A 144179-nucleotide genomic window follows, 5' to 3' on the forward strand; every position below is an offset into this window, starting at 1 on the left:
GTTTGCCAGTAATTTATTGAGGATTTTTGCATGGATGTTCATCAAGGATATTGGTCTGATATTCTCTTTTTTTGTTTTGTCTCTGTCAGGCTTTGGTATCAGGATGATGCTGGCCTCATAAAATGAGTTAGGGAGGATTTCCTCTTTTTCTATTGATTGGAATAGTTTCAGAGGCAATGGTACCAGTTCCTCCTTGTGCCTCTGGTAGAATTCGGCTGTGAATCCATCTGGTCCTGGACTCTTTTTGGTTGGTAAGCTATTGATAATTGCCACAATTTCAGCTCCTGTTATTGATCTATTCAGAGATTCAACTTCTTCCTAGTTTGGTCTTGGGAGGGTGTATGTGTCGAGGAATTTATCCATTTCTTCTAGATGTTCTAGTTTATTTGTGTAGAGGTGTTTGTAGTACTCTCTGATGGTAGTTTGTATTTCTGTGGGATCGGTGGTGATATCCCCTTTGTCATTTTTCATTGTGTCTATTTGATTCTTCTCTCTTTTCTTCTTTATTAGTCTTGCTAGTGGTCTATCAATTTTGTTGATCATTTCAGAACACCAGCTCCTGTATTCATTAGTTTTTTGAAGGGTTTTTTGTGTCTCTATTTCCTTCAGTTCTGCTCTGATCTTAGTTATTTCTTGCCTCCTACTAGCTTTTGAAAGTGTTTGCTCTTGCTTCTCTAGTTCTTTTAATTGTGATGTTAGGGTGTCAATTTTAGATCTTTCTTGCTTTCTGTTGTGGGCATTTAGTGCTATAAATTTCCCTCTACACACTGCTTTGAATGCATCCCAGAGATTCTGGTATGTTGTGTCTTGGTTCTTGTTGGTTTCAAAGAACATCTTTATTTCTGCCTTCATTTTGTTATGTACCCAGTCATCATTCAGGAGCAGGTTGTTCAGTTTCCATGTAGTTGAGCGGTTTTGAGTGAAATTCTTAATCCTGAGTTCTAGTTTGACTGCACTGTGACCTGAGAGACAGTTTGTTATAATTTCTGCTCTTTTACATTTGCTGAGGAGAGCTTTACTTCCAAATATGTGGTTAATGTTGGAATAGGTGTGGTGTGGTGCTGAAAAAAATGTATATTCTGTTGACTTGGGGTGGAGAGTTCTGTAGATGTCTATTGGGTCTGCTTGGTGCAGAGCTGAGATCAATTCCTGGGTATCCTTGTTGACTTTCTGTCTCGTTGATCTGTCTAATGTTGACAGTGGGGTGTTAAAGTCTCCCATTATTAATGTGTGGGAGTCTAAGTCTCTTTGTAGGTCACTCAGGACATGCTTTATGAATCTGGGTGTTCCTGTATTGGGTGCATATATATTTAGAATAGTTAGCTCTTGTTGTTGAATTGATCCCTTTACCATTATGTAATGGCCTTCTTTGTCTCTTTTGATCTTTGTTAGTTTAAAGTCTGTTTTATCAGAGACTAGGATTGCAAACCGTGCCTCTTTTTGCTTTCCATTTGCTTGGTAGATTTTCCTCCATCCTTTTATTTTGAGCCTATGTGTGTCTCTGCATGTGAGATGGGTTTCCTGAATACAGCACACTGATGGGTCTTGACTCTTTATGCAATTTGCCAGTCTGTGTCTTTTAATTGGAGCATTTAGTCCATTTACATTTAAAGTTAATAGTGTTATGTGTGAATTTGATCCTGTCATTATGATTTTAGCTGGTTATTTTGCTCATTAGTTGATGCAGTTTCTTCCTAGTCTCGATGATCTTTACAATTTGGCATGATTTTGCAGTGGCTGGTACCGGTTGTTCGTTTCCATGTTTAGCCCTTCCTTCAGGAGCTCTTTTAGGGTAGGCCTGGTGGTGACAAAATCTCTCAGCATTTGCTTATCTGTAAAGTATTTTATTTCTCCTTCACTTATGAAGCTTAGTTTGGCTGGATATGAGATTCTGGGTTGAAAATTCTTTCCTTTAAGAATGTTGAATATTGGCCCCCACTCTCTTCTGTCTTGTAGAGTTTCTGCCGAGAGATCCGCTGTTAGTCTGATGGGCTTCCCTTTGAGGGTAACCCGACCTTTCTCTCTGGCTGCCCTTAACATTTTTTCCTTCATTTCAACTTTGGTGAATCTGACAATTATGTGTTTTGGAGTTGCTCTTCTTGAGGAGTATCTTTGTGGCATTCTCTGTATTTCCTGAATCTGAATGTTGGCCTGCCTTGCTTGATTGGGGAAGTTCTCCTGGATAATATCCTGCAGAGTGTTTTCCAACTTGGTTCCATTCTCCCTGTCACTTTCAGGTACACCAATCAGACGTAGATTTGGTCTTTTCACATAGTCCCATATTTCTTGGAGGCTTTCCTTATTTCTTTTTATTCTTTTTTCTCTAAACTTCCCTTCTCACTTCATTTCATTCATTTCATCTTCCATCACTGATTCCCTTTCTTCCAGTTGATCGCACTGGCTCCTGAGGCTTCTGCATTCTTCACGTAGTTCTTGAGCCTTGGTTTTCAGCTCCATCAGCTCCTTTAAGCACTTCTCTGTATTGGTTATTCTAGTTATACATTCTTCTAAATTTTTTTCAAAGTTTTCAACTTCTTTGCCTTTGGTTTGAATATCCTCCCATAGCTTGGGGTAATTTGATCGTCTGAAGCCTTCTTCTCTCAGCTCATCAAAGTCATCCCCCGTCCAGCTTTGTTCCATTGCTGGTGAGGAACTGCGTTCCTTTGGAGGAGGAGAGGCACTCTGCTTTTTAGAATTTCCAGTTTTTCTGCTCTGTTTTTTCCCCATCTTTGTGGTTTTATCTACTTTTGGTCTTTGATGATGATGATGTACGGATGGGTTTTTGGTGTGGATGCCCTTTCTGTTTGTTAGTTTTCCTTCTAACAGACAGGACTCTCAGCTGCAGATCTGTTGGAGTACCCGGCCGTGTGAGGTGTCAGTCTGCCTCTGCTGGGGGGTGCCTGCCAGTTAGGCTGCTCAGGGGTCAGGGGTCAGGGACCAACTTGAGGAGGCAGTCTGCCCCTTCTCAGATCTCCGGCTGCATGCTTTGAGAACCACTGCTCTCTTCAAAGCTGTCAGACAGGGACATTGAAGTCTGCAGAGGTTACTGCTGTCTTTTTGTTTGTCTGTGCCCTGTCCCCAGAGGTGGAGCCTACAGAGGCAGGCAGGCCTCCTTGAGCTGTGGTGGGCTCCACGCAGTTCGAGCTTCGTGGCTGCTTTGTTCACCTAAGCAAGCCTGGGCAATGGTGGGCGCCCCTCCCCCAGCCTTGCTGCCACCTTGCAGTTTGATCTCAGACTGCTGTGCTAGCAATCAGTGAGACTCCGTGGGTGTAAGACCCTCCGAGCCAGGTGCAGGATATAATCTCCTGGTGCGCCGTTTTTAAGCCCGTCAGAAAAGCGCAGTATTCGGGTGGGAGTGACCCGATTTTCCAGGTGCTGTCTGTCACCCCTTTCTTTGACTAGGAAAGGGAACTCCCTGACCCCTTGCACTTCCCGAGTGAGGCAGTGCCTCGCCCTTCTTCAGGTCACGCATGGCGCCCGCACCCACTGACCTGCGCTCACTGGCTGGCACTCCGTAGTGAGATGAACCCGGCACCTCAGATGGAAATGCAAAAATCACCCATCTTCTGCGTCGCTCACGCTGTTAGCTGTAGACTGGAGCTGTTCCTATTTGGCCATCTTGGCTCCCCTCACCCCCTTTATCATTTTTTATTGCGTCTATTTGATTCTTGTCTCTTTTCTTCTTTATTAGTCTTGCTAGCGGTCTATCAATTTTGTTGATCTTTTCAAAACACCAGCTCCTGGATTCATTGATTTTTTGAAGGGATTTTTGGGTCTCTATTTCCTTCAGTTCTGCTCTGATCTTAGTAATTTCTTGCCTTCTGCTTGCTTTTGAATGTGTTTGCTCTTGTTTTCTAAATATACAGCCATGTCTCCTGCAAACAGAGACAGTTTGACTTCCTCTCTTCCTATCCGAATACACTTTATTTCTTTCTCTTGCCTGATTGCTCTGGCCAGAACTTCCAATACTATGTTGAATAGGAGTGGTGAGAAAGGGCATCTTTATCTTGTGCTAGTTTTCAAAGGGAATGCTTCCAGCTTTTGCCCATTCAGTATGATATTGTCTATTGGTTTTTTATAAATAGCTATTATCATTTTAAGGTATATTCCATCAATACCTAGTTTATTGAAAGTTTTTAGCATTAACAGGCATTGAAATTTATTGAAGACCTTTTCTGCATCTATTGAGATAATCATGTATTTTTCGTCATTTGTTCTGTTTATGCGATGGATTACATTTATTGATTTGCATATGTTGAATCAGCCTTGCATCCCAGGAATGAAGCCGACTTGATCGTGGTGGATAAGCTTTTTGATGTGCTGCTGTATTCAATTTCCAGCATTTTATTTAGGCTTTTCGCATTGATGTTCATCAGGGATATTGGCTTGAAGTTTTCTTTTTTTGTTTTGTCTCTGCCAGGTTTTGGAATCAGGATAATGCTGGCTTCATAAAATGAGTTAGGGAGGAGTCCCTCTTTTTCTATTGTTTGGAATAATTTCAGAAGGTATTGTACCAGCTCCTATTTTTACCTCTGGTAGAATTTGGCCATGAATCCATCTGGTCTTGAGCTTTTTTTGGTTGGTAAGCTATTAATTTCTGTGTGAAATTCAGAACTTGTTATTTGTCTATCTAGGGATTTGACTTCTTCCTGGTTTAGTCTTGGGAGGTTGTATGTGTCCAGGAATTTATCCATTTCTTCTAGATTTTCTAGTTTATTTGCATAGAGGTGTTTGTAGTATTCGCTGATAATAGTTTGTATTTCTGTGGGATCAGTGGGGATATCCCCTTTGTCATTTTCTATTGTGTCTATTTGACTCTTCTCTCTTTTCTTCTTTATTAGTGTGTCTAGTGGTCTATCTATTTTGTTGAGAAAGTCAGCTCCTGGACTCAGTGACTTTTTGCAGGGTTTTTCGTGTCTGTATCTCCTTCAGCTCTGCTCTCATCTTAGTTATTTCTTGCCTTCTGCTAGCTTTTGAATTTGTTTGATCTTGGTTCTCTAGTTCTTTTAATTGTGACGTTAGGGTGTCGATTTTAGATCTTTTCTGCTTTCTGATGTGTGATCTAAACACTGCTTTAGCTGTGTCCCAGAGATTCTGCTACATTGTGTCTTTGTTCTCATTGGTTTCAAATAACTTATTTATTTCTGCCTTAATATCACTATTTACTCAGGAGTCATTCAGGATCAGGCTGTCCAGTTTCCACATAGTTGTGCGGTTTTGAGTGAGTTTCTTAATCCTGAGTTCTAATTTGATTACACTGTGGTCTGAGAGACTGTTATGATTTGCGTTCTTTTGCATTTGCTGAGGAGTCTTTTACTTCCAATTATGTGGTTGATTTTAGAAAAAGTGCTATGTGGTACTGAGAAGAATGTGTATTCTGTCAATTTTGGGTGGAGAGTTCCTTAGATGTCTATTAGGTACACTTGGTCCAGAAGTGAGTTCAAGTCCTGAATATCCCTGTTAATTTTCAGTCTCGTTATCTGTCTAATATTGATGGTGGGGTGTCAAAGTCTCCCACTATTTTAGAATAGCTCCTAAAAATGAAATACCAAAGAATAAATTTAACAAAGAAGGTGAAAGATCTCTACAATGCAAACTATAACATAATGATAAACAAAATTGAAGATGATATAAATAAATGAAAATGTATTTCATGTTTTTGGATTGGAAGAATTAATATTGTTAAAATACTCATACTATCCAGGGGGAGGAGCCAAGATGGCCAAATAGGAACAGCTCTGGTCTACAGCTCCCAGTGTGAGTGATGCAGAAGACGGGTGATTTCTGCACTTCCAACTGAGGTACTGGGTACATCTCACTGGGGAATGCCAGACTGTAGGTGCAGGACAGTGGGTGCAGCGCACCATGCATGAGCAGAAGCAGGGTGAGGCATCACCTCTCCTGGGAAGCATGAGGGGTCAGGGAATTCCCTTTCCTAGTCAAAGAAAGGGGTGACAGATGGCACCTGGAAAATCGGGTCACTCCCACCCTAACACTGTGCTTTTCCAACCCACTTAAAAAACAGCACACCAGGAGATTATATCTTGCACTTGGCTCGGAGGGGTCCTATGCCCATGGAGTTTCGCTTATTGCTAGCACCACAGTCCACGATCAAACTGCAAGGTGGCAGCGAGGCTGGGGGAGGGGTGCCCACCATTGCTGAGTTAGTTGTTTGATTAGGTAAACAAAGCGGCTGGGAAGCTCAAAATGGGTGGAGCCCAACTCAGCTCAGGGAAGCCTGCCTCCTCAAGTGGGTTCCTGAACCCCAAGCAGCCTAACCGGGAGGCACCCTCCAGTAGGGGTGGGCTGACACCTCACATGATGGGGTAGTCCTCTGAGACAAAACTTCCAGAGGAACGATCAGGCAGCAGCATTTGTGGTTCAACAATATCTGCTGTTCTGCAGCCACCACTGCTGATACCCAGGCAAACAGGGTCTGAAGTGGACCTCTAGCAAACTCCAACAGACCTGCAGCTGAGGGTCCTGTCTGTTAGAAGGAAAACTAACAAACAGAAAGGACATCAACACCAAAAAACCCATCTGTATGTCACCATCATCAAAGATAAAAGGTAGATAAAACCACAAAGATGGGAAAAAAAACAGAGCAGAAAAACTGGAAACTTTAAAAGTCAGAGCACCTCTCCTCCTCCAAAGGAATGCAGCTCCTCACCAGCAATGGAACAAAGCTGGACGGAGAACGACTTTGATTAGTTGAGAGAAGAAGTCTTCAGATGATCAAACTACTCGGAGCTACAGGAGGAATTTTGAACCAATGGCAAAGAAGTTTAAAACCTTGAAAAAAATCTAGATGAATGGATAACTAGAATAACCAATGCAGAGAAGTCCTTAAAGGACCTGATGGAGCTGAAAACCAAGGCACAAGAGCTATGTGATGAACACAGAAGCCTTCGTAGCCGATGTGATCAACTCGAAGAAAGGGTATCAGTGATGGAAGATGAATTGAATGAAACCAAGTGAGAAGAGAAGTTTAGAGAAAAAAGAATAAAAAGAAATGAACAAAGCCTTCAAGAAATATGGGACCATGTGAAAAGACCAAATCTACGTCTGACTGGTGTACCTGAAAGTGACGGGAAGAATAGAAGCAAGTTGGAAAACACTCTGCAGGATATTATCCAGGAGAACTTCCCCAAACTAGTAAGGCAGGCCAACATTCAGATTCAGGAAATACAGAGAATGCCACAAAGATACTCCTCGAGAAGAGCAACTCCAAGACACATAATTGTCAGATTCACCAAAGTTGAAATGAAGGAAAAAATCTTAAAGGCAGCCAGAGAGAAAGGTGGGGTTACCCACGAAGGGAAGCCCATCAGACTAACAGCTGATCTCTCGGCAGAAACTCTACAAGCCAGAAGACAGTGGGGGCCAATATTCAACATTCTTAAAGAAAAGAATTTTCAACCCAGAATTTCATATCCAGCCAAACTAAGCTTCATAAGTGAAGGAGAAATAAAATACTTTACAGACAAGCAAATGCTGACAGATTTTGTCACCACCAGGCCTGCCCTAAAAGAGCTCCTGAAGGAAGCACTCAACATGGAAAGGCACAACCGGTACCAGCCACTGCAAAAACATGCCAAATTGTAAAGATCACCAAGGCTAGGAAGAAACTGCATCAACTAACGAGCAAAATAACCAGCTAACATCATAATGACAGGATCAAATTCACACATAACAATATTAACTTTAAATGTAAATGGGCCAAATGCTCCATTTAAAAGGCACAGACTGGCAAATTGGATAAAGAGTCAAGACCCATCAGTGTGCTGTATTCAGGAAACCCATCTCCCGTGCAGAGACACACATAGGCTCAAAATATAGGGTTGGAGGAAGATCTACCAAGCAAATGGAAAACAAAAAAAGGCAGGGGTTGCAATCCTAGTGTCGGATAAAACACACTTTAAACCAACAAAGATCAAAAGAGACAAAGAAGGCCATTACATAATGGTAAAAGGATCAATTCAACAAGAAGAGCTAACTATCCTAAATATATATGAACCCAACACAGGAGCACCCAGATTCATAAAGCAAGTCCTGAGTGACCTACAAAGAGACTTAGACTCCCACACAATAATAATGGGAGACTTTAACACCCCACTGTCAACATTAGACAGATCAACAAGACAGAAAGTTAACAAGGATACCCAGGAATCGAAATCAGCTCTGCAGCAAGCGGACCTAATAGACATCTACAGAACTCTCCACCCCAAATCAACAGAATATATATTCTTTTCAGCACCAAACCACACCTACTTCAAAATTGACCACTTAGTTGGAAGTAAAGCACTCCTCAGCAAATGTAAACGAACAGAAATTATAGCAAACTGTCTCTCAGACCACAGTGCAATCAAATTAGAGCTCAGGAATAAGAAACTCACTCAAAAGTGCTCAACTACATGGAAACTGTGCAACCTGCTTCTGAATGATGACTGGGTACATAACGAAATGAAGGCAGAAATAAAGATGTTCTTTGAAACCAACGAGAACCAAGACACAACATACCAGAATCTCGGGACACAGTCAAAGCAGTGTGTAGAGGGAAATTTATAGCACTAAATGCCCACAAGAGAAAGCAGGAAAGATCTCAAATTGACACCCTAACATCACAATTAAAAGAACTAGAGAAGCAATAGCAAACACATTCAAAAGCTAGCAGAATGCAAGAAATAACTAAGATCAGAGCAGAACTGAAGGAAATAGAGACACAGAAAAACCTTCAAAAAATCAATGAATCCAGGAGCTGTTTTTTTGAAAAGATCAACAAAATTGATAGACCGCTAGCAAGACTAATAAAGAAGAAAAGAGAGAAGACTCAAATAGACGCAATGAAAAATGACAAAGGGGATATCACCACCGATCCCACAGAAATACAAACTACCATCACAGAATACTACAAACACCTCTACACAAATAAACTAGAAAATCTAGAAGAAATGGATAAATTCCTCGACACATACACCCTCCCAAGACCAAACCAGGAAGAAGTTGAATCTCTGAATAGATCAATAACAGGCTCTGAAATTGAGGCAATAATCAATATCTTATCAACCAAAAAAAGTCCAGGACCAGATGGATTCACAGCCGAATTCTACCAGAGGTACAAAGAGGAACTGGTACCATTCCTTCTGAAACTATTCCAATCAATAGAAAAAGAGGGAATCCTCCCTAACTCATTTTATGAGGCCAGCATCATCCTGATACCAAAGCCTGACAGAGACACAACAAAAAAAGAGAATTTTAGACCAATATTCTTGATGAACATCGATGCAAAAATGCTCAATAAAATACTGGCAAACCAAATCCAGTAGCACATCAAAACGCTTATCCAGTATGATCAAGTGGGCTTCATCCCTGGGATGCAAGGCTGGTTTAGCATATGCAAATCAATAAATGTAATCCAGCATACAAACAGAACCAAAGACAAAAACCACATGATTATCTCAGTAGATGCAGAAAATGCCTTTGACAGAATTCAACAACCCTTCATGCCAAAAACTCTCAATAAATTAGGCAATGATGGGCTGTATCTCAAAATAATAAGAGCTATCTCTGACAAACCCACAGCCAATATCATACTGAATGGGCAAAAACTGGAAGCATTGCCTTTGAAAACTGGCACAAGACAGGGACACCCTCTCTCACCACTTCTATTCATCATAGTGTTGGAAGTTCTGTCCAGGGCAATCAGGCAGGAGAAGGAAATAAAGGGCATTGAATTAGGAAAAGAGGAAGTCAAATTGTCCCTGTTTGCAGATGACATGATTGTATATCTAGAAAACCCCATCGTCTCAGCCCAAAATCTCCTCAAGCTGATAGGCAACTTCAGCAAAGTCTCAGGATATAAAAGCAATGTACAAAAATCACAAGCATTCTTATACACCAAAAACAGACAGAGAGCCAAATCATGAGTGAACTGCCATTCACAATTGCTTCAAAGAGAATAAAATACCTAGGAATCCAACTTACAAGGGACATGAAGGACCTCTTCAAGGAGAACTACAAACCACTGCTCAATGAAATAAAAGAGGATACAAACAAATGGAAGAACATTCTATGCTCATGGGTAGGAAGAATCAATATCATGAAAATGACCATACTGCCCAAAGTAAGTTATAGATTCAATGCCATCCCCATCAAGCTACCAATGACTTTCTTCACAGAATTGGAAAAAACTACTTTAAAGTTCATATGGAACCAAAAAAGAGCCCTCATCCCCCAGTCAATCCTAAGCCAGGAGAACAAAGCTGGAGGCATCACGCTACCTGACTTCAAACTATAATACAAGGCCAAAGTAACCAAAACAGCATGGTACTGATACCAAGACAGAGATATAGACCAATGGAACACAACAGAGCCCTCAGAAATAATGCCACATATCTACAACTATCTGATCTTTGACAAACCTGACAAAAACAAGCAATGGGGAAAGGATTCCCTATTTAATAAATGGTGCTGGGAAAACTGGCTAGCCATATGGAGAAAGCTGAAACTGAATCCCTTCCTTATACCTGATACAAAAATTAATTCAAGATGGATTAAAGACCTAAATGTTAGACCTAAAACCATAAAAACCCTAGAAGAAAACCTAGGCAATACCATTCAGGACATAGGCGTGGGCAAGGACTTCATGTCTAAAACACCAAAAGCAATGGCAACAAAAGCCAAAATTGACAAATGGGATCTAATTAAACTAAAGAGCTTCTGCACAGCAAGAGAAACTACCATCAGAGTGAACAGGCAACCTACAGAATGGGAGGATATTTTTGCAATGTACTCATCTGACAAAGGGCTAATATCCAGAATCTACAATGAACTCAAACAAATTTACAAGAAAAAAACAAACAACCCAATAAAAAAGTGGGCAAAGGATATGAGCAGACCCTTTTCAAAAGAAGACATTTATGCAGCCAAAACACACATGAAAAAATGCTCATCATCACTGGCCATCAGAGAAATGCAAATCAAAACCACAATGAGATACCATCTCACACCAGTTAGAATGGCGATCATTAAAAAGTGAGGGAACAACAGGTTCTGGAGAGGATGTGGAGAAATAGGAACACTTTTACACTGTTGGTGGGACTGTAAACTAGTTCAACCACTGTGGAAGTCAGCGTGGTGATTCCTCAGGGATCTAGAACTAGAAATACCATTTGACCCTGCCATCCCATTACTTGGTATATACCAAAAGGATTGTAAATCATGCTGCTATAAAGGCACAGGCACACGTATGTTCATAGCGGCACTATTCACAATAGGAAAAACTTGGAACCAACCTAAATGTTCAACAACGATAGACTGAATTAAGAAAATGTGGCACATATACACCATGGAATACTATGCAGCCATAAAAAATGATGAGTTCATGTCCTTTGTAGGGACATGGATGAAACTGGAAACCATCATTCTCAGCAAACTATCACAAGGACAAAAAAAGCAAACACCGCATGTTCTCACTCATAGGTGGGAATTGAAGAATGAGAACACACGGACACAGGAAGGGGAACATCACACACCAGGGACTCTTGTGGGGTGGGGGGAGGGGGGAGGGATAGCATTAGGTGATATACCTAATGCTAAATGACGAGTTAATGGGTGTAGCACACCAACCTGGCACATGTATACATATGTAACAAACCTGCACGTTGTGCACATGTACCCTAAAACTTAAAGTATAATAATAATAAAATTAAAAAAAATTCATACTATCCAAAGCAATCCACAAATTCAATGCAATCTCTATCAAAATACTAATGATATTCTTTAAGGACATAGAAATGAAACCCCTAAAATTTGTATGAAACCACAAAAGACACAAATAGCCAAAACAATCTTGAGCAAAAAGACCAAAGCTAGAGGCATCACACTACTTGACTTCAAAATATGTTATACTACTAAGCTATAGTTACCAAAGTATCATGATACTGCCATAGAAGTAGTCACACAGATCAATGTAACAAAGTAGAGAGCACAGAAATAAATCCAAGAATTTACAGCCAACTGTTTTTGACAAGTGTGCCAAGGACAAACACTAGGGAAAGGTCAATCCCTTAAATAAATGGTTTTGTGTTTTTTAACTCATTCTGACAACAGATGTCCTTTAATTGGTGTATTTAGATCATTCCCACTTAAAGTGGTTATTTATATAGTTTAATTGATATCTAGCATATTTGTAGCTGTTTTCTATTCATTATACTTTTTCATTATTTTCCCCTTTCCCCTTTTTACTGTCTCCTCTGGGTTTAATTGAGCATTCAATATAATTTCACTTTGTCTCCTCTTTTACTATATCAATTACCTTCTTTTCATAAATTTGTTTATTTATTTATTTTAAATTTTTTTTTTATTTCAATAGGTTTCACAGGAACAGGTGGTGTTTGGTTACATGAGTAAGTTTTTTAGCGGCGATTTCTGAAATTTTGGTGCACCCACACCTGAGCAGTGTACACTCTACCCAATGTGTAATCTTTTATCCCTTGCCACCCCTACATTTTCCCTTAAGTCCCCAAAGTCCAGTGTATCATTCTTATGCCTTGGCATCCTCATAGCTCAGCTCCCACATATGAATGAGAACATATGGCTTTTCCACTCCTGAATTTCTTCAGGTTTTCCACTCCTGAGTTACTTCACTTAAAATAATAGTCTTCAATTCCATCCAGGTTGCTGTGAATGCCATTATTTTATTCCTTTTTATGGCTGAGTAGTATTCCATGGTATATCTATATATCTATATATATCACATTTTCTTTATCCACTCATTAATTGATGGGCATATGGGCTGGTTCCATATTTTTGCAATTGCAAATTTTGCTGCTATAAACATATGTTGCAGGTATTTTTTTCATATAATGACTTATTTTCCTTTGGGTAGTTACCTAGTAGTGGGATTGCTGGATCAAATGGTAAATCTACTTTAGTTCTTTAAGTAACCTCTACCTGTTTCCCATAGTGGTTGTACTAGTTTACATTCCCACCAACAGTGTAAAAGTGTTCCCTTTTCATCATCTTCACGCCAATATATATTATATTCTGATTTTTTTGAGTATGGCCATTCTTGCAGGAGTGAGGTGGTATCGCATTGTTGTTTTGACTTGCATTTCCCTGATAATTAGTTATGCTGAGCGTTTTTCCATATGTTTGTTGGCCATTTGTATATCTTCTTTTGAGAATTGTTTATTCATGTCCTTAGCCTACTTTTTGATGTTTTTTTTTTCTTGCTGATTGGTTTGAGTTCTTTGTAGATTCTGGATATTAATTATTTGTTGTATGTATAGACTGTGAAGATTTTCTCCCACTCTGTGGGTTGTTAACTCTGCTGATTATTTTGTTTGCTGTGCAGAAGCTTTTTAGTTTAACTAAATTCCATCCATTTATCTTTGTTTTTGTTGCATTTGCTTTTGGGTTCTTGATCATGAAGTCTTTGCCTAAGCCAGTGTCTAGAAGGGTTATTCTGATGTCATCCTCTAGAATCTTTATGGTTTCAGGTCTTCAATTTTAGTCTTTGATCCATCTTGAGTTGATTTTTGTATAAGGTGAGAGATGCGGATCCAGTTTCATTCTTCTACATGTGGCTTGCCAATTATCCCAGCACCATTTGTTGAATAGGGTGTCCTTTCCTCACTTTATGTTTTTGCTTGCTTTGTTGAAAAATGGTTGTGTATTTGACTTTATTTCTGAGTTCTCTATTCTATTCCATTGTTCCATGTGCCTATTTTTATACCATTACCACACTGTTATGGTGACTATAGCCTTACAGTATAGTTTGAAGTCGGGTAATGTGATACCTTCAGATTTGTTCTTTTTGCTTAGTCTTTGTTTGGCTATGTGGGCTGTTTTTTTGGTTCCACATGAATTGTAGAATTATTTCTTCTAGTTCTGTGAAGAATGATGGTGGTATTTTCATGGGAATTGCATTGAATTTGTAGATTGCTTTTGTCAGTGTGGTCATTTTCACAATATTGATTCTACCTGTCCATGAGTATTGAAGGCATTTCCATTTGTTTGTATCATATACGATTTCTTTCAGCAGTGTTTTGTAGTTTTTCTTGTAGAGGTCTTTCATGTCCTTGGTTAGGCATATTCCTAAGTATTTTATTGTATTTTTGCAGCTATTGTGAAAGGGGTTGAGTTCCTGATTTGATTCTCAGTTTGGTCGCTGTTGGTGTATAGTAGAGCAACTGATTTGTGTACATTAATTTTGTATCCTGAAACTTTGCTGAATTCATTTACCAGCTCTATAATATTTCTGGAAGATACTTTAGGTTCTTCTAGATATATGCTTATGTCATCAGCAAACAGTGACAGTTTGACTTCCTCTTTGCTGATTTGGATGCCCTTTGTTTCTTTCTCTTGTCTGATTGCTCTGGCTAGGACTTCTAATATTATGTTGAATAGAAGTGGTGAAAGTGGGCATCCTTGTCTTGTTCCAGTTCTCAAGGGGAAATGTTTTCAACTTTTCCCCTTTCATTATAATGTTGGCTGTGGGTTTGTCATAGATGGCTTTTATTACCTTAAGGTATGTCCCTTCTATGCTGATTTTGCTGAGGGTTTTAATCATAAAAGGATACTGGATTTTGTCAAGCTTTTTCTGCATATATTGAGATGATCATGTAATTTTTGTTTTTAATTCTGTTTATGAGTTGTATCACATTTATTGACTTGCATATGTTAAATGATTGCTGTATCCTGGCATAAAACCCACTTGATCATGGAGGATTATCTTTTTGATATGCTGTTGGGTTCTGTTAGCTAGCATTTTGTTGAGGATTTTTGCCTCTATGTTAATCAGGGATATTGGCCTGTAGTTTTCTTTTTTTGTTATGTTTTCTCCTGGTTTGGGTATTAAGGTGATACTGGCATCATAGAATGATTTAGGGAGGATTCCCTGTTTCTCTATCCAGTGGAATAGTGTCAATAGGATTGGTACCAATTATTCTTTGAATATCTGATAGAATTCAGCTGTGAATTCATTTTGTCCTGGACTTTATTTCTTAGCAACTTTTTATTACCATTTCAATCTTGCTGCTTGTTATTGGTCTGTTCAGAGGTTCTCTCTGATTGAGGAGAAGAGAGGAAAGAGTAAGGAGGACTTTCTCTTGCATCTTGGATACCAGATCAGACACAGCATGATAGCGCACTGGTCACAGTCATGAGACCCCCTTTCCAGGCCCTAACTCTCAGACAAAATTTCTAGACACACCAGTGGCCAGCCAGAAGGGAAAATGCTGCCTCTAAGGGAAGTGCCCAGTCCTGGCAAGATTCATCACCTGCTAACTGAAGAGCCCTTGGGCCCTGAATAAGCATAAGGGTTACCCAGGCACTACATCAAGAATTTTGAATGATAAGCCTCTGAGACTTACTGGCTTCACGTGAGTCAGCACATTCCCAGCTGTGGTGGATACTCGGCGGGACCCCTTCTGCTTGAGAAATAATGGAAGCAAAAGTAAAGGAATCTTGGTCTTGCACCTTAGGCAATAGCTTGGCCACAGGCGGGTAGAGCATGATGCAAGTTCTTGGGATCTTTGATTCTAGGACTTGGCTCTTGGATGGTATTTCTGGACCTGCCCTGGGCCAGAGAGGAGTCCACTTCCCTGAAGGGTGAGTCCCAGGCCAGCCAGCATTCACCAAAAGCTGACTAAAGAGCCCTCAGGTCTTAAGGAAATATTCGTGGTAGGCTTGCAGTACTCCCTGTGGGCTCCTGGTAGCAGTGGCCATGGGGTGAAGCTCCTCTGTCTTGGGAAAGTGTAGGGAAGAGTAGGAAGGACTACATCTTGTGGTTTGAGTGCCAGCTCAGCCACAGTGCAGTAGAACAACAGGTGGGCTTCTAAGGTTTTTAACTCTAGTCCCTGGCTCCCAGACTGAACCTGCCAAGGGCCTGGAGGAGCTCACCACCCTGAAGGGAAGGACACATGTGTGGCTGGTTTTGCTACATACTAATTGTAGAGCTCCAGGACCTTGAGAACACATAGGTGGTAGCTAGGGAGTGGTCAGAGTAGGCCTTAAGTGAGACCCAGTAGTGTGCTGGCTTCAGGTCTGACCTATTACAATCTTAGTGGTGGTGACCCCAAAAGTTCTTTTGTCACTCCACCCCCAGCTCCAGGTGGCTCAGAACACAAAGAGAGACCCTGTTTGTTCAAGAGAAAGTAAGAGAAAAGAACACGAGTCTCTGCACAAGAATGTTATAGAGCACCAAGCAGATTTAACCCAAAAAAGACTATTTAAAGGCATTTAATAATCAAACTCCCAAAGATCAAGGATAAAGAAAGAATTCTAAAAGCAGCAAGAAAAAAGAAACAAATAACCATGTGTCTCCAATATGTCTCGTAGGAGACCTTTCAGTGGAAACCTTACAGGCCAGGCGAGAGTGGCATGACATATTTAAAGTGCTAAAGGAAATAAAACTTTTACCCTAGAATAGTATATTTGGTGAAAATATCCTTAAAAACGAAGGGGAAATAAAGGCTTTTCCCTTCAACAAAAGCTGAAGAATTTCATCAATACTAGACCTGTCCTGCAATAAATGCTAAAAGGAGTACTTCAATCAGAAAGAAAAGAAGGTTAACGAGCAATAAAAAATCATCTGAAGGTACAAAACTCACTGACAGTAGCACACAGAAAAACACAGAATATCAAAACATTGTAACTGAGGTGTCTAAACTACTCTTATCTTAAATAGAAAGACTAAGCAGTGAACCCATAAAAATAATAACTACAACTTCTCAAGACATTGACAGTACAACTACATATGAATATAAATAACAAAAGGTTAATAAGCAGGGAAATGAAGTTAAGGCATAGAGTCTTTATTAATTTTTCCCTTTGTTTGTATGTTTGTTTATGCAACCAGTGTCAAGCTGTTATCAGCTTAAAAAGTGGGTTTTAAGACAGTAGTTGCGGCATTTATGGTATCTTTAAACCAAAAAACATACAACAACAAATGCAAACATTGTAAAATGCAATAAATCAAATCATATCAACAGAGAAAATCACCTTCACATAAAGGAAGGAAAAAAAAGAAAGAAAAGACCAAAAAACAAGAAAAAAAAAATAACAAAATAGCAGGAGTAAGTTCTTACTTATAAAAAATAACATTGAATGTAAATGTGCTAAACTCTCCAATGAAAACATATAGAACGTCTGAATGGATAAAAAAATCAATAAATCTGTTGCCTACAAGAAACACACTTCATGTATAAAGACATTCACATACTGAAAATAAAGGGATAGAGAAAGATATTCCACGCCAACGGAAGCCAAAAAAGAGCAGAAGTAGCTATACGTATATCAGAAAAAAATAGATTTCAAGACATAAACCATAAGAAGAGACAAAGAAGGTCATTATTTAATGACAAAGGGATCGATTCAACAAGAGGATGTAACAATTGTAAATATATATGCACCCAACACTGGAGAACCCAGGTATATAAAGCAAATATGAACACTAAGGAGAGTTGTATATCCCACTACCCTAATGGTTGGAGGCTTCAGCATCCCACTTTCAGCATTGGCCAGATCTTCCAGACAGAAAATCAATGAAGAAACTTTGGACTAAGTCTACACTATAGATCAAATGGATGTAATAGATATCTACAGAACACTTCATCCAAAAGCTGCAGAATACACATTTTTTTCCTCAGCACACAAATCATTATTAAGGATAGACCATATGTTAGGTCACGAAACAAGTCTTAAAACAAGTCTTAAAAATAAAATAATATCAGATATCTTCTCTGACAACTATGGAATAAAACTAGGAATCAATAACAAGAGGAATTTTGGCAACTATATAAACACATGGAAATTAAATAATATGCTCCCTAATGGCCAGTGGGTTAATGAAGAAATTAAGAAGGAAATTGAAAAATTTCTTGAAACAAATGATAATAGAAACACAATAATACCAAAATCTATGAGATACAGCAAAAGCAGTACTCAGAGGGAAGTGTATAAGTGTCTACATCAAAAAAGATGGAAAACCCCAAATAAACAACCTAAAGATGCATCTTAAAAAGCTAGAGGGAAGAGGAAACCAAACCCAAAATTAATACAAGAAAAAAAATAATAAACATCACAGCAGAAATAAATGAAATTGAAATAAAGAAAAAAATGAAAGAAAAGTAAAACAAAAAGTTTGTTTTGTGAAAAGTTAAACAAAATAGACAAACTTTTAACCAGACTAACAAAGAAAAAGAGAAGATCTATTGCTTCTCGGCCTTTTGGCTAAGATCAAGTGAAAAAGAAAAGAGAAGATCCAAGTAAATAAAATGAGAGATGAAAAGGCGATATTACAACTGATACCACAGAAATTTAAAGAATCATTATAGGCTTTTATGAGCAACTATATGCCAATAAATTGGAAAATCTAGAAGATTAGAAGGTATTGGGTAAATTTACAGACCCAAGAAATCCAAAACCTGCACAGGCCAATAACAAGTAAGGAAACTGAATCTGTAGTAAGAAGTCTCCCAGTAAAGAAATGCCTGAGATCTGAGGACTTTATTGCTGAATTCTACCAAACATTTAATGAAGAACTAAAACCAATCTCACTAAAATTATTCTGAAAAATAGAGGAGAAATTAATACTTCCAAACTCATTCAATGAGACCAGTATTACCCTGATATGAAAACCACACAAAGATACATCAAAAAAGAAAACTACAGGCCAGTACTTCTGATGAATATTAATGCAAAAATCCTCAACAAAATACTAGAAAACTGAATTCAGCAATACATTAAAAAGATCATAGATCATTCATCATGACCAAGTGGGATTTATCCCTGGGATGCAAGGATGGTTTAACATCTGCAAATCAATATGATATATCAACAGGATGGGCAAAAACCATATGATAATTGCAATTGATGCTGAAAAAGCATTTGTTAAAATTCAACATCCTTTCAACATAAAAGCCCTCAAAAACTGGGTATAGAAGGAACATATCTCAACATAATAAAAGCCATATATGACAGATCCATAACTAGTATCATACTGAATAGAGGAAAACTGAAAGCCTCAGCTTTAAGATACGGAAAATGACAAGGATGTCCACTTTCACCACTATTATCCAACACAGAACTGGAAGTCATAGGTAGAGTAACTGGACAGCAGAAAAAAGTAAAGGGCATCCAACTTGCAAAGGAATAAATCAAATTATCTTTGTTTGCAGATAATATGATTTTATATTTGGAAAAACCTAAAGACTCCCCTAAAAACTTTTAGATAAATTCAGTAAAGTTGCAAGAAACAAAATCAACATATAAAAATCAGTAGCATTTCTATATGCCAACAGTGAACAATCTGAAGAAGAAATTTAAAAAGTAATCTCATTTACAATAGCCTCAAATAAAAATAAATACTCAAGAATTAACTAAAGAAGTGACATATCTCTATAATAAAAATTATAAAACACGGATCAAAGAAATTGAAGAGAACACCATAAAATGGAAATTAATTCCATGTGCTGGCCAGATGTGGTGGCTCATGCCTGTAATCCTAGCACTTTGGGAGGCTGAGGTGAGTGGATCACTTAAGGCCAAGAGTTCAAGACCAGCCTGGCAAACATAGCGAAACCCCATCTCTACTAAACATAAAAAAATTTGCCAGGTGTGGTGGTGCACACCTGTAATCCCAGCTACTAGGGTCACTGAGGCACAAGAATTGCTTGAACTCGGGAGGCACAGGTTGCAGTGAGCCAAGATCATGACACTTCACTCCAGCCTGGGTGACTGAGGGAGACTCTGTCTCAAAAAAAAAAAAAAAAATTTCCATGTGCATGGATTGGAAAAATCAATATTGCTGAAATGTCCATACTACTTAAAGCAATCTACAGATTCAACATAACCCCTATTAAAATACCAATCATATCTTTCGCAGAAATAGAAAAAAAATCTTAAAATTTATAGGGAACTACAAAAGACCCAGAAGAGCCAAAGCTATTTTAAGAAAAAAGAAAAAAACTGGAGGAATCACATTACCTGACTTTAAATTATACTACAGAGCTATTGTAACCAAAACAGCATTATAGTGGCATAAAAACAGACACATAGATCAATGGAACAGAATAGAGAACACAGAACCAAATCTACAGACCTACGGTATACTCATTTTTGGCAAAATTGCCATGAACATACACTGGGAAGAAGACAGTCTCTTCAATAAATGGTACTGGAAAAACTGGATATCCGTATGCAGAAGAATAAAACTAGACCCCTACCTCTTGCCATATACAAAAATCAAATCAAAGTGGATTAAAGACTTAAATCTAAGACCTTATACTATAAAACTACTACAAGAAAAGAATGAGAAAAATCTCCAGGACATTGGTCTTGGCAAACATTTCTTGAGTAATACCCAACAAGCACAGGCAATCAAAGCAAAAATAAATTAATGGGATTACATCAAGTTAAAAAGCTCTTCACAGCAAAGGAAACATTCAGCAAAGTGAAGAGACAACCCACAGAATGAGAGAAAATATGTGCAAACTACCCATTTGACAACGGATTAGTAACCACAATATTATATAAGGAGCTCAAAGAACTATATATGAAAAAATCTAATAATCCTATCAAAAAATGGGCAAAAGTTCTGAACAGACAGCCAGGCATGGTGGCTCAAGCCTGTAATCCAAGCACTTTGGGAGGCCAACGTGGGTCGATCATCTGAGGTCAGGAGTTCGAGACCAGCCTGGCCAACATAGTGAAACCCTGTCTCTACTCAAAACACAAAAATTAGCCAGGAGTGGTGGTGTGTGTCTGTACTCCCAGTTACTTGGGAGACTGAGGCAGGAGAATCGCTTGAACCTGGGAGGCGGAGGTTGCAGTGAGCTGAGATCTTGCCATTGTACTCCAGCCTGGGCAACAAGAGTGAAACTGTCTCAGGAACAAACAAACAAACAAACAAAACAAAACAAAACAAAAAACAAAAAAGTTCTGAACAGGCATTTCCCAAACGAAGAAATACAAATGGAAAACAGGCATATGGAAACATGCTCAACATCACTGATCATCAGAGAAATACAAATCAAAACTACAATGAGATATCATCTCACCCCCATTAAAATGGTTTTTATCAAAAGACAGGCAATAACAAATGTTGGTGAGGATGTGGAAAAAAGGGAACCCTTGTATACTGTTGGTGGGAATGTAAATTAATGTAACCACTATGGAGAACAGTTTGGAGGTTCCTCAACAGTTTGGAGGTTCCTCAAAAAACTAAAAATTGAGATATCATATGATCCAGCAATTCCGTTGCTGGGTATATACCCAAAAGAAAGGAAAACAGTATATTGAAGAGATATCTGCACTCCTGTGTTTGTTGCAGCACTATTCACAATAGCCAAGATTTGGAAACAACCTAAGTGTCCATCAACAGATGAATGCATTAAAAAAATGCAGTATATATACACAACGAAGTGATATTCAACCATAAAAAGAATGTGATCCTGTCATTTGCAACAACATGGATGGAAGTGGAGGTCATTAGGTTAAGTGAAATAAACCAGGCACAGAAAGATAGACATCACATGTTCTCACTTATTAGTGGAATCTAAATATCAAAGGATCTAAATTCATCACATAGAGAGTAGAAGGGTGGTTGCCAGAGGCTCAGAATGGTAATTGAGGTTTGTGGGGAGAAGAGGAGTAGAGATGGTTAATGATACAAAAAATAGAATGAATACAATCTACTATTTGATAGTACAACGGGGTGACTATAGCCAATAATAATTTATAGATTTTAAAATAACTAAGAGAGTAAAATTGGATTGTTTGTAACACAAAGGATAAATGCTTGAGGGGATGGACACCCCATCTTCCATGATGTAATTATTATGCATTGAATACCTGTATCAAAACACTTCATGTACTCCATAAATATATATACCTATTATGTATCCATAAACATTAAAATTAAAAATTAAATGATAAATTCATAAAATGGAATACTACTCATCAATAAAAAAGAATGAACTGTTGATAAACACAGTAACTTGAATGAACATCAAGGGAGTTTTGCTGAGTGAGAAAAGCCAATCACAAAATGTTAAATAGTGTATGGTTCTATTTATATAAGATTCTTGAAATAACAGAATTATAGAGATGAAGACAAAAATTATGTTTGTTATGGATTAAAAACTAAGCTGGGTGAGAGGGTGACACAGCTGTAAAGTAGTAGCAAGAGGGGTGCTTGCAGTAATTGAACAGTACTATGTCTTGATAGTGGTGGTAGTTACATGAAGCTACACATATAAAATTGCACATATAAAATATACATATACATATAAAATATAGAACTAAGAACTACACACACACACACACACACAGAGTATATGTACAACTACTGAAATCTGAAAAAACTATATCGATTGTACCAATTTTAATTTCTTAGCTTCATTACTGCACTATAGTTATGCAATATTCCAACACTGGCAGAGACTGGGTAAAGGTTACATGGACCTCTCTATACATTTCTTTGCAACTTCATTTGAATCTAATTATTTCAAAAAAAATTTCAGGCTTATAAAAGATTAACTCTTCAAAAGAGGTCTTGCCTTCTGAAGTTAGACCCAACATGTCTTCCAAAAAACATTTTATATATCACAGGGTCCCAGGAATTCTTATTAATCCATATTTGATTAATATGGATCAAATTAATATTAATTTGATCCATATTTGAGTTCTATATTAATCTTAGTACAACATTGGGTCTCTATATTCTTTTATAGAGAACCATTTCTTCCTTTAATGAATACCAAAACTTTGGTGAACTCTTTCACATACAATGGGCCGTCTATATCCTGGTTGGTCTTTTTCTCAATTCTTATGTTGCTAAGAGTCCATTTACTTACCAGAACATGGTGAAGCTTGTCTAAAATTAGGATCATATAATGCTTCCTTCAAGCCAAAGTGCATTTCAAAGGTGTCCTGTAATGGTTGATAATCAACTGGTATTTTGTGGTATAATATATATACAGAAACAATTTTTTCCCACTATTAAAGTGTCTCCAGTAGTAAGGTTACATTGTTTTCCAACAGGCATATATATATATATTTAGATGGAGTCTCACTCAGTCACCCAGTCTGGAGTGCAGTGGTGCAATCTTGGTTCACCTGCAACCTCTGTCTCTCAGGTTCAAGAGATTCTTCTGCCTCAGCCTCCTAAGTAGCTGAGACTACAGGCACCCGCCACTACACCTGGCTAATTTTTGTACTTTTAGTAGAGATGGGGTTTCACCATGTTGACCAGGCTGGTTTTGAACTCCTGACCTCAGGTGATCCGCCCACCTTGCCCTCCCAAAGTGCTAGGATTACAGGTGTGAGCCACCACGCCCAGCCCAGGCTTAATATTAATCTACCATTAAATGAAGTCATAATCATGTTTTGCTTTAATCTTTTTGACTTTACCAGTTCACAGTTTGTATGGGATCATTGAGAATATTATATTCACAGGATACTCTTCTTACTGTTGCCTCTTTCAAAGATAATGTCTTGAGAGAGCATATCACATGTTATGCTTTCTGAGGAGTAATGGGAGTTTTGGTAACTGCAATAGTGTTATTAAACTGGTGACCTGGGGATAAGTATTTTGAAGCATGGTCATACAATATAATACAAAATCCATTTTCTTTCATCCTCAGACCACTAAACCCTTGATGTCTTCAATCATCAAAGCCTTGATTTATCCGTTTAAAGTCTTGGGGCTAGCTCAATCATCATTTCTGTACAATACATTCCTACTCCACTTTTGTTTTGGAAACATTTCCTTGTTCCATGTAACAGATCTTGCCTCCGGAATATTTTTTGTAAACCTTGGTTAAAAATAATAACCTCACTCATTTTCATATCATCATAAACTTCTCATTTATAAACTGACTTCCCCCCATCAACAACTCTGTTACTATAAATATGTAATTTGCAGATGTCAATTCATAGTTGTTTTTAAGTTCCCTTTTAGAGTAGAGATCCTCACAATTTTTCTGTTGTATAATGGAATTTCCTGATTTTTTTCTCTCTGGACTCTTACCACATAAAGCTTTTGAGTCACTGAAAAAATTTTAGATTGCTCAATGATATTGTTAGTTTTACCTACCAACAAACACTTCTAGGGCATCAATGTCCTGAAAAGTGTCTTGAGCTGAAAAGCACAGTCAAATTTGTCATATCAAATCCCTACTTAAATATTTGAAAAACAAGCCTTGCCTGAATCATTGGTACAATCTTTGTTAAATTGTTATGGTAACTGTTACAATTTCTGAAAAGTCTCTGCACTGTATATCAAATTAGATATAATGTTCAAATCTCAGGTCTGTCTTTCTCCAGCTCTGAAACCTTCCACAAGTTATTTAAACTTGCTTCATATTTACGTCTGTAGAGCAAAAATTGGTAATAGTACCCACTTCATAGGGTTTTGGTTTGGATTAAATGAGTTGTTACATCTAAGATGCTTAACATACTGGCTGGCATAAACCGCTTAAAACACATTTCCTATTACCCTTGACTGAAGTTGTGGTAACCCACTGGGAATCTCAGAGTTGGTATAAAGATTATTATAACCAGAGTAAGCCCACCATAATTTTCCTCTCTAGGGAATTTCATGTCCATAGAAAAGACAGAAAGACCACTCATGCACGCTAAACAAACATTACCACACACTTTCTTATATCCTATTTTTTTCCTAAAATCCCATTCGCCTTTCCTAAAGAAATCAATTTATTCTTTCCAAAGGAGCCTTTTCATATCCCTCCCTTTTCTCTACTATGGTATATATGTCTCTAACTTTAACCATTTAACAAGTTAGCTACTTCTTCTGTTAGTTACCATATTCAAACAAATACAAATATTTATGCAAATAAATCCTGTTAATCTGGATTTTGTCAGTTTAATTTGCAGGCCCCCAGGGTAATAACCTAAGAGAGCAGAGGAAAAGTGTCTCCTCCCCTATAAATTCATGCCCTCTCCAGCCACCCCTTGTCCTCCAAGCCTTATACAGTCCATAGCAAATCTTATCATTCAGAGGAAGAGGCTAGAAGTCTGTAGTACTAAGGTATCAATTGTGTGTGAGAAAATCATATTTTCAAATAAACAAGGACTTGGAAAGTTTTTAATACATGTAGATCTTCTCTGAAAAAGATACTATCATTATGTAGTAATTTATGTAACTCTGCACTTAAAAGGCACTGTTAATTACAGGGTGAAAAATTAATGCAGAAACTATAAATGTAAAATACTGTGTATTACATAGTCAATGAAATCTGAAGGTAAAATGGGGAGAGAAACTCTACATCTTACAAAGTGGGAAATCAGTAAGTATGGTCTAAAGTTGATAGTGGCAGGAGGCAGTCAAATGCCTAGGCAGATAGGGGCAGGTCTCCAGTGAAACCCGACCTTCAAGCCAAACAGTTTAAAGCCTAAAAATCAAGCTACAAGTCTCAGATAAATCCATGAACCAGATTGCGAAACTCTCTTCCCATTTGACACACTTTCCTCTGATTGATCCCCACCCTTCACCAATTTTACATATATCTACCCTTCCCGAATTGGTTTTTTTACACTGTCATGCCCATCTTTGAGTGGTGCCTTTTTCGAATACTCACAAACCAATCAGGATGTATTCTCCCATTCTGAGCCCATAAAAACCCTGGACTCAGCCTCACTTTGAGACTACCTGCCTTCAGGTTGTGGGAGAACTACCTGACTTTGGGTAGGGGGCTGCCCTCTCAGGTCACCTCTCCAGTGAGAGCTGTCACTCGGTAAAACTCTCTGTCCTGCTCACCCTCTGGTTGTCAGTGTAACCTCATTCTTCTTGGATGTGGGACAAGAACTTGGGACCTGCTCAACATGGGTACAAAAAAGGCTGTAACACATGAGCCTTCTGCCCTCTGCTGGGGCCGTGTGGCCACCCCATGTGACGGGAAGCAACAGTGGGGTTGGGCCAGCCTAGAAGCCACAGGCCAAAGTGGGGCAACAGGACTGAAAGAGCTGTTAACACACCCCCATCTGCTGAGGTGTGGACAGTAAGAATAACACCCCCTTTGGGGCTCTGGAGTTGCTGTCATCTCCAAGTTTTTTGGGCACCACCATATTCCCCTCATCCAGATGCCAGCACACAAGGTGGAAGCAGGTCGTTGCACACACAGCCCAGTCGTGGGTGGAGTGTGGATCCCGTGGTGAGCACAGGATCTGGGCCAAGGTGCAAGCCAAGCACAGCCCGCTGGGTCAAGTGGGTAGGGTACCTCCTGCAGCCAGCCCAAAGACGAGCAAGGCCTGGGGAGGGGCATCACCAGCTGCAGAGGTCTCCAACTGGTGAAGTGGCACTGAAAAAAATCCTGTGTTAAAGTTATTTAAGAAATAAAATTCTAAGTATATGTAAAATTATAAATGTAACGTGAGCATTAAAAATTTAGAAGGGACTGATATTTGAAGATGGGAGAAAGGAATGGGAGCTAAATTCCTCATCTTTCACAGTGGACAATCAATAGAATAAGCAGAATTGATATAGATAATTCAAGTAATACAGGCTTAAGTGCATATTTTACAGTTAATGAAGTGACTACCAAACAACTAAATATTAAATCATGTGACGGTAACACTAAAAAAGCAGAAGAGATCAATTTGTTGAGAAAAAAATGTTGAACTGAAAAAGTTTCATGAATGGTAGGGCAAAGCATGTCTAACACTTTAAAAAAAATTCTAACTTATATATTTCCTCTTAAAATAATTTTGGACAATTTTTCTTTCAGCTAATTAGAAATGGGAAAAAACTGATTGGCAGAAAAAAGATGTGACTCTTTCGTAACACAATAGATGAAATTTTCCCCAAATATGCCAAATACACTTTGCTAATCAAAATATAAAACATAAATTTCACAATTCTAAGGATAAAAATTTGTAATTAATTTAACTTAATTTTTTTTTTTTTTTGAGACAGAGTTTTGCTCTGTCGCCCAGGCTAGAGTGCAGTGGCGCGATCTCGGCTCACTGCAAGCTCCACTTCCCGGGTTCACACCATTCTCCTGCCTCAGCCTCCCGAGTAGCTGGGACTACAGGCACCTGCCACGGCGCCCGGCTAATTTTTTGTATTTTTAGTAGAAGCGGGGTTTCACCGTGTTAGCCAGGATAGTCTCGATCTCCTGACCTCCTGATCCACCCGCCTAGGCCTCCCAAAGTGCTGGGATTACAGGCGTGAGCCACCGTGCCCGGCCTAATTATTTTCAAATTAATTTAATTATAGTCAATTACTAAACTATACATAAAGTAAATACTTAAGATGTATTTATTTTGATTATTTGTCCTATGTAAAGTTGTCCTTAGGAATAATATCGCTCATTCAAAGCATCTCCTCTCCCCTGTGCCTTAAAGCAGAGTTCTTCCTTGCCCCCATCCAAATGAAAACCAGCCTGGCTGGTTCTAAATCCCCTCCCTCATTCATGTACAGAGTAATTTAGTTCCTAACTCCTTCAAATGTGCCCTCTAGTTAGCAACTCTACACCTAGAGAATGGTGTAAGATTATAAGTAGCAATCATTATTTATTCCTGTGACTAGTGCTAGTAAATCACTGAGTGTCTACTATGTGTGGTGCATTAGGACAAGCCTTACATTACCTCATTTGCTGAATAAGTTAGGTTGGCATACACTCTTGGTGTCCAATTACCTCTATGTGCTATATGGACTCATATATGGACATTATATATATGAGTCATATAAATGGACACTATATAGGAGTCTATATATGAGTCCACATAGCACAGAGAGGTAATTGGACACCAAGAGTATATGCCAACCTTTTACTTGATGTTCCTCTCCACCTCCAGACCACAGGCATAAGGTCTTCATATCTGTAACAGATTTTGCCACAGACACGAAATGAGGAATAAATGTACACTGCACCAATAAAAACACTTAAGGTTGAATAGTAGACATTTTTATTTTTAAATGTTTCCTCATAAATTTCTGTTCCCTCAGGCTCCAGTTTCTTTACATGTTAATGGGCCCTATTTCTCATTTCTCTCTTGAAAGCAAGCAAGCAATTAAGAAAGCAAAAAGTAGTACTCTAACCAGAGCAGAAACACATTCCTCTCTAATATTTTACTTAGGAAATCCAATCCTTCTAATTAAATTATCTTTCCAAAGCTTTCCCAGGGACCCAGGTTTTTATGCCTGTGAGATCTACATATATGTGATAACAAATTCGAAAGGGAAAAAAGTGTGAAGAGTCTCCCTCCCACCCTTATCTCCCCATTCCCTTCTATAGAGGCAACCACCATTACAAGTGTCTCATGCATCTTTCCAGAAGAGCACAAAATAAATATATGATCAAATCCTTTAATATTATTTTCATATTTTGCAAAAAAGACAGCTTAATAGTGTTTAGTATCTTGCTATTTTCACTTAACATTTTACCTTAGAGAGTGTTCTTTATCAGTATATATATATATATATACCTGTCTCATAGTGTTTAAGAATATCTATCATATAGATGGACCATAATTTACACGAAATATCTTACAAAAGGACTTGAATTTTTCCCATTATTTTTGTATAACTGTGCTACAACAAATATCCTTGAGCATGTCATTCTGCACAAGTATATTTAAAGGATAAATTCCTAGATGAATTATGCCATTCGCATGTACTAAGATAGGTATTGATGGATATATTTAACAAATATTTATTGAGCAGTGCCTGTACGAGGCACTGTTATAGGTGCTTGGATACATCAATGAACAAGGATCAAAGATCAATGAACATCAATAAACAAAGATCCCTGTACTCACAGAGCTTACATTCTTATGTGGAAGGACAGACAACACCATGAACAACAAGTAAATCATACAGTGGCTTTCTATAAGGAAAGTCAAAGCTGAGTAAGGGGAAAGGGTGGGTATGTGTTTGAGGCAAATACAACTTAAAATGGGGTGGTCAGGGTTGGCCTTATTGAGACAGTGACATTTGAGCAAAGGCTTGAAAGAGGTAAGAGCCATGAGGATATCTAAGGAAGTGCTTTTCAGCCACATGGAAGAGTCAAATATCACATCTTATTTCATTTAACCATATCTATGTTAGACTTTCAGTTTTTATTTGTTTTTTTCTCCTTATTTACTATACAGCCTGTTTTCTTAGTTTAGTTTTGAATCTTCTGATAATCTGGAAGGTTTATCTTTTTTTCTACTTGTTACATTTATTACCACAATTTTATTGGACGCTTAATTATGGATTTCTTTATAAAGTAGACACTGACTGGCAACGATGAGTAATGATAGGAAAAATCACTATCCAATTTTGTTGACTATATTGTTTTTCTTACGATGTTATTATATACTTATGTATCTACTAGTTAACTTGGCAGATTTTTTGATCCCCAGTCATAAAAGAAGAAATTCCCTTTCTAGTCCCAATTTTTGATAGTTATATTATGCCTATGTTAAGTATCAGCATAACACTTATATTTGTTTTCTGTTTAACCATAGTATATATGTTTGTTTTAGTCTTAGTCCTATAGTTAAGTTGATTTAATACTTACCATTGGCACTTTTGCACTAGAGACTCCATTCATTTCTTGGTGGCCTAAAATTTATGCTTTTCCTAGAAAGGCTCGGGAGGACTCTATTTCTCAAGTTCCTGCCTGGCAAAAATGTGTGAAAAATATGATACATTTTCGGTGCTGGAAGAAGGGAAAGGATTCGTTATACATATTGAGTAGGCAAATACTATCTTCAAGGTTTGTGACTATCTTTGAGAATGATCAAGTTACATTTTAATAACTATATTTCTCAATGAACCCCTGGCTAATCAATGATATGAATCCTGCTTTTGGCTTGCCATTTAGCCCTCTACAGAGCTTGCAAATGCTTTGGAGGCTAAAGTGAAAAAAGGAACTCAAATGAAAAGTCTTAATATTAAAAGGCAGAACATTTACTAACTTCATTATGTAAATTAGTATCAAATAACCAACATTAAAATAATAGTTAAATTGTGTTCCCATACCTTAGAATACTACATGATTATTAATGATTATGCTTTTAGAATGTATTAATACAGGAAAACACTAATGCTATGATGATAATTTTTTTAAGCGGGATTCAAAATTATATAATTGTTAGCAGTTAAAGTAAGGTCTGGGATGGGAGTATTTGTTGGTATTATAATTAATTCTGTCCTGCTATAGCCTTCCCTCCTGCATTTATTACTTTTATAAACAAGAGAAAACTACCTCTTCTTCAATTATAAAACAAGTATCACAGACATTAATATTTGTAAAGTGCTCTGAATAGTGTCTGGCAGATAGAAATAGTACAATAGAAAGTTGTTTGTTGAATAAAAAATAATGAATTAATTCATCTATATATGTATTTTGGCGATTACAGAACATAATTACAGGTAACTTAAAATAAGTCAATGCTCTTCTAGACTCCTTTGGGTCTACCTTTTATATATTTTGCAAAATGTATAAAACTATAAAACCAGAACTTCTACAGCCTCTAATCAAGGAATGCTCTTCCATCTCTAATAAGGTTTATCCTTTCATCTCCTGCTTCTCTGCTCTGTACACTTCTCATATATACTCCTCTATACTCTATACTGTCCTCTGTACTCCTCTATACTCTCCCCTTCTTTTCTTTCTCTCCTGCAGAACCTACTCCAGCTTCTCCCAGGCCAGGTCCCAACTGGGATCTGGCCCCAGCTCTCCCGGTGCAGCCCATTCTATTAACCCCCTCCTTTCTGGCCACTCAGGCCTTTCACTATCCCCTAGAGGACCCACATTCATCACTCCCTTAACAACCCCACCTCTGCTGGTCCCCTCATTTCCTCCCTCCTCTTTCTCTTCTCTTCTTTGTCACATCACTACCCCTCTCAACCATTCCATACTCATCCTCTTTCACCTCTTTCTAAAGGTGGGACCCAGGGCCTCATTATGATTTTCATAAAATCTATGCAGCTTTACATTCCTAGGCTCTTTCCACTATGACATTCATATATACATATATAAATAATATTTACATCTGCATTGGTATAAGACATATACAATCCAGGCTGGCTTTACTATTACACATACATTATTATATTCATTTTTCTTCTGATTTTAAAATACATTTTAAAAATTGGAGTGCTCTAAAATGTAAATCAGGCTTTAGGCATGGTGCATACTATGCCCAGTGGATAAGTCTGGCTTGCTGAGACCTCCCAGCGAAATCCTCCACGTGGCACTTGAATACCTTCAGAAGGAACACAGTATTTAAAATCTGTAGTAACTTTATTTTGGAATGAACAAACACGGGGAAATAAAGCTTAAAAATAACGTAAGGAAATCCATTTCCATTAAAGATGAGAACATTCCAGAAACAAAAATGCATACATTAACCTCACTTTACAGCAGTACATGGTGCAGTCTGTGGCAGGCCTTAGGAAAAATGATTTTAACCCATGCCCCACTGAACAGCAATAAAGAAACTATGTTTTGAGTAGATCACTATATAACATAAAATATAAAAGCCTACAAACAAGGTAACTAACATTAAATGTGAATTTGCTATAAATGTTTATTCTTATACCAGCAGCTTCACTAATCAAGTGTATTTTAGATAATATAACCTGTTGCATTTCTATAACAAAGAGATGAAGGCACTGCTAGTGCAAGCATAATGAAACCCATTTATCTCAACGAGAAGGCTAGGAAAAGGATGCTATCTCACTTTATTTTACAAACCCAAACATAGATTTCAGTTACAAGTTCTGGTAATTTTCCATAGCTGCAGACTAACAGCAACCTGACAAAAGCCATGGATTCACAATAGTAAGGTCTTCACATACGTTGAGAATTCACTGCCTAATAAAATTGTTGACAAAGTTTACACCACTGGAGTGTTAGATGAAATGCATTGTTAAATATATTCGGACATAATTTTAAACTGAGACTACCAAGAAGAGACACGTTAAGATTGCAAGTAACGAATGATTAAGTTTTGGTTATTGTAAAAGCCGGTTGTTAACCTGGAGGCCCACATACTCCAACCATTCTGCTTCAACAATCATTGACTTCTGCCTGGGAGTTTCGGTTTTGGCCTTTAGCACCATAAACTGCAGTCATCCAATTCTCCTGAGTCATTCTGTTATAAACCGGATGATTACATTCCCTGATCATCGTATCTTGCTCTGCCTCAAGGGCTTCTGTAAAGTGTAACACAGCTCTTGGGATGACAAAAGTGTGAAAGGTGTGAGCGATGAAGAAGTCTTCCTCATCCTCATTAGCATCTAGGCCCCACTGGAGAGCACTGAAGAAGGACTCTTGGGGAAATTCCTGAGTGGCGGTACACATCAGCCCCCCAAAGCTGTGTCTCTCTTCAGGACCGTTTGCACAGTGACGTTCTTTCCCTTCTTCCATTCTATCATGCTGCCAAAGCAATGCTCTACCGCAGATCCCCTGAAGGGGTGGGGGTCAGACTAATCGAGCTTAGACTTGAGGATGTATGTTTTGGTCAGCACCTCATTTGTGAAGTAGTCGTTGGGTTCAGAGTGAAATTCCAGCGTAAAAGTGTGTGGCTCGTTGGATTTTGAAAACTTGACTTTCACGTCTCGCAAGAGCTTCAGAATGGGCTCGTCATATTTTTGTTGTTGTTGTTTCGTTTTTTCGGAATCTCGCTCTGTCCCCAGGCTGGAGTGCAGTGGCGCGATCTCAGTTCACTGCAACTTCCGCCTCTTGCGTTCAAGCGATTCTCCTGCCTCAGCCTCCTGGGCAGCTGGGACTATAGGTGTGTGCCACCACGCCCGGCTAATTTTTTTTTTTTTTTGTATTTTTAGTAGAGACGGGGTTTCACCGTGTTAGCCAGGATGGTCTCGATCTCCTGAACTTGTGATCCGCCCACCTCGGCCTCCCAAAGTGCTGGGATTACAGGCGTGAGCCACCGCGCCTGGCCTCGTCATATTTCTTAATCAGCCGGGCGACATCCTGGGCATTCTATAAAGCCGTGAGCCAGAAATAGGGGATCCCTTTAGGATTCTCTTTTTCTCCGTCCACATTATGTCCCTCGATTCCTTCATACTCCCCAAACACCTACCCGACATCCTCGAAATCCTCCTCACAATCATCCACCAAGTCCTCATACTCCGGATTCTCCTCTGCACCATACATCTGAGCATTAGAATCACCGGCCACCTCATTATACTCATAGTCCTCTCGATGGAATGAAATTCCCTCAGGTACTTGGCCTCTAGCACGGCACATTTGGCCTGAAGCTTTTTGAGAGTGTACACTCGGTACTTAAACACCAGAGGCAGGCTCTCAATAAAATCTGCGTCTGAGGAGTACTCCATCAAAGAATGCGGAGAGGCTGTGGCTGCTACAGCTCCGAGTAATGGGCCCATTTCACCGGCTGTGCTGTGTTCTCCGAGCCCTTCCATCATTAGCTTTTTGGCAGGGAAACACTCACCGAACTGTAGGCGATGGCTTGGCCCGGGCCGCAGGCACCTGGCGGTGCTAAGACGGATGCTGAACGAAGCAGCTACAGCTGCTATGGAAGCTGGCCTGGGGTGGCGGAAGCCGCGGAAGGCAAGAGTAGCGGGCTAAAGGGCTTTCCCCACTAGCTGCCATGGCAAAAGGAGGAGGTTCCACAATCCGATTCGCAGAAGATGACTCTCTAAACTCTTTTTTGCTTAAGAGCTCACCCTATTTGCTGAGTAGCTGTGATTGACAAACCGCCGTCCAATAAATGATTAGATCGATCACATTACTCGTGCCACTCACCTTCCTGGCGGTAGCAGCTCCCAAAATTTCTAGACGGGAGGGGCTTACTGCAAATCATCTGGTCGGGGAGAAGCGGTCGGAAACTGCTTTAAGCCTGAGAAAACTTTAATGTAGAAGAGCAAAGAAATGAGGCGAGAGGTGTTTTTATAGGCCAGAAACGTGACTTAAAGCCTTATATTTAAATACACGAACAAAAAAGAAAAGGGGGAAAAACATCAAAACATTAGCCGTGAAGATCTTTAGATGACGTGACTCCCCATTAACTTTTTATTTTCTAATTTTGGCTTTTCAAAATCTCTATGAAGGGTGTGCATTCGCTTTAGATTGGATCAACTCTGATAGTATTTACTGGGGTGCAGGGGGATGAGATGGCATTGCAATGGGGAGAAAGGAAGGCCTATGGTGACCAGTGCCCACAGTCATATGTATGACAAGTTCACACTTGACATCTGGGTTATCAATAACCCAGAGCACTGCTGCTGAATTGCCAATTACCCTTTCTCAATGCTGGCTGTTTTGGAGGCAAAATGAAAAGGATGCTCACATGTCAAGTGATATTACTGAAAAGCAAACCATTTGTCTTGAAATTCTGAACAAATTGGAAATATTTGATGACCTAGCACTAGAGAATAGATGAAAGACATAATATGATGTATTCAGAACAGGGAATACCATGTGACATTAAAATTCCCTATACTAGAGAAAACAGGTTTTTATTTTTTGGTGATATTTCAATATGGATTACCTATAATTTAAAGATTTCAATTTTTAAAAAGGGTTTGTTATTATATTACAGATATAAAACGTTTTTTAAAATAACAGTTTAGTGTAACAATCACATAAATACTCACAGTTAGGGTTTTAGTGTATTTGTTTCCAGGGTTTTAGATGTGTGTGTGTGTGTATGTGTGTGTGTGTGTGTGTTAGTTTTAGAAAATTATAAATGTATTATTGGTTCAATGTTTCTCACTCTACCTCAGAGCCACCCTATTAGATGACGGGTTTCTAGGGACTGGTGATTGGTTGTTTTCTTATGTTAGATGTGGTGCCTGTGCCACTTTCTGCAGATCCAGATTTCCACTTAATAAAACCCCTAGATGATAATGACAAAGAAGAAGGGAAGAGAAGAAATGGGAGTAGAAAGAGGACAGGGGTGAAATTCTTCCCATTAGGCTGAAAGGCTCGTGTTAGGGGGTCGCAACTGATAGGTCCTGGAGGCTGTCTTGTGTAGAGAATGGACAGAAGAGCTTAAATAGAATATAAAGAAAAGATGTTGTTTTCCTCAGTAAATATCCTGTCAATGTTTACCACCCCTATTGTGTGTATGTATGTGTGTGCTTGATTAAAACACATCTCATTTAAAATACACTGAAAGCAGAAAACTCAAATAATACGTGAAGTTTCAGTAAAGGTTCAGGTACATGCCTCAGTCCCATAGTTCCATAGTCATAGGTCCTAAATTGCTTTGTTTTCTTTTTTTAAATTCTATAATTACAAAACCGTTTTTCTTTTTCTAATAATAAATATAATACAAACTTACTTTAAAAAATTTGGAAAATGAGGGATTTATAGTGAATAACAGAAACCACTAGCAGTCTCACCATCCTGAGAGAATTAGTGTGGTCATATCAGTACATTTTCTTCTTCTTTATGTGTGTACAACAAATGCACAACTTAAAAAATTAAGGTCATTGTATTGACTTTTCCATACCTGCCCTCTTAGGTTCCTATCATGAGCATCTTCCTATGTCAATAAATGGTCTTCAAAATTATCATGTAAAATATTATTTATTGATAGTTAAGTGACTTAAATAGTTTAATAAATAATAAATGAATTTAAAAAAGGATAGGTTCATTTAGATGAATTCAAATTTGTAAATTTCTTTTTATAGTCATACAAGCAGACTTCAAACCAAAAGTGATTACGTTAAATGAAATGTTGCCAAGGAGAAGTAAGCAATATACACTAGGATCCCAATTTTGTTTTTTTTTAAATCTCTCTTTTGATCTAGTTGTACACCTGCCAACCTACCATCCTACACGCACACACACACAAGCACACACACACCCTAATTTGCATAGACAAAGTTTAAAAGGTGACAAAGACACTCTCCTTGACTGAACTTTAGACAGGCTCTTCTAAGCCCTCTTTTCGACTAAGCCTCCTCCATGGGCCTTGTCCTCAAGCCTGCCTAGTCCAGTTTTACCAAGAATCCTGCTAAGCTAGTTTAGACAGGATCTTCCCAATCTTGATATATGATCACCCTCGAAATCTGATCAAATTCCTCATCCCTCACCATCCCCTGAGTGATATAGGATCATCTTGGCCTGCCTTCTGCAAGAATCATATTAGGTCAGTTTAGCAAGAATCCTCCCTACCCTTTATGTCTCTTCTTAGTAATTTTCCACCCACCATGCAATGCCCACCATCCCACCTTCCTACCCCTCTAACTCTTCACCTCCCAACCCCACCGTCACCTGCTGCTTTGCTATAAATCCCCACTTGTTCTTACTGTTGGTGGAGTTGAAGCCCATCTCTCTCCCCATTGTGATAGTCTGGATACCATCTATCACAATAGTCCTTAATAAAGTATTCCTGACTGTTTTATTGGTATCAGAACATTTTTTTCTTTAACAATGTTTAAATACCATAAAGCCATATAGCCAGTTGTTATATCTGGAGTCGTGGAATTTGGGGTAATTTCAATGCTTTTTTCTTCTGTACATTTGCCAATATTTCCTATCTATTTTTATACATCATATTCATGAGCTGTATAATTAGAAACCATAAATGAATAAATGAATGAGAATGAGAGGAGAAGAGAGAAGCCCCAGCCTTTCCAATAGTAAATAACTCACCCCCCTTCAGAAGAAGCCCAACTGACAAGAGAGATACAGAAAGGAGTTGGGTCACAGGAAAAAAGATTCAATACTTTCAGTGTCCTCTGTCCACCAGCAGGTCCCACTTAGCTTACATTTTTTTCTTTGAATACATGGTTTGCACACCCCAGGCATTTCAAAACACTCAGCTGCTGTCATCCAATTTCTAGGTTCTCTAGAGAAACAGAACCAATAGGATATACAGTCATATACCACATAATGACCTTTTGGTCAACGACAGTGGTCCCATAAGATTATAATACCATATTTTACTGTACTTTTTCTATTTTTAGATATGTTTAGAGACATAAATACTTACCATTGTGTTACAATTGCCTACAGTATTCAGTACAGTCATATGCTGTACAGCTTTATAGCCTAAGAGCAATAGGCTATACCTTATAACCTACCTGTGTAGTGGGCTATACCATCTAGCTTTGTGTAAAGCATGCTGTATGAGAGTGAAAGGAGAAAAATATACATTTGTTTTGTCTTTTATGATTATATAATTTTCTTTACTGTTGCTCTTTTTTTAAAAAAAATGTGCTTTGAGAAAGATACAAAACCAGGGTAGGGTGCGGTGGCTCATGCCTGTAATCCCAGCAATTTGGGAGGCCGAGGCAGGTGGATCACCTGAAGTCAGGAATTTGTGATCAGCCTGGCCAACATGGTGAAATCCCATCTCTACTAAAAATACAAAAATTAGCCGGGCATGGTGGCGTGTGCCTATAATCCCAGCTCCTTGGGAGGCTGAGGCAGGAGAATTGCTTGAACCGGGAGGTGGAGGTTGCAGTGAACCGAGATCATGCCACTGCACTCCAGCCTGGCCAGCAAAGTGAGACTCTGTCTCAAAAAAAAAGGACAGGGAGATACAAAACTGGTTTTCAGAGAATTACAAAGGCTAAGACAGATACAAATCCATATGAGATCCAAATATAATAACAAACACAACAGTATTGAACTACTTCTGTTTAAACTTACAATTACTATATTGCCCTTAAGCAAATGTAATTTATGTACATTACAATTATATAAAATGAGTAGAGAAGTTTTTACTTGACATGCAATAACAATTCAGTAACTACTGCTAACTCCTTCCTTGCAAAAGTTTTATTTTTGGAAATTTTAATAAGCACAAATGTAAAGAACCCAAATTATTAATTTCCAAAGAGTGCAGCTTTGTTTCACTTGTCTTTCATTTAACTATGGAAATCCCTTGCCTCTATTATAAATATCACAGAACTTTGGCCGGGTGTGGTGGCTCATGCCTGTAACCCCAGCACTTTGGGAGGCCAGCATGGGCAGATCACTTGAGGTCAGGTGTTTGAGACCAGCCTGACCAACATGGTGAAACCCCGTCTCTACTAAAAGTACAAAAATTAGCCGAGCGTGATGGCGGGTGCCTGTCATCCCAGCTACTCAGGAGGCTGAGGCTGGAGAATCACTTGAACCCAAGCAGAGATTGCAGTGAGCTGAGATCTCACCACTGCACTCCAGCCTGGGTGACAGAGAGAGACTCTGTCTCAGAAAAAAAAAAAAAAGAATTAAAAATAAATAAGTAAATACTATGCAGCCATAAAATATGATGAGTTCATGTCCTTTGTAGGGACATGGATGAAGCTGGAAACCATCATTCTCAGCAAACTATCGCAAGGACAAAAAACCAAACACCGCATGTTCTCACTCATAGGTGGGAATTGAACAATGAGAACACATGGACACAGGAAGGGGAACATCACACACCAGGGACTGTTGTGGGGTGGGGGGAAGGGGGAGGGATAGCATTAGGAGATACACCTAATGTTAAATGACGAGTTAATGGGTGCAGCACACCAACATGGCACATGTGTACATATGTAACAAACCTGCACATTGTGCACATGTACCCTAAAACTTAAAGTATAATAAAAAATAAACAAATAAATATCACAGAACTTTAAATAACTGACAATAATACAGCCTCATAATAATTCTAATTCTAAACTGATGGAATCAAATCAGAAAACCAGTTTGACCCTCTAACTTATGTTAAATTAGAGCTGTGACAAAAGTATTGTATGTACACTTTCTGGCAGATTTTATATATTTATTTGTTTAGACACACAGTTCAGATCTACACGGAAGTAGATCTTCCAAACACAGAGCAACTTAAATCCCATGGGTCTATTTCAAGATATTAAATTTTGAGAATAATCCATGGGCTTTCCAAAAAACAAAATCTTTAATGAAGTGACTAGATTGTCTTCTGATGACAGCACAGCTGATACATAAATAGTACCCTTAGAACCTGTATAAGAGAATGAAAGAAGTAGCAAATAAATGAGGCTGTGGGTTTCACTTCTTTATGCATAGAGGTCAAGAGGTTTCACTGGGCTTTTAAATCCCCAGTATACTTATACCACTTCACCACCCAAAACAACTATCTCACCATCCTCCCTATGACATCCTCTAAAAATAAACCAGCAGACATTTGTTTCCATAGACAAAGTCACAACATTCCTACATCTTACATAGATTACATTTAATAGTTGTTCCTATTGTTAACCATATAGGACTAAATAATGAAAATAAAATCCTACCTACAGTTTTAGCTATATTTTTATGTTATAACTTCCCTGTCCTGTATGGCTTTACTATCATTTAAACTCAAAATGAACCTTTGGAGAATAAAAGAGTATATTTGTGCTTACAGATAGAAATTACTTATTTCCAGGTTGTAAGTGTCGTCACCACAAAGTAATGATATGTGGCAATTCACATGTTAATTAGCTTGATTTAGCCATCCCACAATGTATATACGTTTCAAAACATGCTGTACATGACAAATATATATAATTTTCAATTTTCAATTAAAATTAAATAAAATTTAAAATTACTTGTAAATAAAAATATTCCTGATTCAAAAAAAGAAATTACTTATTTCTAAACTCATATCTAATCTTTTTCAAAACGTGTTGTATTAATGTCTTTTTGTTTGGGGCTTGACACTTTTATTATGAGTCCACAATTTATTATAAAATCCTTATAACATATTCTCCTCTCCAGCTTCTTCATCTGGAAAATGATGTCTTCAGTCACATGATGAATCAGTAGCAGTATTGGAAATAACATTGAATCTCTTGAATTTCTCCTCATGCTTTATCTAGACAGTGAAATTTATAAAAGCCATCTAGGAAAATTTCTCAAAATTCAGCCAACAACAGGAAAAATTGCCACAGATCATAGTCTTGAGTAAGAGAAAAGCAGCCACTGATATGGAGAGCTAGCCTAGCACTCAACAGGTGCTCTCCTGTTTAACATAAACCATCTCACAACACCAACCTAAGAGAAAGTCACTCTGTTACAGTGATGGATCAAAAAGGGCTACTCTGCAATTGTGTTTGAATATAGAAAAACACATGAACATTGTCCAGAGCACAAAAGTGACCAAATACTCCCTTATTCTGGCCAGTATGAGTAATTACTGTTACTTTACCAATTACAGTGTTAGCCTCACTCTGATCTTCCTTATTTCTAGATAATACATTTAAAAAGACAATCATAGAATTATACCTACCTCCTAACAAGCTAGGCTTGCTTAAATCCTCACCCCATTTGCCTGATACAAACACAAATTTCATAATAAATCCTTTTCAATACCCACTGTATGGAGTTGTCCAAGACAACCCCTAAATTCAGAGATTCACTACTGATCACAGGACTCAGCATACAGTCATACTGACAGCTAAGATTTATTTTAGTGAAAGGACACAAAGCAAAATCAGCAAAGGGAGAAGGCCCATGGGGCAAAGGCCAAAGGACACCAGGTACAAGCTTCCAAGAGTCCTAAGAGGTGTCACCACTATACACACTTAGCTTCTCCAGCAACGAGCTGCACCAACACCTATTGAGTGTTGCCTACAAGGAAGCTCATCTGAGACTGTGACCAAGGTTTTTACTAGGGGCAAGCCTCGTAGGTACCCTCTGCCTAGCCCATAAAAAATTTTATACTCTCAAAAGGAAAATTGGTGTTCAGAGTAAAACACAATGCTTTTACTAACAATTGAGGCACAGTGAGCCATGTGTATCAATTAGGAATCCTATTAATGTAGGAAACTGGTTACCAGACAAATTTCCAGATTCTAACCAGTGATCCAACTTGCAAGCAAACTTTTCAACATACATCAATCTCAGACCTGCTATGTTAAAGCTCTTCAGCATGGTCTATACCCTTGGCTGTTGGACAAGGCATTTTTATTAGTAAGACCCCATTTAGCAGGGGGATACCAGCCTGCAGTATTGATTTCAGTTTATGCCCTTTAGAAATCCTGGATTTCACCAGTTTAAAACAAATCCCATTAACCATAGAGGTCTATATTAGAAAGCCAGGTGGCTTCCTACTTTGGTTTCTGTATTATACTTTTTTTTAACAGCTTAGGGCATCAATTTAAGCAAAGCACAACCCTGATCAGGAAGTTGAAGCTGACTTGAATGCTCTCCAGGGCTGAGGCAGCATGATGATAAAGCACAAACACAGGAAGTACAATACCAGAGGGTACAAGTGGTATCTATGGAAAAAGAGTGCACAGTTGTTAGGATATCCCAAGAAAGACATAGTTAGTCAGATGTACAGGTTAACAGGGCCTCTAAAGTGGCCTTCCACTGATTCCCAGTCTTGTCCAATTAATTCAGTTTAGTCCTTGGTTTTGGACAGACTGCCTCAAGGCAGTCAGTTCCAAACAATTTTGCTCACCCATGACACCAGTTCATCTGTTTTGTGTGTGTACATCACCTGGAGGTGGTCTTCACAGACAAAGCAGGACTTGGGGCCACTCCCTTTTGTCTCATAGTCAGCACTGTCAGGTGAGATCTTAGGCTCAGCAGTCAGTTTGGATTCAAAACATTCTCAGCAGCTTGGGAGATAACACTGATGCTTTTACTGGGGAGGAGGGGAAGCTTCCAGAAGCAGTTCTGACAAACAAAGCTCTCTAATTCCCTTCTCTCCTGCCTCCATGGGTGCCTGGTTTGTTTTTCTTTGTTTTTCTCAGTTGTTACAAAGTCAGTATGCTTCATTCAGCAATCATAATTTACATCTTTCCTAATTATTTTTTGTCTCATCCAGACCATTTATCTGGTCTGGAGGGACAAAACATACAAGAGGGACAAAAACATTTGTACAGAAAACCAATTTTACATGACTTAACTGGACCATGTTCTGATAAAAAAATTTTCAAAACGTGTTTATATAACCTGCACCCCTTTTGTCCTGATCATTTATCCAATGAACAGCCACTAAAAAAACAATGCCTTTCTAGGGACATCTGTACAAACTACCAGGAGAAAGGCAAAGGAAGTAGACTTAGGCTCAGTCCACTGTTGCAAAGTGCAACTAATCCGGAGAGGCAAACACAGCAAGTCAATAGCATCCAGCAATCTCCAAGAGGGAGTCAAGTGTCTAATCTGTCATGAGTAGGTACAGGAGTCACAGTGTTGTGCTGTGCCCTCCTCTAAACTTGCAGCTTTCATTTGAAATTACAATTTAAGGATGCAATTAGTCTCCATGTTAGAAATAAAGAGCCATTCAACAGTTCAATTTTAAAAGGTCCCATTAGAGAATAAGCCTTTTTTTGCAGGCAGCTGTATGTAATCCCAATGGTCCAACAAAGATATAGGATGTTTTCATAGCCTATGGTCTCATAGAGGAGCATACTAAATCTGCAACAATCTCTGTGACTGAGTTCTGTTTATTAAATGAAGCGATTTCATTCAGTTTCAGTTCAGTATAGTTACTCCCGAGGCTGAAATAGCTCACAGCAAACAGTATCAGGATTCACATTACAGTCAGGTACAGGCAATCAGCATTTGCAATTTCAGGATTCCAACTAAGCAATAGGCTTTTTCCTAGGCATCAGCAAAGATGATATGTTGCAAGATCACACAGCTGTATTCCAAGTTCAAGTGACAAGCAAGGCTTTCCTAAGTACTTTTTTATATTGTCAGTGTTGGAGTCCAAATTGGCCTCCTCAAAAATTATGCACATTGGGACAAAAAAATGAGCAGACTGTAATGGTCAGACATTTCATTTCAACAAGGGTCCATTAGCATACTAAAAACCATTATTAATACTCCAAAAGTGTATTTCCATCTGGGATTGCCTATCTTCTAATGCTGTCTCTCTTTTTAGAGGTTCTAAGACAATAATCATACCAAAAATCATCAGTTACATAGACTTGATTCCTTCCTAATACCAAAAAGTTTAAATTCCAGTTTGCCCACTGGCTGGCAAAAGCAAGGGAGTTGTGTCTCACTAATGTTTGCTCTTTGTATATTTCCCTGATCATGATGATTCCTTCAGCATTTATGAAATTACAAGCATATACATTTTACATTAATTTTTACTTATACATCCACATACAGTAGCCACAAAATAAAAGGTGATTTTTAATTCTTTTTCTTTTTTCACTCATTTTAAGTTTACTCAACCCCCTGTCAATCAATCAGCACCTACAGGGTAAACAACACAGTTTTTGAGAGGTTCTAAGTTGAATTCCAGGTGGAGCAGGGAGTGTGGCTGGAGGATGCTGCAGTTGTGGCTGGCTTTTAAAAAACTTTTTCTTATTCGTCTGGTTTATCTAAAGTGTTACTCCAGTCCTGAACACTGATTTAACTTTCTTCCTTCCCACTTAGAGGAGATAGGAACACACACTAAACACTTATGGCCCATTCAAAGCTCCCCATTGGGAATGTGTGTGCTGCCCTTTCTTTTCCCTCTTAGAGGAGAGAACAAAAAACAAAGATGACATACGGGGTTTGCTTTTTATGTTCTCATTTTAGCCTGAAAAGCCAAAACATTCAATGATCCAGGGAACCAACTCTGCTGTGCTTGGCTATGCCATCTTAAAATACCACTGGTAAATTTTAACTCTCACAACAGGCAGCAGCTCTGCTGATATTTTATAACATGAATTACTCTGTGGCATCCAGGCATCAAAGGTTGTTGTGTTAGTCTGTTCTTGCATTGCTGTAAAAAAATACCCGAGACTGGGTAATTTATAAAGAAAAGTTTAATTGGCTCACAGCTCTGTAAGCTGTACAGGAAGCATGGTGGTGGCATCAGCTCAGCTTCTGGTAAGGCCTCAGGAAGCTTACAATTATGGCAGAAGGTGAAAGGGGAGCTGGTATCTAACATAATGATAGCAGAAGCAAGAGAGAGAGCAGGTGTCACACGCTTTTTAAACAACCGGATCCTATAAGAACTCACTTGCTAGCTAAATGACAGCACCAAGTCATAAGGGATCTGCCCCCATGACCCAGACACCTCTCACCAGGTCACACCTCCAACACTGGGAACCACATTTCAACATGAGATCTGAGTGGTACACATATCCAAACCATATCAGTTGTCATCCACTGCTCCTTCATCTTTCCTTCCACAAACAATGCTTCGGCCATATTACAATGAATCAGAGTCATTCTACTGAATCTTACTTTTAAATCCAATTGTGTCAGAAATCCCCAAGACCACTACCAGGATTAGTGATTCACCAGAGTGAGTCATAGGACTAAGCATATAGTCATGGCGAAAATTTATTACAGCGAACAGACACAAAGCAAATCAGCAAAGGTAGTAGGCACATAGGAGAAGTCTGGAAGAAACAAGGGATTGACTTTTAATAGTCTTCTCCCAGTGGAGTAGCATAGGATGTACTTACTTACATGGATGAACTTACTAGGAAAGAGTTGTGACATAGTAAGTTCATAGAATGAACTTGCAAATCCAGTTTATAGGCATGTGAACAAGTAAATAGAATGAACACAGTAAGTTCATAGGATGGACTTACATAGAATGAGCTTATTAGGAAAGAGTTGCGACAAGACCTGCAAAATATTGTCTACCAGGAAACTCATTAGAGACTAATGTCCAAAGTTTATGGTTTTTTGTCAGAGGACATTAGTCCAATAGGTACCATCTGCCTAGTATGTAGCAAGTTCCACATGCCTAGAAGGAAAATAGATGTTTAGCATATACCACACTGTTTATACAAACAGCCTACACAGAGTGAGCCACACTTATCAGGTAAATTCTATCAGTATAGAAAACTGAATACCAACCAAGTTCCCAGAATGCAGCCAAAGTCCCACCTTGCAAGCGAACTTTTGTAAGGCTAGGTAGTCTTAACTTTACTGTGTTACTCACTTACTGAAATGCTTCATGGTACCTCTTGTTGTGCATTCTTCCTTGCTGCAATAAGTAGGAAACCCAACTTGTTCAACTGCAGGTGTATTCCTGGTGGCCTTGGGCTGGGAGGCATTGACATCTTTAAAGAACTATATTTTTCTTTCTCTAGTAAATAAAGAAGTTCTCTGAATATCCTGGTCTAGGAGCAAATCCAGTTAATAGGCATATGAACAAGAAATTAGAATGAATGCTAATGATATCTTTTAATGCAATGTGAAAATTAAAACTTTTTCATTACTTTCTAGTTTTATTAGATTTTACTTTCTATTGGTATATAAATTCAAAACTTTAAAAGACAGAAAGTCATCTTTGTGCAATAGATGTTACTGGCTTGAATACACACCAATATAGAAAACCACTTACCTGTCAGAACACATAGGGCAAAGTTTAAACATTCAGATAATTTCTATCATGGATGACATTATAATGTGTAGGTAAAGGAGACTGTTTTACATTCTGGATCATGATTACGAAGAACTCTTTGGAAAACACAGAGATACTTTATCTCACATAAAACCAAAAATAAGATCCACCAACTATTAAAGTGAAACCACTGAGTACCCTAGTGCAAAGGAATCCTCCCTTTTCTAGGAATAAAGTCCTTTTTAAGTTTCCATATTTTAGAGGCATATATAATGAATGGAGGGCTATTTGATAAAAGAAATACCAAAAAGACACTCCAGTCACCAACACAAGAAGAGCTCTTGCAGGCATTCATGTTAAATTTTAATTCGCTGAATCCTTGGGCAGAAGGATAACATATTTTAAACACCTGACATGGCCAGAAGTGACTACATAGATTATATGCCAAGTGATCTGAAATCCTACTGCCAGCACATTCCTGGAAGATATAGCACTCCCATCAATAACCATGTCTCACTAAGACACTGAATCACAGGAGTAGAAACAAGAAGACAGCTGTTCCTGTGATCCCCTTAACCCATCCCTTTTAACAAACACTAACACACATTCTGCCTACTAGGTAAGACTAAGACTGCTTATTTTTGTAAAGATTGAATGAGTTTTTTTCTTACAGTCAGATTTTCTAAAGCTATGTTGTTACCAGAGAAACTTGTAACCTATCACATTTATATCAATTATATGAATTTAACGAAGACCCCCAAGGGAAGAGGGGCTTAACACTCAAATATAATAGCTTCAAGATCTGTGTGTAAGGTAAACCAAGGTAAACTGAATCTATAAAATTAGTTATTGACCTTTTGTAGATCATGGACTCCAAGAAAATTCTGTTTAAAATGTGGACCACCACTTGGTCATCACTTAAAAAGCTACTCACATACAGTTTTATGTATAATTTTACGGAGTTCCTAGACTCCCCAAAGGCCACTTGTGGATCCCAAGTGGAGGTTAAGAACCCCGTAGACAGAATAACAGTGTTGAAACTGTTCAGGTGAAACTGTGGGGATCCAAAAGTGAATCGATCAATATTAAAAGACTAGTAAAGTTGGTAAGCCTTATAAAGAATAATTAGATTGTCTACTTTATAGGTTTTCCCAGTTTATCCTCTCATCCCCCCGATGAGAACTTGCCATTTTAGTCTGTAACATCCGCTTCAATAACTGTTCCATTAAGTAGATTTTGAAGTCTTTCTCCAGTGAACAAAAAGACTGGCATTTGCTTGTTTCTTCACAATTGTGGTTTATGATAAGCTTAAAGCTGATGATGAATATGAGTGACATCACATGCTCTCAGTCATATCTCAAAATATCCATAGCATTGAATCTGTCTAACACAGACTTCTTTAACAAAGATCGTTACTTGGATCATACCTCCATGGTAGGCACTATCTGCACAAAGCTTGGAGGAACAATATGAATCTCTTCTTCCCAAAAGAGTCAACCTCAAGAATCAGGAATTGATAGTGGGTAAAATAAGCAAGTAAGTGAGTTATAATGTGCTGTCACTATGAAGACTCAGTTGCATTGTTGCATTCAGTCATGTGCTCTTTCTCCCCTTTACCTCTCCACTCATCTCTCCATCGACACCCATCATGAAAAAATACCTCCAGACCAAAATATTTTGTAGATACATTCACATTACAGAAAGCTTTCTTCTTTGGCCACTTCCTATCAGATAGCAGGTATTTTGATACAAATGTCCTTGGTAAGCAAGGTGATTTGAGTAGGCTCCAGTTGCAATACATTGCTTTCTTAGCTCTTTGGTTCAAAATGCAGAGAGAGAATCAGTGAGCTTCTACTGTAGCATTATGTCTTATGTATATAGGATAGCCAGCAGAAATCATTACCTGGATTTCCAGACCACTTTGAAGGCTTAGTTCCTCTGGTACTTTTTTCCTGCAATCCTATGGTAGCTTTCAAATGTTTTTCTGATTCCAGTCCCCTCTACTTCTTATGCTCCATGCACTGACACAAGCCATATCCTTTAAGTAAAATGCATTTTGTTATATCACTCTCATCTCAAAAAATCTCTGGAGCTTCATCTGCCCTTCAGGATGACTAAAAAACTCCTTTATTTGGTCCTTCAATTCCCTTATATGAACTTCTGCTCTAGAACCCAATTAGTTCAGCCATTGTGCCTAGAATATGCCCTCCGCTTTCCTATATGGTCTTATGTTTATGAGCAAATTCAAAAATAAAATAAAACCCATCAGGGTTCTGAATCCACTTTGGCTGTCTGATCATGTCTGTGATTTCTTGGTAATGTTGCTGTTCCACACATATCTATACTTAAATAATGGCTATATTAAGTTCTCTAAACAGAAAAAAAAGTAACTGAAGGGATACATATGCTAATTCAGGAAGGAAAATAACAATGGATTGAGTAAATATAGAGATAAATATAATACAATATCCTTTACCTCATGAGTTTTAAAAATTATATTTGATGGTTGAAGCAAAAACATGACATCATATTTTGCTAATATAAGGCTGAGTGACTGTACAGAAAATACTCAAGATATTTAAAATTTGAGGGACAGGATAAAAGGACCTAACAGAAGTAAGGTTTCTATACATCTAAGTGGAAACATGATAATACTAGTAGACTACGATATATTATGTATGCATATTACAATATCTAGAGAAACCACTAAATAACATATATAAAGAGATGTGTTTAAAACCTGAAGATAAATCAAAATGGAATTCTAAAATTGTTGAATGTCATCAACAAGGCAGGAAAAGGAAGAGAGAAATAAGAAACAATGAAAAGACAGAAAATAACTAATAAATTAGCAGACTAAAGCCTGTTAAGGGATTCCTCAAGACTACCTACACATTCAGAAACTTGATAAAAGTATTCATGAGACTCAGCATACAGTCATACTCATGGCTAACATTCATTACAGCGACACGAGAAGGCTATGCAACTGGATCAGCATGGAAAAAGACACAGGTGGTGTCTAAAGGAATCTATGTACAGGCTTCCTATGCTCTTTACCTCTCTTGAGAGGTAACAGAGTATACACTATCCCTCCATGATAAAAACAATTGCAGCAACACATATGTAACGTTTCTGTCCAGGACACTCAGTTTGAGACTTAGAGACTACAGCTTTTATTGGTGGCAGTCACTTAGGCATTCTCTGTCTAGAAACTACCCAAATTACAGATTACCAGAGAAGAGCATAAGGCACAGCAAAACACCTTTATCTGTTACAAAATGTTTTAGAAGGTTGCAGAGGCTAGCCAGTGGCCAACTTTGCAAACAGGCCCTTCTAAATATAGCAGCCCTAGGCCTATTTTGTTAACTAGAATCGCTACTGTCCAGCCCATCAGCCTTTTGCCCAGGTGGCTTTAAAACAAAATTATTATCAGTAGCAACCTAAGTAGCATAGTGTGACCAATCTGCAGTATTGGTTTTATGCATGCCATTTAGAGGTACTGAACATAGCCAGTTAGAACAAATTTCATTAACCTTAAAGGTCTAGCTTCGAAACTCAGTGGTTTTTTTTAAATTAATATTTTGTTTCTTGACTAGTGGTGTCAATCAAAGCACAAAAAAAACTCTGTCCAGTAAGTTGAAACTGAGCTGAAAGGCTTACAGTGCTAACGTCAAGGGGTATGGATGGAGTGGGGAGAAGCTCAACAGTCAGTTTGAATTTAAAGCACTTCCAGCAAGGTGTTAAAACAATAAGTAACATTTTTTCTCTGAAATAAGGAGAAAGCTTCTAGTAGTAGTTTTGCAAAACAAAGGTCATAAATGTTTCTCCCTCCTGGAGCCTCAAGAGTTTTTCTTTTTTTCTTTTTTCTTTTGTGTGTGTATGTGTGTGCCTGGTATATTAACCATTTTTCTAGTTTCCGTAAACTTGATGCTTTAACATCTACCCTACATGCATATTCTGGACAACCCATTAATATGCCCAAGTCGCTTTCTTTGGCCTCCCACCTTGTTCATCACCATCCCCGTCACTCCTATCTTGGGAGGATACCTTCTCCCAGATGTGTGCTTTTCAGATACAAACCAACCAATCCAGAGTTCACATCAACAACTATCTCCTTTATCAGGCTCTCATACTATGGGATGCTATATATCTGCCCTAATCACCTCAGAGCCAGTTACCAAATAACTAGGGGCAGACTCTACGCCTCAGTCTACTGAAATCATTCAAATCCTAAGCCTAATTACCTGCCATGCGTTCCTGTTCTTCTTGAGGAGACGACAATAAAGGCTATTGCCCACATGTATTTCTTCTCCCCCTGCCCTGGGACCAACCTCAGTGCTTCCCAAACGTGGCTCACTATGGTGTAGCACACCCTCTCCTCTGGGGAACTCTGAGTAATAAACTATATTTACAATTTTTTAAATTTTTATTTATTTGAATTTTTAATTTTAGGTGTATATATTTATGGGGTAAATGAGATGTTTGATACAGGCATGCAATGTGAAATAATCACATCATGGAGAATGGAGTATCTATCCCCTCAAGCATTTATTCTTTGTGTTATTACAAACAATCCAATTACACTATTTTAGTTATTTTGAAATGTACAATTAAGTTAGTATTGACTATAGGCACCCTGTTGTGCTATCAAATACTAAGTCTTATTCATTCTTTCTGACTATTTTTGTACCCATTTACCACCTTCACTTCCCCTGCACCCCCACACCACCTTTTCCAGCCTCTAGTAACAAACCATCTACTCGGTATCTCCATGGGTTCAATGGTTTTAATTTTTAGCTCCCACAAATAAAAGAGAACATGCAATGCTTGTCTTTCTGTGCCTGGCTTATTTTGCTTAACATAATGATCTCCAGTTCCACCCATGTTGTTGCAAATGACTGGATCTCATTTTTTATGGCTGAATAGTACTCCATTGTGTATATGCACCACATTTTTTGTATCTATTCATCTGTCGATGAACACTTAGGTTGCTTCGAAATCTTGGCAGTCTTGGCAATTGTGAACAGTGCTGCAACAAACATGGGAATGCAGATACCTATTTGATATACTGATTCCCTTCTTTTGGGTATATATCCAGCAGTGGGATTACTGGATCATATGGTAGCTCTATTTTTAGCTTTTTGAGGAACCTTCAAACTTTTCTCCAGAGTGATTATACTAATTTACATTCCCACCAACTTTGTATGAGGGTTCACTTTTCACCATATTCTTACCAGCATTTGTTATTGCCTGTCTTTTGCATATAAGCCATTTTAACTGGAGTGAGATGGTATCACATTGAAGTTTTGATTTGCATTTCTCTGATGACCAGTGATGTTGGCCACCTTTTCATGTGCCTGTTTGCCATTTGTATGCCTTCTTTTGATAAATGTCTTCAAATTTTTTGCCCATTTTTTTCAATTGGATTATTCAATTTTTTGTGTAGAGTTCTTTGAACTTTGCTTATATTTTGCTTATTAATCCCTTGTCAGATGGGTGGTTTGTAAATATTTTCTCCCATTCTGTGGGTTTTCTGTTCATATTGTTAATTGTTTCTTTTGCTGTGCAGAAGCTTTCTAACTTGATGCGATCCAATTTGTCCATTTTTGCTTTGGTTGCCTGTGCTTCTGGTGTATTACACAAGAATTTTTGCCCAGACCGATGTCCTGAAGATTTTCCCTATTGTTTTCTTGTAGTAGTTTTATAGTTTGACATATTAGATTTAAGTCTTTAGTCCATTTTTATTTGATTTTTGTATATGGCAAGAAGGTCTAGTTTCATTCTTCTGCATATGGATATCCACTTTTTCCAGCACCATTTATTGAAATGACTGTCTTCTCCCCAGTGTATGCTCTTGGCACCTCTATCAAAAATGAGTTCACTGTAAGTGTGTGAATTTTTTTCTGGGTTTTCTGTTCTTTTCCTTTGGTCTATGCATCTGTTTATATGCCAGTACCAGGCTGTTTTGGTTACAATAGCTCTGTAGTATAATTTGAAGTCAGGTAATATGATTTCTTCAGTTTTGTTTTTTTTTTGCTTAAGACAGAGTCATGGTTATTGTGCATCTTTTCTTGTTTTATAAGAATTTTATAATTTTTTCTATTTCTGTGAAGAGTATCATTGACATTTTGATAGGGATTGCATTGAATGTGCAGATTTCCTTGGGTAGTATGGACATTTTACCAATATTTATTCTTCCAATTTATGCACATGGAATACTTTTCCATTTTTTGGTGTCCTCTTTAATTCTTTCATCAGTATTTTATAGTTTTCATTATAGAGATCTTTCTCTTCTTTGGTTAAGTTAATACCTAGATATTTAATTTTATTTGTGGCTATTGTAAATGGAATTACTTTTTAAATTTCTTTTTCAGATTGTTCACTGTTGGCATATAGAAATGCTACTGATTTTTGTATGTTTATTTTGTATCTGCAATTTTACTGAATTTGTTTATCAGTTCTAGTAGTTTTTTGGTAGAGTATTTAGTATTTTCCAAACAAAAGATCATATCATCTGCAAACAAGGATAATTTGACTTCTTCCATTCTATTTGGATGCCCTTCAATTTTTTCTTTTGTCTGATTGCTCTAGCTAGGACATCCAGTACTATGTTGAATAACAGTGGTAAAAGTGGGCATCCTTGTTGTGCTCCAGATGTTAGAGAAAATGCTTTTGGTTTTTCCCCATTTAGTATGATACTGGCTATGGATCTGTTGTATATGGTTTTTATCATGTTGAGGTATGTTTCTTCTTTCCCCAAGTTTTTGAGGGTTTTTATCATCAAATGATGCTAAATTTCATCAAATGGGTTTTCAGTATCAATTGAAATGATCATATGGTTTTTATCCTTCATTTTGTTGATAGGATGTATTGGATTGGTTGATTTGCATGTGGTAAACCATCCTTCATCCCAGGGATTAATCTCACTTGGACATGAAGAATGATCTTTCTAATGTCTTGTTCAATTTGATTTGGTAGTATTTTGTTAAGAATTTGCATGTCAGTATTCATCAGAGATATTGTCCTGTAGTTTTGTGTTTTTGATGTGTTTTTGTCTGGAATTGGTAGCAGGGTAATATGGCCTTATTGAATGAGTTTGAGAGTGTTCTTTCCTCCTCTATTTCTTGGAATCATTTCAGTAGGACTGGCATTAGTTCTTCTTTAAATATTTGGTAGAATTCAGTGAATACACTAGGTCTTGGGCTTTTCTTTACTGGGAGACTTTTTATTATGGCTTCAATCTTGTTATTTGTTATTTGTCTATTCAGGTTTTGGATTTCGTCCTATTTCAATCTTGGTAGGTTGTACGTGTCTAGGAATTTGTCCATTTCTTCTAGTTTTTCCAACTTATTGGCATATAGTTGCTCATAGTAGCCTCTAGTGATCCTTTGAATGTCTGCAGTATCAGGTGTAGTTTCCCCTTTTTCATTTCTGATTTTATTTATTTGCATTTATTTGTATATTCTCTCTTTTTCTCTTTATCTGGCTAGAGGTTTGTCAATTTTGTTTAACTTTTCAAAAAATTAATTTTTGCTAGTTTGATCTTTTGTATTGTTTTCTTTGATTCTATTTATTTCTGCTCTGGTCTTTATTATTTCTTTTCTTCCACTAATTTTGGGTTTGATTTCCTCTTGCTTTTCTGGTTCTTTAAGATGCATTGTTAGATTGTTTATTTGAAGTTTTTCTCTTTTTTTATGTAGGCACTTACAGCTATCAACTTTTTTCTTAGTACTGCTTTTGCTGTATCCCAAAGATTTTGGTATGTTGTGTTTTCATTATCATTTGTTTCAATAAATTTTTAGATTTTTGTATTAATTTCTTCACCCACTGGTTATTAAGCAGCATATTGTTTAATTTACACATATTTTAATAGTTTCTAAAACTCCTCTTGTTATTAATTTCCAGTTTTATTTCATTGTGGTTGGAGAAGACACTTGAAATTATTTCAATTTTTAAAATTTTTAAGTCTCATTTTGTCACCTACCATATGGTCTATCTTTTAGAATTATCCATGTGCTGAGAAAAAAATTTGTATTCTGCAGCCATTAAATTAAATGTCCTGTAAAAATATCTATTAGACCTATTTGGTCCATAGTGCAGATTAAGCCCAATGTTTCTTCATTGATTTTCTGTCTGGAAGATCGATCTAATGCTGAAAGTGAGGTGTTGATGTCCCCAGCTATTATTGTATTAGACCTACGTCTGTCTGTAGTTCTAATAATGTTTGTATTATATATCTGGGCCATCCAGTGTTGGGTGCATGTATATTTAAAATTATTATATCCTTTTGCTGAATTTACACATTCATCAGTATATAGTGACATTCTTTGGCTCTTCTTATAGTTTTTGTCTTGAAATCTATTTTGTCTGAAATAAGTATAGCAAATTCTGCTCTTTTCTGGTTTCCATTGGCATGAAATATCATTTCCATTTTTAAATTTTCAGCCCATGAGTTTCTTTATAGATAAAGTGTGTTTCTCGTGGGCAACATATCAATGGGTCTTGTGTTTTCTCTACTCAGTCAGTTTATGTTATCTGATTGGAGAGTTTAGTCCATTTATATTTGATGTTATCATTGATAAGCAATGTCTTATTCCTGCCATTTTGTTATTTGTTTTCTGGTTGTTTTGTGGTCTTCTCTTCCTTCTTTCTTTTCTTCCTATCTTCCTTTTTGTGAAGGTGATTTTCTCTGGTGATATAATTTAGTTTTTTGCTTTTCATTTTTTGTGTGTGTATCTATTGTACGTTTTTTGACTTGAAGTTACCATGAAGTTTGTAAATACTATATCCCATTATATTAACCTGATAACTACTTAATATTGTTTTCATAAACAAACAAGCAAAAAGTTAACCAATAAAGGCTCTATGCCTTAACTTTGTACCCCCACTTTTTAACTTTTAGTTAAATAACTTTCTTATTATTCTGTATATACCTTTAATGGTTGCTGTTGTTATTATTTTTTATTGGTTTATCATTTAGACTTTCTATTTAGGATAGGAGTAGTTTACACATCAATTACAGTGTTCTAATATTCTGTTTTTCTGTGTACTTACTACTACAAGTGAGTTTTGTATCTTCAGATGATTTCTTATTGCTCATTAATGTTCTTTTCTTTCTGACTGAAGTAGTTTGTTTAGCATTTATTATAGGACAGGACTGGTGTTGCTAAAATCTCTCAGCTTTTCTTTGGGACAATCTTTATATCTCCTTCATGTTTGAGGAATATTTTTACCAGAAATACTCTTCTAGGGTAAAAGTTTTTTTCCTTTGATGCGTTAAATATGTCATGCCACTCTCTCCTGGCCTGTAAGTTTTCCACTGAAAAGTCTGTTTCCAGACTTATTGGAGCACCATTGTATGTGATTTGTTTCTTTTCTCTTGCTTATTTTAGGATCCCTTTTTTACTGTTGATGTTTGAGAGATTAATTATTAAATATGCTTGGGTTAAATCTGCTTGGTGCTCTATAATCTTCTTGTAATTGGATATTTATATCTTTCTCTAGGTTTGGAAATTTCTCTGTAATTATCCTTTTGAGTAAGCTTCAAATCTTTATCTCATTCCATACCTGCTTTTTAAGGACAATAACTCTCAGATTTGCCCTTTAGAACCTATTTTCTAGATTCTGTAGATTTGTTTCACTGTTTTTTACTCTTTTCTCTTTTATCTCTGACTGTGCATTTTCAAATAGTCTGTCTTCAAGCTCACTAATACTTCCATCCAATTCATTCTGCTGTTAAAAGACTCATGCATTATTCAATATGCCAATTGCATTTTTATTTTATTTTATTTTTTATTTCCATAGGTTTTGAGGAACATGTGGTTTCTGGTTACATGAATAATCAAAATTCTTTAGTGGTGATTTCCAAGATTTTGGTGGACCCATCAACTGAGAAGTTTACACTGTACCAAATTTGTAGTCTTTTATCCCTCACCCCCTCCCACCCTTTCCCCCATCCCCAAAGTCCACTCTATCATTCTTATGCCTTTGCATACTCATAGCTTAGCACCCAGTTATAAGTGAAAAACACAATGTTTGGTTTTCCATTCCTGAGTTACTTCACGTAGAATAATTGTCTCCAATTCCATTCAGATTGCTGCAAATGCCACTATTTTATGGCTAAACAGTAGTCCATGGTGTGTGTGTGTGTGTGTGTGTGTGTGTGTGTGTGTGTGTGTGTGTACATATATATAAAAAACAATTTCTTTATCCACTCATTTGGGCTAGTTCCATATTTTTGCAATTGCGAATTGTGCTGCTATAAACATGCATGTGCAAGTATCTTTTTCATATAATGACTTCTTTTCTTTTGGGTAGATACCCAGCAGTGGGATTGCTGGATCAGATGGTAGTTCTACTTTTAGTACTTTAAGGAATCTCCACACCGTTTTTCATGGTGGTTTGTGCTAGTTTACATTCCCATCAACAGTGTAAAAGTGTTCCCTTTTCACCACATCCACACCAACAGCTATTTTTTTTAAATTTTTTGATTATGGTCATTCATGCAGGAGAAAGGTAATATCACATTGTGGTTTTGATTTGCATTTCCCTGACAATTAGTGATATTGAGCATTCTTTCATATGTTTGTTGGCCATTTGTATATCTTCTTTTGAGAATTGTCTATACATGTCCTTAGCCCATTTTTTGATGGGATTGTTTGGGTTTTTTTCTTGCTAATTTGTTTGAATTCCTTGTAGATTTTATATATTAGTTATTTGCTGGATGTATAGATTGCAAAGATTTTCTATCACTCTGTGAGTCATCTGTTTACTCTGCTGACTGTTTCTTTTGCTGTGCAAAAAACTTTTTAGTTTAATTTAATCCCATCTATGTATCATTGTTTTTGTTGCACTTGCTTTTGGGCTCTTGGTCATGAAGTCTTTGCCTAAGCCAATGTCTAGAAGGGTTTTTCTGATGTTATCTTCTAGAATCTTTAAGGTTGTAGGTCTTAGATTTAAGTTTTTGATCAATCTTGAGTTGATTTTTGTATATGGTGAGAGATGAGGATACAGTTTCATTCTTCTACATGTGGCTTGCCAATTATCCCAGCAGTATTTGTTGAATAGGGTGTCCTTTCCCCAGTTTATATTTTTGTTTTCTTTGTCGAAGATCAGTTCACTGTATTTGGCTTTATTTCTGGGTTCTCTATTCTGTTCAGTTGGTCTATGTGCCTATTTTTATACCAGTACCATACTGTTTTGGTATGTATAGCCTTATAGTATAGTTTGAAGTCAGGAAGTGTGATGTCTTCATATTTGTTCATTTTGCTTAGTCTTGCTTTAGCTATGTGGGGTCTTTTTTGGTTCCATATGAATTTTAGGATTTCTCTTCTAGTTCTGTGAAGAATGATGGTGGTATTTTGATGGGAATTGCATTGAATTTGTAGATTGCCTTTGTCAGTATCGTCATTTTCACAATATTGATTCTACCCATCCATGAGCATGGGATGTTTTTCCATTTGTTTGTGTCTTCTATGATTTCTTTTAGCAGTGTTTTGTAGTTTTCCTTGTAGAATTCGTTTACGTCCTTGGTTAGGTATATTTCTAAGTATTTTATTTTATTGCAGCTATTGTGAACGGGGTTGAGTTCTTGATTTAATTCTCAGCTTGGTCACTGTTGGTATATAGCAGAGCTACTGATTTGTGTACCTTAATTTTGTATCCTGAAGCTTTGCTGAATTATTTTATCAGTTCTAGGAGGAGCTTTTTGGAGGAGTCTTTTGGGTTTTCTAGGAATATAATCATAATCATCAGAAAACAGCAACCATTTGACTTCCTTTTTACCAATTTGGATGCCCTTTCTTTCTTTCTCTTGTCTGATTGCTCTGGCTAGAATTTCCAGTAGTATGTTGAGTAAAAGTGGTGAGAGTGGGCATCCTTGCCTTCTTCCACTTCTCAGAGGGAATGCTTTCAACTTTTTCCCATTCAGTATTTTGTAGGCTGTGGGTTTGTCACAGATGGCATTAAGATATGTCCCTTCTATGCTGATTTTACTGAGGGTTTTAATCATAGAGGGATTCTGGATTTTTGTCAAATGCTTTTTCTGCATCTTTTGAGATGATCATGTCATTTTTGTTTTTAATTCTGTTTATGTGGTGCATCACATTTATTGACTTGCATATGTTAAACCATCCCTGCATCCCTGGTATAAAACTCCCTTGATCATGGTGGATTATCTTGCTGATATGCTGTTGGATTCTGTTAGCTATTACCTTGTTAAGAATTTCTCAATCTATGTTCATCAGGGATATTGGTCTGTAGTTTTTTGATGTTGCTGTTGTTATTGTTGTTATGTTTTTTCTGGTTTTGGTACTAGGGTAATGCTGGCTTCATAGAATGATTTAGGGAGGATTCCCTCTTTCTCTTGTGGAATAGTGTCAATAACATTGGTACTAATTTTTCTTTGACTGTCTGATAGAATTCAACTGTGAATTTATCTTTTCCTGGACTTTTTTGTTGGCAATCTTTTTCATTATCATTTCAATCTCACTGCTTGTTATTGACCTCTTCATGGTTTCTCATTCTGCTTGGTTTAAGCTAGGTGGGATGTAAATTTCTAGGAATTTATCCATCTCCCTAGGTTTTCTAGTTTATGCACATAATGTTGTTCACAGTAGCCTTGAATGAAATTTTGTATTTCTGTCTTGTCGGTTGTAATATCCCTCATTTTATTTCTAATTGAGCTTATTTGGATCTTCTTCTTTTCTTGGTTAATCTCAGTAACAGTCTATCAATTTTATTTATCTTTTCAAAGAACCAGCTTTTGTTTCATTTGTCCTCTGTGTTTTTTCATTTCAATTTTATTTATTTCTGCTCTAATGTTGGTTATTTGTTTTCTTCTGCTGGGTTTGGGTTTGATTCATTCTTATTTCTCTTGTTCTTTAAGGTGTGACCTTAGATTGTCTATTTGCACTCTTTCAGACCTTTTGATGTAGGCATTTAAGGCTATGAACTTTCCTCTTAGCACTACCTTTGCTGTATCCCAGAGGTTTTGAGAGGTTGTGTCACTATTGTCGTTCAGTTCAAATAATTTTTTAATTCCCATCTTGATTTCGTTGTTGACCCAATGATCATTCAGGGGCAGGCTATTTAATTTCCACGTATTTGGATGGTTTTGAAGTTTCCTTTTGGAGTTGATTTCCAATTTTATTTCACTGTGGTCTAAAAGAGTAGTTGATATAATTTCAATTTTCTTAAATTTATTGAGACTTTTTGTGGCCTATAATATGGTCTACTTTGGAGAATATTTTATGCAGTGATGAATAGAATATATATTCTGAGGTTGTTGGGTAGAATGTTCTGTAAATATCTGTCAAGTCCATTTGTTCTAGGGTATAGTTTAAGTCCATTGTTTCTTTGTCAACTTTCTGTCTTGATGATCTGTCTAGTGCTGTCAGTGGACTACTAAAGTACCCCTCTATTATTGTGTTGTTACATCATTTCTTAGGTCTAGTAGTTATTGTTTTATAAATTTGGGATCTCCAGTGTTAGATGCATATATATTTGGGAGTGTGATACTTTCCTGTTGGACAAGGCCTTTTATCATTATGTAATGTTCCTCTTTGGCATTTTTAACTGCCGTGGCTTTGAAGTTTGTTTTGTCTGATATAAGAATAGCTACTTCTGCTCACTTTAGATGTCCATTTGGTTACTTCAGGTACACCCTATGTAAATGGAGAGGATGAAGCAAAGTTATGAAGTCATCTGTGGTGTACATCCTATGGAGTGTATATGTCCTGTTATACCTGAAGTGTGAATTGGCCTTATGTTTCCTGCCTCCAGACTCTATTTTCCTCCCTCATCTCCCCACTGAGAGATGTGATCCCCATAAATATTTATGAGAGGCAGAGGGATCGATGGTATTTTTTCTGTAGCTGTCTCATGCTGGCCTGGGGTGTAATCCTTACCTATTTGGGATCACGGAACTCACCCTGCTTTATCTAGTGGGAGCAGGGTAACTTCTTGGTGGCCAGAGGTGGTGTCTTCACCTGGAACTGGATGGAAGCTTTGTTGCATAAATATCTGAAGCTTGATGGTCCCTAGGTGAGAAAAAATAAATTTGGTTAAAATATTTAATGAGGACTTCAGGGTTGTACACCTATGCTGTCAGAAATGTTTGTTACAGAGATTTGCAGGAGAAAAAACAAAGCTCGGTTTGTTCCAGAATCTATGTGTTTTCTTAAAGTCTTAGCACAAGTGACTCCATTTTTGTTTGGTTTGGTTTGCTGGGACCTATTGTATTAGCTTAGTCCAAAACAATGGCCTCCCATAATTTTGTTTAAAAAAATCCCCTTTTTGGTCAGGTTCTCACTTAGATGAGAGCATAACCAAAACTTAAGGCCTTAGCACCACTCTCAGTTACCATCATTTTGGGTTTCCAGTTTCAGCACATCGTTTATGGATTATGGTGTCTTCATGGTTGCACATTTCTTTCAACTCCTGTTATTCCAGTTGAAGAGAGATGACATGACATTCTAGAGATGGCTGCATGCAAGCATTTAAAACCTTTGAGAAAACACAGTGTACCAGGGAGACTATAAATATGACTATTGGGAGGATAATATCAAGAGTTTGGAGTATGCTCCTTATCTAACATCCCCATGAACCAAATGTCCTAAAATAAAATAAATCAAAGAATGAGCCAAATAAAGAGTTTACTTACTTGACTAGGCAATTTCTTCATCAATCCCCTACCAATGAATTTCTATAATTTTCATTTGTTGTATTTCTCCATAGGCCACAAGTGCCAGTAGCTGCACAGACACTTCTCTGTTTAACCAATTCTATCATAACTTTCACAAGAGAATTTAGGGCCTATTGTGTAACTGTAGCCTTTACAGTAGAATTTGCTATAGAACCTATCATAAGGGATACATTTCTAATCATTGTATCTTTTAATTTAAATCATAAAAAAGGATCTAACAAATGATGCCCTTTTAGAAGAGTGAAGGCCTTCTGGCAATGTTCTTTTTAATCTATGATGTGGATTAGAAGGAGTGAACCAATCTTTTGTTTTTGACTGATTATCAGGCAATGCATGTACCATTAAAGCTTCTTACCTATATTGGGCCTTCATATTTTATCTATCAAAGTGTAAGTTTATCCATGTATAAGGCTGGCTGTGAACTCCTTCACAAATAAAAGTATACCCCATAAGTGCACATAACAGACCCCTTTTCCACTTCTATTGTTCATAGAGTCATAAGTAAGACAAAATATTCAAGAATAAGAGTTTAATGATAGTAGAAGTCTTAATCTGTGAACTTGGGAAAAGCTGTTCATATCAATGATGCCATCCTCTTCTTGGGAGAAATTTCCCTGGTTAGTTTTACCTTAAGGGTTCCAATGGGCCCACAGCTTCAAGAGCGTGGAGGGACCCTTCTCAGTTGTGAGATTATGAACCCAAAGTTCAAGGTCCTGAAGTTTTGTAGCAGTGTGGATGGCAAGGACAGTCTTTCTCTGGTGTTTCCAGAAGATTCAGGCCATAAAAAGCTTTCTTTCTTTACTTGGTGAAAATACACTGTAGCATAATAATCTACTGTTACAACACCAGCCCTCTTGCATAGGAAAACTTTTACATAACCAGAAAACATGCATTGAAAATAACAATGAAATGAAATCCCTTTATAAAATGTTTAAATAGGTGACCAGGTGACCAAATGTACCTGAGCTTAAATTGTTTACCCAGGAATATGGAATCAAACATTGATTATAAACTATTTTAAACAATTTCAGTATTAGCTGGTTTAATATAAAAGTATTTTCTTGATACCTAATTATTTTTTTGTTTTACTTGAGTTAGTAACTTTATACAAGAAAACTTGGTTATTTCTGTGGTTTACAATAACAACATAATAGCTATAATTGTGATTGGTAGCATTTACTTAGATATTCAAATTCTAGAAATCCCATACAGTTTTGAAATATATATTAGTATTATTCACAAAAATATAACCTAAAGAAGATTGAACATCATTTTGGCAAACCCACGTACCTAAGCATGTCAAATAATTCATTTAACTTTTTTCTGGAAGTTTTTAGGGGCCCTGTGATCCACTCAGAAAGCCAGGCATTAGAAAAGACAATTTTGAAACTGAAGTTTGATTTTGGAATTCCAGGTTACCATAAATTATTTATGTTGCCAAAATGATGATGAAGAAATCTTAAAGAAGTAAAAACCTTTTACCAAAAATACCCCACATTCTACTGTTTATACACACCTTGCATGTAAAACTCTTTCTAGTAGTCTTAATTGCATGTTACAATTGGGACTCTTAGCAATTTTAACTTTAAGGTAAAACCTGGTAGGTTATGTTCTGATAAAGTTTGACTATTTCCAACATAGCTAGAGCATGGCCAATTCCAGATGTCCCCAGGCCTTACCTAGCTGGAAAGCAAGCAAGTTAAACACTTTTCAAAAGCCAAATAAGCAGTCTATGACCTTAAAGTATTTAGGAAACCTAATATTTAAACATAATTTAGAACACATGCTTACATTTTGAAGACAATTGTATTTTACCAATAATCTTTAAAATCCTTTTTATTTCCAAAAGATTGCTAAAGTCACATGAATTAAAAAGCATTAAACTTTCCAGTTTTCTGACAAAATGTTTGATTTAAGCTCTTATTATTACTGAACCAATTAATTAAAACTTTACAGAGTAGATAAACACTGACTTTTATTTTGTATTTAACCAGTTTGCAAAGAGAGAAAGAGGCCAGAGACTGACTGGTAAGAAATTCTTACCCTTTTGATGGTATGCCAGGTTTCTGGGCTCTCTCTCCTTGAGCAGCCCTAGTGACCCTGCTTGACTGTATGCAAACAAACACATTGCTGGGAATTAAGAATAGTCACAAATACTTTATAAATTTTGGAGAAATTAGAGAGGGAAATACGACTCAAATTCTATCTATGAAAGTATACTTAACACACTTAAATTATCAGGAAACCTAAAATCTAAAAAGGTAATTTATAAGGATAAAAAGCTGGTGTGCTCCATTAATTCCTGCAGCCCAACAAAGGTAGCTTAGGAATTCCAGATAAATGAAATGAATGATGACTTGGTAGAAATACATAGGAAACAAAATAACTATTTACAGAACCAAATAAAAGCCTTCCACTAGAAACTAAAAAAGTATCATGGTTTTATATATACGGATACCCAAGAAAAGCCAGAGGAGAATAAACAGCAAATGAATAAAAACTATAAGCAAAAACAAATAAATAGGAAACCAACCTAAATTTTCCACTCAATTTAACCTGGAGGCTACAATATTTCCTAGGGACACAGAAAACCTACATAATGAATATTTTATTCCTGATACACAATTCAGTATCCTTAAGCTCACTGATATTATCATACATCTTATGCAATTAAGAAATTCACTTTGGGCACATGACCAATAAGCACTCCAGCAAAATGGTAAATGCAAAACGGTAAACATAGTGTGAAGCAATGCAAGCATGTATGTGAAATTTGGCTTCACACCAAATCCAGGTTCATGCTTAACTATGTTAAAAAATGACTTGCCAAATTGCTGATGCATTTTTACAATACTTCTTACTTTTATCAAGACTATGAGCTTTAACTATGAAAATGTTAATTAGCCATACATTTCCAATTTTTTTAAATCAGGTTTTAAAGAATATTTTATAATTTAAACTTTTCTGACATTTTTCTCCCCTACTTAATGATTCCTTACTACATTGTTTTATAAATAACTTTTTCAAATCTATAATTTGAACTTTTAGATAACTTCTGAATTACAAAAAATTATTCTTTTTTCCATGAATAACATAACCCTTTCTGGAACATTTTGTATACAGAATTACATGTTAACTAGAATTTTATCATTAGTAACCTAAAACTTTAGTGAAACCCCAAAAAGCAAGAAATGTTGAACTATTTGATAGGGGTATTTATAGACAAGATCAATTCCACAATTTTAGAAACACATTTCTCCATATAATGGAGAATGACACAGATATCAAATGAGCTTTAAAAATAACTCTAAGATTTTAATTTACACAAACAGTTTACCTAAGACACTCATCCTATTCACTGTACTTAACTTTTTACTTTTAACAAAGGAGGCATGAGACATCAATCAACTTATGTAAAACAAACAATGGTTTGGTCTGGAAAGGTGGGACAACTCAAGGTGAGGAGGCTTGGGAACTTTCAGATCACAGGTGAGAGACAAATGGTTGCATTCTTTTGTTTCCAATTACCTTCTGAAGGCATTTCTATTTTTATTCCCCCGATAATTTTAAAGCTAGCTTGTTCAGTAAAGTGATACCTTAAGTCACATGAACTTGAAAATTGCTTAGAGAATGAAGAAGCCTCAGGAGCCAATGTGATCAACTGGAAGAAAGGGTATCAGTGATGGAAGATGAAATGAATGAAATGAAGTGAGACAGGAAGTTTAGAGAAAAAAGAATAAAAAGAAATGAACAAAGCCTCCAAGAAATATGGGACTATGTGAAAAGACCAAATCTACGTCTGATGGTGTACCTGAAAGTGACAGGGAGAATGGAACCAAGTTGGAAAACACTCTGCAGGATATTATCCAGGAGAACTTCCCCAACCTAGCAAGGCAGGCCAACATTCAGATTCAGGAAATACAGAGAACACCACAAAGATACTCCTCGAGAAGAGCAACTCCAAGACACATAATTGTCAGATTCACCAAAGTTGAAATGAAGGAAATAATGTTAAGGGCAGCCAGAGAAAAAGGTAGGGTTACCCACAAACGGAAGCCCATCAGACTAACAGCTGATCTCTCAACAGAAACTCTACAAGCCAGAAGAGAGTGGGGGCCAATATTCAACATTCTTCAAGAAAAGAATTTTCAACCCAGAATTTCATATCCAGCCAAATTAAGCTTCGTAAGTGAAGGAGAAATAAAATACTTTACAGACAAGCAAATGCTGACAGATTTTGTCACCACCAGGCCTGCCCTAAAAGAGCTCCTTAAGGAAGCACTAAACATGGAAAGGAACAACTGGGACCAGCCACTGCAAAAACATGCCAAATTGTAAAGACCACCAAGGCTAGGAAGAAACTGCATCAACTAACAAGCAAAATAACCAGTTAACATCATAATGACAGGATCAAACTCACACATAACAATATTAACTTTAAATGTAAATGGACTAAATGCTCCAATTAAAAGACACAGACTGGCAAAGTGGATAAAATGTCAAGACCCATCAGTGTGCTGTATTCAGGAAACCCATCTCATGTGCAGAGACACACATAGGCTCAAAATAAAAGGATGGAGGAAGATCTACCAAGCAAATGGAAAACAAAAAAAGAGAGGGGTTGCAATCATAGTCTCAGATAAAACAGACTTTAAACCAACAAAGATCAAAAGAGACAAAGAAGGCCATTACATAATGGTAAAGGGATCAATTCAGCAAGAAGAGCTAACTATCCTAAATATATGTGCATCCAATACAGGAGCACCCAGATTCATAAAGCAAGTCCTGAGTGACCTACAAAGAGACTTAGAGCCCCACACAATAATAATGGGAGACTTCAACACCCCACTGTCAACATTAGACAGATCAACAAGACAGAACGTTATCAAGGATACCCAGGAATTGAACTCAGCTCTGCACCAAGCGGACCTAATAGACATCTACAGAACTCTCCACCCAAAATCCACAGAATATACACTTTTTTCAGCACCATGCCACACCTATTCCAAAATTGACCACATATTTGGAAGTAAAGCTCTCTTCAGCAAATGTAAAAGAACAGAAATTATAACAAACTGTCTCTCAGACCACAGTGAAATCAAACTAGAACTCAGGATGAAAAAACTCACTCAAAACCACTCAACTACATGGAAACTGAACAATCTGCTCCTGAATGACTACTGGGTACATAATGCAATGAAGGCAGAAATGAAGATGTTCTTTGAAACCAACGAGAACAAAGACACAACATACCAGAATCTCTGGGATGCATTCAAAGCAGTATGTAGAGGGAAATTTATAGCACTAAATGCCCACAAGAGAAAGCAGGAAAGATCCAAAATTGACACCCTAACATCACAATTAAAAGAACTAGAAAAGCAAGAGCAAACACATTTAAAAGCTAGCAGAAGGCAAGAAATAACTAAAATCAGAGCAGAACTGAAGGAAATAGAGACACAAAAAACCCTTCAAAAAATTAATGAATCCAGGAGCTGGTTTTTTGAAAGGATCAACAAAATTGATAGACCGCTAGCAAGACTAATAAAGAAGAAAGGAGAGAAGAATCAAATAGATGCAATAAAAAATGATAAAGGGGATATCACCACCAATCCCACAGAAATACAAACTACCATCAGAGAATACTACAAACACCCCTACACAAATAAACTAGAAAATCTAGAAGAAATGGATAAATTCCTCGACACGTACACCCTCCCAAGACTAAACCAGGAAGAAGATGCATCTCTGAATAGACCAATAACAGGCTCTGAAATTGTGGCAATTATCAATAGCTTACCAACCAAAAAGAGTCCAGGACAAGATGGATTCATAGCCAAATTTTACCAGGGGTAAAAGGAGGAACTGGTACCATTCTTTCTGAAACTATTCCAATCAATAGAAAAAGAGGGAATCCTCCCTAACTCATTTTATGAGGCCAGCATCATCCTGATACCAAAGCTGGGCAGAGACAAAACCAAAAAAGAGAATTTTAGACCAATATCCTTGATGAACATTGATGCAAAAATCCTCAATAAAATACTGGCAAACTGAATCCAGCAGCACATCAAAAAGCTTATCCACCATGATCAAGTGGGCTTCATCCCTGGGATGCAAGGCTGGTTCAATATATGCAAATAAATAAATGTAATCCAACATATAAACAGAACCAAAGACAAAAACCACATGATTATCTCAATAGATATAGAAAAGGCCTTTGACAAAATTCAAAAACCCTTCATGCTAAAAACTCTCAATAAATTAGATATTAATGGGACTTATCTCAAAATAATAAGAGCTATCTATGACAAACTCACAGCCAATATCATACTGAATGGGCAAAAACTGGAAGCATTCCCTTTGAAAACTGGCACAAGACAGGGATGCCCTCTCTCACCACTCCTATTCAACATAGTGTTGGAAGTTCTGGCCAGGGTAATCAGGAAGGAGAAGGAAATAAAGGGCATTCAGTCAGGAAAAGAGGAAGTCAAATTGTCCCTGTTTGCAGATGACATGATTGTATATCTAGAAAACCCGATCGTCTCAGCCCAAAATCTCCTTAAGCTGATAAGCAACTTCAGCAAAGTCTCAGGATACAAAATCAATGTACAAAAATCACAAGCATTCTTATACACCAATAACAGACAAACAGAGAGCCAAATCATGAGTGAACTCCCATTCACAATTGCTTCAAAGAGAATAAAATATCTAGGAATCCAACTTACAAGGGACGTGAAGGACCTCTTCAAGGAGAACTACAAACCACTGCTCAATGAAATAAAAGAGGATACAAAGAAATGGGAGAACATTCCATGCTCATTGGTAGGAAGAATCAATATCGTGAAAGTGGCCATACTGCCCAAGGTAATTTAAAGATTCAATGCCATCCCCATCAAGCTACCAATGACTTTCTTCACATAATTGGAAAAAACTACTTCAAAGTTCCTATGGAACCAAAAAAGAGCCCGCATCGCCAAGTCAATCCTAAGCCAAAAGAACAAAGGTGGAGGCATCACACTACCTGACTTCAAACTATAGTACAAGGCTACAGTAAGCAAAACAGCATGGTACTGGTACCAAAACAGAGATATAGACCAATGGACCAGAACAGAGCCCTCAGAAATAATGCCGCATATCTACAACTATCTGATCTTTGAGAAACCTGAGAAAAACAAGCAATGAGGAAAGGATTCCCTATTTAATAAATGGTGCTGGGAAAACTGGCTAGCCATATGTAGAAAGCTGAAACTGGATCCCTTCCTTACACCTTACACAAAAATTAATTCAAAATGAATTAAAGACTTAAACGTTAGACCTAAAACCATAAAAACCCTAGAAGAAAACCTAGGCATTACCATTCAGGACATAGGCATGGGCAAGGACTTCATGTCTAAAACACCAAAAGCAATGGCAACAAAAGCCATAATTGACAAATGGGACTTAATTAAACTAAAGAGCGTCTGCACAGCGAAAGAAACTACCATCAGAGTGAACAGGCAACCTACAAAATGGGAGAAAATTTTCACAACCTACTCATCTGAGAAAGGGCTAATATCCAGAATCTACAGTGAACTCAAACAAATTTACAAGAAACAAACAAACAACCCCATCAAAAAGTGGGCAAAGGACATGAACAGACACTTCTCAAAAGAAGACATTTATGCAGCCAAAAAACACATGAAAAAATGCTCACCATCACTGGCCATCAGAGAAATGCAAATCAAAACCACAATGAGATACCATCTCACACCAGTTAGAATGGCAATCATTAAAAAGTCAGGAAACAACAGGTGCTGGAGAGGATGTGGAGAAGTAGAACACTTTTACACTGTTGGTGGGACTGTCAACTAGTTCAAACATTGTGGAAGTCAGTGTGGTGATTCCTCAGGGATCTAGAACTAGAAATACCATTTGACCCAGCCATCCCATTACTGGGTATATACCCAAAGGACTATAAATCATGCTGTCATAAAGACACATGCACACGTATGTTTATTGTGGCACTATTCACAATAGCAAAGACTTGGAACAAACCCAGATGTCCAACAATGATAGACTGGATTAAGAAAATGTGGCACATATACACCATGGAATACTATGCAGCCATAAAAATGATGAGTTCATGTCCTTCGTAGGAACATGGATGAAATTGGAAATCATCATTCTCAGTAAACTATCGCAAGACCAAAAAACCAAACACCGCATATTCTCACTTATAGGTGGAATTGAACAATGAGAACACATGGACACAGGAAGGGGAACATCACACTCTGGGGACTGTTGTGGGGTGGGGGGAGGGGGGAGGGATAGCTTTAGGAGATATACCTAATGCTAAATGATGAGTTAATGGGTGCAGCACACCAGCATGACACATGTATACATATGTAACCAACCTGCACATTGTGCACATGTACCGTAAAACTTAAAGTATAATAATAATAAAAAATAAAATAAAAATAATAATAAAAAAAGAAAATTGCTTAGACTTATTTACTTAATTTATGAGAGCTCTTTTACTTATAAGCCAATTTGGTAGACACAACATATAACAATAAGTGTGCATGTAAATAAACACATCTAGACCTGTATACACACACATAAATGAAGATCCAATAGCTTGGAACCTTAGCCATGAGATAGCAATATAAGCTTTCTGGTTTTATTTTTCCCCAATAAATAATCCAGCGGAGACTGAGAACCAAAATTTTGTGTAAAGCAGTTTTCAAGGCAGTTTGATTTTTAAAGGCCAAACCTCCCCAGACCCCAAAGAGCCCTGGAGCCAAACAGTACCAAAGGAGGGCATCACACGTTAACCAGGCTCCCTGCTTAGAACCACAGCACAAAAGCCTGGATACATGCAAAGCCATTCCACTTTCTCATTCAACATTAAACTCCAGATTTAAAGCAATGTTGGGCCCAAGCAGCATTGCAACTGTGAAAGAAAATTCTAAGGAGTGCTTAACACTAGATCTCAGAACCTCTGCCAAGAATGTTCTCTTTGGAGTGGTTGGGGTCTGCAGAACCCACGGAGTGAGTTCCAAATGTCTCTGGCCTTAGGTGGGCACCACATGCAGGTCTTCCTCTCCACAGCATACTATGGGCTTTATGAGAATAGCCATTAACTGTAATGTGAACTGGATGCTGGGTGGGCCTTTTTGTTCCTTAGCCAGTTGAGTACAATAAGGGAAGAATTTAGCATATGAAAAGAAGGTTTAAGTTGCCTGAAACATGTTCGAGTTTGCTCTGAGCTGCGCCTGCATGTAGGGGTCAGGGACCATGCTCAGAAAAGATATAAAAGAAATTCTTCCCCCTTTGGGACAGGGCAATTATTACCATTCATTCCTAGGTCTTCAGGCAGTACTGGGGAGTGACCCTAGCCAATTGCCCTCAATTTCCAAAGAGCTACTAGGAAACAGCCACTGAAAGACTGAAAAGAAAGAGAGGAAAAAAACCATGAAAAAGACTCAGGTTCCTTAAGCTAACCGGGCGGTGGTGGTCACGCTTCTCCACGTGGAAACCCCTTAGTTTCAGTGGCCATGGCCAGAAACCTGCAGTTGTTTCTATGTTTAGGCGCTGCTCACCAAGGGTCCCAGGTTGGAAAAGAAAAGAGAGGGAAAGAGATTCCCTTGTATTGGAGCAGAAAGGGAAAGAAGAAAGGAGAAGAATAAATCCCAAACTCTGGGCTTACCTCTTCCTCCAGGCTGGCTTGCCAAAATATGTTAAAGGTGAAGGGTGTCCAGGTTCTTGGCATCTTGAACAAAGAATTGGACAAAACACACAAACAAAGCAAGGAAGGGATGAAGGGATTTATTCAAAACGAAAGTACACTCCACAGTTTGGGAGCAGGCCTGAGCCTAGGGGCTCAAAAGCCCCATTACAGAATTTTTGGGAGTTTAAATACCCCCTAGAGGATTCCGTTGTTTACTTTGGGTACGCCCTGTGTAAATGAAGAGGACGAAGTAAAGTTACAAAGTCATTTATGGCATATGCCCTATGGAGAGGATATTTCCTCTTATAGCTGAAGTGTGAGTTGGCCTTATGTTCCTTGCCTCTAGACCACATTTTCCTGCCTCAATGTAAAAATGGCTTAAAACACATTGTATGTTTTTCAATTTGTGGTTACTATGAGGCTTGCAAATACTACTTTATAACCCATTATTTTAAGCTGATGACAACTTAACACTGATTGTATAAACAAACAAACATGCAAAAAGAAAACTAATAAACACTATACATTATCCCCTCACTTTTTAATGTTTTCTTGTTTCTCTTTATGTTTTATTGTATTATGTTGTAAAAAGTTGTGATTATTATTAGTTGGTTCATTATTTAGTCTTTCTACTTAAGATAAGAGTAGTTTATACACCCCCATTATATTGTCATGCTATTCTGTTTTTTTTTCTTCTGTGAGCTTATTCTTACCTGTACATTTTGTACTTTCAGATGATTTCTTATTGCTCATTAACATCCTTTTCTTTCTGATTGAAGTACTCTCTTTAGTATTTCTGGTAGGACGGGTCTGACATTGAAATACCTCAGCTTTTATTTACATGGGAAAGTCTTTATTTCTCCTTTATGTTTGAAGGATATTTTTACTGGATATACTCTTTTAGGATAAAAGTATTTTTCTTTAAGCACTTTAAATATATCATGCCACTTTCTCCTGGCCTGTAAGGTTTCCACTGAAAGGTCTCCTACCAGATATATTGGAGATCCATTGTATGCTAGCTGTTTCTTTTCTTTTGCTACTTTTATAATCCTTTCTTTAACCTTGACCTTTGGAAGTTTGATTATTAAATGTCTTGAAGCAGTCTTTCTTGATATAAATCTCCTTGGTTTTCTATAACCTTCTTTTACTTGAATGTTAATATCTTTCTGTAGGTTTGGGAAGTCCTGTGGTTTTATCCCTTTGAATAAACTTCCTACCTCTATCTCTTTCCCTGCCTCCTCTTTAAAGCCAATAACTCTTATATTTGCCATTCTGAGGCTATTTTCTAGTTCTTGGAGGCATGTTTTATTATTTTTTTTTTAATTTGTCTCCTCTGACTGATTTCATTCAACCTGTTTTTAGGCTTACTAATTCTTCCTCCTGCTTATTTAATTCTGCCATTAAGAGACTCTGATACATTATTCAGCATATTAGTTTCATTTTTCACCTCTATAATTTCTACTTGATTCTTTTAATTATTTCAATCTTTGTTATATTTTTCTGATGGCATTCTGAATACCTTGTCTGTGTTTTCTTGAATTTCTTGGGTTTCCTCAAAACAACTATTTTGAATTCTTTGTCTGAAAGGTTATATAACTTTGTTTCTCCAGGATTGGTCTCTGGTAACTTGTTTAGTTTTTTTGGTAAGGTCATGTTTTACTGGAAGGGGCTGATGCTTGCAGATATTTGTCAGTGTCTGGACATTGAAGAGTTAGGTATTCATTGTAGTCTTCACAGTCTGGGCTTGTTTGTGCCTGTCCTTCTTGGGAAGGCTTTTTAGGTATTCAAAGGGACTTGAGCCCCATGTCCAATAATGCTGTGTTTTTTGCAGACTTGTAGAGGTACTGTCTTGATTGTCTTGGATAAAATCTGGAAGAATTCTGTGGATTACCAGGTAGAAACTCTTGTTCTTTTCTTTTACTTTCTCCTAAATGAATGGGTGTCTCTGTCTTTGCTGAGCCACCTGGGAATAGAGGTGTGGTTATGCAAGCACCCCTGTAGCCACCACCACTGGTACTGCACTGGGTCGGACCTGAAGCCAGAGTAGCACTGGGTCTTGCTGAAGGCCCTTCCCTTCAGGGCAGCAAGTTTCCCCATGCCATGGATGGGCATAGAGATGCTGTTGGAAGCCAGAAATTGGAACAAAACACCTTAGCAGTTTACCTAATATTATAGTCCATTGCAGCTAAGCTCTCAAATGATACAAAGATCTTCCCACTCTTCTTTTTCCTTTCCATAGGCAGAGGAGCTTCTCCATGTTGCCACCACAACCACTAAGCACTCAAACAATACAAAGTTCTTCCCACTCTTCTTTTTCCTTTCCATAGGCAGAGGAGCCTCTCCATGTCACCACCACAACCACTGGTCCACAAGGGGTTCTGCCCATCCACTTCCAATGTTGACTTAAAGCCCAAGGTGTCATCAGTCAGCTCATGGTGAATGTTGCCAGGTCTTGGACTCACTCTTCAGCATAGTGGGCTCCCCACTTGCCCAGGGTGGGTCTAGAAATGCTGTCCAAAAGCCTAGGCCTGGACTCAGGGTCCCCAAGAACCTGTTTATTGCTCTGCCCCACTGTGGCTGAGCTACTAGCTAATTTTTTATTCTTGTAATGGTGCATTGGTGTGCAGATAGTTGTCAAAATTTGCTGTTCCAGCAAGAAGACAAATAGTATAGGCTTCTATTTTGCTATCTTACTCCACCTTCCCAGAAAAATGCTTTAACTCAACTGTGTTACATATGCTCAAAGATTTAAAGGCATTCATGAACAAAGAAATAAAGGAAATAAGAATAATGCATCAACAAACAGAAAATGTCAATTAAAATACATAAATTATTAATAGGAACCAAACATAAATTCTAGACCTGAAAGTACAATGGCTTAAATGAAAATTATACTAGAGGAGATAAACAGAGGATTTAAGATGAGAGAAGAAATAATCAGCAAAATCGAAGCTAGATGAATTGAAATTATCTAGTCTGAGGAGAGGTAAAGAGGAAAATGAACAGTGCCTAAAGACTTGTGGAACATCATTGTTCCTGGTTAAATAGTGCCTACCCCCCAGAAAAACTTTGTGTTAACCTAGAATCTTAGAATATGACCTTTTTTGGAAATAGAGTCTATGTAGATATAATTAGTTAAGATAACATCAACATGAAATTAGGATGGGCCCCAATCCAATTACTGGTATTGTTATAGGAAGATAAAACAGAAAAGACAGACATGAGGAAGAACGCCATGGAAAGATAGAGGTGGTGGTTGGGGTAATATGTCTATAAGCCAAGAGACATAAAGGGTTGCTGACAACCACCAGAGGCTAGGAGAGAATCATAAAAACAGATTCTCCCCCAGGGTCTCTAATAAAAATCAACTGTGTTGATACCTTGATTTCTGATTCCAGCCTCTATAACTGTGAGAGAATAAATTTCTGTTGTTTTAAGCCACTCTGTTTCTGCTACCTAATTTTGGCAGCTTTAGGAAACTAATACAACCATCAAACATAAGAGCACATGCATTATGGGAGTTGCAGAAAGAGAATAAATAAATGAAGAGAAAGAATTTTGAAGAAATTATAGCCCCAAATGTTCTGAATTCTTTAATATTTCCTCATTTTATAAAATACATTAATTTACACATGCAAGAAGCTCTACAAATTTAAGAAATAAGAGATCAGCATTACTGATTCTAAGGACATAAAAAGAGTAATAAAGGACAACTGAAAAACTAAGTACCCATAAATATGAAAAAGTGAATAAAATGAAAAAATAAGAAAGGCACAAAAACAAAGCTTATGCAAAAAATTGATTTTCTAACCTTGTCAATGACTACTAAAAATATTGATTTAATAATCCAAAAAAGAAAGCAACTCTTCCAAGATGGGTTCACTAGAAAATTCTGCAAAGCATTTAGGTAAGAAATTATACCAATTCTCTACAATCAAGTCCAGAAAGCAGGATAAACCACTTTCTACCTCATTCTATGAGATCAGCATTACTGTAATACCTAATACCAAAACCAAAAACATTACAAGAAAAACAATACTGCAGATCAAGATTTCTCATGAGCATGGATGCAATAATGCTCAAAAGAGTATTAGTAAATAAGTCCAACAATGTAGAAAAGACGTATACACTGACTAATGGGGTTTCATTTATGTATGTATGTATGTATATATGTATGTATGTATGTATTTATTTATTTATTTTCCTGCTTCTTTTTAAAAAATTTCAGTAGGTTTTTGGGGAACAGGTGGTGTTTGCTTACATGAATAAGTTCTTTAGTGTTAATTTCTAAGAGTTTGGTGCACTCCTCTCCTGAGCACTGTACAATGTACTCAATGTGTAGTCTTTTATTCCTTACCCCCTCTCACTCTTTCCCCTGAATCCCCAAAGTCCATTGCATTATTCTTATGCTTTTGTATCCTCATGGCTTAGCTCCCACTTATGAGTGAGAACCACAATGTTTGCTTTTCCAGCCCTGAGTTACTTCAATAAGAACAATGATCTCCAATTCCATCCAGGTTGCCATTATTTTATTCTTTTTCATGGATGAGTAGTATTCCAAGGTGTGTATATATATATAAATCACATCGTTTTCTTTATCCACTCATTGATTGATGAGCATTTTGGGTTAGTTCTCAGTTTTTTAAATTTTGAATTCTCCTGTTATAAAAATGTGTGTGCAGATATCTTTTTGTTATAATGACTTATTTTCCTCTGGATAGATACCCAGCAGTGGGATTGCTGGATCAAATGATAGATCTACTTTTAGTTTTTTAAGGAATCTCCACACTGTTTTTCATAGTGGTTGTACTAGTTTACATTCCCACCAACAGTGTAAAAGCGTTTTCTTTTCACTGCATCTACACCAACATCTATTATTTTTTGATTATGGTCATTCTTGCAGGAGTGAGGTTGTATTGCATCGTGGTTTTTTTTGCCATTTGTGTATCTTCTTTGAGAATTGTATATTCATGTCCTTAGCCCACTTTTTGATGGGATTTTTTTCTTTCTTGCTTGCTGATTTGAGTTCCTTGTAGATGCTGGGTATTAGTCCTTTGTTTGACATATAGATTGCAAAGATTGTCTTCCCCTCTGTGGGTTGTCTGTTTAGTCTGCTGATTATTTCTCTCACTGGACAGAAGCCTTTTAGTTTAATTAGGGCTTACCTATTTATCTTTGTTTTTGTTGCATTTGCTTTTGTGTTCTGGGTCATAAAGTCTTTGCATAAGCCAATGTCTAGAAGTATTTTTCCAATGTTATATTCTAGATTTTTTATGGTTTTGTGTCTTAGACTTAAGTTTGTGATCCATCTTGAGTTGATTTTTGTATAAGGTGAGAGACAAGGTTCCAGTTTTATTCATCTGTATGTAGCTTGCCAATTACCCCAGCACCATTTGATGAATAGGGTGTCCTTTCCTCACTTTATGTTTTTGTTTGCTTTGTTGAAGATCAGTTGACTGTAAGTATATGGCTTTATTTCTGCGTTCTCTATTCTGTTCCATTGGTCTATATGCCTGTTTTTATACCAGTACCATGCTGTTCTGGTGACTATGGCTTTATAGTATAGTTTGAAGTTGGGTAATGTAATGCCACCAGATTTGTTCCCTTTGCTTAATCTTGCTTTGGCTATGTGAGCTCTTTTTTAGTTCCATGTAAACCTTAGCATTGTTTTTTCTAGTTCTGTGAAAAATTATGGTAGTATTTTGATGGAAATTGCATTGAATTTGTAGATTGCTTTTGTCAGTGTGGTCATATTTACAATATTGTTTCAACCAATCCATGAAAATGGAATGTGTTTCTATTCATTTATGTCATCTATGATTTCTTTCAGCAGTATTTTGTAGTTTTTCTTGTAGAGATTTCTCACTTTTTTGATTGTCTTCCTACATATTTTAGGTTTTTGGCACTGATTTGTTTACATTAATTTTGTATCCTGATATTTTGCTGAATCCATTTACCAGTTCTAGGAGCTTTTTGGAGGAGTCTATAGGGTTTTCTAGGTATATGATCATGCCATCAGAAAACAGCAACATTTTGAATTCCTCATTACCTGTTTGGATGCCCTTTATTTCTTTCTCTTATCTGATTGCTCTGGCTAGGATTTCCAGGTCTATTATATATATATATATGAGTTTATTAAGTGTTATCTCACACTATCACAAGGTCTCACAATAGGCCCTCTGTAGGCTGAGGAGCAAGGAGAGCCAGTCTGAGTTCCAAAACTGAAGAACTTGGAGTTTGATGTTCAAGGGCAGGAAGAATCCAGTATGGAAGAAAGATATAGGCTGGGAGGTAGGTCTGTCTCTTTTTTTTCACATTTTTCTGCCTGCTTATATTCTAGCCAAACTGGCAGCTGATTCGATCGTGCCCACCCAGGTTAAGGGTGGGTTTGCCTTTCACAGCCCACTGACACAGATGTTAATCTCCTTTAGCAACACCCTCACAGACACATTCAGGATCAATACTTTGTATCCTTCAATCCTATCAAGTTGACACTCAGTGTTAACCATTGCAAGTTCCCCCTTGTCAATTTGAACCCGTAAATACCTCCTGAGATCATACATAATCTTCTTCTTTTTTTTTTTTGAGATGGAGTCTCACTCTGTTGCCCAGGCTGGAGTGCAGTGGCACAATCCCAGCTCACTGCAAGCTCCGCCTCCCGGGTTCACACCATTCTCCTGCCTCAGTCTCCCAAGTAGCTGGGACTACAGGTGCCCGTCACCACACCCGGCTAATTTTTTGTATTTTGTATTTTTTTTAGTAGAGACATAATCTTCAAATAAAGACAATAATAAGATAATAATTACACCTAACATAATACAACTATCCTTTGCAGAACCAGAAAGACACCAACCTCCAACCCAAATACTATTACATAAAGTTAATAATGCTTAAACGCTGATGTGAGATCAATAAATCTTATGTCACATGATAAAGGAGAAAGGAAATGAAATGAAGATATTTTCTTAGTACAAGTGTGTACATGCACAAACATGTTTTTTACAAAAGAAGGAGGAAATACTCATGACAATTTCTGTCCTTATTTCTGCAGGTGGTCACATGATCATAGCTGGTATTGATGACTACCATCTTCTACTACTTATTCTGTATTCCCTTCACCTTCAGCAAGCATCTTGGCAGGTTGTGTTTTTTTTTCCTGGTGGAGTGATCGAAATCTTCATTCCTGAAGAGTCTGGGTCATTTGTAGGCCTGCCTGGATTGGGCTCTTGTAGCTTCCCATTGAACTTAACCACAGGGCATGGTAATGCTAAGAGATGCCCTCATGGATCTCCTGTATTCCATGCATACTCTTCCTTACCTCCATTGTGGAGTAGTAGACTAATTTCATTTTGATAGTCCTGGTCAATCACCCTAGCCAACACTGTAACTCCCTTTTTAGCCTGTTGACTCAAAGGCAGGAGGAGCCCAAAGTGTCCAGGTGGCAATCTTCACTTCCAGCTCAATGGAATCATTGTTGTGTCTCCTGGTGGTGTCATTCTTCCCTCTGGAACTAAGACCTCTAGGCCAGCACAGTGAAATGTAGCAGGAACAGGAAGCAAAAATTTTGCTAATGGATCACTAGAGGGCTGGCGAGTGCTGTCACTTCCACTTCCACCTTTTGATTCCTGGACCTGTGAATCCTGGGTATGGGAGAAACAGTATTACATATTGGACGCTGATTTAGAACATACATGACATTCTGGAAAACTTTGCCTCAGGCCCGCAAAGTATTGTCACCTAGTTGGTGTTACAATTGTGACTTCAAAAGGCCATTCCACCATTCTATCAATTCAGCTGCTTCAGGATGATGGGAAACATGGTAAGACCAGTGAATTCCATGAGCATGAGCCCACTGTCACACTTATTTAGCCATAAAGTGAGTGCCTTGGTCAGAGGCAATGCTGTGTTGTTTACCACGATGGTGGATAAGGCATTCTGTGAGTCCATGGATGGTAGTATTGGCAGAAGCATTGCGGGTAGGATAGGCAAGTCTATATCCAAAGTAAGTGTCAAATCCAGTGAGAACAAGCCTCTGCCCTTTCCATAATGGAAGAGGTTCAATATAATCAACCTGCCACCAGGCAGCTGGCAGATCACCCCAAGGACTGGTGCCATATTGAAGGCTCAGTGTTGTTCTCTGCTGCTGGCAAATTGGACACTCAGCAGTGGCAGTAGCCAGGTCAGCCTTGGTGAGTGGAATTCCATGTTGCTGAGCCTATGTGTAACCTCCATCCCTGCCACCTTGTCCACTTTGTTCATTGGACCATTGGGTGATGGTAGGGGTGTCTGGGAAAGGAGGCTGAGTGGGGTCCACAGAATGGGTCATCCTACCCACTTGATTATTAAAATCCTTAAAATCTTCCTCCGTTGAGGTCACCCATTGGTGGGCACTCACATGAGATACAAATATCTTTACAGTTTTTGACAAAGAGAAGGTCCATCCATATTCCTCTTTCCCAAATTTCTTTGTCTCCAATTTTCCAATCATGCTTCTTCGAAGTCCCTAAACATCCAGTGCAACCATTTGCTATAGTCCATGAATCAGTGTATAATAACACATCTGGAAATATCTCCTTCCATGCAAAGTGCACAACCAGGTGCACTGTTCAAAGTTCTGCCCACTGGGAAGATTTCCCTTCACCACTGTCCCTCAGGAATATCCTAGAAAGGGGCTGTAGTGCTGCAGCTGTCAACTTTTGGACAGTGCCTGCGTATGGTGCAGAACCCTCTATGAACTAGGCCCTAGTCTTTCCTTCCTCTGTCAACTGATCATAGGGAACTCCACATTAGGCCATCAGTGCAGGTTGGGGGAGAGAAGGCAGGATGGCAGGAGTGGAGATGATGGGCATTTGAGCCACTTCCTCATGTAACTTACTTGTGACTTCAGGACCTGCTGGAGCCCGATCATGTATATGCCACTTCCATTTGATGATGGAATGCTGCTGTGCACTACCCACTTTATGGCTAGATTGGTCAGAAAGCACCCAGTTCATGATAGGGAGTTCAGGTCACATGGTGACTTCATGACTTATAGTCAAACATTCAGTTTCTACCAATGCTCAGTAACAGGCCAAGAGCTGTCTCTCAAAAGAAGAATAGTTACCTGCAGAAGATGGCAGGGCCTTGGTCCGAAATCCTAGATGCCTCCACTCTGATTCACCTATGGGGGCCTTCCAAAGACTCCAAACAGCATCCTTATCTGCCAATGACAACTCAAGCACCATTGGATCTGCTGGGTCATATGGCCCAAGTGGCAGAGCAGCTTGCACAGCAGCCTGGACCTATTGCAGAGCCTTCTCCTGTTCTGGACCCCATTCAAAACTGGCAGCCTTTCAGGTCACTCAATAAATGGGCTGGAGTAACACACCCAAATGAGGAGTGTATTGCCTCCAATATTGAAATAGGCCCACTAGGCATTGTGCCTCTTTCCTGGTTGTAGGAGGGGCCAAATGCAGCAACTTATCCTTCACTTTAGAAGGAATATCTTGACAGACCCCAGACCACTGGACCCCTAGGAATTTTACTGAGGTAGAAGGTCCCTGAATTTTAGTTGGGTTTATTTCTCATCTTCTGGCATGCAATTGTCTCACAAATAAGTCCTGTGTGTTTGCTAATTCTTGCTCACTGGATCCAATCAGCATAACGTCTTCAATGTAATGGACCAGTGTGGTATCTTGCAGAAGCAAAAAGCAATCAAGGTCTCTTTGAATAAGATTATAACACAAAGCTGGCAGTTGATATACCCCTGAGGTAGGACAGTAAAGGTATATCGCTAGCCTTGCCAACTACAGGCAAATTGCTTCTGGTAGGCCTTATGTACAGGAATGGAGAAAAAGGCATTTGCCAAGTCAATGGCTGCATAGCAGGCACCAGGAGGTGTGTTAATTTGCACAAGCAATGAAACTATATCTGGTACAGCAGCTGCAATTGGTGTCACTACTTGGCTAAGCTTAGAATAATCCACTTTCATTTTCCAAGATTCATCTGTCTTTTGCACAGGCCAAATGGGAGAGTTGAGTGGGGACGTGGTGGGAATCATCATCCCTGTATCTTTCAAGTCCTTGGTGGTGGCACTAATCACCACAATCTCTCCAGGGATGCAATATTGTTTTTGACTTACATTTTTCTAGGTAGAGGCAGCTCTAATGGATTACATTTGGCTTTTTCCACCACAATAACCCTCACCTTGCCAATCCAGAAGCCAATGTGGGGTTTCTGCCAGCTACTAAGTATGTCTATGCCAATTGTGCATTCTGGCACTGGGGAAATGACCACAGGATGAGTCTGGGGACTCGGCCTCCCTTTCATTCAAGGGGTTCTGGGTCTGTAAACTGGCTCAAGTCTGGAAATTGATTGAGGGGCCATGATTCTCTGTTTTTGTAATTCAAATTAGTCTTTTGTCCATTTGACCTGGAAGTTCTCTGCTTGTATAAATTAAGTAGGAATGCAGTAGACTTCCTATCAATTTCACTTCCAGGAACACAGTGATTAATTAGCCAGTGCCAGGGGTCTACAAGAGTCAGACTGTTCTGATTACTGCTTTGTGTCTTCTGTCCATTACAGTAGCTATGCACATCTTACCTTTGAAGGTTGGGGGCCACCCCTTGGCCCCTGCCACCTCAGGATCTAATTACTTTTATTGTATTTAAATTTTGTAGTTGAGTGACTCTGGTTCCTACTGTTAGATCTGACATACAGAGAAGAGCAATTACAGGGCTCTTCAAAGATGCAGATGCTGCCCTCACAAATCTATTTTGCAAGACATTAGTCAAGGGTATATCTTCTGGACCCTCCCAGCTGGGATGAGTAGGTCTAAAGTGACTAATCCATTCCACAATCCCAATCTCCCTAAGTCTTTGGATCTCTTTCTCTACATTAAAACAAGGAAGATCATCTCCTTACAGTGGGCCATCTTTTAATCCATATTTCAGTTAACCAAGCAAATAAACGTTAGAACCCTTTTTAACTCCCTGAACTGCAACATTAAATGCAGAGTTCCTACTTAGTGGGCCCAAATCAATAAATTCAGCCTGATCCAACTCTGTTTCTTCCACCATTATCCCACACCCTTAATATCCATTTCCATGCCTGTTCTCCAGATTTCTGTTTATATAAATTAGAAAATTCAGGCTGGTTTTTTTTTTTTTTTTTGACAGAGTCTCACTCTGTCACCAGGCTGGAGTGCAGCGGCATGACCTTGGCTCAGTGTAACACCCAATCCCGGGTTCAAGCCATTTCCCTGCCTCAACCTCCCAAGTAGCTGGGGCTACAGGCGTGCGCCAGCATGCTCAGCAAATTTTTGAATTTTTAGTAGGGATGGGGTTTCACCACGTTGACCAGGATGGTCTCAATCTCTTGACCTCATGATCCGCCTGCTGTGGCCTCCCTTTTCGAGTGTAGTGCACCTCCTCATGGGTCACACTGTCAACCTCACCTCAAGGGGCCTGCCAGGACTTCAGTCTATTTATAGGTCTAGAAGCAAACAGGGGAGTTGAGGGTAACACCTGAGGAGAATCAACATTATTTTGCCTGGCAACTGCCTCACGGGAGGTCATTACTATTGCTTCAGGGAACACAGGGTTTATCTCCCCAGGCAAAGGTGGAAAGGCTGATGGCAGCATGGGTCAGAGATGGGGTGTAGTCACTACTGGAGATGGGGAAGCTGTTTCCTCTGGGCAAAAAAAGGTTCATTAGCATTTACAAACTCAGTGTCCCTAGCTTCACTGGGGTCCTTTCATATGTCCCCATTCTAAGTAGCAAGGTCCCATTCTTTTCCAATCAATGCCCTCAGTTTAGCAGTAGACACCTGGCATGCACCTTTCATTGCAGGTCAGCCACTTACATGATAAGAGCTTGTGTCTGCTTTTCCACAATTTCAGCTCTTTCTCTATAGGAGATAAGACTCTCATTCAGGGCAGTCTTAGCAGATTTGTGGCTCAGTATCTGCTTCTGAAGCCAGGAGATAGAAACCCTGAGTTCACCATTTTCTTTCACCACTTTGTCCACTGAACTTAGGACCAACCAACCAGCTTCATTATATTCCTTGGTTCTCCACATATTGTCAAAGGTATTATTTATGGAGTCACTAAACTCTTTGCCTCTCGTGAGCGATAAATCAGGAGTGTCAAATGCATTTCTTTTTTGTAAATCTCTGAACAGTTCAATCCAAGGACTATCAGTGTTCTCCATACTATTAGAAGTAGAGTCCTTAGCATTTTTAGGTGTAATCATATTAAGCAGTCAACTCCAGAAACCCCAAAACCAATGAAAGAACTCTATCCTTAATATTCTGTTCCTCTAGAACCACTCCTGGTACCAAAATCTATATTAGTCGAGGTTCTCTAGACAGACAGAACTAATGGAATAGATATACATATATAAAGGGGAATTTATTAAGTATTAACTCACACAAGCACAAGGTCCCACAATAGGCTGTCTGAAGGCTGAGAAGCAAGGAGAGCCAGTCCAAATTCCAAACTGAAGAACTTGGAGTTCGATGTTCGAGGGCAGGAAGCATTCAGCATGGGAGAAAGATGTAGGGTGGAAGGTAAGAGCAGTCTCTCTTTTTCACATTTTTCTGCCTGCTTATATTCTAGCCATGCTGGCAGCTGATTAGATTGTGCCCACTCAGATTAAAGGTGGGTCTGCCTTTCCCAACCCACTTACTCAAATGTTAATCTCCTTTAGCAGCACTCTCACAGATACACCCAGGATCAATACTTTGTATGATTCAATCCAATCAAGTTGACACTCAGTATTAACCATAGCAGCACCCTTGTCTCTTTCCAGTTCACAGGAGGAATGCTTTCAACTTTCCCCTGTTCATTATAATGTTGGCTGTGGGTTTGTAATAGATGGCTTTTATTACATTAAGGTGTGTCCCTTCTATGTCAATTTTGCTGAGGGTTTTAATCATAATAGAATGCTGGATTTTTGTCAAGTGCTTTTTCTGCATCTATTGATCATGTGATTTTTATGTTTAATTCTGTTTATGTGGTATATCACAATTTTGACTTGCATTTGTTAAACCATTTCTGCATCCCTGGTATGAAACACACTTGATCATGGAGGATTATCTTTTTGATGTGCTGTTGGCTTCTGTTAGGCAGTATTTTGTTGAGTTTTTTTGCATCTATATTCATCAAGGATATTGATCTGTAGTTCTCTTTTTTTGTTATGTCCTTTCCTGGTTTTGGCAGTAGGATGATACTGGCTACATAGAATGATTTATGGAGGATTCCCTCTTTATCTTTTGGAATAGTGTCAATAGGATTGGTACCAATTCTTCTTTGAATTCTGGTAGAATTCAGCTGTGAAACCATCTGCTCCTGGGCTTTTTTGTATTGGTAACTTTTTAATTACCATTTCAATCTCACTGCTTCTTATTGGTCTGTTCAGAGTTTCTATTTCTTTCTGATTTAAACTAGGAGGGTTGTGTATTTCCTGAACTTATTCATCTCCTCTAGATTTTCTAGTTTATGCACATAAAAGTGGTCATAGCAGCCTTGAATGAGCTTTTCTATTTCTGTGGTATCAGTTTTAATATCACCCATTTTGTTTCTAATTAAACTTATTTGGATTCTCTCTTCTTTTCTTGGTTAATATAGCTAATGGTCTATCAATTTTATCTTTTCAAAGAACCAGCTTCTCTTTCATTTATCTTTTGTATTTTCTGTTCGTTTGTTTAAATTTTATTTAGTTCTGCTCTGATTTTGGTTATCTCTTTTCTTCTGCTGAGTTTGGGTTTGGTTTGTTCTTGTTTCTCTAGCTCCTTGAGGTGTGACCTTAGATTGTCTATTTGTGCTCTTTCAGACTTTTTGTTGTAGGCATTTAAAGTTATAAACTTTCCTTTTAGCTCTGCCTTTGTTGTGTTCCAGAGGTTTTGATAGGCTGTGTCACTATTATTGTTCAGTTCAAAGAATTTTTAATTTCTGTCTTGATTTTCTTGTTGACTCAATGATCATTTAGGAGTATGTTATTTAATTTCCATGTATTTGCATGGTTTTGAGGGTTCCTTTTGGAGTTGATTTCCAGTTTTATACTAAGGTGGTCTGAGAGAGTACTTGCTACAATTTCAATTTTCCTAAGTTTGTTGAGACTTGTTTCATGGTCTATCGTATGATCTGTCTTGGAGAATGTTCCATGTGCTAATGAATAGAATGCATATTCTGCAGTTGTTGGATATAATGTCCTGCAAATGTCTGTTAAGTTCATTTATTCTAGGGTACAGTTAAAGTGTATTGTTTCTTTATTGACTTCCTGTCTTGATGACCTGTCTAGTGCTGTCAGTGGAGTATTAAAGTCCCCCACTATTACTGTGTTGCTGTCTACCACATTTCTTAGGTCTAGTAGTAATTGTTTTATTAATTTGAGTTCTCCAGTGTTAGGTGGATATATATTTAGAATTGCAATATTTCCTGTTAGACTACTCCTTTTATCATTATATTATGTCTCTCTTTGTCTGATGTAAGAATAGCCACTCCTGCTCTTTTTTAGTGTTTATTTGCATGGCATATATTTTTCCACCCCTTTACCTTAAGTGTATATAAGTCCTTATGTGTCTGGTGCATCTCTGGAAGACAGCAGATCCTTGGCTGGTGACTGCTTATTCATTCTGCCATTTTGTAGATTTTAAGTGGAGAATTTAGGCCATTTACATTCAATGTTAGTATCGAGATGTTAGCTATGATTCCGTTAATTATGCTATTTATTGTCTGAATATTTTGGCTTTTTTCATTGAGTTATTGTTTTACAGGCCCTGTGAGATTTATGCTTTAAAGAACTTATATTTTAGTGTATTTCACAAATTTGTTTCAAAATTTAGAGCTGCTTCTAACAGTTCTTGTAGTGCTGGCTTGGTAGTGGCAAATTCTCTCAGCATTTGACTGAAAAAGGCTAACTTTCCTTCATTTATGGAGCTTAGTTTTGCTGCATACAAAATTATTTGCTAATAATTGTTTTTTTTAAGGAGGCTAAAAATAGGATCCCAAACCCTTCTAGCCAGTAGAGTTTCTGCTGAGGAATCTGCTGTTTAATCTGATAGGTTTTCCTTTATAGGTTACCTGATGATTTTGCCTTACAACCCTTAAGATTATTTCCTTCATCTTGACTTTAGATAACCTGATGACTATGCACCTAGGTGACGATATTTTGCAATGAATTTCCCAGGTGTTCTTTGAGCTTCTTGTATTTGGATGTCTAGATCTCTAGCATTCCATGGAAGTTTTTCTTGATTATTCCCTCAAATATAATTTCCAAACTTTTAGATTCCTCTTCTTCCTCAGCAATGCCAATTATTTTTAGGTTTTGTTGTTTAACATAATCCCAAACTTCTTGGAAGCTTTGCTCATTTTTTTTATTCTGTTTTTTCTCTTTGTTGGATTGGGTTAACTCAAAAGCCTTGTCTTTGAGCTCTGTCATTCTTTCTTCTACTTGTTTGATTCTGTTGCTGAGATTTTCCAGTGCATTTGCAATTCTCTAAGTGTGTCCTTCTTTTCCAGAAGTTGTAATTGTTTTTTATTTATGCTATTTCACTGGACATTTTTCCATTTATATCTTGTATTTTTTAAAATTTATTTAGGTTGGGACTTCACCTTTCTGTGGTGCATCCCTGATAAGTGAGTCCCGTTTCTTGCAATTCAGGTATTTCTTTTTGGTTTGGATCTATTCCTGATGAGCTAGTGTGATATTTTGGGAGTGTTAAAGAATGTTGTTTTGTCATATTACCAGAACTGTTTATCTGATTCCTTGCCATTTGGGTAAATTATGTCAGAGGGAAGATCTGGGACTCAAGGGCTTCTGTCCTGGTTCTTTTGTCCCATGAGGCAATCCCTTGATGTGGTGCTTTCCCCTTCCCCTAGGGTTAGGGCTTCCTGAGAGCTGAACTGCAGTGATTTTCTTCTCTTCTGGATTTAGCCAGAACTACCAAGTTCTGGGCTGATACTGGGGGGTGTCTTCAGAGTCCTGTGATGTGATTCATCTTCAGGTCTCGGCCATGCATACCAGCACCTGCTCTGGAGGAGGTAGTAGGGGAGCAAAGTGGACTCTGTGAGGGTCCTTGGTTGTGTTTTTGTTAAGTGCTATGGTTTTGTGATGGTTGGCCTCCAGCCAGGAAGCGGCGTTTTCAAGAGTGCATCAGCTGTGGTAGCATAGGAAGGATTAGGCAGTGGGCAGGGCCATAGATCTCCCAAGAGATTATGTCCTTTGTCTTTGGCTACCAAGGCAGGTAGAGAAAGACCATCAAGTCGGGGTGGGGTTAGACCTGTCTGAGCTGAGACTCTCCTTGGGCAGGGCTTGCTGTGGCTGCTGTGGGGGATGAGATTGTGGTTCCCAGCCAAATGGAGTTATGTTCCCAGGGGGATTGTGGTTGCTTCTGCTGTGTCACACAGGTTGCCAGGGAAATGGGGGAATCCAGCAGCCACCTGCCTCACCCAGCTCCCATGCAGCCCACAGCCTGAAGGCCCAGTCTCACTCTCACCATGCCCTTCACAACAGCACTCTTTATTTTCATGCAGCCAGTCAGTAGGGCTGAGAACTTGCCCCAGGTTACAAGCTGCCCAGCTAAGAAAACAATTTGTAGATTTAATGTCATCCCCATCAAGATATCAATGACTTTCTTCACAGAATTGGAAAAAACCACTTTAAACTTCATATGGAAGCAAAAAAGAGCCCACATTGCCAAGACAATCTTAAGCCAAATGAACAAAGATGGAGGCATCACGCTACCTGACTTCAAACTATACTATAAGGCTACAATAACCAGAACAGCATGGTACTGGTACCAAAACAGAGATATAGACCAATGGAATTGAACAGAGCCCTCAGAAATAATACCACACATCTACAACCATCTGATCTTTGACAAACCTGACAAAAACAAGAAATGGGGAAAGGATTCCCTATTTAATAAAGCTGCTGGGAAAACTGGCTAGCCAGATGTAGAAAGCTGAAACTGGATCCCTTCCTTATACCTTATACAAAAATTAATTCAAGATGGATTAAAGACTTACACGTTAAACCTAAAACCATAAAAATCCTAGAAGAAAACTTAGGCAATACCATTCAGTACATAGGCATGGGCAAGGACTTCATGTCTAAAACACCAAAAGCAATGGCAACAAAAGCCAAAATTGACAAATGGGATCTAATTAAACTCAAGAGCTTCTGCACAGCAAAAGAAACTACCATCATAGTGAACAGGCAACCTACAGAATGAGAGAAAATTTTTGCAATTTTCTTCTCTGACAAAGGGCTAATATCCAGAATCTACAAAGAACTCAAACAAATTTACAAGAAAAAATCAAACAACCCCATCAAAAAGTGGGCGAAGGATGTGAACAGATACTTCTCAAAAGAAGACATTTATGCAGCTAACAGACAAATGAAAAAATGCTCATCATCACTGGCCGTCAGAGAAATGCAAATCGAAACCACAAAGAGATACCATCTCACACCAGTTAGAATGACAATCATCAAAAAGTCAGGAAACAATAGGTACTGTAGAGGATGTGGAGAAATAGGAACACTTTTACACTGTTGGTGGGACTGTAAACTAGTTCAACCATTGTGGAAGACAGTGTGGCAATTCCTCAAGGATCTAGAACTGGAAATACCATTTGACCCAGCCATCCCATTACTGGGTATATACCCAAAGGATTATAAATCATGCTGCTATAAAGACATATGTGGCACTATTCACAATAGCAAAGACTTGGAACCAACCCAAATGTCCAACAATGATAAACTGGATTAAGAAAATGTGGCACATATACACCATGGAATACTATGCAGCCATAAAAAATGATGAGTTCATATCCTTTGTAGGGACATGGATGAAGCTGGAAACCATCATTCTCAGCAAACTATCTCAGGGACAAAAAACCAAACACCACATGTTCTCACTCATAGGTGGGAATTGAACAATAAGAACATGTGGACACAGGAAGGGGAACATCACACACCGGGGCCTGTTGTGGGGTGGGGGAAGTGGGGAGGGATAGCATTAGGAGATATACCTAAGGTTAAATGAGGAGTTAATGGGTGCAGCACACCAACATGGCACATGTATACAGATGTAACAAATCTGCACGTTTTGCACATGTACCCTGGAGCTTAAGGTACAATAAAAATAAAAAAGAAGAAAGAAAACAAGCAAACTCTCCATTCCTTGGCTGTTCCACGAAGACTGCAGTGGCAGTCCACCTCCTTCAAAGGGTCTGTGGATTCTCTTGGTTTTCCTGGTATGTTCTTGTGGTAGTTTTTGGAGCAAAAGTTCATGATGTGGGTCTCTATATGCTGCTCTGTCTGACTTACTGGGAGTTGCAAGTTAGTCCTGCCTCCTATCCACCATTTCCCCCTCTTCTGCAATACTACTAAGTGGGGTTTATTCCACATATATTGGTTCAATTTTTGAAATTCAAGTAATTTAATCCACCACATCAACATGTGAAAGAAAAAAAAATCACATGCTTATAATCATTAATGCAGAAAAATTGTTTGACCAAATCTAATACCCATTAATGATAAAAACTCTCAGTGAACTAGAAATAGAGAGCAAATACCTCAACTCAACAAAAAATTAAAAAAAAAATCTATAGCTAATATCACTTAATGATGAGATACTGTATGTTTTTTCCCCTAAGATGACAGCAAGGTAAGGATGTTCCCTCTCACCATTTCTGTTCAATAACATACTGGAAGTTCTAGCTAATGCAGTAAGACAAGAAAGGGAAATACAATATATGCAGATTGGAAAGGAAAAAATAAAGCTATCATTGAGCACAGATAACATAAGTATCTATGTAGAAAATGACAAAGAATCAACAACAACAAAAACTCCTGGATGTAATGTGGTACTATTGTAAGGTCACAGGATACAAGACTAAAGTACAAAATCCATTTTTTCCTTTATAACAGTGAGTGAAAATGAAAATTTGAAATTAATTTCAAATTCATAACACCATTTAACATCAAGAAAATAAAGTAATTAGGTATAAGTGTAACAAAACATGTACAGAATCTATATATGCAAAATTATAAAATTATAGTAAAATTATTAATGATCTAAATAAACAGTGAAATAATCTAGTTCATGAATTAGAACACTCAATATTTTTAAGATGCCAATTCTATGTTGCTCTATATGGTAAATGTAATCTGAATCAGAATCCCAGCAAACTATTTGTAGATATTGACAAAATTATTCTAATGTTGATATGGAATGGAAAAATAGCCACCAAAATATTAAAGAAAGACAAAGTTGAAGAACCATTACTGTTGTAATAAATGGTGCTAGTACAATTGGATGTTCATGTGTAAAAGCAATATAGACACAGACCTTACATCTTTCACAAAAATTAACTCCAAATGAATTGTAGACCTAAATGTAAGACAGAAAACTGTGAAACCTCTAGAAGATAATTAGATAGAATCTAGGTTACCTTGAATTTGATCATGAGAATTCAGATACAACATTTTACATGCTCTAAGCACAATCCATGAAAAACACAAGTTAGATTTTATTATCACATAAAACTTCCGCTCTGCAAGACACATTAAGAGAAAAAAAGGCAAGCCACAAACTTGGAGAAAATATTTATAAAACACATATTTGATAAATTGTATCCTAAACATAAAAAGGACACTTAAAACTTAACCACAAGAAAATAAACAACTCAATAAAAAAGTGGACCAAAAAATCTCAGCGTAGAATCTACCAAAAGGACATATATAGTGCAAGTGAGCATGTGAAAAAACGCTTATCATTATATATTCTGATAGAATTGCAAATTAAAGTAGAAATGAGATACCACTACACACCTATTAAAATGGCTAAAATAAGAAAAAATCTTGACAATATCAGACATAGACAAGGATTAACAGGAACTCTCATTTTTTCCTGATGAGACTGCAAAATGTTACAGCCACTCTGGAAGAAAGTTTGGCAAATTCTTTGCAAACTAAACATAGTCTTACTATACAATCCAACAATCATGCTCTCTCAGATTGAGTTGAAAATTTATATTGACACAAAAATTGTGCATGAATGTTTATAGCCACTTTATTCATTATGTCCCCAAACTGGAAGGAATCAAGAGTTTTCATAAATGGACACACAAACGGTAGGACATCAATATGATGACATTTTATTCACCAAAATAAATGAATGAGAAAATAAATAAATGAATAATTAGCCATGAAGTCATGAAAAGATATACAGGAGCCTTAAGTGTATATGGTGCAGTAAAGGAGTCAGTCTGATAAGGCTAAACATTTTGTGATTCATGTTATATACATTTGGGAAAAGACCAAACTACAGCAACTGTAAAAATTTCGGTGGGTGCCAGAGGGTAAGCGTGTATAGAAGGAGTGGGGAAAGGATTAGGATGAATGGTGAAGTGCAGGAAATTTTCAGACTGGCAAGACTATTTTGTATCATACTGCATGGGTGGATATATGAACTTATGCATGTATCAAGGCATCCAGAACTTTATGATACATGTGAAACTTAATATATGCAGATTTTAATAAATCATTTAGTTGATTGCATTATATTAGGAATAAATTTATACTGCAACAAAAGAATCAAACTGTATTACAAATGTATGAAATAACTCACTAAAAGGAGTGGGGAAAAATTTCTCACCTAAGTAACTATGAATGTATAAAATATGTCAGTTTAAAGACAGAATAAACTGTACACAAGTAATATACTCTACTAAATAAATTTTTCCCATGAGGGTATGGGGAATAATTCTGATACTGCTATGAAAGTATACTGAAATTAATAATTAAGTAAATGGACAGCAAATTGAGAGAGCCAGTTTTTTTTTTTTAACAATTGGAATGGACATTTACAACTTAGCAAAGGAGAAGGCTGGAATAATCCATATAGCAATGGATTAGAGTTGAAGACTTCAGTAAGATCTCATGTTAAATCAATAAAAATGCAGATGTATATATATATATGCATATACACAGGCTAGTGTGCATACAAGTATTGCTTTTTTCCACCAACTAGGAGTGCCTGAAAGAAATTACATTCCAGTAGCAACAAGCACACTTAACCCTCAGATCTTAATCTCCAATATTATTCTCCAATAAGGAACTAGAGCTCTGTGGAGAAACAGCTTCCTCTAGGACTGAGGCAGGAAACATAGAAAATGATCCAAGAGGTTATATTGCCAAAAGTAAGGAAATATTTAAACAAAACGTCACATTGAGTGGGTATGTCAAAAGGATAGAAGCTATCTGAAAGATAGAGCCATAGCATAAGCTGAAAAAGTTTGAGCAACAAGATGAATAAATAAAATAGTATTGAATTATAACCCAAAAAGTAAAATAGATATTCATGAATCCATAGTGATATAAATAAATGATTGAATAAATTAAAAACAGAGGAGAAAAATCTCTTGTGCAGAAGAATTCCAAATAAATTATGTAGATACTATACCCTAAAGGAGGGGGAGCAGACATACCCACTCTTTAAATGCATACTGCACATACTAACTTGCTTTGAAAGGATATAGTATGAACTTAGGGAAGAAAAGTAAAATTTTACAGTGAAGAAGCCTGACACACTACTTCTACTAGCTGATCAAGATTGACATCAATAGATATAAATCATGTGGACACAGTGTGTCCTTGATGTAATGTGATAAATTTTACCTCTGTATGACATTATATCAATGTGATTTTACCTCTGTGATCTTGCTTCCAAAAACCCAAAATCCCAGTATAATTAGAAAAAAAAACATTAAATTCTAGTGGCAGGGCATAACTAATGAGTACTCCTCAGAACTTTCAAGGACATCAAAATCGAGAAAAACGTTCATAGCTGAAACGTCCTAAGTAGACATAGCAACTAAATGTAATATAGTACATTGGATGAGATTCTGGAACAGAAAAAGGACATTAGGTAAAAATGAAGGAACTCTGAGTAAACTATAGACTTTAGTTGATCATGATATATTAACATTGTTCATAAATTGTAACAGATGCACCATGCCAATGTAAGATGTTAATAATAGAGGACAGAAAAACAATAAGCTCCAAAACCTTTTCCCAGGTGACACACAAACACACACGTGCGTGCACACACACACACACACACACCAATAACCACCAAAAATGGCTAAATTAAGCTTTGGAAAACATTCAAAAGTCTACAGCAACCAAGCAAATATCCCATCAACATAAAGCCATATTCAAACTGACAGGACATTTGATTGCATTTTTACAAGCCCTGACCCAACTCTTTCCCTGGCACAGTATTTAGTTTGAGCCTGGAAGAGGTGGCAACCCAGTTCCAAATTCACTCCCTCAAATTCAAGGGAGCAAAACAGATTGTACTTGTAATGTTCTAATTCATCTAATCCAACACAAAGGACTAGTTTCTGCTCTGCTTAACTCTGATATCAGTCAAGGAAAAGCATCGTAACTCAGAATAAGTTCAGCAGAAAACAGTGGCACTGCTTTTAAAAGCTGCTGGGTGTCTATTGAGCTGCACACACCTGGTGCAGATTATAGGTGAGAATGGCTGGCAAGATGGATGAATAGGAAGAGCTCTGGTCTGCAGCTCCCAGCGAGATCAATGCAGAAGACAGGTGATTTCTGCATTTTCAACTGAAGCACCCAGCTCATCTCATTGACACTGGTTAGACAGTGGGTGCAGCCCATGGAGGGTGAGCCAAAGCAGGGTAGGGTGTTGCCTCACCCAGGAAGCACAAGGGGTTGGGGAACTTCTTCCTCTAACCAAGGGAAGCCATGAGGGACTGTGCCATGAGGAATGGTGCATTCTGGCCCACATACTACACTTTTCCCATGGTCTTCACAATCCACAATCCAGGAGATTCCCACAAGTGCCAACACCACCAGGGCCCTGGGTTTCAAGCACAAAACTGGGTGGCCATTTGGGCAGACACCGAGCTAGCTGCAGGGGTTTCTTTTCATACCCCAGTGGTGCCTGGAATGCCAGTGAGACAGAACCATTCACTTCCCTGGAAAGGGGGCTGAAGCCAGGGAGCCAAATGGTCTAGCTCAGTGGATCCCACCCCCATGGAGCCCAGCTAGCTATGATTCACTGGCTTGAAATGCTCACTGACAGCACAGCACTCTGAAGTTGACCTGGGATGCCTGAGCTTGGTGGGGGAAGGGGAGTCCACCATTACTGAAGCTTGAGTAGGCAGTTTTCCACTCACAGTGTAAACAAAGCCAATGGGAATTTCAAACTGGGCAAAGCCCTCTGCAGCTTGGCAAACCCGCTGTAGCCAGACTGCCTTTCTAGATTCCTCCTCTCTTGGCAGGGCATCTCTGAAAGAAAAGCAGCAACTCCACTCAGGGGCTTATAGATAAAACTCCCATCTCCCTGGGACAGAGCACGTGGGAAAACTGGCAGCTGTGGGCGCAGCTTCAGCAGACTTAAACGTTCCTACCTGCCAGCTCTGAAGAGAGCAGTGGATTTCCCAGCACAGTGCTTGAGCTCTGCTAAGGGACAGACTGCCTCCTCAAGTGGGTCCCTGACCCCCATGCCACCTGACTGGGAGACACTTCCCAGCAGGGGATGATGGACACCACATACAGGAGAGCTCTGGCTGGCATCTGACGGGTGCCTCTCTCAGATGAAGCTTCCAGAGGAAGCAATCATTTGCTGTTCTGCAGCCTCCACTGGTGATATCCAGGTGAACAGGGTCAGGAGTGGACCTCCAGCAAACTCCAGCATACCTGCAGCTGAGGGGCCTGACTGTTAGAAAGAAAACTAACAAACAGAAAGGAATAGCCTCAACATCAACAAAAAGCATGTTCACACAAAAAACCCCATCCGAAAGTAACCAACATCAAAGACCCAAAGGTAGATAAATTCACAAACATGAGGAAAAACCAGTGCAAAAAGTGGAAAATTTTTAAAACCAGAATGCCTGTCATCCAAAGAATCACAGCTCCTCACCAGCAATGGAACAAAACTGGATGGAGAATGAATTTGACAAATTGACAGAAGTACGCTTCAGAAAGTGGGTAATAACAAACTCCTCCAAGCTAAAGGAGCATGTTCTAACCCAATGCAAGGAAGGTAAGAACCTTGAAAAAAGGTTAGACTACATAGATGGGAATTGAACAATGAGAACACATGGACACAGGAAGGGGAACTTCACACTCTGGGGACTGTTGTGGGTTGGGGGGAGGGGGGAGGGATAGCATTAGGATATATACCTAATGCTAAATGGTGAGTTAATGGGTGCAGCACACCAGCATGGTAAATGTATACATATGTAACTAACCTGCACATTGTGAACATGTACCCTAAAACTTAAAGTAAAATAATAATAATAAAAAAAGAAAAAAGGTTAGACTAATTGCTAACTAGAATAACCAGTATAGAGAAGAACATAAATGATCTGATGGAGCTGAAAAACACAACACGAGAGCTTCTTGATGCATACACAAGTATCAATAGCCAAATCAATCAAGTGGAAGAAAAGATATCATACATTGAAGATCAACTTAATGAAATAAAGCATGAAGACAAGATTAGAGAAAAAAGAATGAAAAGGAATGAATAAAGTCTCCAAGAAATATGAGACTATATGAAAAGATCAAACCTACATTTGATTGGTGTACCTGAAAGTGACAGGGAGAATGGAACCAAGTTGGAAAACACTCTTCAAGATATCATCCAGGATCATCCAGGAGAACTTCCCCAACCTAGCAAGACAGACCAACATACAAATTCAGGAAATACAGAGAACACCACAAAGATACTCCTAAAGAAGAGCAACCACAAGACACATAATTGTCAGATTCACCAAGATTGAAATGAAGGAAAAAATGTTAAGGGCAGCCAGAGAGAAAGGTCAGGTTCCTCACAAAGGGAAGCCCATCAGACTAAAAGCAGGTCTCTTTGCAGAAACGCTACAAGCCAGAAGAGAGTAGGGGCCAATATCCAACATTCTCTTTTCTTAGATGGAGTTTCACTCTTGTTGCCCAGGCTGGAGTGCAATAGCACGATCTCAGCTCACTGCAAACTATGCCTCCTGGGTTCAAGTGATTCTTCTGCTTCAGCCTCCATAGTAGCTGGGATTATAGGCATGCACCACCACAACTGGCTAATTTTTTGTATTTAGTAGAGACAGAGTTTCACCATGTTGGTGAGGCTGGTGTGGAACTCCTGACCTCAGGTGATCCACCCTCCTCAACTTTTGAAAGTGCTGGGATTACAGGCATGTGCCACTGCACCCAGCCCATATTTAACATTCTTAAAGAAAATAATTTTCAACCCAGAATTTCATATCCAGCCAAACTAAGCTTCATAAGCAAAGGAGAAATAAAATCCCTTACAGACAGGCAAATGCTGAGAGATTTTGTGACCACCAGGCATGCCTTACAAGAGTTCCTGAAAAAAATCACTAAATATAAAAAATGAAAACTAGTGCAAGCCACTGCAAAAACATACCAAATTGTAAAGACCATCTATAGGATGAAGAAACTACATCCACTAATGGGCAAAATAACCAGCTAGCATCATAATGACAGGATCAAATTCACACACAATAATATTAACCTGAAATGTAAATGGGCTAAATGCCCCAATTAAAAGACACAGAATGGAGCACGAGTGATGCAGAAGGCAGGTGATTTCTGCATTTCCAACTGAGGTACCAGGTTCATCTCCTGGGGCTTGTCAGACAGTGGGTGCAGGACAGTGGATGCAGTGCACTGAGCATGAGCTGAAGAAGGGTGAGGCATCACCTCACCTGAAAAGTGCAAGGGGTCAGGGAATTCGCTTTCCTAGCCAAGTGAAGCTGTGACAGACGGCACCTGGAAAATTGGGTCACTCCCACCTAATACTGCACTTTTCCAATGGCCTTAGCAAACGGCACACCAGGAGAATATATGCCACACCTGGCTCAGAGGGTCCCATGCCCATGGAGCCTCTCTCATTGCTAGCACAGCAGTCTGAGATCAACTGCAAGGCAGCAGTGAGGCTGGGGGAGGGTCACCCACATTTGCTGAGGCTTGAGTAGGTAAACAAAGTGGCCGGGAATCTCGAACTTGGTGGAGCCCACCGCAGTTCAAGGAGGCCTGCCTGCCTCTGTAGACTCCACCTCTGGGGGCAGAGCATAGCCAAAGAAAAGGCAGCAGAAACTTCTTCAGACTTAAATGTCCCTGTCTGACAGCTTTGAAGGGAGTAGTGGTTCTCCCAGCATGGAGTTTGAGATCTGAGAACGGACAGACTGCCTCCTCAAGTGGGTCCCTGAACCCTGAGTAGCTTAACTGGGAGGTGTCTCCCAGTAGGGGCAGACTGACACCTTACAAAGCTGGGTATCTCTCTGAGATGAAACTTCCAGAGAAATGATGAGGCAGCAACATTTGCTGTTCAGCAATATTCGCTGTTCTGCAGCCTCCACTGCTGATACCCAGGAAAACAGGGTCTGGAGTGGACCTTCAGCAAACTTCAACAGACCTGCAGCTGAGTGTCCTGACTGTTAGAAGGAAAACTAACAAACAGAAAGGACATCCACGCCAAAACCCCATCTGTACATCACCATCTTCAAAGACCAAAGGTAGATAAAACCACAAAGATAGGGAAAAAACAGAGAAGAAAAGCTGAAAATTCTAAAAGTCAGAGCACCTCTCCCCCTTCAAAGGAATGCAGCTCCTCACCATCAATGGAACAAAGCTGGATGGAGAATGACTTTGACAAGTTGAGAGAAGAAGGCTTCAGATTATTGAACTTCTCTGAGCTAAAGGAGGAAGTTTGAACCCATTGCAAAGAAGGTAAAAACCTTGAAAAAAGATTAGATGAATGGCTAACTAGAATAACCAGTGTAGAGAAGTCCTTAAATGACCTGATGGAGCTGAAAACCATGGCACTAGAACTACGTGATGAATGCACAAGCTTCAGTAGCTGATTTGATCAACTGGAAGAAAGGGTATCAGTGATGGAAGATCAAATGAATGAAATGAAGTGAGAAGAGAAGTTCAGAGAAAAAAGGTAAAAAGAAATGAACAAAGCCTCCAAGAAACATGGGACTATGTGAAAAGACCAAATCTATGTCTCATTGGTGTACCTGAAAGTGACGGGGAGAATGGAACCAAGCTGGAAAGCACTCTCCAGGAGAATTTCCCCAACCTAGCAAGGCAGGCCAACATTCAAATTCAGGAAATACAGAGAATGCCACAAAGATACTCCTCGAGAAGAGCAACTCCAAGACACATAATTATTCACATTCACTAAAGTTGAAATGAAGGAAAAAATGTAAAGGGCAGCCAGAGAGAAAGGTCGGGTTACCCACAAAGGGAAGCCCATCAGACTAACAGCTGATCTCTCGGCAGAAACTCTACAAGCCGGAAGAGAGTGGGGGCCAATATACAACATTCTTAAAGAAAAGAATTTTCAACCCACAATTTCGTATCCAGCCAAACTAAGCTTCAAAAGTGAAGGAGAAATAAAATCCTTTACAGACAAGCAAATGCTGAGAGTTTGTCACCACCAGGCCTGCCCTAAAAGAGTTCCTGAAGGAAACACTAAACATGGAAAGGAATAACTGGTACCAGCCACTGCAAAAGCATGCCAAATTGTAAAGACCATCGAGGCTAGGAAGAAACTGCATCAATTAAAGAACAAAATAACCAGCTAACACCATAATGAGATGATCAAATTCACACATAACAATATTAACCTTAAATGTAAATGGGCTAAATGCTCCAATTAAAAGACACAGACTGGCAAATTGGATAAAGAGTCAAGATTCATCAGTGTGCTGTATTCAGGAGACCCATTTCACATGCAGAGACACACATAGGCTCAAAATAAAGGGATGGAGGAAGATCTACCAAGCAAATGGAAAACAAAAAAAGGCAGGGGTTGCAATCCTAGTCTCTGATAAAACAGACTTTAGTCCAACAAAGATCAAAAGAGACAAAGAAGGCCATTACATAATGGTAAAGGGATCAATTCAACAGGAAGAGCTAACTATCCTAAATATATATGCATCCAATACAGGAGCACCCAGATTCATAAAGCAAGTCCTTAGAGACCTAGAAAGAGACTTAGACTCCCACAAAATAATAATGGGAGACTTTAACACCCCACTGTCAACATTAAACAGATCAATGAGACAGAAAGTTAACAAGGATATCCAGGAATTGAACTCAGCTTTGCACCAAGCGGACCTAATAGACATCTACAGAACTCTCCACCCCACATCAACAGAATATACATTCTTCTCAGCACCACATCACACTTATTCCAAAATTGACTACATAGTTGGAAGTAAAGTACTCCTCAGCAAACATAAAAGAACAGAAATTATAAAAAACTGTCTCTCAGACCACAGTGCAATCAAACTAGAACTCAGGATTAAGAAACTCACTTAAAACTGCTCAACAACATGGAAACTGAACAACCTGCTCCTGAATGACTACTGGGTACATAACGAAATGAAGGCAGATATAAAGAATAAAGATGTTCTTTGAAACCAATGAGAACAAAGACACAATGTACCAGAATCTCTGGGACACATTTAAAGTAGTGTGTAGAGGGAAATTTACAGCACTAAATGCCTACAAGAGAAAGCAGGGAAGATCTAAAATTGACACCCTAACATCGCAATTAAAAGAACCAGAGAAGCAAGAGCAAACACATTCAAAAGCTAGCAGAAGGCAAGAAATAACTAAGATCAGAGCAGAACTGAAGGAAATAGAGACACAAAAAACCCTACAAAAAATAAATGAATCCAGGAGCTGGTTTTTTGAAAGGATCAACAAAATTGATAGACCGCTAGCAAGATTAATAAAGAAAAAAAGAGAGAAGAATCAAATAGATGCAATAAAAAATGATAAAGGGGATATCACCACCAATCCCACAGAAATACAAACGAACATCAGAGAATACTATAAACACCTCTACGCAAACAAACTAGAAAATCTGGAAGAAATGGATAAATTCCTGAACACATACACCCTCCCAAGACTAAACCAGGAAGAAGTTGAATCTCTGAATAGACCAATAACAGGCTCTGAAATTGAGGCAATAATTAATAGCTTACCAACCAAAAAAGTCCAGGACCAGATGGATTCACAGCTGAATTCTACCAGAGGTACAAGGAGGAGCTGGTACCATTCCTTCAAAAACTATTCCAGTCAATAGAAAAAGAGGGAATCCTCCCTAACTCATTTTATGAGGCCAGCATCATCCTGATACCAAAGCCTGGCAGAGACACAACAAAAAAAGAGAATTTTAGACCAATATCCCTGATGAACATCAATGCAAAAATCCTCAATAAATTACTGGCTAACCAAATCCAGCAGCACGTGAAACAGCTTATCCACCATGATCAAGTGGGCTTCATCCCTGGGATGCAAGGATGGTTCAACATACTCAAATCAATAAACATAATCCAACATATGAACAGAACCAAAGACAAAAACCACATGATTTTCTCAATAGATACAGAAAAGGTCTTTGATAAAATTCAACAATGCTTCGTGCTAAAAACTCTCAATAAATTAGGTATTGATGGGACGTATCTTAAAATAATAAGAGTGATTTATGACAAACCCACAGCCAATATCATACTGAATGGGCAAAAACTGGAAGGATATAAAATCAATATGCAAAAATCACAAGCATTCTTATACACTGATAATAGACTAGCAGAGAGCCAAATCATGAGTGAACTCCAATTCACAACTGCTACAAAGAGAATAAAATGCTTAAAAATACAACTCAGAGGGAATGTGAAGGACCTCTTCAAGGAGAACTACAATCCACTCCTCAAATAAATAAGGGAGGACACAAGCAAATGGAAGAACATTCCATGCTCATGGATAGGAAGAATCAATATCATGAAAATGGCCATACTGTCTAAAATAATTTATAAATTCAATGCTGTTCCCATCAAGCTACCACTGAGCTTCTTCACAGTATTAGAAAAAATTACTTTAAACTTTATATGGAACCAAAAAAGATCCTGTATAGCCAAGACAATCCTAAGCAAAAAGAACAAAGCTGTAGGCATCATGCTACCTGACTTGAAACTATACTACAAGACTACAGTAACCAAAACAGCATGGTACTTGTACCAAAACAGACATATAGACCAATTGAACAGAACCGAGGCCTCAGAAATAATGTCACCCATCTACAACCATCTGATCTTTGACAAACCTGACAAAAACAAGCAATGGGGAAAGATTCTCTATTTAATAAATGGTGTTGGAAAAACTGGCTAGGCATATGCAGAAAACTGAAGCTGGACCCCTTCCTTACACGTTATGCAAAAATTAACTCAAGGTGGACTAAAGACTTAAACTGAAGATCTAAAACCATAAAAACCCTAGAAGAAAACCTAGGTGATACCATTCAGGACATAGGCATGGGAAAAGACTTCATGACTAAAACACAAAAAGCAATGGCAACAAAAGCCAAAATTGAGAAATAGGATCTAATTAAACTAAAGAACTTCTGCACAGCAAAAGGAACTATCATCAGAGTGAACAGGCAACCTACAGAATGGGAGCAAATTTTTGCAATCTATCCATCTGACAAAGGGCTTATATCCAGAATCTACAAGGAACTTAAACAAATTTACAAGAAGAAAACAAACAACCCTATCAATCGGTAGACAAAGGATATGAACAGACACTTCTCAAGAGAAGACATTTGTACAGCCAACAAACATATGAAAAAAGCTCATTATCACTGGTCATCAGAGAAATGCAAGTCAAAACCACAATGAGATACCATCTCATGTCAGTTAGAATGGTGATCCTCAAAAAGTCAGGAAACAACAGATTCTGGAGTGGATGTTGAGAAATAGGAAAGCTTTTACACTGTTGGTGGCAGTGTAAACTAATTCAACCACTGTGGAAGACAGTATGGTGATTCCTCAAGGATCTAGAACCAGAAATACCATTTGAGCCAGCAATCCCATTACTGGGTATATACCCAAAGGATTATAAATTATTCTACTATAAAGACACATTCACACGTGTTTATTGCAGCACTATTTACAATAGCAAAGGCTTGGAATCAACCCAAATGTCCATCAATGATAGATTGGATAAAGCAAATGTGGCACATACGCACCACTGATTACAAGACAGTGATAAAAAAGGATGAGTTGATGTCCTTTGCAGGGACATAGATGAAGCTGGAAACCATTATTCTCAGCAAACTAACACAGGAACAGAAAACCAACATCGCATGTTCTCACTCATAAGTGGGAGTTGAACAATGAGAACAGATGGATACAGGAAGGGGAACATCACACACTGGGGCCTGTTGGGAGGTGGGGGATAGGGGAGGGATATCATTAGGAGAAATGCCTAATGTAGATGACTGGTTGATGGGTGCAGCAAACCACCATGGCACATTTATAACTATGTATCCCAGAACTTAAAGTAGAATAATAAAAGAATGATTATAGGTGAGATACACAATAGGGCATCTAATACTCTGAGGAGAAGCTGGAGTGAGACTGTTTTGAAAATTAAGACATGTGAATGCAGCTGTGTAGGAGTGATGTTGGTAGAATTGTGGACTAGGAAGCTCCAATACATTGTTCCCCCAAGGAAATATTGAAAAGCAACCAAAATTTGGCTAAAGCAATCTTCTGGGAACCCTGAAAAAGAGTCAACAACTAAGTGAAAGGACAATAAAGAAAAAAACACACACCAAATAGTAAAACATTTTTTGGTGTTTTTCTCACTCCATCTACCTTCCCCAGAGTGACATAGTCTTGCTCTGGAGGAGGCAGTAGCCCAGTTCTTAATTTCCACCTTCCAACTGGAGGAAGAAAAGAGGACAATATTTGCATGTCCTAAACTGTCTGAGAGCTGCCTGAAGAACAAACCTCTGTTGTATCTATCTTACAGCTCATGTAAGAAAAAGCAGCAGAAAGCAGCAAACAGGGCTTATAAAATCTGTAGAAGGACGAGGATTGTGATGGTTAATATTCAGTGTCAACTTGATTGTATTAAAGGATGTAAAGTATTGTTTCTGGGTGTGTCTGGGTGTTTCTGGGTGTTACCAGAAGAGATTAACATTTGAGTCAGTGGATTGGGAGAGGAAGACCCATCCTCAGGAAAACTCAAAGGGCACCATCCAATTGGCTGCCAGCATAGCTAGAAAAAGCAGGCAGAAGAATATGGATGAAGCTGACTTGCTGAGTCTTCTGGCCTTCATCTTTCTCCCATGCTGGATGCTTCCTGCACTTGAACATCAGACTACAAGTTCTTCAGCTTTTCGGGCTCGTGGACTTACATCAGTGTCTTGCCAGGTGCTCTCAGGCCTTTGGCCACAGACCAAATGCTGCACTATTGGCTTACTTACTTTTGAGGTTTTGGGACTTGGACTGAGGCACCACTGGTTTTCTTGCTTCTCAACTTGCAGGTGGCCTATCGTGGAACCTCAACTTGCAATTGTGTGAGTCAATTATTCTTATTAAACTCCTTGTTGTATATTCATATATCCTATTAGTTCTGTCCCTCTAGAGAACCCTGACTAATCAAAGCATCCACAAATGTCTGGGCCAAGATGTTACAAGTGGAGATGTACACTCAACCATTGAAGGCCATGAGGAAAAGCTGAGGTGAGAGCGTTTGGAAAATTACAATATTTAAAGCAGCCATGTATCGGGGGAACCAGCCCCCAATATTTCAACATGGGTTTTTCTACTTTCCCTAAGTGTAGGCTGGTCTGACAAATAGAGAGAAAGAGTACAAATAGAGGAATTTTACAGCTGGGCCTCCAGGGGTAACATCACAAACCAGTAGGTCCGTGATTTCTCCTGAGCCTCAAAACCAGCAAGTTTTCTTTATGGATTTCAAAAGGGGAGGGGGTGTATGAACAGGGAGTAGGTCACAAAGATCACATGCTTCTGAGGCCAATAAAGATCACAAGGCAAAGGGCAAGGCAAGATCACAAGGCAAAGGCAAAATTAGAATTACCGATGATGGTCTATGGTCGGCTGTGCACTTATTGTCTTGATAAACATCTTAAACAACAGAAAACAGGGTTCAAGAGCAGAGAACCAGTCTGACCTCAAATTCACCAAGGTGGGATTTTTTCCCCACCCTAATAAGCCTCAGGCTAATGCAGGAGACCAGGGCGTATTTCAGTCCTTATCTCAACCACATAAGACAGACACTCCCAGGGTGGCCGTTTATAGACCTCCACCCAGGAAAGCAATTCTTTTCCTAGGGTCTTAATATTTAATATTCCTTTCTAGGAGAAGAATTTAGCAATATCTCTCCTACGTGCACATCCATTTATAGGCTCTCTGCAAGAAGAAAAATATGACTCTATTCTGCCCGAGCCCGCAGGCAGTCAGACCTTGTGGTTGTCTTCCCTTGTTCCCTAAAATAACTGTTATTCTGTTCTTTTTCAAGGTGCACTGATTTCATATTTTTCAAACACACGTTTTACAATCAATTTTTACAATTAGATACAATTATAGTGGTCCTGAGGTGACGTACATCCTCAGCTTATGAAGACAATAGGATTAAGAGATTAAAGTAAAACAGGCCTAAGAAATTATAAAAGTATTAATTTTGGGAACTGATAAATGTCCATGAAATCTTCACAATTTATGTTCAGAGACTGAAGTAAAGACAGGTGCAAGAAATTATGAGCATTATTAGGGAAGTGATAAATGTCCATGAAATCTTCACAATTTATGTCCCTCTGCCACGGCTCCAACTGGTCCCTCCATTCGGGGTCCCTGACTTCCTGGAACAGCCATGCATGTGAGAGAATTGAAAAAGCAACATATAAGCCCAGGCAATATGTATGCTCAGAAAAGAAGTGAAGAGATATTAATCTTTCTACTCAGGCTGATCCCTAGGGTCAGAACCTGCCCTGCTAATTAGTGATAGATTTCCCAGGCACAAGCAGTCTGCGAAGATTGGAAGAGGTGGCTTTTTTCCAAATGTTAAATTTTCAATAGCAACTGCAAAAACAACAACAAAAACTCACACGGCATTCATAGAAACAGGAAAACATGGCATATTGAAATAAATAAATTAAAGTGGTGAAAATCAACACTCAGGAAACACAGACAGGCTGGGTGTGGTAGCTCATGCTTGTAATCCCAGCATTTGGGAGGCTGAGGTGGGTGGATCTCTTGAGATCAGGAGTTCAGCACCAACCTGCCCAACATAGTGAAACCCCATCTCTACCAAAATTACAAAAATTAGCTGGGTGTGTTGACAAGCACTTGTAGTCCCAGCTACTTGGGAAGCCTGAAGCAGGAGAATCACTTGAACCTGGGAGGTGGAGGCTGCAATGAGCTGAGATCATGCCACTGCACTGCAGCCTGGGCAACAGAGTTAGACTCTGTCTCAAAAAGAAAAGAAAAGAAACACAGGCATGAGAATAACTAGACAAAGTAATTAAAACAACAGACTTAAATATGCTCAAATTGTCAAAATATACAGACAAAAAACTAAAGGATATCAGAGAAATTATATATAAAAATTAGAATATTAGGCAGGGCACAGTGGCTCATGCCTGTAATCCCAGCACTTTGGGAGGCTGAGGTGGATGGATTGCCTGAGCTCAGGAGTTTGAGACTAGCCTGAGCAACACAGTGAAACCCCGTCTCTACCAAAATACAAAAAATTAGCTGGGTGTGGTGGCATGCACCTGTAGTCCCAGCTGCTGGAGAGGCTGAGGCACAAGAATTTCTTGAACCTGGCAGGTGGAGGTTGCAGTGAGCTGAGATCATGCCACTGCACTCCAGCCTGGGCAACAGAGTGAGAAACTGTCTCAAAATAAAAACTAGATTGTTTACAAACAGAAATTATAAAATGAGACCAAACAAATTTGGGAGCTTAAAAATTCAATAATTGGATTTAAAAATTCATTAGAGAACTTCAACAAATGACTCAAGCACACAGAAAAAAGAATCATTGAATTCAAAAATAGAACAATTAAAATTATTATGAGGAGAAAAAAATGAAGAAAAGTGGGCAAAACCTAAGGAACACGAGACACTATCAAAAGGACAAATATATATATTATAGAATTTCCAGAGAGATGAGTGAGAGAATGGGGCAGAGGGCTTATTTGAATAAATAATTGGCTAAATATTTCTCATATTTGAGAAAAGATATAAATACAAATAAAAGGAAGTCAACAAATTTCAAGTAGTATAAACCCAAAGAGACCCAGACAGAAACACATTATAATCAAACTGTCAAAATTCAAAGACAAAGAGAGTATCTTTAAAGCAGCAAGATAAAAGCTACTTGTCACATACAAGGGAATCTCAATAAGACTTTCAAAAGATTTATCAGTAGAAATCATGGAAGCTATTGGGCAGTGGGATGTGTTGACAAAAATAAAAGCCAAATTCTGTAAAATATTTGAGGAGGTTTCCTCTGAGCCAAAAGTTAGGACAATGACCCATGACACAGCCTCAAGAGATCGTAAGAACATGTACACAAGGTGTTTTGGTTACAGCTTGATTTTATACATTTTATGAAGATACATTTTATACATTTTATGACTCAACCTGGCCTACAAGAAATGGAAAAGCATGTCAGTTATTTAAGATGAAATAAAAGGATACTAAACAGTAACTTGAAGCCATATGAAGATATAAAAATATTTGATAAAGGTAAATACAGGAGCAAATATATGAAAACAGTATTACTGAGTTATTAAAATTTCTATTTTAGGTTCAGGGGTACATGTGCAAATTTTTTTGTATAGGTAAATTATGTTTCATGAGGGTTTGCTATACAGATTGTCACCCAGGTAATAAGCATAGTAACCAATAGGTAGTTTTTTAATCCTCACCCTCTTTCCACTCTCTATCCTCAAATAGGCCCTTGTGCCAATTGCTCCCTTCTTTGTGTTCATGTGTACTTAATATGTAGCTCCCACTTATAAGTGAGAACATGCTGTATTTGGATTTCTGTTCCTGCTTTGTTTAAAATAGATGGCCTCCAGTTGCATCTATGTTGATGCATAGGACATTATCACACTCTTTTTTATGGCTGTGTACTATTCCATGGTGTACCATATTTTCTTTAGCCAGTCTACTGTTGATGGACATTTAGGTTAATTCCATGTCTTTGCTATTGTGAATAGTGCTACAATTAACATGCATGTGTGTATGTCTTTATAATAGAATGATTTATGTTCATTTGGGTATATACCCAATGATGGGATTGCTGGGTCAAGTGGAAAAAAAACACAAAAAAACAGTATTGTAATTTTGGCTAGTAACTATAATTTTAATTATTCTACTTGATTTAAAAAACAAATGTATAAAAATAATTATAAATCTATGTTAATAGCTACACAATATATAAAGATGTAATTTGTGACATCAGTATAATAAGGCATGGAGGGTGGTGATAGGGGATAGAGCTGCAAAGGAGTTGTCTTTGCATGTGATTAAAGTTAAGTTTATATCAGTTCAAAATTGACTGTTATTAGTTTATTTTGTTATATGTGACTCCCTTGGGTAACCACAAAATATATGTATAGAATACACACACAAAATTTTTTTTTAATATATCTTCACAAAAAAATCAACTAAGTGCAGAGGAAGACTGTAGGGAAAAAAATGAGGGATGAAAGCACTATAAGATACAGAAAATTAGAAATAGTTCTTTGCAGCAAGTAATTGTTTCATGTAAATAGGGGAAACTCCCTAATAATAAAGCACAGATTGGCAGAATCAATTGAAAAAGTTACCCTACTATATGCAGACTACAAAAGATTTTCCAAATATAAAGACAAGCTTAGGTTGAAATTTAAAAATAATGTAAAAAGATATTACATGCAAATAGTAAACAATGGAGATCAGGGTTGTTATAGTAATATCAGATACAATAAATTTTAAGTCAAAAATTGTTTCACAAGAAAAGAAGGATTTTATATATTGATAAAATAATTCAACAAAAAGAAAAAAAAATTATAAAAATATATGCACCAAGTATCACAGCCTATATATACATATGAAGCAAACATTGATGGAATTGAAGGGAGAACCAGACAACTTTACAATAATACTGAAATTTTAAAACTTTATTTTTAATAATGGATAGTGTAAACCAAAAAATGAAATTCTAAGCCTACCAACCAACAGAATAGACCCTCTTCTTAGCCAAGATGATCTCCAAAAAGCCTGAAAAGCTAGTTCAGGCCATGTTGGGAAGGGAGGATCAGACATGTTTTATTATACCCTCCTCCCTTTAGAGTTTAGACACAACTGACAAGAATTAACATTAAAGCAGAGATCTTAAGACTGACAAAATAGATGCTTTGTTGCAATAAAACACCAAATTCCAACCTAACTCTGCTATAACATCACATGACAAATAGCAGGCCCTGAGGGAAATCAAAGTATGTTACCCTAAAATGTATTGCCTTGACGTATTTTGAAATGGTCCTGAAAAGTTACAGCTTATGTGGGAAATTTATATTCTGTAGAGAATCTCCATCCCTTACTAGGTCTTTTCATGAGAGTCTGACACCCTTTAAGGTCTCATAAGAGACATTCACAACTATTCACTCTGAAGCTTGATATCTGTAGGGTTCATTTACATGATAAGAACCTTGGCTTCCACAACACCCCCTTACCTTAACCCAATTTGACTTCAACTCTTCAGACAAAGCTTAATTCTTACAACCAATTGCCAATCAGAAAATCTCTGAATACACATATCATCTGGGAACCCCCATTTTGAGGTGTCCTGCTTTCTGGGCCAATCAATGTAAAACTTACATATATTGCCTATAATTTCTGTCTCCCTAAAATGTATAAAATCCAGCAGTAAAATCAAGCACAAGTTTTCAGAAACTCCTGAGGCTGTGTCAAGAGCCAACAGAAAAGCTCCTTCATAAGAATGAAAAATATACTCTAAATTTGTTGAGACCTGTCTCAGATACTTTTTGGCTTACAAATTAGTGACCAACAGACAGGACTCCATGATGCTTATATATACATATGAATATATATATATATATAATTATATATACATACATGCTTATATATACATACGAATCAAACATTGCTTAGGCTTTGGCTATTTTGATTATTCAAACCAATAGGAAAATTTGCTGACATGTGGAAGCTTTCCCCTCCCAGAGGATCACCAATCTCCCAAAATTTGGGAAATAACTAATGTTTATTTTGCTGTACAATTCTTTTTCTGGAGTTTTACTCACTTCCAAAAAGGAAGATTTGTTTTTCCAGCTTTTAAGATGGTAGAGAGCAGTTTTCATCCTGGGCCCCATTCCTAGGTAAGTACCTGAGCTGGAGTTTTGTATTAAAAATTCTCCTTAGTAACTAAAAGTTATGATTTACAATAAGCTGGTCTTGATTTCTCCTTATCATTAGAGTGCTAAGTTCTAGTATAAATTGTATAATCATTTGTTTGTTTTGCTTAACTGTTTTGTGTTTGTTCATTTGTTTCTGATTTCATTATTTGTATTTTCTTGTTGTTGTTGTTTTCTTTTTCACATTGGGTTTGACCAACTGTATCCTATTTGGTTAAATCCAAAGGAGAATTCCAAATTATGAAAAACAAGACCTGTGAATTGGTTAAAACTTCAGCAGCTGCAAAATGAAAAATAAACATTAAAAAAGGCCAGCAAAAAAAAAGTTAATTATTTTTGACTACTTCAGGGGTTTTATCTATATAACAAGCCATATTTTGCTAGCCAAGACTAAACTGCCTCTAGTTTTTCTTCTAGAAAGAGCAATGGCAACTGTCTCCTGCTGTAGTTCACTAGCTAAGACTTTACCCTTTTTACAATGACAGCCTGTGTATGGCTTCTAAATCAAATCCTCTCTGGTTTAGTATCTGTATTACCTTTAAAATATTACCTATTTGTCCCAGCTAAAATATGATAGAGGAACCCTGGGACAGGGAAGAGCATGGAGTCTGAATAGAAGGCTCCACCAATTTTCTGACCCACAAGGACACCAATTTAACAAATACACACACACACACACACACACACACTATCTCCTTCATAAGAACCAAAAATCAGTTGAGTATGTATAGTACCTGGTTTTAACATCATATCACTGAAAGAGGCACTGAGGAAGTAGGAAAAAGAATCTTGAGTCACAGATGCCATGCCTCCTCCATACGTGGCAGCAGTGGCATGGTGTGTAAGCATTTCTATAGGCTGGGGAGATAATCCAGAATTTGTGAGGCATTGAACTCAGTGATTCTCTGTTATAACAGAAAACAAAACTGGACCAAACTCAGCTGACACCCAGCCATGGAGGGAGCACTTAAACCAGCCCTAGGCAGAGGTGAATTGCTCATCCCAGTGGTCAGAATTTGAGTTCTTGCAAGCTTTGCCATTATGGGGTACAGTTCTCTGGGGCCCCAAATAAACTTAAAAGGCAGTTTAGGCCACAAGGGCTGTGACCACTAGATGAGTCCTAGTGCCGAATTGGGCCCAGAGCCAGTAGACTTGGGATACACATGACCAAATATAACACCAGCTGGGGCAATAAGGGAGTGCTGGCATCACCCCTCCCTAACCCCAGGCCATAGAACTCATGGCTACAAAAGAGACCCCTTCCCTCTGCTTGAGGAGACAGAAGAGTGGGAAGAACTTGGTTTCGCATCTTGGATACCTGCTCAGCCACAGTAGAAAAGGGTAACAGTCAGAGTCATAGGGCCACCTTTCCAAGCACTAGATCCTGGACAATATTTCTAGACACACCCCGGGTAAGAAGGACACATGCTGCTTTGAAGGGAAAGACCCAGTCTCGGCAGGATTCACCACTTGCTAACTGAAGAGCTCTTGAGCCCTGAATAATCAGAAGCAATACCCAGGTATTACAGTGAGAGCCTTGGTTGAGCCTTGGGACTTGCTGGTTTCTGGTGAGAATCAGCACATTTCCAGCTGTGGTGGCTATGGAACAAGACTCCTTCCACATGAGAAAAGCAGAAGGAAAGGGAAAGGGAACTTTGTCTTGCACCTTTGGCACCACGCAAGGTACAAGAGCACCGTAGAGGCCCCAGAGCATGTAGCCCATAATGGCAAAGCTTGCAGGAACTCAAGTTTTGACTACAGGGCGGTAGAGGACCAAGCAGGCTCTTGGAGTCTCTAATTCCTGGAATTGGCTCTTGGATGGGATTTCTGGATCTGCCTTGTGCCAGAGGGGAACCTGCTGCCCTGAAGAGCACCAGGTAGCGTTCAGGCAAACTAACTGAAGAGGCTTTTGGCCTTAAGGAAACATTGGTGGTAGTCTGTCAGTACACCCCAGGAACTGTGGTGGTGGTGGCCATGGGGAGAGGCATCTCTGCCTTTGGAAAGTGGAGGAAAGAGTGGAAATAACTGCATCTGTATCTGATAGGTTCAAAATTTAAAAATTACTTCAAATCCCACTAAACCCAAGGTATTTTCATTGCTAAACCCCTGGTGCCTAAATTATATCAGCACCTTTCTCTCTAGGTCCAGGGACTATCGCAGAAGAGGTGGGTGTGTCAGATTATAATGGCTGATTTTGAGAGATAGAATTAATTCAGATCCTCCAAATCAAGGATGGGCAAACAAATTCCTAAAAAGCTGGAAAAATAAGGAGCTTTACCCCCTGGGTCTTTACCATCCATTCAACAGACTTTGCCCCTGACCCCTTTCCATTCATCTCAACTATAAAAATTTTCTGCTTCCCATAGAATTAAAATAAATCGACCAAGAAGATATCCAAATACCTAGTGATAAAGCCTTCTGAGTATAGTGTTCCCAGCTATGAGGTTTATGCAGATAAATATATACATTTTCTTAAATTAGCCACCTTAGGACAGCACAACAAAGTCTATAAATTCCTTAGTTTAAATGGTTTTAACAACCTGCTTATGTTTATGTATCTCAAGATTATAGTAGCTCAACACATAGAAGGATATCTACAGAATGGGAGGAAAAAAATCTTGTTTTATTTCACTTTGCTTTATTGAGCTCTGCAGACATTGAGATTTTTACAGATTAAAAGTTTGTAGCAACCCTGTAGCAAGAAAGTCAATTGGTTCTATATTTCCAGTAGAATGTGCTCATTTTGTGTCTTTGTGGCACATTTCAGTAATTCTCATAACATTTCAAACATTTTCAGTAATACGATTAATATAATAGTAATATAATTACCATTATATCTGTTATGATAAGCTGCAATCAGTGCTCTTTGATGTTACTGTTGTAATTGTTTTGAGCACCACAAACTTAATCAATAAATATTGAGGGTGCTCTGACTGCTCCACCAACTGGCTATTCCTTCATTTTTCTCCCTTTCTTAAGGCCTGCCTATTTCAGGTGACATGATAATATTGAAATTAGGTCAGTTAATAACCCTACAATGGCCTCTAGCTGTACAGGTGAAAGAAAGTGGTACATCTTTCACTTAAATCAATAGCGAGAAATGATTAAGCTTGGTGAGAAGGGCATTTCTAAAGCTAAGAGAGGACAAAGCTCAGCATCGTGTGCCAAACAGTCAAGTTGTGAATGCAAAGACAGAGTTCTTGAAGGAAATTAAATGTGCTACTTCAGTGAACTTCACACAAGCTAACATGAATCATAATAATAATAAACATTATTATTATTAATATGGAGAAAGCTTAGTAATCTGGATGGAAGATAAAATGAGTCATAATATTCCCTTAACCCAAAGGCTCATCCAGAGCAAGGCCCTAACTCTCTTTAATTCTATGAAGCTGACAGAGGTAAGAAAGCCACAGAAGAAAAGCTAGAAATGAGCAGAGCTTGGTTCATGAGGTTTAAGGAAAGAAACAACATGAAGTGCAAAGTGAAGCAGCAAGTGCTGATGTAGAAGCTGCAGCATGTTACCCAGAAGATCTAGCTAAGATACTGATGAAGGTGGCTAACTAAGCTACAGATTTTCTGTGTAGATAAAACAGCCTTATATTGGAAGAAGATGCCATCTAGAACTTTCATAGATAGGAAGAAGTCAATGCCTGGCTTCAAAGCTTCAAAAAAAAAACAGGTTCACCCTCTTGTTAAGAGCTAATGCAGCTGGTGGCTTTAGGTTGAAACCAATGCTCATTTACCATCCTGAAAATCCTAGGGCCTTTAAGAATTATAGTAAATCTAGTCTGTCTGTGCGGACTAAATGCAACAACAAAGCCTGGATGACAGCACATTTGTTTACAGCATGGTATACTGAATATTTTAAGCCCATTGTAGAGCCTTACTTCTCAGAGAAAAAGATTACTTTGAAAATATTATTACTCATTGACAATGTACCTGGTGACTCAAGAACTCTGATTGACATATGCCAGGAGAGTAATGTTTTCAAGCCTGCTAACACAACACCATTCTACAGCCCATGGATCAAGAAGTAATTTTGACTTTCAAGTCTTATTATTTAAGAAATACATTATATAAAACAAAACTACCATAGTGTATTAGTCCATTTTCACACTGTTGATAAGGACATACCCAAGAATGGGTAATTTATAAAGTAAAAGAGGTTTAATGGACTCACAGTTCCATGTGTTCTCACAATCATGGTTGAAGGTGAAAGGCATGCTTTACATGGTGGCAGTCAAAAGAGAGAATGTGAACCAAGTGAAAAAGAAAACCCCTTATGAAACCATCAGATCTCATGAGACTTATTCATTACCTTGAGAACAGTATGGGGGAAAATGTCACCATAATTCAATTATCTCCCACAGTGTCCCTCCCACAACATGGGAGAATTATGGGAGAAAGATGGGATTTGGATGGGGACAGAGCCAAACCATATCATTCCACCCCTGGCCCTGTCCAAATCTCATGTCCTCACATTTTAAAACCAATTATGTCTTCCCAACAGTCTCCTAAAGTCTTAACTCATTTCAAGATTAACTCAAAAGTCCACAGTCCAAAGTCTCATCTGAGACAAGAGATGTCCCTTCCACCTATGAGCCTGTAAAACCAAAGCAAGTTAGTTACTTCCTAGATACAATGGGGATACAAGCATTGTATAGATACACCTGTTCCAAATGGGAGAAATTGTCCAAAACAAAAGGGCTACAGACACCATGTAAGTCCGATATCCAATAGGGCAGCCATTCAACATTAAAGTTCCAAAATGGTCTCCTTTGACTTCATGTTTCACATCCAGGTCATGCTGATGCAAGAGTTGGGTTCCCATGGTCTTGAGCAGCTCCACCTCTGTGGCTTTGCAGGGTACAGCCCCCCTCCAAGCTGCTTTCGTGGGCTGGCATTAAGTGTCTGTGGCTTTTCCAAGCACACGGTGAAAACTGTTGGTAGATCTACCATTCTGGGGTCTGGAAGATGGGGGCTTTCTTCTCACAGCTCCACTAGGCAGTGCCCCAGTGGGGACTCTGTGTGGGGGCTTGCACCCATTTCCCTTCTGCATTGCCCTAGCAGAGGTTCTCTATGAGGGCTCTGCCCCTAAAGCACCTCTGCTGGGACATCCAGGCATTTCCATACATCCTGTGAAATCAAGGGAGAGGTTCCTAGACCTCAATTCTTGACTTGTATGCACCCGCAGGCTCAACACCACATGGAAGTTGCTAAGACTTGGGGCTTGCACCCTGTGAAGCCACGGCCTGAGCTGTACCTTGGCCCCTTTTAGCCATGGCTAGAACAGCTGGGACACAGGGCACCAAGTCCCTAGGCTGTACAGAGCAGGGGTCCCTGGGCCCATCCCAAGAAACCATTTTTTCCTCCTAGGCATCCAGGCCTGTGATGGAAGTTGCTGCCACGAAGGTCTCTGACATGCTCTGGAGACATTTCCCCTATTGTTTAGGTGATTAACCTTTGGCTCCTTGTTATTTATGCAAATTTTTGCAGCCAGCATGAATTTCTCCTCAGAAAATGGGATTTTCTTTTCTATCACATTGTCAGGCTGCAAATTTTCTGAACTTTTATGTTCCATTTCCCTTTTAAAACTGAATGCTTTTAACAGCACCCAAGTTACATCTTGAATGCTTTGCTGCTTAGAAATTTTTTTCTGCCAGATACCCTAAATCATCTCCCTCAAGTTCAAAGTTCCACAAATCTCTAGAGCAGGAGCAAAATGCTGGCAGTCTCTTTGCTAAAACAGAGCAAGAGTCACCTTTACTCCAGTTCCCAACAAGTTCCTCATCTCCATCTGAGACCACCTCAGCCTGGATTTCACTGTTCATATCATTATCAGCATTTTTGTTAAAGCCATTCAACAAGTGTCTAGGAAGTTCTAGACTTTCCCACATCTTTCTGTCTTCTTCTGAGCTCTCTAAACTGTTCCAACCTCTGCCTATTACCCAGTTCCAAAGTCACTTCCACATTCTAGGGTATCTTTCCAGCAGCACCCCACTCTACCAGTACTAATTTACTGTATTAGTCAGTTTTCACACTGCTGATAAAGACATACCTGATACTGGTATAAAGAAAAAGAGGTTTAATGGAATTGCAGTTCCATGTGGCTGGGGAGGCTGCACAATCATGGCAGAAAGTGAGAGGCACTTCTTACATGGTGGCAGACAAGAGAGAGAATGAGAACCAAGTGAAAAGGGAAACCCCTTATAAAACCATCAGGTCTTGTGAGACTTATTTATTACCATGAGAACAGCATGTGGGAAACTGCCCCCATGATTCAATTAGATCCCACTGGCCCCCTCCCACAACACGTGGGAATTATGGGAGCTATAATTCAAAATGAGATTTGGGTGGGGACACAGCCAAACCATATCAGATAGTGATTCTGCTAATGTATCTGGGAGAAGTACACTGAAAGCCTTCTGGAAAGGATTCATCACTCTAGATGCCATTTGGAAAGGATTTACCATTAAGAAAATGTGTGATTCATGGGAGGAGGTCAAAATATCAACATTAACAGGAGTTTGGAAAAAAGTGATTCCAGTCCTCATGAATGACTTTGAGGGGTTCAAGATTTTAATGGAGAAAGTCACTGCAGATGTGAGGAAAGTCAAAAGAGAACTAGAATTAGAAGTGGAGCCTGAAGATGTGTCTGAATTGCTGAAATTGCATGATAAAAACTTGAATGAATGAGGAGTGGCTTCTGATGGGTGAACAAAAAATGTGGTTTCTGAGATAGAATCTACTCCTGCTGAAGACACTGTGAAAATTGTGGAAATGACAACAAAGGATTTAGAATGTTACACAAATTTAGTTGATAAAGCAGCAGCAGGGTTGAAGAGAATTGACTCCAATTTTGAAAGAAGTTCTGAGGGTAAAATGCTATCAAATATCATGACATACTATGGAGAAATCTTTTATGAAAGGAAATGTCATTTGATGGAGCAAACTTCACCATTGTCTTATTTTAAGATATTGCCACAGGCACCCCAACCTTTGGAAATCACCACCTTGATCAGTCAGCAGCCATCAACATCAAGGTAACACCTTTCACCACCAAAAGATTATAACTCGTTGAAGGCTCAGATGATTGTTAGCGTTTTTTAGCAGTAAAGTATTTTTAATTCAGGTATGTACATTGTTTTTTATACATATGCTATCGCACATTTAATAGATTATATTATATTATAAGCATAATTCATATTCACTGGGAAACCAAAAATAAATTGTGTTACTTGCTTTACTGCAGTGGTCTGAAACTGAACCCACAATATCTTCCAGGTATGAGTGTATTTGAGACCATATATGTGATAAGGAATTAGTATTCAGAACATAACCAAGAATTCCTACAAGTCATCATCAACAAGGAAAAAAATTCTAAAATAGAAAGAGGCAAAGGACTTGAAAAGACACTTCTCCAAAGATGATACACAAATTAGCAAGAAGCACATGAAAACATTCTCAGCATCACTAACAAGTCTGAAAAATTGAACAAAAACTACAATGAAAAACAACTTTATAACCATTACAATGGCCATTAAAAGCAGAAAATGACATGTGTTGGCAAGGATATAAAGAAATTGGAAGCCTTGTAATTTACTGATGGAAATGTGAAATGGTGCAGCCTCAGTAGAAAACAGTACAGCAGTTCCTCAAAAAGTTAAAAATAATTATTATATGATTCAGCAATTCCACTGCTGGATATATGCCCCAAAATTTCAAAGCAGAGCTCAAACATATAGTTGTACACCCATGATTGTGGCAGCATTATTCACAATAGGTAAAAGGTGGGGAGAAAACCCAAATGTCCATTCATTGATTAATAGATAAGCAAGTTATGGTTTGTATAATTAACTATTACTCATCCTTAAATAATTAAATATTATTACATATTTTTTAATTATTGTCTAAGAATAATAAATAGTAGTTGGTTTCTGATTCCATTCTCCAATAAAAGGATCAAGGGCTCCTTGAGGAAATGGCTGATTCTAGGACTGGGATAGAAAATATAGAAGATGAGCCTGAAGCATCTTGTAATGCCAGAAAGTAAAAATGTGGGTAACACATACACACACACAGACACAGACACACACACACACAAATAAGGATATACCTAAGAACACGAGCTCCCACCAATGGCCAAAGCTGAAATACTTCGTGTAAAAAAGAAATAAATCATAAAATACATATCCATGTGTCCATCCTGATATTTAAAAAAATGCTTAAATAGTGAAAAAGGGACAATTTTCTGTAAATAATAATTCCAACTAATTTATGTGGACACCCTTCTAGGAGATGTGGCACAAATCCTTACTCCTTAAGTGTAGATTACATTTGGTAACAGGCTCCTAAAGAGTAACATTATGGAAAGTGGAGGTGGGGATGAATGTAACTTTACAGTGGAGAGAACTGGCAAACACGACCTCAATTAGGTGATTAGAGTTAACATAATCAGTTATGTCATATTGATAAGATTTTCCCTCAATATGATATGATGCAGAAGACATGTCATCTCTGTAATCTTCCTAAAACACATAAACCTGCTCTATGAGACAAACATTAGACAAATCTGAATTGAGGGACATTCTGCAAAGGGCCTAACTACTTCTCTTTAAAATCACAAGGTCATCAAAAACAAGTAAACCAATACAGAGACACTAAACCTAAACTGAGTGACTTCTTGCTAAAATATAAAATTTAAATGGGATCCAGTGTCTCATAACAATACTCAAAATGTCCAGGATATAATGAATATAACTCATCATATGAAATATCAGAAAACCACATCTTGAATGAGCAAAGACAACCAACAGATGCCAACACCAAGATGACTCAGCTGTTGAAATTATCTGACAAGGATGTTAAAGCAGACATCATTAGATGCTTCAACAAGTGATTATGAACACTCTTGAAACATATGAATAATATAACATCTCTGCAAAGAAATAGAAGTTGTAAAAATAAACAAAATGAAAATTACAAAATTGAAAAAAATAAAATAACTAACACAAAAATCTCACTGGATTGGTTCCACAGGAAAATGTAGATGGCAGGACAGAATCAGTGAACTTGAAAACAGATAAATAGATTGTCCTAATTGAACAACAAAGGAAAACAGACTGAAAAAAATGGAAAGAATCATAAGAGCTGTGACAATAACAAAAGATCTAACATTTATGTCATCAAAGTTACAAAAAGAAAGTTGAATAGCAAATATAATTCAATGAAAAAAAGGCTGAACATTTTCAAAATTTGTCAGAAAGCATAAACCTACAAAGCTAATGGGATTCTATGTTCTATTTTTTCATCTCCTGCTGAGTCTATAATTATTCCAAATAAAAAATTAAAAAACATAAAGTGACAATCATCTCACATTCCTTTCTGCTTGTGATCACTTCAGCGGTATAAACCTATAAAAGAGTAGCTATAATTTATTAAGTTCCTACTATGTATCACATCATATTACAATTTTATTCTCATAACAATCCTAAGAAGTGATTATGGTAATTACAGTCACAATCACATAGTGTTTTAGGGATTACTAAGTACCAGGCATTGTGCTAAGTGCTTGACAGTCATTATTACAACAAATCATCAAAAGAATCATATAGTATATATATATATACACACACATATGTATACATATATATGTTATATATGTAGGCACTACTAATTATCTCCCTTGTACAGATGAGGAAACTGCTGAAAAATGGGATTTATTAGTTTGTTCCAGGTCACATAATATACAAGTTTCACAGAGAGACAATCATCCAGAAAAAAATTGATGTTTTATAAAGGCAAATAACTTAAATTAAATATATGATTATGTGAGAAAAAATAGGCCACTTTAGCAAAGTCTAAGTTAGAGAATATCTTAGATAAAATGAGATTTAATTAATTCCTGTAAGATTTTCATATTTTAAAGCTGTATTGGGTTGTTTTATTAAAAAGCTTCAGCTAGGCTGTTAAAAGTTCTAAGTCTATGAGATAATAAACCTGACAAAGGAGTATAAGTTAATATCCATTCCTGTGCTAGTTTTGGGCAGTTTTTTTTTCCTTTTTTGAGATGGAGTTTCACTCTTGTTGCCCAGGCAGGAGTGCTATGGCACAATCTCGGCTCACTGCAACCTCTGCCTCCTGGTTTCAAGTGATTTTCCTGGCTCAGCCTCCCGAGTAGCTGGGACTACAAGCATGCGCCACCACGCCTGGCTAATTTTTGTATTTTTAGTAGAGATGGGGTTTCTTCATGTTGGTCAAGCTGATCTCGAACTCCCGACCTCAGGTGATCCACCTTTCTCGGCCTCCCAAAGTGCTGGGATTACAGGTGTGAGCCACCGCACCTGGCCTTGGGCAGTTTTAATAATCATAGAGGGATTTTTAAATATTAAGCAAACTAGCAGCATCATTCAGTTTCACAGAAGGCAGCATAGTATGGTGAAAAGAGCACAAGCAGTAAGATCAGAACTGAGTTCTCTTTTACTAGTTGGATGATACTGGCAAGTTACAATGCCTACATCTCAGATTTCTCATCTGAAGAATGGAGATAAGCACCCCTGTCCAAACTCACTCTATTAAGAACATAATGCTGAAATGTTCTACAAACACTATGTTATAGTAAGAGTATGCAAGTTTAATGCTTGAACATGAAATGTAAATGCTTTGAATTGGATGACATGAGTCTTGGCAAGGAAAAGCTTTTCCATTCCTCTAAGCTATAAAATAAAAATTGCATCATCATAGTGGAGAAGAGAACTGATTACAAATCATTCAGTCTTCCCTTATCCACAGGATTCCTGACAAATTCTAGGTGATATTTTGGACAACAAAGATTATTATCTATATATTATTACTACTTATTGCCAGTACATTCCTCAGTGAAATATGCACATACATGCACAGATGCGAGCATGCATACACATACAAAATATCACTTTTTATTACCTCTCTTCACCTTGAAAACTGATTAAGAAATGTTAAGTGACAAAGCACCACTGATATTGACTCCACCTGTTGGGAATCTCTCTACGAACTTCTCTCACTCTGGATCATATTGTCCTGTGTGTCTGTGTGTGTGTCTGTGTGTGTGTGCATGCGTGTGTGTGTGTGTATGTGTGTGAGAGAGAGAGCCGGCTGGGCATGGTATCTCATGCCTGTAATCCCAGCACTTTGGGAGACCAGGGCGGGCAGATCACCTGAGTTCAGGTGTTCAAGACCAGCCTGGCCAACATGGTGAAACCCCGTCTCTACTAAAAATACAAAAATTAGCGGGGCATGGTGGTGCATGCCTGTAATTCCAGCTACTCGGTAGGTTGAGGCAGTAGAATCACTTAAACCTGGGAGGCGGAGGTTGCAGTGAGGTGAGATCGCGCCATTTGCACTCCAGCATGGGCAACAATAGTGAAACTCCATAATAATAATAAAAAAGAGCCTACTAGTAAGTTAAGTGTGGAATATAAAATTTAATAGAAATGTACAGTTACCTTTACCATTTTTTGTCAAGTTGCTTTATGAAATTTTTATTTCAGCACTAATCAAACAAAACTGGTAGGATAGCTTTTTTATCATTGCCAAGTGATACATTCAAATTGGGGTACAGAATCTTTTGTATAAGGTTTAAATTAACAGTTTCTCTATGTTACAGAGGCAGTGAACTACTACTAGTTAACACATTATCTACTTTTTCTTCCAAATATACCTACACTAGTAGTGACATGAAAATGCTCAGTAGGTGTCAGAACCAGTAATATTCACTTTATATGCACCACTTCTTGTATACATGTACAGACATGTATTTATACACATCAGACTTCCAAATGGTGTGTGCCTGTGGTCCCAGCTACTGAGGAGGCTGAGGTGCAAGGATTGCTTGGGCCTGGGAGGTCGAGGCTGTAGTGAGCCATGATCACACCACTGCACGCCAGTGTGGGTGACAGAGTGAGACCTGTCCCCTCCCCCAAAAAAGAATTTACTGTACCTTTACTGTATACCCATTTTGAGTATTTTAGAGATACAAACTTAGTTATAAAAATAACAAAATACATATATCTATATAGCATTTATGTGCCAAGCATATTTCTAAGCACATAAACTAATTAATTCTTCATAACAATTTTATGAGGTAGATGCACAATTATTACATTTTGACAGGTATGAAAACAGAGATACATAAAGTAACTTGCACAAAGTCACTCAACTAACAGGTTGCAGAATTGGGATTTGAATCCAGGCAGTTCAGAATGACTAATCATTCTGAACTATAAGTTACCATGTATCCCAAAATGGAATTTTATTGTATATTTGTATTTCAGTATATTCCCTAGGAATATCAAAATTCTAACAAGGCCCAACAGCCACCTCTATGACACCTCCAGGACCATATAATGATTAATTTTTAAGACAAATATGAAGAGAACTAAGGTAAAACTTGATTTTTTTGTCACACATAGGTTCTTAACCCTAGTACAGAACTGTATGGTATGTGGACTGAAGCTGGTGGCCTACCCTCAAAGCCTAAAGTGTCTTTACACTAGTCTAAAACCAATTGAATGAATCTCCCTCCCACAACAAGCTGTGGGAGGGATGAGAGCCTCAAATTGTATTCCTAAGAAGAGGCAAAAGAGAAAGAAAAATAAAGAACAGTTCCTGACCTTAGGAAGCTAGCCTGGCACTCACAGCTAGGCCAGGCTATTCTCCTATTGGACGTAAAGTATTTCATAGAATACCAACCATAGAGTAACTCTGGGACTATGATAAAATGAGACAAAGCAAGAGCACTTAATTTTGTCTAAGCAGAGACAAAAACAAGGTCACTGTGCCACCCACGACATACCAATACCTCCCCAACCCTGCCCAGGCTATCCTTGTTCTAGTCTCCCCTCCCTATGGATGAGATTTATTGAACTACCAATCATAAAATTGCCTTCATTTTCTGTCAGCATCCGATCCAGAGTAAACCTTATTTTCCTTGGACCCACCACCAAATCTTACAACCCAGTGTTTTTTCTAACACCCACTTAGTGATACATTCCATGGTTCCCTGAAGCATGTTTTCTCTCACTGCAGTGAAGAATAAACCCAACTTCTTCACCTATAGGTATATCCTTGCCTTTGGCTGGAGGCCATTGACATGAGAGTCAGAGCAAAGGGGTCTGGCCTGCCCTCAGAGCAAACCCAGAAGCATCTTTACTATTCTATCTAATGAAGGTAAGAGAAAGGTATAGGAGAAACTGCAAAATGTCTGAGCCTCCTCTGTGAAATACCAGGAGTGATACACCCATGTCCCTGACTTTTTAATGCACAACAACAGTAGACACAATTAAAAGGGGCCCAATCTCTGTGTGTGACAGGGGACTGGGGAGAGTCAATAATTTCACAGAGGTCAAGATTAATGGTGTTGAAAAGTGTTAAAATAAGTCTATACTTATCAGGCATACATCGAAAGTATCTCCTGATTTAGATTTCCTTATAATAGTAAGTTGTCTGTTTCCTTATATCCTGTCAACTATTGGAACCACAGGGAAAAGCAGGGAACATCTACCCCATCTTTGGGAGAAAGATTTAACATTAGAGGAGAGTCCTGTCCAGACAGGAAAAGGAAAGAAAAAGCTCATAATTTCCTCCTCAGTTGATTGTAGAGAGGTATGAAACAGAAATATGTAAAGTTGGCACTGCTATAAACTTACCTGTCTGGGTCAAGATCTGAAGAAGGAGGCATGTTTAATAGTGGAAGAATAAGTCACAGACAGAACTTCTGCTCCACTTTTGGTTTATACTTGTGCAAGATCACATCCATCCAACCACCTGGGATGGAAGAGTGGATAAGCAGCAGTAATGAGACAGAGTTAACATTTCCTAATCACTCTCAGTTCCCACGTGGCATGGAGGGGACCAAGAAGTTCTCTCTTGTACTAGAGGTATGAATGTGACCTTTTCAGAGTCTGCCAAAGGGAGAAGCACAGCCTCTGTTTCCACATGCAAGAAAGGCAAAGTCAGCTCTGGGACAAGGGTCTGATCGACCACATCTCATTTTCCTGAATCAGGGCACTGCACTCCCACCCCAGCCACAATTAGTAATGTAATCCCATATATATCCAGATGACATTGTGGAAGGGTAGGTAAGAAATATGAAATACAAACTAACACACAGGAACCTGTTATTTCTAAAGGGTGCTTAAATTATTAAATAGCACTGAGATTACTGGATTGATTAGAATTGAGAATTTTGTTTCCCTGCAACCTGTGTAGTGAAGGTAGACTCGAGATTATGAACAGATCAATTATAAACACTAAGAAAGATATACTTTCTTTGCACATTTTAGTATAGTCTTAGTAAATCTGCATGCGTGTATAAACATATACAAATATAATTGTAGAAAATAAATCAAAACATTAACAGTGCTTATTTTGGGGTAGGTGGGTGGTATATGGATTTTGTGTTTAATTAATGAATTTTTTCAGTATTGCCCAAATGTCCCCCAATGAACATATTACTTTTATAACAAGAAATACATCAATTTTTAAACATGAGACACTCTGAAATTTTTATTCATTTTATTTTGCAGTGAAAGAGCATGAAATATCTTTTCAAAATGGTAAAGTGATCACTTTCAATGAATGATTTAATAGGAAAAGAGAATTAAACACTGTAATTATGGCTTACACAATTACACAGAACAATATGTGCAAACTTTTGAAAATACTGTGACTAACACTTCACTGATAAACAATAACCTCAATATAACTGTTTCATTATTTATCACAGTTACATAAAATACGAGAGCCTATGAACAAGCTGTTATTAACAATAAATGTAGTTTTGCCTGAAATTCTTATCTATATGCAGGCCTGTTAAGCATCCAAGTTTTAAATTCTACTGCATTGTTATTGCAAAATGAAGCAGGCACAACAAAATTAAATCCACTAGCTAAAGGACTAAGTAAACAAAAATAGAAAAAGAAAAACAACAACAGCAAAAACCCTTGGGTTGCTTCCCAAGATTATTTTTTCCAAACAAATATTGATCTCACTTAGCATTTCTGATCATTTCATAGCCACAGATTAATAGCTACATGACAAAAAGACTTCAGAAGGATTAAGCTACACAACACTATACTAGTGTTTTAAATCATTTACCACAGTGTACATTTCTTGAAAACATTCTACTACTAAAACGCAAGGTCAAATTAATTAGTTTTTGAACTTTTCTTATATTTTTGAAACATATGTTTTAACTGACACTACAAGAAAAATACAGAACACAAGACTTCTTATACCTTGAGTAACTATATCTAGGGCAGTTAATTTCAGGGCCATGTATACTCTGCTCTAACGATCAATGTCTTCTACTAATGCCTCAAGATTTTTGCAACAAGCTTTAACTTCCTCAATTGCAGCCATCCAATTATCATAAATAATTTTGTCATAAATTGCATCATTAACTTCTCTAACTACCCCCTCCTGCTGAGATTCAAGTGCATCACCTGAGAAAAATAATACTGATCTTGGAATTATGTAAGTACGTAAATTGTGACCAAGTAAAAAATCATCATTTCCATCCCTTCCATTTGAGGTGATTCCATGAGGAGAGAAAAAATTGAAAAATGAATCCTTGGGAAAATCTTCAGTTACAGTTCGGATTGTTCCCCAGATCCGATGTTTCTGTTTCTTCTTGATGGTTTTCAAAGTGACATTCTTTCCTTCATTCCAATCTATCTCACAGCCTGTGGAATACTCAATCGCAGTTCCCCTATAGGGATGGGGATCATAATATGCTAGCTTTGACTTCAGCACATAGGTCTTTGTCAACAACTCATTTTTGAAATATTCATTGGGTTTGAAGTGAAATTCTAGTGTGAAACTGAGGGGCTCGCCAGGATCTGAAAGCTTAACTTTAATATCTGTCAGGAGCTTCAGAATAGGCTCATCATATTTCTTAATCAAAGGAGTGAGTGTATCAACGTTTTTTAAAACAGTCAGCCAAAAATCAGGAATTCCCTTAGGATCCTCCTCTTCTTTATTCTCTTCTCCAGTAGCCTCAATGTCCTCCTCCTCCTCCTCTTCCTCCTCCTCCTCAACAGCATAATCATAATAATAGTCCTCATAACCATCGTCCTCATCCACATACTCATGTACCATACCCTCCTCATTACCATACATCTCTTCATCACACATTTCCTCATCATCATAGTCCTCAGAGTCTGATTTATATTCACATTCCTCTTCTGTAGGTTCATAGATTGCATTGATGATCTGACGTCTTTTTTCCAGTAAGGGTTGGTACATTTCAGCAAACTTTCTTTCAATGTCATGAAATTCCCTCAGGAATTTGGATTCTAAATTGGCCGCTCTAGTTTGAAGCTTTTTAAGGGCTAACACACGGTACTTAACTTTCACAGGTAGACTTTCAACAAAGTCTGTATCTAAAACATAACCGATAAGTCCTTTTGGACGGTCTGCGTCTGAGTCCTCATCAGTATCTCCACCTTTTTTCCCATCTTCCCCGGACCCAGCAGCAGTTTCTTCACCTTTTTCCCCTTCTTCCCCGAGCCCAGCGGCGGCTTCTTCACCGCACTTCCCATCGTCTCCAAGCCCAGCAGCGGCATCTTCACCGCGCTCCAGATGTTCCCCGGGCCCTTCCACCATTATCTGATTACCAGCCTCTTCTTGACTGGATTCTGACAGCTCCTTGTGGTTCTCTGACTCGGCCATTTTTCAAAGGACCGTACACGCCTAAGGTGGCTACCACAGAGATCGGGAGACCAAACCTCCGCAGGAAAAGACTCACCGAAATATCAGAAGCGGCGGTGGTCGGATCTAGCAGTGGCGTCCGGACTGAGGGAACGACGATCCAGGCTGCTCGGGGATAAAAGATGGTGCTGAGGCTTTGAGAACCGGACTGAAGCAGTGGCGGCCTGGGCTGGGTGCAGAGGGCGGCGACGGCTGCGTTGACCGATCCTGCAGGAGAGAGCCGGAGACTGCAGAGAACTGCAGTGGACAGACCTCCTCCGCAAGCAGCTACTGCTGCAACAAAAAAACGGTGCCGCAGTATGATTACGCAGCTGTCACTTGCCTAAAATTTCTAGGTGCAAATAGATTGCTGCGTCACCTCCTTCCCTCCCACAACTATGCTCTAATCTCATTTGCTGCAATGCAGTGACTGACAAACCCAGAGCCAGTAAATTATTAGATCTATCAAGTTTTCAACTCTGCTCACCTTCCCAGGCTCTCTAATATGGCTGATTCATCCACCTCCTCCTCGTCCTCTAGCCCATCTCCCGCAGAGTTTTCTGGAATCCCATTGCGTTCATTAGTTCATTCATCCAACTTTTAACCGATATTATACTTTTATGCTTTCCAGAGAGCTCAGAGAAAACGTAACTAAAATGTCGAACAATGAGAGAGGACAAGGCACACACCCATCCTAAATCAATCTCTTTGATTTTAGATCGGGGACCTGGGGAGGGGAGAGGTGGATGGTGGGAGGGGAGAGGTGGATGGTGGGAGGGGAGAGGTGGATGGTGGAGGAGATGATAAACAAACCCTTCAAAGATTAAAAACACCAGGAATTAGCACTGATGGTCTTTAGGTGGTGTGTCAGTTATTTAAATATTCTATATTATGTTTGTCGGTATTTTTCACAAGCTATATGATTTTAGGTTGAAAAATTCTCGAAACATTTCCTGTGAAGGGAGGAGGAGGAAGTCCGATGGCAGTAGGGGCGAATGAGGGCCTGTGATGAAAAACCCGTATGGTGTATACAACTACGTGACAAGTAAACATACCAGACAATTAACCACAATTAACCAGTTGCCTGGCTTATAAATAACCCCAGTCCCAATACTGACTTTCTGCTTCTCCTTCTTAATGCTGGCTTTAACAGCCGTTAGAAATATACATATATACAAAAACCAAAATGGAAAGTTATATTCATTCTTAGAAATCATAACATTTGCTTGATGCTTTTGAGTTAATTGGAAATAATCTAAATCTCAGCATTAAAGAAATGGTTAAACTATTTGATAAGGTATTTATAGGATGGAAAGTTTTGCAGTAATTAAAATTTCCTCTCTATAGTAATCATTGGTGAGGTTTATTTTGTTCATATTTCTAACTTGGATCATTTATTAATTGAACAATTTTTTAAAATTTTAAGTGATTATTATTTTCCAGATTTAAAGAATAATTTGTTACTATCACAGATATTAAAACTGTTTACATATTGTTGTATTTATTTCTAAATTCTGTCAGTTTATAGATAAATTTTTCCTTTTACTTATTTTATTCCAGTGTACTACAAATCATTACAGTATTTACAAAATTAAATTTTGAGACCCATATCTCAGTCTGGTGATTCCATAGTTATGAGTTCCATCCATTCTAAGCTTCCCTTTTCTATTTCTGTAGTTGCAATATTCCTTGTAGTTTTCTGATAATAAATACTATTTATGCTCTTTTTAGAAAATTTGGAAAATGAGATAATTTTTAGAGTACCACAGAAATCACTAGAAGCCTCACAACCCATAGAGCACCAATGTGGACATTTTGGTCCTTTTCTTTCTAATTTGCTTATATATATGTTTGTGTTTACGCTGGAGGTTTTGAAAAATAAAACTGGAATAAACTTTTTTATGAACTTTTTCCTATTAGTATATTCCAATATTTTTAAGCACTCTCCGAAATGCGATACATTGTTTAAAATAAAATGTATTGTTATTTAAATATATTACGCAGTTAAACTATTAGAAAGGACAAAGAGAAAGTATTTTCATCTACTTTTAAGAATGAAGAGTCCTCAGAGTCATACAGGCATTCACAGAAACCACAAGGGAAATGCTCTGTTTTGTTACATAAAACAAAAAAATATGACTGCAAAGGCATAGACAACAAAAGAAAATATAGATAAATTGGACTTTTTCAAAATTAGAATATTTTGTGCATCAAAAAATACTATCAACAGCTTTAAGAGGCAATTTTTTGGAGAAAATATTTGCAAATCATATATATGATAATAAGAGATTAATATCTAAAATAGATAAAGGACTTCTACAAATCAATAACCAAGAAAAGGCAAACACACCAATTCAAAAATGGGCAAAGGACTTGAATAAAGATTTCTACAAAGAAGAGAAACAAGTGGCCAGTAATGACATCAAAAGATGCTCAACATCACTAATTAGGGAAATGCAACTCAAAACCAGTTACATACTACATTCATTAGGGTAGCTATCCTTAGAAAACACACACACACACACACACACACACACACACACACACAGAGAAAATAAGTGTTGATGAAGACATGGAAAATTGAAAACTTTGTGCATTGCTGAGAATTGTAAAATGGTACAGCCATAATAGGAAACAGTATGGCAGTTCCTCAAAACATTAAACATAGAATTACCATATAATTCAGCAATTCCACTTCTGGGTATATACCCAAAAAGTTGAAAGCAGGGTCTCAAACAAGTACTTGTATATCCCTGTTCATAGCAGCATTATTCACAATAAGCAAAAGTTAGAAACAGCCCAAATGCCCATTGATGGATGAATGGATAAATAAAATGTAATATATATGTATATATATCACATTTTTCATTACGTATAATACGTATAACATATATGTATAATATATTAAATATATTATATATATAATGAAGTGCTTTTTAACCTTTAAAAGGAATGCAATTTTGACACATACAACAAGGTCGAACCTTGAAAACATTAAGTGAAAATGCCAGATACAAAAGAACAAATATTGTATGATTCTACTTAAATTAGGTATCTAAAGCAGTCAAATTCACAGAGACAGAAAGTAGAAACATGGTTTTCAGAGGCTTGGGGTAGGGAGCAAAGGAAGTTATTGTTCAATGTGTATGGAGTTTCAGTTCAACAAAAAGAAAATATTCTGGAGATATACGGTGATGATGGTTCACAGCAGTGTAATTGTACTTAATGCTCCTGAAATGTAGATTTAAAAATAGGTAAAATGGTAAATATTATGTTATGTATATTTTATCATAATATAAAGTGTAGAGAAAAATATTTTTAAAAACCATATTCAATATAGTACTGGAAGTCCTACCCAGAGCAATTTTGCAAGAGAAAAAAATAAAGGACATACATATTGGAAAGGAAGTTGCTAATTTATATCCTTGTTCAAAGAAGACATGATCTTATATTTAGAAAAACCTAAAGACTCCACAAAAAAACTGTTAGAACTAACAAACAAATTAAGTTTGCATGAAGCAAAATCAGCATTCATAAATTAGTAGCATTTCTGTACACCAGCAGCAGACAATTTGAAAAAATCAAGAAAACAATCCCATTTACAATAGCTACAAGAAAATAATACATTTAGGAATAAATTTAACCAAAGAAGTGAAAGATCTATGCAATAAAAACTATATAAACACTAATGAAAGAGATGAAGAGAACCCCAAAATGGAAAGATATCCTATGCTTATGGATTAGAAGAATCAATATTGTTAAAATGTTTATACTACCCAAAGAAATCTACATATTCAATGCAATCTCTATCAAAATACCAATGACATTCTTCACAGAAACAGAAAACAATATCCTAAAACTTTTATGAAACTACAAAAGATCCCAAATAGCCAAAATAATCCTGAGCAAAAAGGACAAAGCTGGAGGCATCACACTACCTGATGACAAAATGTACTACAAAGCTGCATGGTACTGTCATAAATACAGACGCAACAAACCAATGGAACAGAATAGAGAACCCAGAAATAAACCGACACATTTACAGCCAACTCATTTGCAACAAAGGCACCAAAAACATACATTAGTGAAATGACAGACTGTTCAGTAAATGATGCTGGGAAAGCTGGATATTTGTATGAGAAAGAATAAAACTGGACCCCTATGTTTCACCATATACAGAAATCAAATAAAAATGAACTAAAGACTTAAATGTAAGACCTGAAACTATGAAACTACTACACAAAACTGGGAAGATGCTTTAGAACATTGGTCTGAGCAAATATTTTCTTTTTAAGCCCTCAAAAGCACAGGCAACAAAAGCAAAAGTAGACAAATGGGAACACATTAAGCTAAAAAGCTTCTGCACAGCAAAGAAAACAAACAATAGGGTAAAGAGACAACTTACAGAATTGGAAAAATATTTTCAAAATATCCATCTGACAAGGGATTAATAACCAGAATATATAAGAAACTCAAACAACTCAATAGAAAAAAAACTCAAATAATTTGATTAAAAAATAGTAAAAAATGTGAATACACATTTCTCAAAAGAAGATACATGAATGAATGGCCAGGGTATATGAAAAAAATACTCAATATTTCAGTCATCAGGGAAATGCAAATCAAAACCACAATGAGATATAATCTCATCCCAGTTAAAATAACTATTATCAAAAAATAAATAACAAATGCTGGCAAGGATGCGAAGAAAAGGAAACTCATATACACTGTTGAAGGGAATGTAAATTAGTACAGCCACTATGGAAAACAGTATGAACATTTCTCAAAAAGCTTAAAATAGAACTACCATATGGTCCAGCAATCCTGCTGCTGGTTACATGTCCAAAAGAAAGAAAATCTGTATATTGAAAAGATCTCTGCATTCTCATGTGTATTGAAGCACTATTAACAAGACCCAAGATATGGAATCAACCCATGTCCATCAATAAAAGAAAAGATAAAGAAAATATGACATATACACACAAAGGAATATTAGTCAGCTATAAAAGGAATTAAATTCTGTCATTTGCAGCAACATGAATGGAACTGCAGAACATTATGTTGAGTGAAATAAGCCAGTCACAGTAAGATGAATATTACATGTTCTCACTAATATGTGGGAACTAAAAAACTCATCTCATGCATGTAGTGAGTAGAATAGTGATCATCAGTCTGGGAAGGGTAGAGTGGAGGGAAATGTTAGTTAATGGGTACCAAAATACAGTTAGATAGAAGGAATTAGTTCTAGTGTTCAACAGCACAGTAGGGTGACTATAGTTCATAATAATTTATTGTATATTTCAATATTGCTATAAAAGAAGATTTTGAATGCTCCCAACACAAAGAAATGATAAATACTTATTATTTATCAGGTGATGGATGTCCTAATTACCCTGATTTGACCAATACACATTTTGTGAATGTATCAAAATATTACATGTATCCCATAGATATTTACAATTATTATGAATCAACAAAATTTTTTAAAAAAAGAAACACGGGCCAGATGCAGTGGCTCACACCCATGATTCCAGCACTATGGGGGCTAATGTGAGAGGGTCACTTGAGCCCAGGAGTTTGAAGTCAGCCTGGGAAACATAGTGAGACCCCCATCTATACAAAAAAATAAAAAATAAAAAATAGCCAGGCATGTTGGTACACACCTGTGGTCCCAGCTACTGGGGAGACTTAGGTAGGAAGATTGTCTGAGCCCAGGATGCCAAGACTGCAGTGAGCCATGATTGTGCCACTGCACTCCAGCCTGAATGACAGTGAGACCTGTCTCAAAAAGATAAAAAGGTCCTATCAGTATATGCTTGGTAAAAAATAGATGTTCAATACAGTTTTAGCAAATGAGTAAATAAATTTAAAAGATCCAAAACCAACAAGCAAAAATGTAAATAATATCTTAAGTAAAATGAGACCTAAGAAAAATGGGTAAAATATATATAGGCAAAATGCATATATAGATGCAAAACAAATAAATGATTAACATACAAAGAAAATTATCAATGGCTAAAATTAAAATGTCTAACAATTCCAAATTTTGGCAAAGATGTAGAGCAATTTGGACTCTTAGATATTACTAATGGGAGTGTAAACTGGTATAAAAACTTTAAAAATTGTTTGGCATTATCTACTAAATCTAAACACATGCCTCCCCTAGGATTCAGCAATGACCTACTTATGTAAATACACAAAAAGGCTTGTACAATAAAGTTCATGTCAGTTTTATTTATTTTTAAAATAATTCTACTTGGGCTTATTTTGTGTTTCATGTAATGCACCCTTTTCAAGTGCGTGAATGAATGATTTTTAAAATTACATTTACCAATTGGAGGCAGAGCAAGATGGCTAAATAGAACTCTCCAGCAATCATTCCCCCCATGGGAACATTAAACTGAACAACTTTCCATGCATAAAATACCTTCATAAGAAGTAAAAAATCAAATGAGATATCAGAGTTTCTGGTTTTAGCATAATAAAAAGAAAAGATGCATTGAAGAGGGAAAGAAGAACAGTCTTGTGTTGCTTACACCCCCATCCCAATCCCAGGAAGTGCAGCCCAGAGAGAGAATCTGTACACTCTAGGGAGGGAGAGCAAAGTGAGTGTGGGACTTTGCACTGGAACTCAGTGCTGCCCTATCTCATAGTGCCATGGTGGAACACAGCATCAGACAAATTTCCACAGGTTCTCCTGGAGAGAGCGTTTAGACCAGTCCTGGGCCAGAGATGAATCTACTGCCCTAGTGGGAGGAATCAAAGTCCTGGCCCACTTTATGACTGGCTAACTACAGTGGCCTTGGGCCTCAAATAAATTTCAGTGGCAAACAGGTAACTAGTGACTGAGATCCTTGGGCAAGCCTAAGTGTGGTTCTGCAACTGGTCTTAGAGGCTGTAGACTTGGGATGTGACCCAGTGTGACACAAGCTGTGGCAACCAAGGGAGTGCCTGCATCACCTCTCTCCCAACTTCAGACAAGTAATGACAATAGTAAGTCTTTACTTATCAATAATAACATTAAACATTGAAATTTAAAATTTTTCAAATAAAAAACATAGTTTCTGAATGGATAACAATCCAGACTCAACTGTATGCTACCTACAAGAAACTCATTTTACTTAATCTATAAAGACAAACATAGACTTAAAATGAAGGGATAGATAAAGATATTGTATGCAAATATAAACCATAAAAGAGCAAGAATAGCTATATTTATATCAGATAAAACAGATTTTAAGTCAAAAACTGTAAAAAGAGAAAAAAGTTCATTATATTATATAATGATAAAGAGGTCAATTCAACAAGAGGATATAACAATTGTAAACATATATGTGACAAATGTTGTAGCACCCAAACATATAAGCAAATGTTAATATATCTAAAGGGAGAGATATATTGCAATATGATAATAGCAGGACACTTTAACACCTCAGATTCAATAATGGACCTATCACCCAGACAGATAATCAACAAACATTGGACTTAATCTGCACTACAGACCAAATTAATGTAATAGATATTTACAGAATGTTACATCCAATAGCTGCAGAATTCACATTCTTTTTAACCGCACATGAAAGAACATCCAGGATGTACCATATGTTAGGCCACAAAACCAGTCCCATCAAATTTTTCAAAAGTCCAAATCATATCAAGTATATTTTTCTGATCACAAGGAAATAAAACTAGAAATCAATAACAAGTGGAGCTTTGGAAACTATACAAATACATGGAAATTAAACAACATGCTCCTGAATGACCAACAGGTCAATAAAGAAATTAAGAAGAAAATTTTAAAATTTCTTGATACAAATGACAATGGAAATTCAACACATAAAAACCTATGGAATACAATAAAAGCAATAGTAGGAGATAGCCTAATAATGCATCTTAAAGAACTAGAAAAGCGAGAACAAACCAAACTCAAAATTTGTAGGAAAATATAATAAAGATGAGAGCAGAAATGAATAAAACTGAGACTAAATTAAATTTACCAAGTTGTACAATGAAAACCATGAATCAGTTTTAGAACACTTTCATCATCTCGATATTATCTTTCATGAATAATTACTGTTACACTTCTTACATATGCTATAGGTACCACTAATTCACTTTTTGTCTTATAGTTTTGCCTTTGTAGGTATTTCTTATAAATAAAAATATACAACATGTTATCTTTTTTTTTTTCACTGACTAATCTGGGGCTCTTTTTCATCTTTATTTTATTTTAAATTATTCCTTAAGTTCTTTTTTTAAAAAATTTTATTATTATTATACTTTAAGTTTTAGGGTACATATGGACAATGTGCAGGTTTTTTACATATGTATACATGTGCCATGCTGGTATGCTGCACACATTAACTCATCATTTAGCATTAGGTATATCTCCTAATGCTATCCCTCCCCTCTCCCCCCACCCCACAACCGTCCCCAGTGTGTGATGTTCCCCTTCCTGTGTCCATGTGTTCTCATTGTTCAATTCCCACCTATGAGTGAGAATATGTGGTGTTTGGTTTTTTGTCCTTGTGATAGTTTACTGAGAATGATGATTTCCAATTTCATCCATGTCCCTACAAAGGACATGAACTCATCCTTTTTTATGGCTGCATAGTATTCCATGGTGTATATGTGCCACATTTTCTTAATCCAGTCTCTCATTGTTGGACATTTGGGTTGGTTCCAAGTCTTTGCTATTGTGAATAATGCCGCAATAAACATACGTGTGCATGTGTCTTTATAGCAGCATGATTTACAGTCCTTTGGGTATATACCCAGTAATGGGATGGCTGGGTCAAATGGGATTTCTAGTTCTAGATCCCTGAGGAATCACCACACTGACTTCCACAAGGGTTGAACTAGTTTACAGTCCCACCAACAGTGTAAAAGTGTTCCTATTTCTGCACATCCTCTCCAGCACCTGTTGTTTCCTGACTTTTTAATGATCGCCATTCTAACTGGTGTGAGATGGTATCTCATCATGGTTTTGATTTGCATTTCTCTGATGGCCAGTGATGATGAGCATTTTTTCTTTTTTTTTTCTTTCTTTCTTTATTTTTATTTTTATTTATTTATTTATTTATTTTTATTTTTTTTAATTATTATTATTATTATACTTTAGGTTTTATGGTACATGTGCGCAATGTGCAGGTAAGTTACATATGTATACATGTGCCATGCTGGTGTGCTGCACCCACCAACTCGTCATCTAGCATTAGGTATATCTCCCAATGCTATCCCTCCCCCTTCCCCCCACCCCACAACAGTCCCCGAAGTGTGATGTTCCCCTTCCTGTGTCCATGTGTTCTCATTATTCAATTCCCACCTATGAGTGAGAATATGCGGTGTTTGGTTTTTTGTTCTTGTGACAGTTTACTGAGAATGATGATTTCCAATTTCATCCATGCCCCTACAAAGGACATGAACTCATCATTTTTTATGGCTGCATAGTATTCCATGGTGTATATGTGCCACATTTTCTTAATCCAGTCTATCATTGTTAGACATTTGGGTTGGTTCCAAGTCTTTGCTATTGTGAATAATGCTGCAATAAACATAAGTGTGCATGTGTCTTTATAGCAGCATGATTTATAGTCCTTTGGGTATATACCCAGTAATGGGATGGCTGGGTCGAATGGAATTTCTAGTTCTAGATCCCTGAGGAATCACCACACTGACTTCCACAAGGGTTGAACTAGTTTACAGTCCCACCAACAGTGTAAAAGTGTTCCTATTTCTCCACATCCTCTCCAGCACCTGTTGTTTCCTGACTTTTTAATGATTGCCATTCTAACTGGTGTGAGATGGTATCTCATTGTGGTTTTGATTTGCATTTCTCTGATGGCCAGTGATGGTGAGCATTTTTTCATGTGTTTTTTGGGTGCATAAATATCTTCTTTTGAGAAGTGTCTGTTCATATCCTTCGCCCACTTTTTGATGGGTTTTTTTGTCTTTTTCTTGTAAATTTGTTTGAGTTCAGTGTAGATTCTGGATATTAGCCTTTTGTCAGTTGAGTAGGTTGCAAAAATTTTCTCCCATTCTGTAGGTTGCCTGTTCACTCTGATGGTAGTTTCTTTTGCTGTGCAGAAGCTCTTGAGTTTAATTAGATCCCATGTGTCAATTTTGGCTTTTGTTGCCATTGCTTTTGGTGTTTTAGACATGAAGTCCTTGCCCATGCCAATGTCCTGAATGGTATTGCCTAGGTTTTCTTCTAGGGTTTTTATGGTTTTAGGTCTAACGTTTAAGTCTTTAATCCATCTTGAATTAATTTTTGTATAAGGTGTAAGGAAGGGATCCAGTTTCAGTTTTCTACATATGGCTAGCCAGGATTCCCAGCACCATTTATTAAATAGGGAATCCTTTCCCCATTTCTTGTTTTTGCCAGGTTTGTCAAAGATCAGATAGTTGTAGATACGTGGCATTCTTTCCGAGGGCTCTGTTGTGTTCCATTGGTCTATATCTCTGTTTTGCTACCAGTACCATGCTGTTTTGGTTACTGTAGCCTTGTAGTATAGTTTGAAGTCAGGTAGTGTGATGCCTCCAGCTTTGTTCTTTTGGCTTAGAATTGACTTGATGATGTGGGCTCTTTTTTGGTTCCATATGAACTTTAAAGTAGTTTTTTCCAATTCTGTGAAGAAAATCATTGGTAGCTTGATGGGGATGGCATTGAATCTTTAAATTACCTTGGGCAGTATGGTCATTTTCATGATATTGATTCTTCCTACCCATGAGCATGGAAAGTTCTTCCATTTGTTTGTATCCTCTTTTATTTCATTGAGCAGTGGTTTGTAGTTCTCCTTGAAGAGGTCCTTCACATCCCTTGTAAGTTGGATTCCTAGGTATTTTATTCTCTTTGAAGCAATTGTGAATGGGAATTCACTCATGATTTGCCTCTCTGTTTGTCTGTTATTGGTGTATAAGAGTGCTTGTGATTTTTGCACATTGATTTTGTATCCTGAGACTTTGCTGAAGTTGCTTATCAGCTTGAGGAGATTTTGGGCTGAGACAATGGGGTTTTCTAGGTATACAATCATGTCATCTGCAAACAGGGGCAATTTAACGTCCTCTTTTCCTAATTGAATACCCATTGTTTCCTTCTCCTGCCTAACTGCCCTGGCCAGAACTTCCAACACTATTTAATAGGAGTGGTGAGAGAGGGCATCCCTGTCTTGTGCCAGTTTTCAAAGGGAATGCTTCCAGTTTTTGCCCATTCAGTATGATATTGGCTGTGGGTTTGTCATAGATAGCTCTTATTATTTTGAGATAGGTCCCATCAGTCCCTAATTTGTTGACAGTTTTTAGCATGAAGCGTTGTTGAATTTTGTCAAAGGCCTTTTCTGCATCTATTGACATAATCATGTGGTTTCTATCACTGGTTACGTTTATATGCTGGATTATATTTATTGATTTGTGTATGTTGAACTAGCCTTGCATCCCAGGGATGAAGCCCACTTGATCATGGTGGATAAGCTTTTTGATGTGCTGCTGGATTCGGTTTGCCAGTATTTTATTGAGGATTTTTGCATCAATGTTCATCAGGAATATTGGTCTAAAATTCTCTTTTTTGTTGTGTCTCTGCCAGGCTTTGGCATCAGGATGATGCTGGCCTCATAAAATGTGTTACGGAGGAGTCCCTCTTTATTGACTGGAATAGTTTCAGAAGGAATGGTACCAGCTCCTCCTTGTACCTCTGGTTTAGTCTTGGGAGGATGTATGTGTCAAGGAATTTATCCATTTCTTCTAGATTTTCTAGTTTATTTGCTTAGAGGTGTTTATAGTATTCTCTGATGGTAGTTTGTATTTCTGTGGGATCGGTGGTGATATCCCCTTTATCATTTTTTATTGCGTCTATTTGATTCTTCTCTCTTTTCTTCTTTATTAGTCTTGCTAGCAGGCTATCAATTTTGTTAATCTTTTCAAAAAAACCAGGTCCTGGATTCATTAATCTTTTGAAGGGTTTTTTGTGTCTCTATTTAAGTTCTATGGTACATGTGCAGAACGTGCAGGATTTTTACATAGGTATACATGTGCCATGTTGGTTTACTGGACCCATCAACTTGCCATTTACATTAGGTATTTCTCCTAAAGCTATGCCTCCCCCAGTCCCCCACCCCCTGACAGGCCCCAAGGTGTGATGTTCCCTGCCCTGTGTCCATGTGTTCTCATTGTTCAACCCCCACCTATAAGTGAGAACATGTGGTGTTTGGTTTTCTGTCCTTGTGATAGTTTGCTGAGAATGATGATTTCCACCTTCATCCATGTCCCTGCAAAAGACACGAACTCGTCCTTTTTTATGGCTGCATAGTATTCCATGGTGTATATGTGCCACAATTTCTTAATCCAGTCTGTCACTGATGGATATTTGTGTTGGTTCCAAGACCTTGCTATTGGGAATAGTGCCACAATAAACATATGTGTGCATGTTTCTCTATAGTAGCATCATTTATAAATCTTTGGGTATATACCCAGTAATGGGATCACTGGGTCAAATGGTATTTCCAGTTACAGATCCTTGAGGAATTGTCACATTGTCTTCTAATTTACACTCCCACCAACAGTGTAAAAGCATTCCTATTTCTCCGCATCCTCTCCAGCATCTATTGTTTCCTGACTTTTTAATGTTCACCATTCTAACTGGTGTGAGATGGTATCTCACTGTGGTTTTGATTTGCATTTCTCTGATGGCCAGTGATGATGAGCATTTTTTCATATGTCTGTCATCTGCATAAATGTCTACTTTTGAGAAGTGTCTGTTAATATCCTTTGCCCACTTTTTGATAGGGTTTTTTGTTTTTTCTTGTAAATTTGTTTGAGTTCTTTGTAGACTCTGGATATTAGCCCTTTGTCAGATGGGTAGACTGTAAAAATTTTCTCCCATTCTGTATGTTGCCTGTTCACTCTGATGGTTGTTTCTTTTGCTCTGCAGAAGCTTTTTAGTTTAATTAGATCCCATTTGTCAATTTTGGCTTTTTTTTGCCATTGCTTTTGGTATTTTAGTCATGAAGTCCTTGCCTATGCCTATGTCCTGAATGGTATTTCCTGGGTTTTCTTCTAGGGTTTCTTTGGTTTTAGGTCTTAACATTTAAATGTTTAATCCATCTTGAGTTAATTTTTGTATAAGGAGTAAGGAAGGGATCCAGTTTCAGCTTTCTACATGTGGCTAGCTGGTTTTCCCAGCACCATTTATTAAATAGGGAATTTTTTCCCCATTGCTTGTTTTTGTCATGTTTGTCAAAGATCAGATGGTTGTAGATGTGTGATGTTATTTTGAGGCTTCTGTTTTGTTTGATTGGTCTATATATCTGTTTTGGTACCAGTACCATGCAGTTTTGGTTACTGTAGGCTTGTAGTGTATTTTGAAGTCAGGTAGCACGATGCCTCCATCTTTGTTCTTTTTGCTTAGGATTGTCTTGTCTATGCAGGCTCTTTGTTTTGGTTCCATATGAACTTTAAATGGGCTATACGCTCCAATTAAAAGACACAGACTGGCAAATTGGATAAAGAGTCACGATGCATTGGTGTGCTGTATTCAGGAGACCCATCTCACGTGCAGAGACACACATAGGCTCAAAATAAAGGGATGGAGGAAGATCTACCAAGCAAATGGAAAGCAAAAAAAAAGCAGGGGTGGCAATTCTAGTCTCTGATAAAACAGACTTCAAACCAACAAAGATCAAAAGAGACAAAGAAGGCCATTACACAATGGTAAAGGGATCAATTCAACAAGAACTAACTAGGTTCGTGGCCCATGGCCATCAGTTGTGAGCTGCACCGACTGCTCTGAGGATTTGTGGCCCACCCCTCCTTCGTGGTCCCTGCCACCACCGTCCACACCCAGCGCTGTAGAGAAGATGGTGGGTCGGAACAGTGCCATCACTGCCGGTGCATGCGGGGCACTTTTTATTGCATACTGCATCTACTTCAACTGCAAAAGATGAAGTGACCCCAACTTCAAGAACAGGCTTCGAGAATGAAGAAAGAAACAGAAGCTTGCCAAGGAGAGAGCTGAGCTTTCCAAGTTACCTGACCTTAATGATGCTGAAGCTTTTCAGAAATTCTTCTTTGAAGAAATACAGCTTGGTGAACAGTTACTAGCTCAAGGTGAATATGAGAAGGATGTAGACCATCTGACAAATGCAATTGCTGTGTGTGGACAGCCACAGCAGTTACTGCAGGTCTTACAGCAAACTCTTTCACCACCAGTGTTCCAGATGTTTCTGACTAAGCTCCCAACAATTAGTCAGAGAATTGTAAGTACTCACAGCTTGGCTGAAGATGATGTGGAATGAGAAACAAATGTCAACATAATAAAATCTCTGTTAAAAATATTTTAAAAATTCTTGGTAGTTGAGCAGCTCTGGGGGAATAAGGGCAAATATGCTTGTTATGAACTACACTGAAATCTACCAAAGTTAACGTTTACTTTGTGTAGATCCATTTGTCTATTTTATTTATTTTTCCCCGTGAAAAGTGTATTTTGATAGAGAACTTTTCATTCTATAAATACACTATGAGTTACTAAAAAATCATGGATTTTGTTTATTCCACAAACAGTTAAATGTACATATGACATGGCTTATGTTAAAAATACCCAGTGCTCAGTTTTGAAAGATAGGCAAAAATAAAAAAAAGCATAGGAGAAACTGAAGAATGTCCTTTGTAGGGACATGGATGAAATTGGAAATCATCATTCTCAGTAAACTATCGCAAGAACAAAAAACCAAACACCACATATTCTCATTCATAGGTGGGAATTGAACAATGAGAACACATGGACACAGGAAGGGGAACATCACACTTCGGGGACTGTTGTGGGGTGGGGGGAGGGGGGAGGGATAGCATTGGGAGATATACCTAATGCTAGATGACGAGTTGGTGGGTGCAGCGCACCAGCATGGCACATGTATACATATGTAACTTACCTGCACATTGTGCACATGTACCATAAAACCTAAAGTATAATAATGATAATAATAATAATAATAATAAAAGAAAAAAAAAAAGAAACTGAAGAATGTACACGTTTTTAGGGGGCACATTTTGCTGTAAATCCAGAAATTTGATAGACTTGATGGTGTTTGTGAAAACTGAGCTTTAAAGGTTTTGATTGATCATTTCTTTCCATTTAATCTCTGAGACATAAATATGTGAGATGTGCTGCTGGGCTGGGTTAACAGCTTCCTTCCCTTTCTGTGTATCAGTCTTGAAATGTTCTGTTTAAATCAGTAGGCTTAATGTGTTCTGGGTATTTACCTCCTTGTATTTTAAATATACGTAGTTGCAAATAGCACCAGGAATTAGATCCCTGTACACCCCAATCTAGCCTTGTGAGCTTCGCCAGTTAATGTGTGCTCATTTCCCCTCCATTTGTTACATGAGAGAGTGCATCTGCTAATCACTGAAGTGTCCCTTTTAGCTTCTGATTCATTGGTTCTGTTGGACATCTTTAAATCTACCTTAACCTGAGGAATGTATGTGGGCAACCAGGCCCTGCATTTTTTTATATTCTGAATTTTGCATGCTTGCCTGACTTGGTATTTTTGAATTGATATTTTTTTAAAATGGTATGACTATCTTGATTTTCACTGAAATTATACGGTTCTGTCACTGCTCTGTAAATTAATCCGAAACTTTTAAAGTAACTGGGATGATCTGCTTGTAAAAATGTTTGTTGCCTTTTGCTTTTATCTTCAATGTACCTCCTTAATCCTACTTCAACTTGATTAATTAATCTTGTTAAATGATGAGAGTAAGTTGAAACCTTGTGACTGAAGACTGAGGATCAGGTGGGACCTCTTATTCTTAAATAGTGACATATTCTCCGTAGTCACAGTTTCAGAACTGAGTAAGGATCCTTGGTACTTGGTGGCATCTGTTGAACTGAGGAGCATTTCTCATTGTAAAGATTGCCTTTGTTCTGTCTAAAAGTCTGTGGAGAAATCCCAAATACTTTTCCTATGTACTAGGCATTTTATTTTGATTGACTTACAAACTTCTTAATCATTATTAATCTCGGTTTTTTTGTGGTGTAGTGGAAGGAGAAACAGTTCTAGTTTGTGCCTCTGATTAGTTTCACAGCCTTGAACAAATCACATTTCATCTTTGAACTGACCTCTACTGTTAGACTAGGCAACTCACATTTGAGGACTTTTCTTGGGTATCTTGAGGGTTTGTGATCCTGAACCCTTAAACAGTGGTTTTTTGTTACACAGGATGCTTTTTTGGGGGGATGACCAGTACAAACATGCCAGTTAGTTTTACTAGTGGGATCCCAAATCCAAAGCAGTGTAGTGGTGATTGGTCAGTGACTAACCAGGCAGCTAAGAAGTCTTAGGCAGCAGCCCAGACATGTATAGAGGGGCAGTTAGAGGGAGAACAGGGGTGGGAAAGGGAGCAAGGGGCAGACAGCTCAGCAAGGAAAGAATGGGCTCAGAAAAAGGAGGGCTGGGTGGAGGAGTGAGGGGCAGCTTAATTTTGGGGAGGGTAGAAACACCATTTCCTTGAGAACTGGAGTGCAGTATGAGCTGGCTGTCACTTGGCTCTAACACACTGGCTTTGCTGTAATGCTTGAAAAGGCAGTGGTATCTTCATTTTACAGTTCATTAAGCCAAGTATATTTTCTTATTTAAATGACAACTTTGGTGCTTTAAAATGAGGTACCACTTTTTAAAGCTAGCTGTGTCAAGTTAAAGAAAAAAATCAGTACTTTTTTCTCCCAGAAATGTAATTGCCAAACACTATCCGTTCCCATCTTAAATTTTACAAGGTGATAGAATCAGCTCGTTGTAGTGATGCTGGCCAAAAGGTGCTCAGCAGGTGAGAATTAAAAAAACCCAGATTTCAGTGAACTAATACACAGCTTGAGTGTTTCCATGTGCTAATGCTACACACTTACTAAAAACAAAAACTTTGGAAATGGAAAATAATGTATTAGTGCAACAGTTGACATGCTTCTTTGGGCAAAGATATATTGTTTTGTTCCACAATTTGTACCTAAAAGTGAAAGAACATTTAAAACATAGACTTACTGGCCGTAGCAATGCTGGCCTGTTAACTGATAACTAGAACTTAGGTTCACATTTATGTAAAGTGTGTGAAACCTAGTAGAGAGTGCATAGTAGACACTCAGTAAATGTTTGGTTCCTTTTGCCTCTCAGTAAGTTTATTTTACCATCTTCCAGCCTGCCATTCTGACTTTAATAAATCAACCTGTGGACCAGAGTGTTAATGAGATGTTATTGCAGAAGAGATTGAGAAAATTGGTATATCATGCAGATAACATACAAAATCTTTTTGTAACATAAAAATTGCAGTTTTATTATTGCTTGTGCCTCAACTGTTTAAGTGAATATTAAAGGACTTGGAGAAAAAAAAAGAGCTAACTATCCTAAATATGTATGCACCCAATAATACAGGAGCACCCAGATTCATAAAGCAAGTCCTTAGAGACCTACACAGAGACTTAGACTCCCACACAATAATAATGGGAGAATTTAACACCCCACTGTCAATATTAGACAGATCAATGAGACAGAAGATTAACAAGGATATCCAGGACTTGAACTCAGCTCTGGACCAAGCAGACCTAATAACCATCTACAGAACTCTCCACCCCAAATCAACAGAATATACATTCTTCTCAGCACCACATTGCACTTATTCTAAAATTGACCACATAATTGGAAGTAAAACACTTCTTAGCAAATGTAAAAGAACAGAAATCACAACAAACTGTCTCTCAGACCACAGTGCAATCAAATTAGAACTTAGGATTAAGAAACTCACTCAAAACCACACAACTACATGCAAACTGAACAACCTGCTCCTGAGTGACTACTGGGTAAATAACAAAATGAAGGCAAGAGAAAGAAATACAGGGTATTCAATTAGGAAAAGAGGAAATCAAATTGTCTCTGTTTGCAGATGACATGATTGTATATTTAGAAAACCGCATCGCCTCAGCCCAAAATCTCCTTAAGCTGACAAGCAACTTCAGCAAAATCTCAGGATACAAAATCAATGTGCAAAAATCACAAGCATTCCTATACACCAATAACAGACAAACAGCCAAATCACGAGTGAACTCCTATTCACAATTACTACAAAGAGAATAAAATACCTAGGAAATCAACTTGCAAGGGATATGAAGGACCTCTTCAAGGAGAACTGCAAACCACTGCTCAATGAAATAAAAGAGGACACAAACAAATGGAAGAACATTTCATGCTCATGGATAGGAAGAATCAATACCATGAAAATGGCCATACTGCCCAAGGTAATTTATAGATTCAGTGCTATCCCTATCAAGCTACCAATGACTTTCTTCACAGAATTGGAAAAAAATACAACATTTTCTCGTGTGTCTGACTTTGTTCATTGAAAATAAAGATTTTGAGATTTATCTTTGCTGTAGCATGTATCCATAGTTCATTCCTTTTATGCTGGATATTATTGAATTATATGAATATACTGCATTATGTTTATTTTTTCACCAGTTGATGTACATACAGGCTGTTTCTAACTTTGGCTACTATGAATTACATTGGAATAAGCATTTATGTGCAAGTCTTTTTTAATGTTAATCATTCTATTATGTATGAAATGCTATCCCATTGTGGTTTAATTTGTATTTCACTTGTAACCATCTTTTCATATTTTTATTAGCAATTCATATATATTTTGGTATAATGTCTTCAAATGTTTTACTTATTTTTAACTGGTTTGCGTTTATTATTGAGATGTAAGAGTTCTATGCATGTACTAGATATAAGTCCCTTTCAGATACACATTTTGCAATATTTTTCACCATGAGGTGGAATGTCTTTTTATGCCTAATAAGAAGTTGTTTTTGAAGTGCTGAAGTTTTAAATTTTGATGGGATCCATTTCATCATTTTTTCAATGGACTGTGTTTTTATGTCATAACTAAGAAATATCTGCCTAACCAAGACATTAAATATTTTCTGCTATAGATAAATGTGTTAGAGTTTTAAATCCTATATTTAGGAGCCTGGGCAACATAGCAAGGCCTCATCTCTACTAAAAGTAATACAAAAAAATAAGCAGATGTGGTGGTGTGTACCTGTAGTCCCAGCTACTTGGAAGGCTGAGGCAGGAGGATCACTTGAGCCCGGGAGAGTGAGGCTTCAGTGAGCTATGATTGTGCCACTGCACTCCAACCTGGGCAACACAGCAAGATCCTTCTCAAAAAAATACTTATTTGGGATCTATAATGTATTTTGAGTTAATTTTTTGTGTATTGTAAGAGTTACGAGCCTTGGCTTAGCTTGCTGCATGTGGATATCCCTTTGCCCCAAACAGCTTGTTAAAAAGGTTATCCTTTCCTCAATGAATTGCCTTGGTAGCCTTATCATAAGATCACTTGAGTGTTGTAAAAATGAGCCAAGGACAGCCCCTCTATGTTGGCCCCCATGTTGTTTACTCCTTCGCAGCACGTTGTTAGCTTAAAGCCTGTCTGCACCAAATTCAAATTATTACACATCAAAAATGTTCTAAATGTAGCCCGAATAA

General features: G+C 37.9%; 2 protein-coding genes and 1 pseudogene across 2 annotated transcripts; 1 reads left to right on the top strand and 2 right to left on the bottom strand.

The window, feature by feature from the left end:
* Window positions 1-32935: 32935 nt before the first annotated feature.
* Window positions 32936-78847, bottom strand: LOC134739014 (uncharacterized). The gene is made up of 3 exons (XM_063660223.1): window positions 78727-78847; window positions 59144-59252; window positions 32936-33533 (listed from the first exon to the last, which is right to left on the bottom strand). Exons 1-3 carry the CDS (start codon window positions 78845-78847, stop codon window positions 32942-32944), a joined length of 822 nt encoding a protein of 273 aa, XP_063516293.1. The 3' UTR covers window positions 32936-32941.
* Window positions 78848-122458: 43611 nt separating this feature from the next.
* NAP1L2 (nucleosome assembly protein 1 like 2) lies at window positions 122459-125029 on the bottom strand. Its single transcript, XM_054472963.2, has one exon. It carries the CDS (start codon window positions 124630-124632, stop codon window positions 123250-123252), a length of 1383 nt encoding a protein of 460 aa, XP_054328938.1. The 5' UTR covers window positions 124633-125029; the 3' UTR covers window positions 122459-123249.
* A 13471-nt stretch (window positions 125030-138500) lies between these two features.
* Window positions 138501-139141, top strand: LOC129024962 (mitochondrial import receptor subunit TOM20 homolog; annotated as a pseudogene).
* Window positions 139142-144179: the final 5038 nt, after the last annotated feature.

This window comes from Pongo pygmaeus, chromosome X (genome assembly GCF_028885625.2).
Source record: "Pongo pygmaeus isolate AG05252 chromosome X, NHGRI_mPonPyg2-v2.0_pri, whole genome shotgun sequence".
NCBI lineage: Eukaryota > Metazoa > Chordata > Mammalia > Primates > Hominidae > Pongo > Pongo pygmaeus.

Bases quoted from the DNA above. Each gene is read 5' to 3' on its own strand.
- LOC134739014 (XM_063660223.1), bottom strand. From the start codon at position 78,847: ATGGTGCTTGAGTTGTCATTGGCAGATAAGGATGCTGTTTGGAGTCTT. The intron at 59,253-78,726 runs GTAACTATTCTT...TTTCTCACCTAG, and splicing joins GGCCCTGCCATCTTCTGCAG to GGACCATCAAGCTTCAGATA. The intron at 33,534-59,143 runs GTGAGTTCCGTG...CCGCCACCCCAG, and splicing joins CTCCCACTAGATAAAGCAGG to GCCAGCTTCCATAGCAGCTG.
- NAP1L2 (XM_054472963.2), bottom strand. From the start codon at position 124,632: ATGGCCGAGTCAGAGAACCACAAGGAGCTGTCAGAATCCAGTCAAGAA.